The 144,179-nt window shown below is 33.9% G+C and overlaps 9 protein-coding genes and 1 long non-coding RNA gene across 12 annotated transcripts; 5 read left to right on the forward strand and 5 right to left on the reverse strand.

Annotated features, from left to right (window-relative positions):
- Positions 1-15,888: 15,888 nt before the first annotated feature.
- LOC140891960 (uncharacterized) lies at positions 15,889-27,754 on the reverse strand. The gene is made up of 3 exons (XR_012152681.1): positions 27,511-27,754; positions 16,411-16,621; positions 15,889-16,024 (listed from the first exon to the last, which is right to left on the reverse strand). It is a non-coding gene; the product is annotated as an uncharacterized lncRNA (long non-coding RNA).
- LOC140891959 (uncharacterized) lies at positions 25,564-42,153 on the forward strand. The gene is made up of 6 exons (XM_073300678.1): positions 25,564-26,235; positions 37,395-37,904; positions 38,176-38,325; positions 39,595-39,690; positions 40,381-40,817; positions 41,361-42,153. The coding sequence occupies exons 1-6, from the start codon at positions 25,815-25,817 to the stop codon at positions 41,976-41,978; spliced, it is 2,232 nt and encodes a 743-aa protein (XP_073156779.1). The 5' UTR covers positions 25,564-25,814; the 3' UTR covers positions 41,979-42,153.
- Positions 42,154-45,794: 3,641 nt separating this feature from the next.
- LOC140888277 (uncharacterized) lies at positions 45,795-74,401 on the forward strand. Its single transcript, XM_073295962.1, has 8 exons — positions 45,795-45,990; positions 48,549-48,668; positions 49,324-49,470; positions 54,053-54,538; positions 54,706-54,855; positions 66,254-66,367; positions 72,702-73,138; positions 73,606-74,401. The coding sequence occupies exons 1-8, from the start codon at positions 45,795-45,797 to the stop codon at positions 74,218-74,220; spliced, it is 2,265 nt and encodes a 754-aa protein (XP_073152063.1). The 3' UTR covers positions 74,221-74,401.
- A 342-nt stretch (positions 74,402-74,743) lies between these two features.
- On the forward strand, positions 74,744-79,874 carry LOC140887418 (uncharacterized). The gene is made up of 6 exons (XM_073294661.1): positions 74,744-75,173; positions 76,506-76,997; positions 77,063-77,212; positions 77,462-77,557; positions 78,600-79,036; positions 79,169-79,874. The coding sequence occupies exons 1-6, from the start codon at positions 74,798-74,800 to the stop codon at positions 79,769-79,771; spliced, it is 2,154 nt and encodes a 717-aa protein (XP_073150762.1). The 5' UTR covers positions 74,744-74,797; the 3' UTR covers positions 79,772-79,874.
- A 927-nt stretch (positions 79,875-80,801) lies between these two features.
- Positions 80,802-86,967, reverse strand: LOC140890445 (uncharacterized). Its single transcript, XM_073298227.1, has 7 exons — positions 86,838-86,967; positions 84,800-86,659; positions 83,910-84,343; positions 83,658-83,819; positions 83,124-83,199; positions 81,892-82,047; positions 80,802-81,151 (listed from the first exon to the last, which is right to left on the reverse strand). Exons 2-7 carry the CDS (start codon positions 86,618-86,620, stop codon positions 81,029-81,031), a joined length of 2,772 nt encoding a protein of 923 aa, XP_073154328.1. The 5' UTR covers positions 86,621-86,659; positions 86,838-86,967; the 3' UTR covers positions 80,802-81,028.
- An 11,379-nt stretch (positions 86,968-98,346) lies between these two features.
- Positions 98,347-103,040, forward strand: LOC140887803 (homeobox protein knotted-1-like LET12). Of its 2 annotated transcripts, none has more exons than XM_073295293.1 (6): positions 98,347-98,917; positions 100,205-100,325; positions 101,337-101,530; positions 101,625-101,756; positions 102,446-102,582; positions 102,674-103,040. In XM_073295293.1, exons 1-6 carry the CDS (start codon positions 98,417-98,419, stop codon positions 102,675-102,677), a joined length of 1,089 nt encoding a protein of 362 aa, XP_073151394.1. In that variant the 5' UTR covers positions 98,347-98,416; the 3' UTR covers positions 102,678-103,040. The 2 variants fall into 2 exon arrangements, with proteins under 2 accessions (XP_073151394.1, XP_073151393.1); XM_073295292.1 differs by having other exon boundaries at positions 98,349-98,917; positions 102,666-103,040.
- A 2,010-nt stretch (positions 103,041-105,050) lies between these two features.
- LOC140888278 (uncharacterized) lies at positions 105,051-105,503 on the reverse strand. The gene has a single exon (XM_073295963.1). It carries the CDS (start codon positions 105,501-105,503, stop codon positions 105,051-105,053), a length of 453 nt encoding a protein of 150 aa, XP_073152064.1.
- Positions 105,504-126,748: 21,245 nt separating this feature from the next.
- On the forward strand, positions 126,749-130,464 carry LOC140891963 (uncharacterized). 2 transcript variants are annotated; one of them, XM_073300682.1, is made up of 7 exons: positions 126,749-127,169; positions 127,251-127,739; positions 127,823-127,972; positions 128,410-128,532; positions 129,154-129,590; positions 129,728-129,961; positions 130,221-130,421. In XM_073300682.1, the coding sequence occupies exons 1-7, from the start codon at positions 126,782-126,784 to the stop codon at positions 130,281-130,283; spliced, it is 1,884 nt and encodes a 627-aa protein (XP_073156783.1). In that variant the 5' UTR covers positions 126,749-126,781; the 3' UTR covers positions 130,284-130,421. The 2 variants fall into 2 exon arrangements, with proteins under 2 accessions (XP_073156783.1, XP_073156782.1); XM_073300681.1 differs by having other exon boundaries at positions 129,728-130,464.
- A 6,980-nt stretch (positions 130,465-137,444) lies between these two features.
- LOC140888279 (uncharacterized) lies at positions 137,445-137,924 on the reverse strand. Its single transcript, XM_073295964.1, has one exon. It carries the CDS (start codon positions 137,922-137,924, stop codon positions 137,445-137,447), a length of 480 nt encoding a protein of 159 aa, XP_073152065.1.
- Positions 137,925-138,023: 99 nt separating this feature from the next.
- On the reverse strand, positions 138,024-142,272 carry LOC140888280 (uncharacterized). The gene is made up of 6 exons (XM_073295965.1): positions 141,284-142,272; positions 140,000-141,212; positions 139,664-139,763; positions 139,419-139,603; positions 138,557-138,920; positions 138,024-138,334 (listed from the first exon to the last, which is right to left on the reverse strand). Exons 1-6 carry the CDS (start codon positions 142,270-142,272, stop codon positions 138,024-138,026), a joined length of 3,162 nt encoding a protein of 1,053 aa, XP_073152066.1.
- Positions 142,273-144,179: the final 1,907 nt, after the last annotated feature.

Genomic DNA, 144,179 nt, shown 5'->3' on the forward strand with positions numbered 1-144,179 from the left:
GTTCAAGACACCGTGTTGTCTCGCAGTGTTGTAACACGGGGTGAGAAACACGGGTTTGCTTACCTTTTTGGCATGCACCACAAACATATGGAACACCAGACTTTAGATTTGGAAGACCTCTGACAGCTTCAAACTTACTCAAATTCTTTAAAGTCTTGAAATTCACATGTCCAAGCTTTTGGTGTCATAGACTAAACTCATCAACCTTTGAGTGTCTACATGCCAATTCCTCACCAAGTTGGTAGCAATTATCAAATGATCTTGTACCTGTCATAACACATCGATTAGCATTAAAAAAAATTCACAAGTATTTTTATCAAACTTCACATGCAAGTCATTATCACACAGTTGACTAATTGAAATTAAATTCGCATTAAGTCCTTCAACGTGTAACACATTATGAAGCTTTGGAAACCCTTCCACATTGAGTGTTCCTTTGCCAACTATTCTTATTTTTGCACCACCTCCATAGGCCACTCTACCACCATTTTGTTCAATGTAGTCCGTGAGGTGATCTTTCAAACCTGTCATATGCCGAGAGCTTCCACTATCAAAGTACCAATTACCTGCAGTGTTAGCTTTCAAGGAAGTATAAATAAAAAAACCTTTAACATCAGATTTTTGTACCCAAACTTTCTTCACAGTGGGCCTTTTTCTGTCAGTGTTGCGCTTGGTGTTGTGCAATACGAGAGGCAACACCTGCTTAGATTCCCACAAAATATAGTCATTCTTCAGCTTACAAAAAAAAAGCCTGATATGACCACGTTTGAGACAATAATGACACTCGAAAGGACGCTTCCATTGTTTTGGCTTTGGGACAGGAACAATTTTATCCGATATAGGTTTCTTACCTTGGGAAGCCATTGAAGGTTGATTCAAGGAATCATCACCTTCCTTCACAAACACTGGTTATTTGAAAGATTCACCAGTTTCAGAAATACTTTCTATAAACCCAAGACCAAACTTATCATTCTTACCCATAGTCAAAAGAGAATCAAGTTTGCTTGAACTTGAATTAAATTTAGCAAGTGTTGTTTTTGCTCTTTCAAGTTCCGAATTCAGCAACCCTAATTCCAGAGCTTTCTTACTCATGAGAACCTCCAGTCTAGCAACAACAGCTTTCAATTCAGTATTCTCTTTAGTGAGAGTTGTGTTCAACTGATTCCTCTTGATCCAATCATAGTACAACTCCTCATAGAGTTTTTGGATGCCTTCCAGAGTATAAGCATCTGCTACCTGTTCTTCATGATCACTGGAACTATCAATGTTAGAAGCAACAAAACAAACAGATTTTTGAACTGTGTTGCTTCCAGGTGTTGCAATACCGGAGCCAACACCGAGTGAATTAATCTGAAAAATTTTCTTATTTTCCAGCAAAGCAGTAAAAGATATGAGATCTTCCTGTTCAGCCTTTTCCTGTTCTCCTTCGGAATCATCATCACTTAAAGAAACATTCATACTTTTTCGAAGGCAATTGGCACACTCATACGCATAGTGTCCATATCCCTTACATTCCCTGCATTGAACATTATCAAAATTTTTACTTTCGGATTGAATCTTACCTTCATACCTTTGACGAGGTCCTCGAGTATTAGCTAGCTTTTGAGGCTTCTCCGAAGTAGGCAATTTAGAAAATTTTGAAGGTTGTGAACTTTTCACATCTTTCTTTTCTTTCATTACCTTGAGATAATCAATGAATTTCTTTGAGATCAAGGCAATCGAATTTTCTTCCAGACCAGATTCCTTTACTTCCTGTTGAACTTCAGAAAAATCATTGTAAACATCATTAGATACTTGAAAAGCAATAGACTTACCTTTAGTATCATCTTCGGCTTCCATATCCATCTCATATGTGCGAAGAGAACTTATCAACTCATCTAAACCCATTATAGATGTATATTTGGATTCATCTATAGCACAAACTTTGGTGTGAAATCTTTTAGGGAAAGAACGAAGTACTTTGAACACAAGCCTCTCGTTCGAAATAGGATCACCAAGGACAGATGTTTCATTTGCAAGGCTCTTCAATCTTCCATTATATTCCATGATGGTCTCTCAAATTTTGAGGTTATGAGACGCATCCTTGTCTTTTTGACACTTGCCGAGCCTTCACAATGAGTTTGAATTTTTTCCCATGCATCCCTTGCACAAACACAAGTACCAATTAGATTAAACATGTTCATATCAACAGAGGTAAAAATAGCATTAAGAGCTTTTGCATTATAAATAGCCGCAGTATTTTCATCGGCTGTCCATTGTGCTCTTGGCTTTGGTCCAGTTACATCATCATCTCTCATAGGTGGTGTTCAACCATCAAGAACACGTTGCCAGGCCCTGGACTCAATAGATTGAATGTATATGTTCATCTTCAATTTCCAAGGGCCGTAATTTGTCCCATCCAAAATAGGTGGATGAATTGCACTTGTGTACGGAGTATCCATAACTAACCAGTAATACAAACCAAGAACTTATTTAGTAAAGTCAAGTGGTGGCTCTGATGCCACGTGAAAGAAATGGTGTACGTGGTTTGTTATGTAAAATAGGCATTGTTGTACTTTGTGTTGTAACACCACAGACAACACAGTGCAGCGGAAATTTAAAGCTTAAATAAAATACAAGTAAATAATTTTGCACGAGTATAAAAACTCGTGCGGGTGCCTTAGGGCTAAATATCACTAATATACGTAAGATCAGTCTTACAAAGTAATCCTAGTGATTTTACGAAAAGTCAATAAATCCTAAATTTCTCAACAAGTTGAGAAATCAAACTTGCATCCTAAACACAATCAGAGTATAAAAAAATCGGATGCAACTTCCGTAGCCTAAATTTGAAGAGATAGTAAAGATCTTCAACAACACAGTTTCCACAGTATTGTCTCTGATGTCTTCAACACGAACAGCAACACGGGGACATTAAACAACGAAGGTTGCAAACCTTGCTTCAAAATTCCTCAAATTCTTCAACAGAATTCTTCAGAGATTGAGTAGCGGATTGTACGTCTAAAGCGTTATCTTTCTTGTGCATTAAAACCTCCTTTTATAAATAAGCATTCAAGTCTTGAAGGTTTCCTTAGATAGAGTCCTACATGAATTAGGAAACATTTTTTTACTAGGAATAAAACTCTATCAAATCTTGAAAATCAAATCTTGATAATATCGAGTAATATTATTTCTAATAACTACCTTATCAAGACAAGATTTAAGCATAGCAAATATATATCTTAACATATACGAGATATACACAAGATATTTACCAAATATTTGATTTTGTCTAGAAAGCAAAATCTTATAATATTAAATTTATTAATGGCCGAAATATTCAAGGAATATCATTCCTTTCAAAAGGTTTTTGCACTATTTTGGTTTTACCTTTCTGATGTAACAAAGGTTCGGTACCGAACGAGGGTGCTAACCTTCCTCCTGTATTACATTTTCTAGAACTAGCGGTTTGTTCTAGATTTAGGATTTTTGCTTGAAGATCCTTTAAAGTTTCAAGAATTTCTTTTTGTCTTTTAAGAATTTTTTCGATTTGTCGAGGTATTTAATACAGCTGACTGTCGTAATATTGTACCGTTTTTTGGATTTTTCTAAGATCTCTAGAGAACTTAGAAGAAACTGGGATAATATCTAAAAATTTGGAGTTAGAAATTATGTTTCTTAATCCCTTTAGAGCTTAAAAAACCCAGAGCCTCGTTACTTAAGACCTGTTGTAAAGAATCTATTTTAACTAGATTCACTTGTTCATAGAATTTCATATAAATGAAATTCTTCTTGTTCAAACTTTCGTTTGAAATCATGTTTTTTTGAAAATATTCTTCTCAACAAAAAAAATATGATTTAACGAATAATATTGCATCTGAATAATTAACCTAAGGCTCCGATACCATTTTTCGGATAATTCTTTATACCATAAATGACTGCAAAATATCCAGATTCTATCATAAAACTTTTAAATTTTAAGCATAAAACTTTTAGATTTCAAGCATAGATTAGCATAAATCAAGTACAAGAATTAAACATTAAAATATTTAATTTTGGTGGCCCTAGGGAGTTATAGTAAAGAATTTTTTGGTTGGGGAGTTAAAATAAAGTTAGGATGAGTATTGGAGATTTAAGTACAATTTACTTTAGTTTATACTTTATACCTCTAACTGAATAAATCACCATATAATACTGGTTCGGTTTCTTTATCTTACAATCGATTTTTTGTCTATACTAGTCCATTTGGATAGGGATCACCGAACCGATAGCATCACGACAAAGTGGTATAGCCATTCGTGGAATTCGAAATGTAAAAAAATTATAATTTTCTTTTTATCAAAATTAGAAGAGTATGGTTTGAAAGCAAAAGGTCAACCCTATTGGCTATTTTATTGTATGTACAAGAAATCATCACTTGGTGATCATTAATTACCACAGAGGCATAGGCGAGTTGGTAAGGCCTGAGGTGACGTGGGAAGAAATTTTCCAGCGTTGCGGGTTCGATCCTCGTGTGGAGCATATTTCTCATTAAAATATTTGGGGGTATGCTCTGGGGGTTGGACCATGTTGTTCCCTCCCTCAGGTCTCTGCCTACTCGTGCACATCCCTCGATTTAACCTCAGCATGAGCCAATGAGCCTCTAACTCATGTGGGATGAGGTCTCCTTCGAAGTCAACCCTTTTTTTTTAGATATTAAACATGACAACTATTACGAACCTATAATTACAGAATTTAATCAAATTAAAATATTATGGTTATACGAAAATTTCAACTGATAGAAATTTAATCAATCATGCACGGAACTGGACTTTTATAAATGCATAGACCGACAAGGATAAATTATAAATGAATTTTAATTTTAGTAGATTTGAAGTAATTTTATTTTATAGTGAAAAAAAAATTAAAACAACATTTATTGGCACACAAAAAAGAATAAACAAACAAACTCCTTATCTATTAATTACGGGTAAACCTTTTCCATAAAATATATTGTGATCTTTTCAAATTAATAAAATTGACTTATAATAAATACAAATCTAATGTACCATGGCATGCTATATAGATATATAGAATAGGTCAATAAAAATTAATTTTGTGTATATAGATATATAGAATAGGCCAATAAAAATTAATTTTGTCTCCAAGTTGATCAAATATAATAAAATTTCCCAACAGTATATAATATATTTAGCAGCCAATAGATTTGCCTAATTATTTTTAAAATAATTAAATTAATAAGGTTGCTTATAGAAATATAATAATACACGACACTCAAATAGACTCATTGTTATAATTTAAACATACAAATGTAATAATTCCATGTTGTGAGTTGTGACCTCACGAATCATGACATATTAATCAAAACGTCAACCTAATAATATTCTCTTGCGTCAGTATGATTTTTTATTTTTTATTTTAAAAAAAGTACTACGGTTATTTAAATGGGCCTCTCCGCTTGATTTAGATGAATAGGTCTTTGTAGGATGGAATGCTTACATTTACTAAAAATTAATCACGAAGCAGACGCATTGCGTGTATATTATTTTTTATTTTTTTATTTACATATATAGTATTTTTTAAATCTTAATATGGTGACAAAATTTTAGGAAATCATGCATTTTTTTGTGATAAAATTTATTTTGAAAATTAGGAGGGAATTCCCGGTTCAATCCCATATATTTGATCATTTTTCCAGTTTGGTCCCAAATATTTTGATATTCTCGGTTTAGTCCAAAACATTTCAAAAATTATCCCGACTTGATCCTTCCGTTTAAAATTAACGGAAAAAATACCCGATTCGATCTCAAATGATGGACTTCATTATCGGTTCGGTTTCAAATGTTTCAGAGCTCTCGATTTAGTCCTAAATGTTTGTAAATTTTGACTGAGTTGATCTTTCCATCAATTTTGATCGAGTTGGCCTCAAAATGACTGAATTAAAAATGAATACATTTATTAACATCAACTGTCACAAAATTTTATTTAATTTATTACTCTTTTTTCCCATAAAATCTAAATTATATAAAATCCCTAATTGAAAAAATTGAAAATTTTGGGGTACAATAATTGTCCCTACAAGTAGAGAGATCATATCATAACGCCTGAGCTAATATGCGGTTTAAAAGATTCGAGTTGCACTATTACTACCAGCTATAGTTTTTGGTAAAGCGACAATCGCTCAACCCTAAAATTAGTATCAAAGTCAAGGTCATGAGTTTGATTCTCATTGATTGCAAGGAATGCAATTATTGTGAAGAAGATTGTTAGGGTGCAATAATTGTTCCTACTGTGTAGAGCGATCAAACCATGACGCTTGAACTGTTGCGCGTTCTAAAAGATTTGAGTTGAATTATTACTCCAAATTATAGATTTTGGTAAAGCGGCAAGCGCTCGGTCCTATCAAAATCTTAATTCCAAAAAATTTCAATGGCGAGAAAAATAAATATAATCGATGAAGAAGAATACGAAATTCAACTAAATAACGACACATATCAAGAAAAATTGATTTTTTATTTTAATTTTTTTTAAAAAAAAAACCATAATTTATTAGTTTTATAGAAATTTCAGAATCTAGAAATAATAAAATGTGGTTATCCTATAGCTACAAAATAGAAAGATGAAGTTACCAAATAGAGAAAAATTGTGTGAAACAACGTCAATTTCGTTGTCAAAGTTGAGCCAAATTACTGAGTGTTGTAACAATGGGAAAGAAATTTTTTTCGATCCCTTGCTCGAATTGGATTGGAAATTATCGCATCTGATTTTGGTTTTAGAGATTTTAGTGGCATAATTGTCATATATTATAATTACAGTTAGTTTTGACCGTTAGATTGACAAAAGAATCAACTCGGTCAAAATTTGTAAACTTTTATGACTAAATCGACAACGCCAAATCATTTGTGACCAAACTGGGAAAGAAGCCAAACATCTGGGATTGAAACAGAGTTTTTTTTCAGGTTACATATCATGTCTACCGTTAGGTTTAACAGTTAATTTGACGAAATGACCAATTCGGTCAAAATCTGAAAATATTTAGGACTAAACCGGAACATTGAAATATTTGGGACCAAATCGAGAAAAGGACCAAACATTTAGGACTGAACCGGGTTTTCTTCCGAAAATTAGATATATAATTTCATGATGTTGAAGAAACAAATAATATAAATTATTAAAAAAATGGAGAAGTTAGTTAGTGGTTTTGTGGTATGAACGTTTTTGTTAATTCGATAATAAGAAGTGGACATGTTGATTTTTAGGATTAATTTGGGCAAGTGTATCAAAATTTTTCACGATTTTTTTTAGTTAGCAATACATAATTATAATTTTGGAAAAAGAGCAATTTTGTCTGAAAACTTAAATTACCAAAACAAATTTTCTAAAGAGTAGAGTTATTATAATATAGTAAAGATTTAATTGATGATTATGATTTTTTTTATTTACAACGGTTATTTAAAATGGCATATATGCTTGATTTAGATGAATAGGTCTTTGTAGTATGAAATGCTTACATTTATTAAAAACTAGTCACGATGCATACGCTTTGTGTATATATAAAATTTTTATTTTTTATTTAAATGTATATTATTTTTAAAATATTAATATGATGAAAAAATTTTAGACAACCATGCATTTTTTTTTGCGTTAAATCTATTTTGAAAATGAGATATATAATTTAATGATGTTGAAAAACAAATTTTATGAATTATTAAAAAAATGGAGAAGTTAGTTAGTGGGTTTGTGGTATGAACGTGTGTGTTGGATATTAAGAAGTAGACTAATTTGGGTATGTATATCTGTGAGACCTCGTTTTTAATCAACTAATCTCGGACAAAACAACTGATAAGTGAACGAGAAACCAAGATTAGAAGCAACCAATGATTTTTTATTTTTTTTTAAAGAAGGCTCGCGCGCCCGCGCTGAAGTCAGCGCGCCCGCGCCGATGCTTCGCAAAAAAACCAGCGCGCCCGCGCTCTAAGGAAGAGCGCCCGCGCCCTTTCTTCGCAAAGAGGCCGCGCACCCGTGCCGTCCTCTCGCCCAGAAATATTAAGGCACCGAAATAAACTCAACAAAACCTAAACACTTGCATTAAAAGTATTTGACAAGCCAATAACAATACAAGAAAGGTTTAGGGAAGAGAAACATTCACTTCGGTAGTACCTACATCGATTCTTGCTTACAAAACAAATACGAGAAGTTCGAATGACTAAACATGTTCGCAAAACATAACTAGATTGACATGCTGATTCTACTTCTAAACGAGTCTCACTTCTATCTCTTGCTCTTGACGCTAACCAGGTCTATGCTGACTTGATCCTGCCCTTCCTGTTGCCAAGTACACATACAAAACAAAGCAACAGCCGGATAAACCGGTGAGAATGATAATCCCAGTAAAAGCAACATACCAAGTAATACAACAATAAACATGCTTTCAAGACAACAACAAAATCAATAACAACGTAATGAAATGCATGTCTTTAAACCGGGATATCAAATCTGATAAACGAGGGATTGCTGCTGTGCTTTTGGGATCCCGAGGATGAGATCATGTGACGACTCATCGACTCTCCCAATCGAGGTGGTGCCACATATCTCACTCCTCCAGACTTTGAGCAACCATAATGAGTATGCTAGCACTAGGCGATACGACTACGACCTAGGCCACTCAATCATAGTTCCCAAACGTCCAAACAAAAAGGGCGGTTCTGCCTGCTGAAATCAACGTAGGCTCAAGATGAATGCATAGCAGAAATATAAAACATAAGCCACATAGTCAAAAGCAAAATCAATCAACAAGACACAAATTCCTTATGCTAGAACAAGTGTAGATGCAATATGTGATTTGAAAGGGGAAACTCGAGAACCAACTGTCCCGAGTATGTTATCCCGCTACGATGACTGCTTTTACCTTTCGATGTCGTAGATCCAACTCCGGACAAGCTACAACAAAAGATTATATCAACAACTATACAACCTAAACAACAAACAACGGTTCAAGAAAATCTCTTTACCGTTCTTCGTCCAACTCTCGACGAACTATGCTGCTAACACAGGGCTCGACAAACTCCAAAGAATCTGTACGAATACAAGATTTGATCAACAACAATGATTACTCACAAGCCAAAGCTTCAATCAATACGAAAATGGTTCGGAATCTCCAAAACTCAAACCGACGGCATAACGGCTATAAACTGAACAAACCGAAAATGCAGACAGCAGTTCAATACCGATATAACTTCATATCAATGCCCAAAAAAACAATATCAAAGCAAACCCATCAATCTCAAAATCCAAGTTTTTGAAAATGGCTTCCAAAAATCATAACAAATCCGAACGTCGCTCTAATTCAAAACCGACAGATAATAAACGATCAGAAATCTGTCAAGAACAACATACTCGAATCTCAAACGATTCTAACAACATCCAAAAACTAGAATGTATCTGATCGTAGAAAAACTTACAATATAACAGAGCTCTCACTACAGTGATCGATAATCTGCCTTCAGAAATAAATTCCAACGGCCGGATCGAGCTCGGACTGGATTCTGAAAGCTTGGAGGCTCAAAGAATCGTCTTCAATAGTGGTTCACGCCCAAGGGAGAAGATGAGGAGAAATGAAGACTAGTATCAAGTGTAGATAATATATTAAACTCCAAAATTGCGTTTTAGCCCCTGAAATTTCCAAAATTTGCAAAAAGGACCCTGATCAAAATCAAGTCGGCTCGTAAACTCTGTAATCTCCGATTAACTCAAATAAACTCATTTAAGATAAAAACGGGGCGTTACAATTCTCCCCTACTAAGAAGAGATTTCGTCCTCGAAATCAACAAGAACCACAACTCATAAGATATAATAAAGAACTAAAGACAGTAAAAAAAAACTCACGTTATCCGAATAACTCCGGAAATCGTTGTCTCATGTCAGATTCTGTCTCCCAAGTCTCTTCCTCGACTCCGTGACGGCTCCACTGCACTTTCACCAACGGAATCAACTTGGTTCTGAGTTGCTTCTCTTTTCGATCAAGGATCTGAATCGGTCGCTCAAAGTAGCTCAGAGTCTCATCTAACTCGGCTTCGTCAGGCTGAAGGATATGAGAAGGATCTGGATGATACTTTTGCAGCATAAAGACGTGAAAAATGTCGTGAATACCAGATAAATACGGAGGAAGTGCAAGTCTGTAGGCAAGATCGCCTATCTTCTCGAGAATCTCGTACGGCCCGATGAATCTCGGAGATAAATTCCCTCTCTTACCGAATCCGACAGTGCCTCTAAACGGAGAAATCTTCAGAAAGACTCGGTCTCCATGATCAAAACTCAGAGGTCTACGCCTGACATTCGCATACTTCGTCTGCCTATCTTGAGCTGACTTCATTCTGGTCTGAATGATCTTAACCTGCTCTGTCATATCTCTAAGAATCTCCGGTCCCAAATCTGGTGACTCGGACAAATCATCCCAAAACAACGGAGATCGGCACTTCTTACCATACAAAGCCTCAAAAGGCGCCATACCGATACTCGCTTGGAAGTTGTTGTTGTAAGAAAACTCGACAAGAGGCAAAGAATCCTGCCAACTAGTGCCAAAGTCTAGCACTACCGCTCGCAGCATATCCTCTAACGTCTGGATAGTCCGCTCTGACTGTCCATCGGTTTGAGGATGATAAGCTGTACTCAATGCAATCGAGTACCAAGTGCCCTCTGAAGACTGTGCCAGAAGTGAGAAGTGAATCTAGGATCTCTGTCTGAAATGATCGAGTTCGGCACACCATGCAATCTCACAACATTACTAACATACAACTCAACCATCTGATCATGACGATACGTCATCCTGTACGGAATAAAATACGCAGACTTCGTCAATCGGTCGATCACTACCCAAATGGCATCGCATCCTCGAACGGATCGTGGTAGCTTCGTGACGAAATCCATGGAAATGTGATCCCACTTTCATTCAGGAATAGATAGACTGTGCAACAGACCTTCTGGTCACTTCCGTTCTGCTTTTACTTGCTGACAGTTCAAACACCGAGATACAAACCTCGCAACATCGCTCTTCATTCTCTTCCACCAGAACTGGTTCTTCAGGTCGTTGTATATCTTATGACCTCCAAGATGAATACTAAACCGACTTCAATGAGCCTCTCGAAGAATATGATGTCTCAACTCCGAAATATCAGGCACAACAATACGGTTATTCACAAACAAAACATTATCTCTAACCTGGAATTCAGACTGATGCCCAGATCTGACTTTCTCTACTGAAACCTGAATGCTCGGCTCAGACTTCTGTGCTTCTCTGATTGCAACAAACAACTCCGGTTCAGCTTGAATAGCAAACACTCTGATAGTCTCCCTATCTGTTTCAAACTCTAAACCAGAAGTGCAACAATCATCGATCAACTGAGAAACACCAATAGTAGAAAGATATAAAGAACAAAGCTTTCGGCTCAAGGCATCTGCAACTGCATTCGACTTTTTCGGATAATACTTGATTTCACAGTCGAAATCCTTCAACAGGTCTAACCATCTTCTCTGTCTCATATTCAGCTCTGCCTGTGAAAACAAGTACTTAAGGCTCTTATGGTCATAAAAGATCTCGAAAGGCTCACCATACAGATAGTGACGTCAGATCTTCAGAGCAAAGACGATCGCAGCTAGTTCAAGATCATGAACCGGATAACGAGTCTCGTGCGGTTTCAGCTGCCTCGATGCATACGCCACCACATGCTTATGCTGCATAAGAACACAACCCAAGCCTCGGTTAGAAGCATCACAATAGACTGTGAAACCTCTAGTATCCTTCGGAATAGAAAGAATTGGAGCACTGGTCAGTCTCCTCTTCAGATCAACAAAGCTAACCTCACAATCTGCAGTCCAGACAAAAGGCGCATTCTTCTGAGTCAGCTGGGTAATAGGCTTGGCAATAGACGAGAAACCCTCGATGAATCGGCGATAATAACCAGCTAAACCCATGAAGCTTCAGATCTCAGGTACTGATGTCGGTCTAGGCCAATTCATAACCGCTTCAATATTGCTGGGATCGACAGAAATCCCATCTCCAGAAATGATATGACCGAGAAAGACAACTCGATCCAACCAGAATTCACACTTAGACAACTTGGCAAACAACTGCTCAACGCGCAAAATCTGCAGTATGGCCCTCAAGTGCTCTGTATGGTCAGTACGGTTCTTCGAGTAGATAAGAATATCATCGATAAAGATACTGACGAACTCATCTAAATAACGCTGAAAGATACGGTTCATCAAACCCATAAAAACCGCGGGAGCATTAGTCAAACCAAACGGCATGACTATAAACTCAAAGTGACCATACCTCGTTCTGAATGCGGTCTTAGGAACATCTTCCTCTCGCACTCTCAGCTGATGATAGCCTGACCTCAGATCAATCTTAGAATAGACAAAAGAACCCTACAGCTGATCAAAAAGGTCATCTATTCAGGGTAAAGGATACCTGTTCTTAACTGTAGCCTGATTCAACTAACGGTAGTCGATACAAAGCCGTATAGAACCATCCTTCTTCCGAACAAACAGAACAGGAGCGCCCCAAGGCGATACACTAGGTCTGATGTATCCCTTGGCAATAAAATCCTCAAGTTGCTCCTTCAACTCTCTCAGTTCAATAGGTGACATACGATAAGGAGCTTTGAAAATAGGTTGAGTACCTGGCACCAAATCGATGCTGAATTCGATCTCTCGAATAGGTGGCAATCTAGGAACATCTTCCAGAAACACATCAGCAAAATCTCTAACCACTGGTAAGTCAACCAAAGCTGGGCTAGATTTCAGTACATCAACTGCATAAACCAAAAATCCTTCTGCACCTCTCTGTAAAAAACGAGTCATAGATAACACTGAAATCAAAGGAATTCTAGATCGAGAACCCTTACCAAAGAATTTCCACTTGTCTGCCATTTCAGGTCTGAACCTGACAAATTTCAAAAAACAATCAACTGTTGCCCTGTACTTGGTTAAAGCATCGATACCGACAATACAATCAAAATCTGACGGCCCAAGCATAATAGAGTCAAATTCTAACAAATTCCCCTCAAAACAAAGTTCACAGTTCCTGACTAGTCTGACAGAAACAATTCCTCCATCCAACGGTGAAGTAACAGCTACTATAGTAGGCAACAACTCAGTAGGCAAGGCATGCAATAACACAAATTTCTCAGAGATAAAGGAATGAAAAGCACCTGTATCTATCAAAACATGAGCAGAATAACCAAAAATCGAACAGTTACCTGCTATAACATCGTCAGGTGCTGCCTGAGCCTGATCCTCTATCAAAGCAAAGACTCATGCCTGCTGTCTCGGAGGCTGGTTCGCACTAGAGTTACCTCCCTGTCTGTTTTGCGGCTGGGGCTGGAAGGAGTGCACTGCAGAAGACTACCTCTCGGGTTGAGCTGCAGGTCGAGATGAACTTCCACTCTGAGCTCTATCTCTATTACGCTGAGGGCATACCTTAGAGAAGTGTCCCGGTTGCTGACAGGTGTTACAATTACCAAAGACTCCCACACACTGATCCGGTGAGTGTCTTCCCCCACACTTGCTGCAGTACATGGCTGAAGATCCAGAACTCTGTCCTGAACCGAATTTCTTGGAACCACTGGAACTAGAAGAACTGTTCCCCTGCCTCTTGAACTGTTTACCTCTTGCTTTGTACTGATCCTTTCTGTTTCCCCCACTGTTTCCACCTTCATACCTTTGCTGCTGGTTCTGATGCTGAGGTGGCGGATTCTGATACTGATATGGTTGATTCTTATACTGCCTCTGCTGCTGAGGTGCTACCTGGTTACCTCTTTGCCTCCACAAGCCTGCTTCTGCCCCCTTAGCGTGATTCATGGCATCCGCAAAGTTGTTAGGCCTGTTGGTGTTTACCAATGTAAAGACATCGGGATTCAACCCATTGATGAACTGATCGGCCTTAGCTTCTTCATCTCCGGCAATAATCGGTGCAAAACGCAACAAACTATCAAACTTAGCTATGTACTCTTCAATGTTCAGATTCCCTTGCCTCAGATTGGCAAACTCTGCTTCCTTATCTTTGCGATACGAGATAGGAAAAAACCTCTTATAAAATTCAGATTTAAAAAGAGACCAAGTAACTTCCGTACCTCTACTCTCCATTGCTTTCTTCGTCATGATCCACCAGCTTTTAGCAACCCCACGGAGCTGATGAATGACTAACCTGATTCGGCGGTCATCGGTGTAGTCAATGGATTCGAACAACTGATCGATATCATCCAACCAACTCTCACAGCCAACTGGATTTTCTGAACCCATCAACAACGGCGGATTAAACGACTGAAACCTCTTCAGCAACGTTTCCATAGGCGTTGCTGAAGCATCCAACTGATCAACTTCAGTGCTAGCTTGCTCAGTCGCAGGGATAACTGGCGGTGTGTTTCTGTTTATCACTCGACGAGGACCCATCTGAATAACAAAGGTTAGGACACGAGATATCTCAATCGCTACAACCGGTGCCCTATACAACCGCTCAGAAAACCGGGTACCAGTCGATAACATAAGAAGTTATATCTCAAGTAGATCATGCTTTATAAACGTAAATCACATAACCATGTAATTCAAATAATTCTCAACAATAAAGCATGCTCGCATGGAATTAATTATACAGCTAAAATAATTCAAACACATGCGAGGAGCCAATACACGCAGACTCGATCTACCCCGCTCACTATAGTTCAACCAAGAATCTTATCGCTTTGATACCACTTAATGTAAGACCTCGTTTCTAATCAACTAATCTCGGACAAAACAACCGATAAGTAAACAAGAAACCAAGATTAAAAGCAACCAATGATTTTTTTTTTTTAAAAGAAGGCTCACGCGCCCGCGCTGAAGTCAGCGCGCCCGCGCCGAAGCTTGGCTAAAACCAGCGCGCCCGCGCTCTAAGGAAGAGCGCCCGCGCCCTTTCCTCGCAAAGAGGCCGCGCGCCCGCACCAATAACCGCGCGCCCGCCTTCCTCTCGCCCAGAAATATTAAGGCACCGAAATAAACTCAACAAAACCTAAACACTTGCATTAAAAGTATTTGACAAGCCAATAACAATACAAGAAAGGTTTAGGAAAGAGAAACATTCACTTCGGTAGTACCTACATCGATTCTTGCTTACAAAACAAATACGAGAAGTTCGAATGACTAAACATGCTTGCAAAACATAACTAGGTTGACATGCTGATTCGACTTCTAAACGAGTCTCACTTCTATCTCTTGCTCTTGACGCTAACCAGGTCTACGCTGACTTGATCCTGCCCTTTCTGTTGCCAAGTACACATACAAAACAAAGCAATAGCCGGATAAACCGGTGAGAATGATAATCCCAATAAAAGCAACATACCAAGTAATACAACAATAAACATGCTTTCAAGACAACAACAAAATCAATAACAACGTAATGAAATGTATTTCTTTAAACCGGGATATCAAATCTGATAAACGAGGGATTGCTGCTGTGCTTTTGGGATCCCGAGGATGAGATCATGTGACGACTCACCGACTCTCCCAATTGAGGTGGTGCCACATATCTCACTCCTCTAGACTTTGAGCAACCATAATGAGTATGCTAGCACTAGGCGATACGACTACGACCTAGGCCACTCAATCATAGTTCCCAAACGTCCAAACAAAAAGGCGGTTCTGCCCGCTGAAATCAACGTAGGCTCAAGATGAATGCATAGCAGAAACATAAAACATAAGCCACATAGTCAAAAGCAAAATCAATCAACAAGACACAAGTTCCTCATGCTAGAACAAGTGTAGATGCAATATGTGATTTGAAAGGGAAAACTCGAGAACCAACTGTCCCGAGTATGCTATCCCGCTACGATGACTGCTTTTACCTTTCGATGCCGTAGATCCAACTCCGGACAAGCTACAACAAAAGATTATATCAACAACTATACAACCTAAACAACAAACAACGGTTTAAGGAAATCTCTTTACCGTTTGTCGTCCAACTCTAGACGAACTATGCTGCTAACACAGGGCTCGACAAACTTCAACGAATCTGTACGAATACAAGAGTTGATCAACAACAATGATCACTCACAAGCCAAAGCTTCAATCAATACGAAAATGGTTCGGAATCTCCAAAACTCAAACCGACGGCATAACGGCTGTAAACTGAACAAACCGGAAACGCAGACAGCAGTTCAATACCGATATAACTTCATATCAATGCCCAAAACAACAATATCAAAGCAAACCCATCAATCTCAAAATCCAAGTTTTCGAAAATGGCTTCCAAAAATCATAACAAATCCGAACGTCGCTCTAATTCAAAACCGACAGATAATAAACGATCAGAACTCTGTCAAGAACAACATACTCGAATATCAAACGATTCTAACAACATCCAAAAACTAGAATGTATCCGATCGTAGAAGAACTTACAATATAACAGAGCTCTCACTGCAGTGATCGATAATCTGCCTTCAGAAATAAATTCCAACGGTTGGATCGAGCTCGGACTGGATTCTGAAAGCTTGGAGGCTCAAAGAATCGTCTTCAATGGTGGTTCACGCCCAAGGGAGAAGATGAGGAGAAATGAAGACTAGTCTCAAGTGTAGATAATATATTAAACTCCAAAATTGCGTTTTAGTCCCTGAAATTTCCAAAATTTGCAAAAAGGACCCTGATCAAAATTAAGTCGGCTCGTGAACTCTGTAATCTCCGATTAACTCAAATAAACTCTTTTAAAATAAAAATGGTGCGTTACAATATCAATTACTATTTTTACTGATCTTTTTTAGTTAGAAATGCATGCAATTATAATTTTGGAAGAAGAGGAAATTTGTCTGAACACTTAAATTACCAAAACAGTTCTTCTAAAGGGTGAAAAAATCATAATATAGTAAAGACATAATTAATGATTATGGGGAAGTTCAAATCTTTTAAGTCCTGCAGCTTCTCAAGTTTCATGCATGCTTCAATCGTTTTTTTTTTTTGCAAGGATAATTATTTTTTTCCCAACAATCCTACTATCAAAAACTCCACTCTTTGCAATTAATATATGAGAATCGAACATGTGACATTGACTTTGATACCAACAGTAAGATCGAACATTTGTAATTTTAATAAAATTTATATCTTGTAGTAATTGTATAATTCGAATTTTTTAAATCATTATAATCAGTTTAAACACTACATTTCGATAAATCTTCTAGTTGAGTTAATGATTGTTTCCCAATAGTTTCCAATATTTATTCGTTGATAAAATTTTAAAATTAAAAGAGATCAAAACTAGAGATACCAATTTGCGTTCGGTCCAACTCTCCCCAAGAAAAAGTTGGGTTGGATTTTAGCAACTCATTGAGGATGGGTAAAAATGGGTTAGTCCATTTAGATTATGAGTTAAGACGAGTTGAGGTGGCTGGGTTGGATTGGGTTGAGTTGGGATGGGTTGTCATTTGTTTTTAAAAATTAAAATTTTACCAAATCACAAGTTTCACAAATTAGAATGACAAACTAACTTACGTTCGTAAGGAAAATTATGAACAAGATGAATGTAGAGTGTTCTTCTTTAATTCCTATGTTGAATTCCTCAAAATGTGATGTTTTTGACAAAAAGAAAAAGTGATAATTCATTCAGATGATTGTTATTTATTTCACCAAAACCGAAAATATGTCTAAAAGATACTTTTTAATTGAACGGTTATTAAAAAACTTGAAAAAAACATGCACTATTTCGCAAAACAGTACTACAAGTCTACAAGGCACATAGGCGCCTCCCGCATGCCTGGGCGAATGCCCAAAAAGTAGCACAGGCGCGGGGAAGCCAAACATAGGCAGTAGGAGCTAGGGCCTAGGGACGTTGGGGTATTTCAAGTTAGTGTCCTTGTGCCTCCCTTTTTTTCCCTATTCCTTTTTCTTTTCTTTTTTCGGACTTTTCTTTGATTAATTTCAATTCATTGAACACAAAAAATTTCAACAATCCTCCACATAAATGAAATAATGCATGAATGCACGTGATGTCAAAAGAGAGTTTACATGGAAAGTCTTGAAGTTCTTAGTAGTTTGTATAAAACTAGACAATAGTACCTACACAACGAATTCCCTTAATTTCTAATTGTTTTATCGAGTTGTGTTCGTTTTGGTCATGGAACACATATCTTGGCTTTATAAATTAATGTTTCTTTGAAGTCACTCGTCCTCACACTTACATATATAGGTGGTCCCATTTTAAGAGTATATCCTACCATACTCCGCCTTTTCTGAGCAAGAAACATTAAAGTTCAAACATTAACCTCACTATATTGGTAGGTTACCATACTCTTCGTCCTAGGAATGAGTTGGAAAAAATTTCCGAGTAGTGTTCTATCAATTTTTCATAAATTTATTTCTCGTAAATTTATATTTAAGCGTGTCTGCTTATAAGTAACGTTAAACTTGGACTCACGAGTTCTATCCTCAATTTGAATTTTAAGTGAAAAGCTTGTATAATATTCATTTAAGAAATCAAAAGTTTGGACAAAATTTTAAAGAAAATATTTTATTGGTTATAAAAATTTTTGAAAGTGGATATGAATTACGATAGTATAATAAGAAAATACACATATTTATTAAAATAAATTTTATGATTTTTTTATTAATTTAAATATTATAGTATTTTTATAATTTTAGAGGTGTATTTTTGGTATTTTAAAAAATTGACCATAACACCAAAGTTAGTTACTACTTTAGGTTAGGGGTGTGCAAACGAAGCGAGCCGATTTGTGAGCTTTACGAGCTCGCTCGATAAATATTTGATTCGTATTCGAGCTTATCGAACTCGAGCCGAATTCGAACATGTTTGAACTTTTTTTCGAGTCGAGCTCGAGCCAAAATTATTCTGTTCGATAGTTCGCGAATAGTTCGCGATCTTTAATATTTAATTAATATAATATAATAAATATTATATAATAAATATATATACATTTTGAACCTTTTCGAACATTTCGAGCTTTTCGAACCATAATATCCGAGCAATAGTTCACTAATTGGTTCGAATGTTTCAAGCCGAACTCGAACTTCATTTCGAGCCGAGCTCGAGCCAAAATATTTGAAAATTATCGAGTTTCGAATTGATCTTGAACTCGAATATACTCTTATCAAGCCGAATTCGAGCCTTAAAATTTATCATTATTTGGCTCGATTTGATTCGTTTGCACCCCTACTCTAGGTGATTCAAATTCAATAAGATAGTACATAAAAGTATGGATTACAGCTTAATAAAAAAAGAACGTATTAGTGTCCATACTTGTACAATCTATTTGTTTTACACAAGCACATTGTTTTAAAAAAAAATTAGAAATTAAATTTTTCTGATTTTTATCCCAAAAATACAGAATCAACAATAATGTGGGTTGAGTTGATTCTATTAATTGGATAAAAATTTAGTATTTGAAAATAAGGGTATTTAGATATTGTAAAAAATAATCATGACATTATTTCCTCTCTGTTAGATTCAACTTTACTATATGGATTCTAAAATAGACCATTACACTATTTGTCCCTATCATGGGCTCGACTTTAGAAGGGAAAATAAATTTTTTGGTCCCGTAACTTTAACCTCTTTGGGTTTAGGTCCATTAACTTTTCCGATTTGGGTTTTGGTACACTAACTTTGCATTTTTAGTGTTTTTTGGTCCAACTGCATACGCCAGCTTCTGATTAGTCCACGTCATCAGCCATGAACCAATTAGAAATTGACACGTCTGCAGTTGGACCAAAAACTGAAAATGCAAAGTTAGTATACCAAAACTCAAATCGAAAAAGTTAATGGACCAAAACCCAAATGAGTTAAAGTTAATGGACCAAAAAACTTATTTTTCCACTTTAAAATAGAGTTATTTTCACCAATCACCCCTGTGAAATATTGTAAATGCACACTTCTCCCCTATGAAATTTTAATAGGTATCTTCAACCCTGACCTTTTAAAAAATTAGCACACTCGCCCCTTAAGATGAGTGATTGTTGAGCACGCGCCCCTCATGCGACTGGACAAAGATTTTGATATTTTTTTTTGCACCAAATACCCCTGTGAAATATTAAAAATGCATATTTGACCCCTGTAAAAATAATTTTTAAATCTATTCAACCCATAATACACAATTTTTATTAAAATTTAATTATAAAATATTTATCAAACACTTTTCGTTTTATTAATTTTATTTTTAATTTTAAATTTATTATGATTATATAATTGTTTTCAAAAAAATATTATTATTTTATCTTGTTATCATATTTTATTAAATTTTCTTCTTGTTTCCAACTTATCCATTAAAAATGCATTCATAAACGAGATTTAAATACCTAAAAGTACCAAAATATTATCAAAATGATAAGTGAATGATAACTATCAAACATTTTTAATTTTATTTATTTCTATTTTTAATTTTTAATTTATAATTTATAATTAATTTATTTTTTAAAAAAATTATTAGTTTATCTCGTTATCATTATTTTATCAAATTACTTCGTGTTTTCAACTTTTCCATTAAACATGATTCATAAATAAGGATTTAAATATCTAAAAATACCAAAATATTGAACCAAATTATAAGTTAATGAATGTTACTTTTTTGATTTAGAATTATATAAGCATGTTATTTTTTTATTATTTATTATAAATTGTGCAATGCATATTCTCGAAAATTTAAATTTGGTTCATGATATAGTCCTAAATCGAAAAAAACAATATGTTTGAACTTAACAGTTTAGTTCAATATTTTGGTACTTGAAATTATTTAAATATTTTTTTATGAATGCATGTTTAATGAAAAAGTTGAAAATACAAAATGAATTTAATAAAATAATGATAACAGGATAAATTAATAATATTTTTTAGAAAATAATTAATTAATTACAATGCATTTAAAATAAAAAAAAATAAAAATTAATATAACAAATAATCTTTTCTAAATATTTATAATTGGATTTTATTAAAAATTGTGTATTATGGATTGAATAGATTTAAAAATTATTTTCACAGGGGTCAAATATGCATTTTTAATATTTCACAGGGATATTTGGTGCAAAAAATATCAAAATCTTTTCCCAGTCGCATGAGGGGCGCGTGCGCAACAATCACTCATCTGAAGGGGCAAGTGTGCTAATTTTTTAAAAGGTCAGGGTTGAAGATGCCTATTAATATTTCATATGTGAGAAGTGCGCATTTTCAATATTTCACAGGAGTGGTTGGTGCAAATAACTCCTTTAAAATATAGTATAAGATATTTGAAAGGGAAAATCGCATATATTACCCTTGTGAAATCCCGGGTTTGCTGATAACCCCCTATGAAAGTTTTTCAAGGTAATAACCCCATGAAATTCTAGATATGTAGCAAGAAAACTTTTACAGCTAAAAAATGACGAAAATACCCCTACTTAAAAAAATAATTAAATTAATTTTTTTATAATTTTATATTTAATTGAATAAAATAATCAAATTTTAGTTAAATAACTATGAAACTTATATATAATTATTTTTTATTAATATTTTCATTTATTTAAACATGGGTATTTTCGTCATTTTTTTGTTATTTTTAGCAGAAAAGGGTGTGCATGATACATATATACAATCACAGAGAGTTATTAGCTTAAAAAACTTTCATAAGGGGGGTTACACGCGGGTAATATATGCGATTTCCCCTATTTGAAATGGTAAATCAATTGTTCGTTGTTTACTTTTTGAAAAGGAAATGGATGAAACAATTTACAATCATGGAATGTTTTGAATTCTTATGCCCCGTCAAGAAACCATAAATTTTCTCCCATCAAGACGCTTACCCTTCGCAATCAATTGATCAAAATTCTAAAAAACATGAAATACGTCGAATCGTAAAGCCTAAAGGTTAAGTTTCAAGCTTTTACAATTTAAACAATATTAATAACTTAAAATATTTATTATAATTTTAATTATTTTAAGTCAAACCGCAAATAAAATCCGGATAAAATTACCATAAAATTAAGGTTAAATGGATATTTCAAGTTTTTAAAATATATATATATATTTATAAAAACATTTCATTGAAAAAATTAAATGAAAATTTTTGTTTAAAATATTTGTGTAATCAAACTTATAAAGTGTTAACTTAAGCGAGGTTAACCCTGCTTATACGAGCTTTTTTAGAGCATTGTAAGCAGTAACTAAAAGCATTAGAAAGGGTTTTTTTTTATATTTAATTAAAAAAAAATTAAATTACAAAACTAATTTGAAACAGGGGCGTTTGCAAATATACTGCAAAACGCCCCTACTAACAGCGGACGCTGAAATTTAAAATTTCAGCGTCGGCTGCTCTGCTCAAACATGGGGGACTTGGAAGTCCCCCATGTGCATTCCTTATCTTTTTTTAAAAAAATTAATTATTTAATTAATAATATTTTATAAAAATAGTATTTATTTAGTATTAGTATAATAATTTTTTCCCAAAAATATAAAGTTTAATTTTAATTTTTGAATTTTATGACTACGTTGAAAAATTAAAAAAAAAAAAAAAGCAAAACAAAAAATATACAGTTAAAAACATTAGATTGACCAAATAAATTTATTTTGATCCAATATATTTATAAAAACATTAGTTAACTTAAATAACATATTTTCATTAAATTTATTAATTTTATATTATATTTTTAAAATATAAATTATATTTTTAATTTAAATTTTAGTTAGCATAGTCATATATTTATTTTAATTCGTTTGGATTTGTGAAGGTTCCTCGGTTCTCTGGATAAACCTAGAAGAGTTAATTCAGATCTATTCGGGCCGAATTGATACAAAAATGCTAGGTTTTCGTCCTTGAATACTATCTATATATAGTCATTTTTACATCAATTTGGTCCGAATAGATCTGAATTAACTTTTCTAAGTTTATCCAGAGAATCGAGGAACCTCCACAAATCCAAATAAATTAAAATAAATATATGACTATGCTAACTAAAATTTAAGTTAAAAATAAAATTTATTCCATCCGTCCCATTTATATTGTCAACGTTTCCTTTTTTGTTTGTCCCAAATATATAGTCATACACCATATTTAGTAATTTTTTTTTTCACTTTTTTACTAATATACCCCTATTAACTACACCTTGAAAATTGTGCAATCATTTTTTAATACATTAAATAGGGATAAAATAGGAAGTTTATATAAAATTTACTTTCCCAATAAATTTTTCTTAATTTGTGTGAAAACTAAAACAAGATAACATATATGGGACGAAGGGAGTATATTATAAAAATATAATATAAAATAAATTTAATGAAAATATGTTATTTAGGTTAACTAATGTTTTTTAAATATATCTGATCAAAATAAATTTATTTAATCAATCTAATTTTTTTAACTGTAAATTTTTTTGGTTTTTTAAAAATATTTCAACGTGGTCATCAAATTTGAAAATTAAAATTAAAATTTAGATTTTTGAGAAAAAATTATCATACTAATACTAAATAAATAATACTTTTATAAAATATTATTAATTACATAATTAATTTTAAAAAACATTTCCTCTCAAAATTTTTTTAAAAAAAAAAATTGTTAACTAATGCTTTTATAAATATAGCTGATCAAAATAAATTTATTTAATCAATCTAATTTTTTTAACTAATTTTTAAAAAAAATTAACGTAGTCATCAAATTCAAAAACTAAAATTAAAATTTAGATTTTTAGGAAAAAATTATTATACTAATACTAAATGAATACTATTTTTATAAAATATTATTAATTAAATAATTATTTTTTTTAAAAAAAAAAGAAGAAAAGGAATGCACATGGGGACTGGCAGCGTTCGCTGCTCAAAGTAGCGGACGCTGGAATTTTCCAGCGTCCACTGTTAGCAGGGGCGTTTTGCAGTATATTTGCAAACGCCTTGATTCAAATTACTTTTGTAATTTAAACTTTTTTTAAAATTAAATATAAAAAAACCCGCACTAGAAATCAAATTTTTACGAAGAAAAAACCCAAAAACTTTTTTATAAAAACAATCTAAAAAACTAATTTAATTTGTTTGCTGACCACGCAGATGAAATTTAATATAAATTACACCACGCCTTCAATGAGGTGTACTAGTTGGTAGAGTAAGTACTTCGCCAGAGTTCGAGAGTTTAATTTTCCCTACCAATATTTTATTGGACTAGCCTATCGCACAGAGCTTACCTAGTGTTGTTTACCTGACTAGCATAGTTTGCAGGATATTGAGTTAGTCCGGATGTTTACCCTGTACGTACAACGAAAGATAGCGATAGAATGTTTCCATCTCATTAATATTGTGTATATATATATATATATAGAGAAGTGTTAGGGTGCAGGGGAGCTTGGGCGCCAGCTGAGCTGGCAGCCTAATTGGGGCCCACATAATTTTTCTTTTTTTTATTTGTATTTTTTTTTTTAATTTTTTATTTAAAAAAATATGGGCCCAAAGCAATCGTCTTCTTCTCAATCCTCTCCCTTCCAATCTTCAAATCTGCCGCCGCTGCCCTTCCAAGCCCGACCACCGCCGCCCATGAACCAGCACCTCCTCCACCGCCCCAACCCGCACCTCCACCTCTGCCACCAGTCGAAGCACCACACCCGCCGCTGAACCAGCACCTCCTCCACCGCCCCAACCCGCACCTCCACCTCTGCCACCAGTCGAAGCACCACAGCCGCCGCTGAACCAGCACCTCCTCCGCCGGTTGAAGCACCATGCCCGCCGCCACACCAGCACCTACACCTTTGGTACCACCTGAACCAACACCTCCTCCCCGCCCCAACTAGCACCACCACCGAGACCTCCACCTCAGCTGACACCCCAATCCCGACACCGAAGGCGACTGACCACCTCATGCCCGACCACGCCTTGCCGACCACTCCCAACCACGCCAGTCCGAGCACCATCACCACCACGAATCACCCCGGCCAGCCACCCGTCACCACAAATCACCCTGGCGGCTCGATTTTGAAAAGGGGAATGTGCGAACGATGAATGAATTCCAGAGAAGGAAGAAAGACGATTGATAAATTGGGCCTAAATTTGGGCCCAAATTTTTTTTTAAAAAAATAAAAAATAATAATAATAAATGATGGGGCGCCAGCTGGGCTGCCAGCTCAGCTGGCGCCCAAGTTCCCCTGCACCCATAGGGTATGGGTGCAGGGTAACATTTATATATATATATATATATAAATATAAATATATATATATATATATATATATATTATATATATATATATATATATGAGTTTTGATATTATGGACAACCACCATGGGCACTACATGGGCAACAGCTGATGTGACAATCACTGATTGGATGTACAAGGTGCCAGGTCAGCTGTTGCCCATGGTGGTTGCCCATAATATCAAAACTCATATATATATATATATATATATATATATATATAGAGTTTCGATCACATGGGCAACCACCATGAACAATTACGTGAATTAACTACTGCCTATGGACCATAAAATATATAGAAAACCATTACTAGGAAACCAACCGTAATTTAATATATATATATATATATATATATATATATATAAACATGACAAGTATTAGGAAATAAAAGCGCAGTATGAATGTTAAATAATCATAATATATATAAGAATAAATACAGAGCTAGCAAAAATTAGATGATGCGCTGTTTGATCGCGTCAAGTATGAAAAATTCAACTGATAGCTAGAATGACACAATTTAATCAATCATGGTCTATAAAATAATATGCATATATAGAGCTGGCTAGGGGACGAATTAGGATAAATCAAAACCGCACAGCAATTGAAACTAAGCAGCATTATATTTTGCACATATATATATATATATCAGTTCAATCTCCATTAATGGCGAACTATCCATGGCCGTCGAATATTAATTTCGCGGACTTGGTAACGGTGAGGCCATGTTTTGACAGAGATGATCCCGAGAGAAGCATTAACGATTACGAGATATGGAAAGAACAGATGCTTTGTCTGTTAGAAGGCCAAGGCTTGTTGGGTTTCATAGACGGACATATATCAATGGATCAGGATCATAGACTTTGGAGAAGAACCGACAGGCTTATCAAGGGATGGATTTTAGGTTCGTTGGCGAATGATCATGATTCGCTTGCTGCGGTGGCGAGATTGGGTAGTTCCAGGGAAGTTTGGCTGAGTTTGGAAAACATATTCAATAATCGAAATGCTACGGTGGATGATGAAGATGGTTTCGTGGAACTCGAACCTTATACACATAGAAATGGTCCACGGCGAGACAATGGTGCACGTAAGTCATTAATATATATTACTTGAATGTTTTTTTTTTTCTTTCTTTTTATGGCATAATAAAGAGGGATTGATGATTGAGTGTGTGAAGTTTGAATCCTACAAAAGTCTTTTAGTGTGCTTTAAGGTAGTATTTTGTAAAATTTTGTTAACGAAAAGCTGAGAAGTGTTTTTTAGAATCTCTCTCAAACACTACTTAAGACGACTGCACAGATTTGTGTTTCATGTTTATCCATTGCACAACTCAAATGTAGTAGTTGTATTTTTATTTTTATTTTTAAAAAGACTCTTAAAAATTGATTGTAACTTTGTAAGTAATGGGATAATGTGTAAGTGGATGCCAATTTTCCTTTTTAAAAATAGTTTGGGAGGAAAAGTTGACAATTCAAATCTTGCCTTGATTGTACATTCCAAGATGGGTATTATCTTGGGGTACGGATCCCATATGTTAGGTCCCACAAGACATATAGAATTTGGCAGTGTTTTATTACTTTTTGTTTTAAAAACAAGCAGATGCTCATAGTCTCATACCAACATCTGCATTTTTTTTAATTAAAAATTAAAAAACTGTAAATTGTGTGTCAACTTGGTTTTTTATTACAATATGGGCTGACGCTCATGGATCACTCACACCCTAAATTAAAACAATATATATATATATATATATATATATATATATATATTCTAATTCTTTTATTTTCTCATTTTTTTGGCTATTTTGTTCTCTCTTTCTTGTTTTGGCCTTTTGTTTTCCTACTTCGTTGTGGGAGGAAAACAATATTTTTTATGTTTCATTTTTACTCCTTTTCTTTTTCCCTCTCTTTCTACATGTTCAACTCGTCCATTTTTTCATTTGTTTTCCTTCCATTCAATTTGTTTAAAAAAAATGACGATAGTGGAGGGGAAAACTATAAGGTTTGGTTTTCTTGATTCTTTACATATTCAATTTTCTTCAGATTGTTACCTCGTTTTTACTAAATCCAAAATAAATTTACATTTTAATTATTTTTAAGTTTAAAAAATAAATATGAAACATTAGTTATAAGTAGTAAATAATATTTATTAAAAAAAGTAGTAAATAATAAATTTATTTATGAAATTGTATTTTTGTCCAATGACTAGGATAGTTATTGAGTATAAATTACAAATGTTGGATCTCGGATCTCTATCGTGCCCAAAACGCAGCGGAAGTTTAAATTTAATTTTGACGTTCAAAATTTTCTTGGACACTCGTATGGTTTAAATAAATGTACGTAGGATGTTTCAAAAATTTTACCTATCAATCCAAATAGATTGATGATGGCTCCAACTATTTCGAAACAATTTCGAAAATAGCTCTTGTTGTAAATCCCTATGAACAATCAACTGGATTTTTCCTCCTTTCTTCAAATCAGGTCCACGACCGAATTTCCTGTTCCTCTTCTAATTCCCACTTAAAAGAAGAAGAAATTTAACGAAGATAAAAGAAGATGACTGGCCGAAGAGAGCAGAAAGTTGAAGCCGAAGAGAAAAGTAGTAGTCTCGCCTTTTTTTTCTTCCGATAGCTTCTACTATCTATATTGTCTCACCCCCAATCAATATGAAATATTGATTGGGATTGAGTAAATGAGTTGCCCTTTTTTAAAAAAAAAAAATCATAATAATATAATATATTATTATAAACATAAGGTCCCACGTTCATAAATATATATATATATATATTATATATATCCATATATATATATCGTATATATATATATCGTATATATATATATATATCTATATATATGCATTTATATATATATTGTGTGAGTTCTTAAATCCAAGTCCAACTCGGAAAAATTAATTAAATCCTTTTAATTAATTTTGCTCTCAAAATTTCTACAAGCCTTTATAAACCATTTATAAAGTTTATCTATCGATCCAGTCAAATTTGTTTAACATAAATTCAACTCTTTGAATTTATTATCTCAACGGGAACAGGAAAACCAGTACTTGTGTAACCCTCAATGGTTCAGGGATACAGCTAGCTGTGGGTCCAGGCTTACCCTTATTAGCCTCATTCTATGCATCAACTCCTTGATCATAAAATGTCAGAACTCATTTCTGATTTAACCCATCGAATCATGGTAAGAGCGTTAAGTAGCACCGCTCCATGATTCCCTAGGTATCACTGATAATGCCTGCAAGAACTAGTCGATTATGGTTAACGTACAGTACAGTCCCTTCATCTCATATATCCCGATCGAAACTGCAACCATTGGTTCATCGAGGGTTGCATGTGAATTTCGATAACGATGTGATGTCTTTGAGAATACATAGTGGCATCGCATGTGTAACTTGGTAAACACTTTACTCTACTACACATCTTACACTCTGGCCAGAGATTCCATGCACTATTATCTCATTTTATCACATAGGATATCCACACCCATAGGTGAGCGGTGAATCCCCGACTACAATGCACTGGCTCCTACATGTATCGCAACTGTACCCAACCTCGCCACCTGATGACCCTCATGGAGTCGGTAAACAAGTCAAAGTAAAGTCCTAGCATGTAGAGCCTCAGTGTTGTTCCGGGTCGTAAGGACTAATGGTGTAAAATCATAATCACGGACTTATCCACTCGATGAATGATAACCACTTGGGAAGTCCGAGGGAGGGTAGTTCAATGAACTCATCGTATGAGCACCAATCTGTATGATTGAACATCTCTATGTCCATACCAATGAAACGTGGTACACATCATCACAGATTCTAGTCTCGAGCTCGAGCGATCCTTATCCTTATTTTGGACGGCTCAATCGACTAGGAACTTGATTTAGAATATACAGTAATTAATAATATGGGTTTCATGATTGTCATTGCATGTACAACCTCATATCTTACTATAGTATATTCAAGGTCTTTATCTATGCAACTTGCATGAGTATACAGATAAAGAAAATGCCAAATAAAAGATTAATTATATTAAAATAAAGATTGTTATTACACTTGAGTCAATAAAATCCCTGACCAACATTTGGCTTACAGGGCATCTACTCTAACAATCTCCCACTTGCCCTAAAGCCAACTACTCATTAGTTTTAATCTCATTGTTTCGCGATGCTTCTCAAACAATGGTCCTGGCAAGGGCTTTGTTAGTGGATCAGCAACATTATCTATAGAGGCAACTCTCTCGATTGATATGTCTCCTCTTCCCACAATCTCCCGAATGATGTGGAATTTCCTCAGTATGTGTTTGGATCGCTGATGAGACCTTGGTTCCTTTGCCTGAGCAATGGCACCAGTGTTGTCACAGTACACCGGGACTGGATCAACTCCATTTGGAATAACGCCCAACTCTTGGACAAAATTCCTCATCCAAACTGCCTCTTTGGCTGCAGCAGATGTTGCTATGTATTCGGCCTCAGTGGTGGAATCCGCAACTGTTTCTTGCTTGGAACTCTTTCAAGAGACAACAGCACCATTAAGTATGAATACAAAACCAGAAGTCGATTTCGAATCATCCACGTCACATTGGAAGCTAGAATCAGTATAGCCTTCCAATTTTAATTCTCCACCCCCATAAACCATGAACAAATTCTTAGTCCTTCTTAAGTACTTAAGAATATCTTTCACGACTTTCCAATGCAATGGACCAGGGTTAGCCTGATATCTGCTTGCAACACTCAGTGCATATGCTATATCAGGACGCGTTGATATCATACCATACATGATACTACCAATTGCTAATGCATAGGGAACATGTGTCATCATCTCTATCTCTTCATCAATCTTAGGGCACATTGATTTAGATAGAGTAACATCATGACACATTGGTAAGTATCCTCTCTTGGACTCTTCCATAGAGAATCTTTTAAGTATGGTATCAATATACGTGACTTGGGTGAGCCCCAACATCCTTTTCGATCTATCTCTATAGATTTGTATTCCCAATACATAGGATGCTTCACCCATGTCTTTCATGGAGAATTTACTTGCTAACCATACTTTATTTGATTGCAATAATCCTATATCATTCCCAATGAGGATGATATCATCAACATAAAGTACTAGAAATGTCACTGCATTCCCACTAACTTTCTTGTACACACATGGTTCCTCAGGATTTTTAACAAAACCAAAATCTTTGATAGTGTTATCAAATCTGAGATTCCAACTCCTAGATGTCTGCTTGAGACCGTAGATCGATCTCTGAAGTTTGCATACCTTATGCTCACTTCCCACTGATGTGAAACCCTCGGGTTGAGACATATAGATTTCTTCTTTAATGTCTCAATTGAGGAATGCTGTTTTCACATCCATCTGCCATATTTCATAGTCATACCATGCAGCTATGGCTAGCAATATTCTAATTGACTTGAACATAGCAACTGGTGAAAAGGTTTCCTCATAGTCAACTCCTTGTCTTTGATTATAGCCTTTTGCCACTAGTCTTGCTTTGAAGGTCAATACCTTCCCATCCGCCCCAAGTTTTCTCTTGTAAATCCATTTGCATCCTATGGGAACAATTCCCTCAGGTGGATCTACTAAAGTCCATACTTGGTTCGAATACATGGAGTCTATTTCGGACTGCATAGCTTCAAGCCATTTAGATGATTTAGCATCAGATATTGCTTCTTTGAAGTTTCGTGGATCACATCCATCGCTAGGCTCATCATGGCCTTGTTCATGAAGAAGCGTATATCTTGCAGGCGGTCTGATTATTATTCAGACCTTCTAGGTATGTGTGATTCAACTACTTGCTGTTGGAGATTGGGTTCAACTTCTACAGTCGTGGGTGTATCTCGAATTTCCTCGAGTTCTATCATTTTGCCTTTTCTATATAATAGAAACTTCTTCTCCAAGAAGGTGAAATTTCTAGAAACAAACACATTTGTTTCTTTTGGATGATAGAAATAATATCCAACAGAGTTCTTTGGACATCCCACGAAGTAGCACAAAATAGATCTACTATCCAATTTGTCTTCCACTGTCTGCTTCACGTAAGCAGGACATCCCCATATTCTCAGATAAGAATATTTGGGAACCTTTCCCATCCATATCTCATATGGTGTTTTATCCACTGCCTTTGTATGGACATTATTCAACAACATTGCCGCAGTTTCAAGCGCAAATCCCCAAAACGATCTAGGCAATTTAGTGAATCCCATCATAGATCGAACCATGTCCATCAAAGTTCGATTTCGACGTTCAGAAACACCATTCAATTGTGGTGTTCCTGGTAGCGTTCACTGTGAGAGAATATCATTCTCTTTAAAATAGCCCAAAAATTCAGTACTCAAGTATTCTCCACCTCGATCAGATCGGAGTGTTTTAATACTTTTACCCAATTGTTTCTCTACTTCACATCTGAATTCTTTGAACTTTTCAAATGCTTCAGACTTGTATTTCATCAAATACACATATCCATACCTCGAAAAATCATCAGTAAAGGTAATGAAGTAGGACTGCCCATATTTAGTGCTAACATTTAGCGGGCCACATATGTTTGTGTGGATCAAATCCAAAAGACCATGTGTACGTTCTACATTCTCATTAAAGGGAGTCTTGATCATTTTTCCTTTCAGACAAGATTTACAAGTAGGTAGAGAGTTTATATCTGACATGTCGAACATGCCCCCTCCCACTAACTTGTGCATCCTTCTTTGAAAAATATGACCTAGTCTAGCGTGCCATATATGTGCAGGGTTTTGACTATCTTGTCTTCTTTTGTTTGTTGTTATTGTTTGGACATTGTTTAATGGAATATCTTTTAATTTTAAGTTATAGAGATCATTTTGTAATTCACCAGTTCCAATCAAACATTCATTCTTATATATAGTGCAAACACCTTTTGCAAAAATACAAGAATAACCATCTCTATCAAGCATAGAAATAGAAATATTATTTTTAACCAAATACAAAACATCTCTCAAAAGCAACTTAAAATCATTGTTTAATATTAAAATAAGATCTCCTTTGGCCTTGGCAGCAACCCTTGCTCCATTTCCAAGTCTTAGAAAGGTCTCACCTTCTCTAAGTTTCTTGCTTCTTGTCATCACCTGCAAATCATTGCATAGATGAGAACCACATCCAGTATCCAATACCCAAGAAGAAGAATTCATTGAGATATTAATTTCAATATAAAACATACCATGGCTAGAACGCTTCTGGGCAAGATATTCAGTGCAATTACGCCTCCAATGTCCAGGCTTGTTGCAATGAAAACAGACTTGTTCTGATTTATTTGGCCTTTTGGGCCCTTGAGCAGGTTTCTTGTATGGCTTCTTATTAGGCTTGTTCTTAACTGCAGGGGCAGAACGCTTCTTTTCCTTGTTTTGGGCTCCCTTTTTCGTCCCAGACGACGAGCCCAAAAGCAGAACAGGCTTTTCTTTCTTGATTGTGGCCTCATAATTAACAAGCATATTGACCAACTCTTCAAGGGTGGCCTCTATCTTGTTCATATTAAAATTAACCACAAATCCGTCGAACGAAGAAGGTAAAGACAACAAGAGAATATCAGTCGAGAGCTCATGAGGCATAACCACATCGAGTTTCACTAATTTCTCAACTAACCCAATCATCCTAACACCATGCTCATGGACTGAAGCCCCTTCTCGCAAGCGTGTAGTCATGAGTTCTTTCACAGTTGCGTGTCTTTCTGATCGAGTTTGAACACTGTATAACTCTTTCAGATGAAAGTGAATGTCAGCAGCATTCGCAGCATCCTCGAACCGCCTTTGCAGTTCATTCGACATAGAAGCCAGGATGTAGCTCTTAGCTTGGAGATCATGGTCCCACCATTTTTCAAACTTGGCTAACTCAGTCTCACTGATGTTAGGAGCTGCTTCCTTCGGTGGCTTCTTTTCAAGCACATACGCAATCCTTTCAGAGTTTAGAACAATCTTTAGATTTCTTAGCCAGTCTTGATAATTAGGTCCGGTTAGCTTGTTTTGTTCGAGAATAGCAGAAAGTGGATTGCGTGTCGACATCTTAAACATACTGAAATTGAAAACAGATAATCGTTACTAATAATTTTAAAATAATTATAAGATATAAAATATGGACTTTAATTTTATAAATTTCCTCCCACTATTTTGACATTTTCACCACCCTCTGATAAAAACGGGAAATCGTATTTCCTTAGTGAGCACGTAGAGTCCAATCTAGACAACTATGATCCCGAATAATATCAGCCAATCATAATTTCTAAAAGGTAGAGCCCAATTGCATCCCTATGCAACCTCTACGTGTTTCGTCTCACTCTTGATAAGGACCCAATAATATGACGTCGTTTATCTTCGAGTGTCAAGCTGACCCATCAATGTTGAATCGTAGTAGACGGTCGCCATGAGTTCCCTCAATAATATGAGCCGAAGTCATGGGAGTTCCACCCAATTCACATCACCTATGTCAGTGAAAGTCACAGCTTTCCGGCGTCCAAGTCTCCCCAATAATATGAGCCAGACACTGACCGCGGGTAGCGTTCATCATGCAAACACCGTTGATGGAAGACAAGAATAAATTAAACTCTTTTAATTTTTACTTTTATGGCTTGATATAAATTTTGAATCATATTCAAAATGAGGGATTTTAATTTTGAAATTGTCTCATCATTTTATTTAAAAACGTGTGCCATGATTTTGTATGTTTGTCGGATTCATGCAACTATATTATCGAATAATATACATACATGCATATTACTATATATCGCATATATCATAATATGACAATTAAATAAGGATGATCGATTGCCAATACTATTTGATCCATGCGAGCCAAACATGGATCAAGGTCCAAATCCTAGGTAAATGCAGGGATGCAAATGCAACTTATTACATAAGCTTCCAATATTTTGCATGTTGTCATCTTGATCATCGGGCCCACCATCTTCCAATCTTGATCTCCCACTATTACAAATATTTACATTTAAATAGCCATGACACATAATGGATACATATCAAAGGGTGGGAACGAGCCATAAACCAGGCTCACTTTAATTTTATCAAATAAAATTATACAAGTTGAGACATGAAAAATATCCTAACATACACCTAGCACATTGGTCATGGCTCTCGATCATCCATCATGCATATAATATCACATATTATATAACTCATCAATTTCATGTATCTTGTAATTTTATCACTAACCGCCACAATTATTAAATAAATTAAAAAATTAAATAAACTCCTTTATTTATTTTCTAATTAATTCAATAATAATTGATTTTCTTGTAAAACCCTTTTACTATAAATAATTAAAATCACATTCTAATTATTTATTTCATAAAAAATATTTTATAAAATCGCATCGGATCCGAAACTCTTTTCGAAAAATATGTATATGTGTAAGGTTGCCCGAAACATTTTCAGACTCACCCCTACACCTATTGACCGAACACTGCCCGAATAATTCGAACAGTCAGCAATTGGGCAATTGCCCAATTGCTATTTCGGCAATCATTCTTTGCATTAAATGCAAAGCATGATTACTATTATTATTTTATTATATATATGTATATATCTATATATGTTTATATATACATATCATAATGCATATATATACACATATCTATATATAATAATATATATAATAACAATATATATATATATATATATATATCTATATATGTATATATATCATAATAAATATATACACATATCTATACATATATAAGATAATAATAATATATATCCATATATATATTATTATAATATATATCTATATACGTACATATATATATATATCGTAATATATATATACATACATATATCTATATATTTTATAATATATATCTATATACGTACATATATATATATCGTAATATATATATACATACATATATCTATATATATATTTTAAATTCTATAAAAATAAATTTTATGGTGTAGCGATTTTGAAATATTTTCTTATGCAGTTAGAAATTAAAAATACGCAACATGAAATAAACCATACGATATAAAGAACTTGGCTCTGATACCATTGTTGGATCTCGAATCTCTATCGTGCCCAAAATGCAGCGAAAGTTTAAATTTAATTTTGACGTTCAAAATTTTCTTGGACACTCGTATGGTTTAAATAAATGTGCGTAGGATGTTTCAAAAATTTTACCTATCAATCTAAATAGATTGATGATGACTCCAACTATTTCGAAACAATTTCGAAAATAGCTCTTGTTGTAAATCCCTACGAACAATCAACTGAATTTTTCCTCCTTTCTTCAAATCAGGTCCACGACCGAATTTCCTGTTCCTCTTCTAATTCCCACTTAAAAGAAGAAGAAATTTAACGAAGAGAAAAGAAGATGACCGGCCGAAGAGAGCAGAAAGTTGAAGCCGAAGAAAAAAGCAGTAGTCTCGCCTTTTTTTTTCTTCTGATAGCTTTTACTATCTATATTGCCTCACCCCCAATCAATAAGAAATATTGATTGGGGTGGAGTAAATGACTTGTCTGGGAGACAACTCATTTACTCCCCCTTTTTTTTTAAAAAAAAATCATAATAATATAATATATTTTTATAAACATAAGGTCCCACGTCCATAAATATATATATTATATATATCTATATATATATATATATATATATGAATTTATATATATATTGTGTGAGTTCTTAAATCCAAATCCAACTCGGAAAAATTAATTAAAACCCTTTTAATTAATTTTGCTCTCAAAATTTAGCCTTTATAAACCATTTATAAAGTTTATCTATCGATCCAGTCAAATTTTTTTAACATAAATTCAACTCTTTGAATTTATTATCTCAACGGGAACAGGAAAACCAGTACTTGTGTAACCCTCAATGGTTCAACTCCTTGATCATAAAATGTTAGAACTCATTTCTGATTTAACCCATCAAATCATGGTAAGAGCGTTAAGTAGCATCGCCCCATGATTCCCTAGGTATCACTGATAGTGCCTGCAAGAACCAGTCGATTATGGTTAACGTACAGTACAGTCCCTTCATCTCATATATCCCGATCGAAACTGCAACCATTGGTTCATCGAGGGTTGCATGTGAATTTCGATAACGATGTGATGTCTTTGAAAATACATAGTGGCATCGCATGTGTAACTTGGTAAACACTTTACTCTACTACACATCTTACACTCTGGCCAGAGATTCCATGCACTATTATCTCATTTTATCACATAGGATATCCACACCCATAGGTGAGCGGTGAATCCCCGACTACAATGCACTGGCTCCTACACGTCGCAACTGTACCCAACCTCGCCACCTGACGACCCTCATGGAGTCGGTGAACGAGTCAAAGTAAAGTCCTAGCATGTAGAGCCTCAGTGTTGTTTCGGGTCATAAGGACTAATAGTGTACAACCATAACCACGGACTTATCCACTCGATGAATGATAACCACTTGGGAAGTCCGAGGGAGGGTAGTTCAGTGAACTCATCGTATGAGCACCAATCTGTATGATTGAACATCTCTATGTCCATACCAATGAAACGTGGTACACATCATCACAGATTCTAGTCTTGAGCTCGAGCGATCCTTATCCTTATTTTGGACGGCTCAATCGGCTAGGAACTTGATTTAGAATATATAGTAATTAATAATATGTGTTTCATGATTGCCATCACATGTACAACCTCATATCTTACTATAGTATATTTAAGGTCTTTATCTATGCAACTTGCATTAGTATAAAGATAAAGAAAATGTCAAATAAAAAATTAATTATATTAAAATAAAGATTGTTATTACACTTGAGTCAATAAAATTCCTGACCAACATTTGGCTTACAGGGCATCTACTCTAACAACAACCACATAGAAAAGTCGCATAAAGGAAATTGTTATTTTCAAATATATATATCAAAGTTCTAATAACCCGAAACTTTCATGGATTACTTTCAATTAGGCTTTACATGCAAGTCCACGATACACAATCATTCATATATATGCCCAATGATTTATCAAGAATCGAACAAATATTGTGTTTATTCAATATATATCCATTTCGATGCATGCACGATTTAGTTTCATTTCATTATTGGCATGTTCAACCTACCTAATTAAGGTTATTACCCTAACAAAAGATTTAACGACCTATGATTTGTCATGTCAACCCTATAATATTAATTATACATATGTATTGAGATGTGAACTCTTGAATGACCTGCCGCTTGGACATATAATATACTAGCTTAATTAGCTTGTTCGAATTTGCAGGTTATAATAAGGATTACACCAGGTACTTGTCGTTGCGTAGGGCCATAACAAGAGCCGATTGGGGTAAAGCAAGGAAACTGCTGGACGAAGATGAGGGGGCAAGAAAGACCATTATCAGCGAAATTGATGAGACAGCTTTGCTGGTGGCCGTGACTGTAGGTAAAAAGTCGAATGACTTTGTGAAAGAGCTGTTAGATTCAATGCCGGATGAGGCACTGGCGATAAAAAACTCATACGGGAACACTGCTTTACACCGGGCTGCAATGATCGGAAATAGAGAAACTGCGGCCATGTTACTAGCTAGAAATCCCGAATTGATATATATTAAAAATAAACAGGATTATTTACCAGTTCATATAGCCGCGACTTATTGCCATAAAGGGATGCTCGATTATTTGATAGGCATCCACGAGATACATGCTGCGGATGAGCCAAGATCTGATAGAAGCCCTTTTGTTGGACCGCTGGGAGCTTCTCTATTATTGGGAGTCATAGTTTCTCAATACATTGGTGAGTATTTAATTATTATAAAAGTCGTTGATTTATATATTGACAATCACGGAAAATTCTATGCTCGCAAACGGTCTGCCAAAATCAACGGTCTCAGATGATGTGCAGATCAATTGATTTGATCTGCAGTTCAATATGGGCCATTGATCTGCCCTTGGGTAGCCAACCCTAAGGGCATCATAGACAGACCCCACAATCACATTGTCTGTGTATATATATTATTAATTAAATGAGTAAATGTATTTATAATAATTAATTTACTTAATGGCAGATGTGGCCCTATATTTGGTGCAAAAGTACCCGGACTTGGCAAAATTGAAAAATCAATCTGGTACTGATGCATTGTATGAGTTAGCAAGGTCAGCTTCTGTGTTCGAAAGTGGAGCGAATTTCAGTTGGTTGAACAAATGGATATACTCCAGTAAGTTTTTCTTTTTACCCTTTTTCCATATTTTAATTAAGAACTTTTAGGTTGTGCTTGGATAAAAATATTTCAAATTCATGGATTTCGATTAGTATTTTAGTGTTAATAATTAAACATAGAGAAATTTTAAATTCATAACTTAGTTATTTACATGTTAGTTAATTAGATAAATTAAAATGGATCCAAATGACCACTTTATTGGATGAACTTAAAATACATCACAATTATCATGAATTACTATGTAAACATAAAAGAAGTAGATTTGATGTTTATGGTGTTACTTCTCTAAACAACAAAAATACATTTGAATCCATGAATTTGAAATACTTCATCCAAACGCAACTTTAGGTAATCTGGATTCGACTCGTGTTCACGTTGAAAATAGTCAATTTAGTCATCTAATTTGTACAACTTATATATCAAAGTTGAGTTTTAATGCATATTGGTTTTCATCCTCGACGTCCCATATACTTCACTGGAGTTTTGACGGTATACTAGACATATATTTAATAATTTTTTATGTCATATCAATATCAGATGTCACTTCAGTAATTTATGTTATTATTTGTGGGGTATTGCGATGAAATATGACTAAAAACAAATTAAAAAAAGTTGATGCAATGAGACACAACTTTGATCAACTAGAAATTAGCTATATTTTTCTTTGCTTTCCCCCACTAAAGCATTATATATACAAATAAGGGGAAATTGCATATATCACCTCTGTGAAATCCCGAATTTGCTAAGAACTCCTTATGAAATTTTTTTAAGTTAAAACCCCCAGTGATTCAAAATTTGTAGCATACACACCCTTTCCAGTTAAAAATTGACAAAAATACCCTTACTTAAATAAATAATTAAATTAATTTTGTTTTATAATTCTATATTTAATTGAGTAAAATAATCAAATTTTATTTAAATAACTATAAAAATTATATATAATTATTTTATCATAATATTTGTCATACACGAAATATATTTTAATATTAAATTGTATTATAACATTAAGGGCATTTTAGTCATTTTTTAGCCAGAAGGGAGTGTATGCTACAGATTTAGAATCATAGGGGGCTTCTAGCTCAAAAAAAATTCATAGGGGGTTATCAGCAAACACGCGATTTCACAGGGGTGATATATGCAATTTTCCCTACAAATAATCATATGCCTCATTAGAGAGAATATTGTGAATTAATGACTGAATTAAATCTATCCCCCTTAAGTTTGATAAATGTTTTTTTTTTTTACTTTCTCTTTTATATTTTCAAGGTATTTCTTTGCCCTCGACAACTAATGCCACTGAGAATTTGCTTTCCAAGGATGGATCGACCACGAAATTCCGCTGGTTTGAGGTTTTTTATAAAAGTATGTGTCTACTTTCTTTGCAAGTTTTTTTTTTTTTTTGGTTAATTTTTTGTTTCAACTTCGAATGATAGCTAATGTTTACTTAACTCCTGTTTATCAATCATATCATTTTCACGGTTGAAAGATGCACTAGCGCAATTCTCCTAATTAGATTGAGAGTTGGCTCCATTGTGGTCCCAAGAATATTGTCAAATTTAGATATTAGTGCAATATTTTTGCTCGCTTTCCACGTTTAATTAATTTTTAAGAAAAAAAATTTGTCGAAGTGTTGACCATGTCAATAATGTTTTGTACTTATGAGCCATGTAAGAAATTCTTGTGAAAATGGTGAACATCACATTTTTTGTTATTTAACTTTAACATTTTCCAATCTTGATAATGTTGCTGGTCAGTTTACTTTCTTAGTCGAGTAATTTGAATGTTTTATCTGTCACGCCCCAGGCTCAGGCCCGCGCTTGGACGACTGTACAATGGGTACCTATAGCAACTACTTCGTATTCGTCATCGTTTTACGAAAATGATTAACTCAAGTTGCTATAGAAGTCCATTGTAGTACATTGTAACTCATTATAAACTCATTTTAAATCTTTCATTTTTTCTATTTGAAATAGGGGTATCACATTTTCTATTCTAGTATTTTTTTTTCACCAAGTACGTTCTCACCCACTACCTTTTGCCAATATGTTACAGTTCCTTTTGTGAAGAGGATCAAAGATAAGAAAGTAATGCATCAACAAGCACTTGAACTCATTAAACGCCTGTGTAAGGCCCTAGAACGTTTGCCTTCTAGTGAGGCTTCAGCTATCTATGGAAGGGCCTTATCTTTGGCTGCACAAAATAACATCCGCGAGGTTGTGGAGGTGATTTTAGATATGTTCCCGACTGCTATTAACACTACAGACACAAAAACTGAAGTCACTATATTTCATGTCGCCGCAAGAGCACGCTCAGAAAATGTTTTCAATCTCCTCCATCAGATGAAGGAGGGAAAACATTTTTTTTACGACTGCATCGACTCCTACGATAACAATTATATGCACATGTGTGGAGAACAAGCCCCTACTCATAAGCTCAATCTTGTTTCTGGTGCAGCTTTACAAATGCAACGTGAACTACATTGGTTTAAGGTACATATATATATAATACATCCATCGGAAAAATTGCTTTTTTGGTCTTGTATGTTTGTCACTTTGTGATTTCGGTCCTCTACATTTTTAGATTTTAGTTTTAGTCTCGTATCTTTATTTTTTTGGCAATTTTAGTTCTTTTTCCGATGTTGCGCTGATGTGGCATCAATGCAGTGCTGAAGTGGAGCTGACGTGTACAGTGTCACATTAGCATTTTCGAAGAAAAAGAACCGAAATTGCCAAAAATGGGAACATGCAGGACTAAAACTGAAATATGAAAACATAGAGGACCAAAATCACAAAATGACAAAGACATAGGATCAAAATTGCAGTTTTCTCAACATCCATCACACCATTTTAAATTAATCTTCCACGCATTTTAATTTAATCATCCAAGTAGACCAAATTAGTTTTATAGCTAATCCTAATAAAATTTTAATTTGAGGGTAGTCTTTTCCCTAATGCATGGTTTGCTACCTTATGTAGCACACATTTTTTTTTTTTTTTTTTTTTGTGCTGACAAATTCATCACCATTGGTATAGGAAATGGAAAAATTTGTCACCCCTTCTCGTAGGACATCGCCAAACAAAGAAGGAAAAACTCCTCAGATGTTGTTTACCGAGAAGCACCAAGAGTTGAAATCACAAGGGGAGAAATGGATGAAAGACACTGCAACATCATGTACCATTGCTGCTGCATTGATTGCTACAGTCGTGTTTGCTGCACCCTTTACAGTGCCGGGTGGAGTTCGTAATGAAAATGGCATACCGATTTTCGTGAAAAACGCTTGGTTCATTATTTTTGCCATATCAGACTCTGTTTCTTTGTTCTCATCCGCCACATCCCTGCTCATGTTCCTATCCATCCTCACTTCTCGTTACGCAGAAGAAGATTTTTTGTATGATTTACCGACGAGATTATGCATCGGCTTGCTAACCCTCTTCACTTCTATTATATCCATGATGGTTGCCTTTAGTTCAGCTATATATATCACACTGAGACACAAATCTAAGTTGTTTCTGATACCAGTGGCCGTATTGGCTTTCTTCCCCGTGGCATCCTTCGTGTTCTCGCAATTCCCCCTCCTCATAGCTGCAATGCATTCAACATATGCGCCAGGAATTTTTCGGAAGATCAAGAGCTCTCGCAAACTATATTAGAAACAAGAAACAAGAAAACCATTCCTTCGATTCTCACATTAATTTTATGTATTTAAAAGTAATTGTGTGTCTGTTCCCATGCATGGAATTAACTTTCTACGGATTGATTTTAATAATTGGAAGGATGTAATCCATTGAAAATTTTCTATACGGACGGATATAAACAGGATTTCGAGTTGTGGCAAACTTTTAATATCTTTATTTGCTTGGCAACTGCTTGTTAGGTAGCATAAGTTTTGAGTCTTTTGACTGTAATAAAAGCTAGCTGATCAAATAGACCAAGGATAAAATTAGCTATTTTTTTTTTCATTTCCTCACATCATAATTGGTATTTGGACCCTCGTCTCGTGGGTTTTAGTTTCCTCAAAACTAGAAATGTGTTTTTGCTTCATCCTTCATTTTGTATGTAAATTAAATTTCATGTAATAAAGTTAAGATGATGCTAAATGGCTAGAATCTGACCAGCTAAAATGAACTTTCTTTTTGTAATTTTGGGTAAATTTTGAGGATGTTTTGGTAATATAACATTTTTTGTGACAATAATATCTTTTTCACCTATTATTATATTTAAATTTAAAATTTTATCTCTTAAAAGCATTAATTGATTGCCACAAATTTTCAATGCAATAATGAAAAACAGAGTTCAGATCATAGCTCAAAAAACCTCTGCTATTGTTTTGACACTGTCTCGAAGTTGCTGCAATGGTGTAGCAAGTTCTGCTCTTAGATGTATTTGCTCATTTGATTTGTCTCCGGGGATGAAGCAACTTGACAGAGCTGCAACTTGGTATCTGAGTCAATCGATTCTTCCCATCTGTACCTCTTCTGCAAAATAGATAAGAAAGTATTCAAATATTAATGTGTAAATATTAACAAGGCATGTTACTGTCAATCTATTTCTTCTACTATAAAAGTATGAATGGTGGGCAAAGTTTTTGCATTGTGAATCTATTACTACTATAAAAGTATGAATATAGGGGCAAAGTTTTACATTGTGTATATACATATTTACCTTTTTATTCTATATAAAGAGGATAATAATGGGGGTTATATTTGTAAAATTACAAAAAAAAGATAGGGACAAAGATGTAAAATGCACAACACAATAATTTCATCTATAAATTCTATTTTAATGGCCTCTATTTAATTCTATAACTTTCACTTTAGTTTTATCCTATTATTAAAATGCACAAAACAATAATTTCACCTATAAAAATATTAATTGTGTCATTAATCATCCTAAATTCATTGTATAACATTTCTATCATCTATTTTTCTCTTGTAAATTATTATTGTGGAGTTTCTAAGTGGATATATTTATTTATTTATTTATTTTAAATTAAAAATATATTTCAAAATAAATAAACTAAAAAATAGATTAAAAAAATTATAGAGGGTAATATTTTTTTATATTTATCCTTATAATCTATATACATGTATGTGATATAAAAACAGAAAATATATTTTAGGTTTAAAAAAAAACAAAACCAAAAATAGATCGATAAAGTTGAATATAACAAAATTATGATAATTATATTGATAAGAAAATTAACTATTTTAAAAAATTTATGTTAATTTATTTTCATTTTTGCTTAAAATTGTAAAATAAATTATTACGAACAAATGGAGAAAGATTGGTAGTTGCGTAATTTACATGTCATTAGGTGTCAAAAATTGTTATATAATAAAGACAAATATTAAAATTAAACTCATCAATATAATTAAATTAAAGATAGTTATTGAGAATAAAAATAAAAATACAATCTATATTTAGCGAAACAAACTTAATAATATTCAAACATAAAGCCTTTAGTTACTATTATTCTATTACAAATATAACATATCTAAAAAATTAAAATATTTGAGATTTAGATTATTACTTATTTTGTTTTTATTATAATTGTTAGTGAATTTGAAATTATTTTTTATTATATTAATATGTTACTCACGTGCAAGGCACGTGCTTTTTACTAGTTAATATGAAGTGTACTGATTAATATTGAATGATCAAACAACAGGGATTTGTGAGGGTCTGTACCTGATTTATATTTAATTAGCATGCAGTGGATTAATTAATGTAAATAGCAAAAACGAGTAAAAATTTTTTTGGCTAAATTGCATATATCACCCTTGTGAAATCTCGTGTTAGCTAATAACCCCCTGTGAAAAATTTTTAAGCTAATAACCCCCTGTGATTCTAGATTTGTAGCATACACACCCCTTCTGGCTAAAAAATGACGAAAATGCCCTTGACTTTTATGAACTATTTAATTTATCATTTATTTTATGTAGGGGTATTTTCGTCATTTTTTAGCTAAAAAGGGTGTGTATGTTACAAATCTAGAATCGCAGGGGGTTATTAGCTTAAAATTTTTTTACAGGGGGTTATAGCTAACACGGAATTTCACAAGGGTGATATATGCAATTTCCCCAAAAAATTTTATTGGGCTTACAAAAATTTCGGCATGGCATCCCGTAAACAGGACATCTCAAAATCCAACAACACAACAACCTGTTAATACTCGAAAATAGAATCCAATTCAACAATCACACACCTACAGCCGCACTGGTCAGGACTAAACACATGCAAGTCGGCAAGGCTGAAACACATAAACAAGCAAATCCCAAATATCGTAAAAATATCGATACAAATACATGAGGCATCCCCCAAAAATAAAAAAACTCCAATAATAATAACATAATATCTGGGAACTCAACGGCAACAACTCAAAACTCTCCCTAGGCTCCACTGGCAGAAGCACCACCAAATGTCTCTGATCCACTTGTATAACCTGCCATGACAATAATGTCAAGGGGAAGCAGTCTGCAGAACTGTGCGACCCTTACGCTAGTGATCAGAGGTGTGACGTTAAAATGCGCGCCCTCTATTCTAATGTCTAAAACAACTCATCAAAGAACGGATAAGAGTCTCAAAAATAAGAGGATAATGGCTCAATATGAATGCAATGCATCATCCATCATAATCATCCTATAAAACATATAAGCAAGTCAACACCTCAAATAGCAAATAGGCATTTTACATATCCTCATAAAGGCCATGAGGAAGTTGATCAATCGCTATCTTAATCGACAAATAATTACCACAATAATTCAACTCGGTGTGAATCTATTTGATTTATTATAAAAACTAATAGAAATATGCAAAAATGATAATAATATTCTATTTTTATTATCATGTTAAAAAATAGTGGTTATAGATAATTTTTTTTTGAAATTATATTTTAAATAATTCATTGCCTTGTAAATTTATTTAAATTTCTTTATTTATATAAAAAATTAATTTTTATCTAGCACACATTGTATGTTATTGAGAACTAGTTTTAATAATAAGTTAGCAACAAAATGAGACAACATTGTAAATTAAGGTTAGTGATACTAGGACGGGTTTATTAAAATTTATTAACCGTCCCAGACTTGTTTCTATACTCGTTGACCAAGACTCTTGCCGCAACCTGTTCAGACCGTCCCGTGTTAGGATTTGAAACTTCAAATAGTTGGACTTTGCAATTAGTGAAATGATAAAACAATATATATATATATATATATATATATACATAGCTAGCGTTAAATAGCCGTTTGGTCGCATTATACAACGTAATTTTTTTGTAAGAAAACAAACTTTGATAACTGCTCCTTGTCATAGCATTAATCGACATGCAAATTATAAGGCATGCACGTACGGAACATTTATATATGAAATGCATATAAATAGAGTTGAATTATATTGTTGACTCAGATATGAATTAAAAGAGCATTTGAAACTTTTAGCAGCTTATTTCATCATCTGAATCTCCAATGGCTTCGTCGCCGTCAACAGTTAATATTAAGGTGGAAGATGAAGATGGGACAGTGGAACTCGAATCTCAGTCAAATAACACTCAAATTCCAGACAGTACTCATGAAAATGGTGTGAAGGAAGAAGATAAAGATGAGATAGTGGAACTTCAATCTAACACATCCGATCATGCTCCTGGGCGAAACAATGCCAGCGGTAATTAAAATTGTGTCAAATTAGGAATGTAAATGAGCCGAGCCGAACATTATCAGGCTCGGGCTCGGCTCGTTTGACATAAATAAAGGCTCGAGCTCGATCCGAGCTTTTATCATAAGGCTCGGGATCAGCTCGTTTATCATATTATAAAAAAAGCCTGTAAACGAGCCTGGATCGAGTTCGGCTCGTTTTCAGGTTCGTTAGAGAGCTCGTTTTTAGGCTCATTATAGTGAGCTCGTTTTCGAGCCCGTTTGCAGGTTCGTTAAGAAGCTCAGGCTCGTTAAGTGGGCTCGTTAAGCAGGCTTGTTAGCGAGCTCGCTTTCAGGCTCGTTAAGCAGGCTTGTTAGCGAGCTCACTTTCTGGCTCATTTTCTGGCTCGTCAGACATATAAACAGAGCTCGAGTTTGATTTTTTTATTATTATAATTTTTTGATCAAATTGACTATAACTTAATTTATAAGCTTACCATGATCTAAAACTTCAACCTCCAACACAACACAATTAGAAAAATTCACAAATTTCATTTATCAAAGTTTTCAATCTTTATGAATTTACGTCATTACTAACTGCTCAATATATCTTGAAATCTTCGAATTTATTATAGATCAAATTCCAGATGCAAATTTCAACCACAATCCTTCAACTCCTTTCAATCTGCACAAGTTCGATGTGCACTATCATATGCTGTATAGTACACAATTGTATTCATCATTTTAAAAATTTCACCACACGATCAAATAATTAATAACCTCAAAATTCAAGTTTTGTTATTCTTTATATCTTTCAAACAAAATCTGAAGCTCCCAACTTAAAAACCTAAACCCAAGTTTCGAGCACTTACCCTTGAAGAGAATCAACATAGTTATTTAGTTAATGCTTATTTCACAAGTGTATAAAACTTTATTGTGTGGCTTAATTATTATAATATTTTTTTTAGATTTCTAAAAATGTATATTTATTTTAAAATGTTTTTAAAAACCTACCACACTATTATTTTTTATAATTAGATATAAACATTACTTGTGATATGATATATCCGTATATAAATATTTTATTTAGTGATATTATATAACTTTATTAAAATGTTGTGCATATATACATCTATTGAGTTAACAAGTTTTAACTCTACAAATTTAATTTAGATAATTTCATAAATTCTTTTAACTAGATTTTTTTAATAGCATTCATCTATCACATATATTTCTAATTTTCGTAAGACATTTTAAATAAACTTTTTATTTCAGTTCTTTAAAAATGTATTGATTGAATTGTCATTCATTAGTAATATTGCACATATAAATATTTTATTTATTGTGTTTTTAACATAATTTTAATACAATGATTTTAAATTAAAATAAAAAATACAAATTGTGGCTACATCTTGTATATTGTAAATTTATCTTTTTTTCAACAAAGTATTATGTTCTAATCATGTCATTTGTATTAATATTAATATTTTTATTTGTCCACTCAAAATCAAACTAGATAAAATCACATAAATTAAATGAACATATTCGTGAGCCTCTGAAACGAGCCAAGCCCAAACTGGAGCTCGCGAGCCTCCTAAACGAGCCGAGCTCGAGCCAATACTAGCGAGCCTCCTAAATGAGCCGAGTTCGATCTCGGGCTCCCGAGCCTATTAACAAACATGCTCGCGAGCTCACGAGCCGAACATCCTTAAGCTCAAGTTCGGCTCTTGAAAATTGTCGAGCTCAAAAACAAGCTCGGGCTCAGCTCAATAAGCTTACCGAACGAGCTTTCTACCGAGCCGAGCTCCGAATTTGCGAACCGTTTGGTTCGTTTATATCCCTATGTCAAATCATAAGTTGTATATATAGTAAGTACTCTTTAACTTTACTTTTTCTACTTGTAACCAATTTTTTAAAAAAAAAACGGATCGAGAACCCGTTGAATCGGTTCAAGGCCAATTCATCTAGCTACTTGAACTGGTTCGATCATTACATCTACTTTTTTAAAAATATAATTATTTCTTATTTTAAAAAAAATGTATTTTTCTCGATTTAAGATTTAAAATTTTTATTTTTTGTTTCACAAACATGATTATTTGGTTAATTTAAAACTTTTTAAAATTGTATTTTTGTTGTATTTGAGCTTATTTTAACTTATTTTTTGTTCAAAAAATATATAAATAATTATATTTCATATTTTGATCATATATATATATATGTTGTTCAGATTTTAAATTTTGGTAAGAATATTATATTATATTTATATATACACACATACACACACACACATATTTAAGATTATATATGTCGTTTATTTATTTTATTTTTTTTTTGTTAACTGGAAGGCCAACAATCATTTCTCTTTTTTTTATTATTATTTTCCCTTGGGTGATTATGTATTATATATTTACTTCAATTATTTTATTTACGTGCTTGAATTCCTAAATATAATTTACGTTTAAGGCTTCTTTGGGTCAAATTGCTGAGCAATTCTTGTGATTTTTATGTTTAAAAGACATTATTAATCAGATCAGTGACGTGAATAATGAAATTCGAGGCAGGTATGTGATTGAATTTCAAATGTAACAGGGGAAGACGATGAGATCATAGAAGTTATACGTAGGAGGCGAAACAATGCTGCTCGGGATCAAAATAATATTGATGCTAGTAAGTTTCAAATAGTTTTGGTTATTAATGTTTCCCCTGCAGGTATGAAATTGCATTGTTTGAGGTAGTGTGATTAATAAAAGTTCGAAATTGCAAAAGAAGTAACCTAATTTATATTTGAGAATCAAGAACAAGACTAGGTAGCTAACGCACTTGCCCAAGTGTCAATGTGGTCGCCAGTTATTTAATTAAGAGTAGTTCTCATGTGAAACGGATCGATCTGAACAATATCTAGAAAGAAAAGTAATATTTTTTTCTTGTAGATCGAGTCAAATAAGATATATTATGTATTTATATATATATATATGTGTGTGTGTGTGTGTGTATGTGTGTGTGTGTGTAAGTCACATAAAATTGACTCGTAAGACTGTCTAATAGTAGTTTTTAGTTCAATTTATAATAGCATGCTTAAAGCCTTCATCTATATATAGTATAGATATAAGATTTTGTATTCGGCTATTCGCAATGTGATCATAACAACTTTACTGCGTATTAATTTCGGAACATAATTTTTTTCTTTTACCTTTATTTACAAATTAACATTAATTTTAACACGGTTGTTATCAACATACTAAAAGATCCCAATAATTTTCAGTGTTTCGTTTCAGTTCAACAATGATTATTTTAGTGTTAGATATATACAGAGAAAATACGTACTAGAACTTTGGAGTCATAATGAATATCTATATATATATAGGTTCACCTGCAGGGAGCGAAGATGCTAATGGTTTCGCAAGGTTTCGTGGTGCCGTGGGAAGTTGGTTGGAGTTGGGGAAAATGATTTTTGACACGGCCAGAGAAAATAGTGATGAAGTTGAAAGTCAGATATCTGAAAATAATGCTGGTAAGTTTCTTCATCGGTTATAGTTAAATTTCACATGAAAAATTTATTGATAAAAAAAATTGACGGGTCAAGCTCCTATCTATTATGTTCATCTTGTATTATTTTCATTTATGTATCTTTTGATTAATTCTTTTTGTGTTCAATTCATACTACTCTTGCTATTAGGATCGAAAAAAAAAAAACAAATTTAATTTGATATATTAATATCCTGAATTATATCAGTACTATTCTGTAAAATTTAGTAAGAACGTTAGATTATGTTTCAAGGCATGATTTGGTTCATGAATGATATGATATGATGATGAATTAATAACATAAGGATGATAAATCAATCTAACAATTTACATATATAATTAATAATAACTAGCATCCAAGCACACGTTTTATATTCTTTTTTATATAAGTTTATATCCTTCTCTGTATAAGTTAGAAAATTGTCTTATTTAGTAGTTTTCTAGGAATTTTACGTACTCTAAATTAATATGTGACAATTAATATACATTAACTTTGATTCTTTATCTTTATATCTTCAAATTATATTATTATGTTTAATTATATTGATAAAAAAAATATAATTTTAATATTTGACATAAAATAAATTGAATTTTTTATCTTCACTAAAAAATTATTTTTATATTAATTTATATTATCTATCTCGAAATTAAATAATTGTTTTTTATGAGTTTTATAGGAATTTTACATGCTCTAATTAATATAATTAATAATGAATTCGGTGATATTTGTAATATATTTCTCATATTTCTATAATTTAATAGTGGTTTTTTTGGCTTTGGATTATTTTAGGGAATTTAAACGGAAGAATATTAATTAAAAATATAGTGTGATTATATAATTTCTTTTGTAATATTTGTCATTATTCATAATATTTTTAAACCATATATAATTTTTTTTATTGTTTTTATGGAAATTTTACAAGCTCTAATTAATATACTTAATTAATTAATTGGGTGATATTTGAAATATATTTCCCATATTTAACTAATTTAATAGTGATTTTTTTTTTCCTTTTGAATTATTTTAGGGAATTTAAACGGAAGATGTAAGGGTTTTGACAGTATGGATTATAGAAAATACCAAAAATAAATTTTAGAGTAAGTGTTGTCTTTCTTCAAAAAAACACATGCAGCGGAATAATTAAACTTTAAAATAAATAACACTGATATTTATGCACAAGTAATCAATACTTGTGCGATGCCTCACGGAAAAATAACCACTAGAAAACAAATCTTTTTACACAAAAAACCAACTAGTGATTGTATATGAAAACCTAATTTTTTCAAAAAATTGAGAAAATAAATAACTTCTTAAAAACTAGTAAGAACTAGAATATAAAACCCAATAGGAAGTTTCCAACACTGAGTCGAAGACAAAAAACCAAGGAATCACTTTCAGAACAACGCTTCACTCGCGTGTTCTTCAATGTTTCCAAAAACCCTCGGCAACACTATGTAACGGCAATGAATACTTCAAAAATTCTTCAGATTTTCAAAGCGTTAACTTGTGAATTTTTGCAGTAATTAGCTTTTGTTTTCTGCCCTCTACTTCTCTACTCTCTGCACTCAAAATTTGTATAGAATTGTCTTCTTAAATAGATCTTCAATCTTTTTGGAAATCCTACCCAAAATTCAAACATCAATCTGTTAGGATAAATATTTTATCAACATATTTGATAAGATGTAACTCATATATATATTTAAATAAGAGATAAGTTATTCAATTATGATCAATTAAGATATACATGATAAGATCAATTTAAACAACATGTCAAGAAAATACAAAACTCTAAAATTCTCAATTTAGAGAATAACATGATATACACGTTCTTTCAGAAGAATATTAATTAAAAATATAGTTTGATTAGTATAATTGTTATACAGATTAAAATATTTGAGTAGCATCGTTACCACCAGCTACAGTTTTTGGTAAAGCGGCAAGCATTCGGTCTTACAATTTTTGGAGTTTAATATAATTGTTCCTGCTGGGTAGAGCGTTTGGAATGCTGTAAGGTTTAAAATATTTGAGTTGCACTGTTTTCATGAGATATAATATTTGGTAAAGTGGCGAACGCTCGGTCCTACAAAATATTTACTATCTTTTGAAATATTAATTATGCTTTATCTTGTAATTACGAGGTGTCGATTTTTTTTAAAAGAATAATAGTTATTTATTTGAAATTTTTTTATGACCACATCTTGATTTATTTGTCTTTCTTCATAAAAATGCCTACCTCTATATGTGACCATAAGAGTTTTTTTTTAATATATTAACTGCTCTTGAATTGTCATGTAATATGTTATTTTTTATATCAAGTAATTATATCTATAATTTTGAAATTATTGTCTACACCTATTTTAATTACTTCATTTTTCAAGTGTTTTTCATTTATTTATACTTTAAAATTAAGTCACCCAATATTTTTCATTAATAGTTAATGGATGCTCTTAATTATGTTTCTAATGATTTTTGTCATTTATATATATAAAAAATAAACTATTAAAAATAATATTATTGTGCTATGAAATGTTGATTTTGAAAACTTTTAAATTAGTTAACCAAATCGTTAAAATTCAGATTTAATTTAATTTTTAAAAAATATGGTTGAGAGTTGGAATTGAGTATAATAACGATCAAATCCTTACAAAATTAACTCATTCAATTTACATATAATAGTGGTATTTCTATTAAATTAATTTTTTTTAAAATAAAATAATTTATTTACCTAGGTCGTGGTAGTGACAGCTGATTTGGACTTAGAGAAAAGATTATTTTAGATATTGAGAATGAAAACTGGAACCATCGTGTTTAATATTTGGTCGAAAACATGTTAAAAATACTCGAATATTGGACTTTATTTAATTTTAAATTTTAAAATTTTTAATTAATATCTCAATAAGTATTCAAAGATTACGATACTTTTCAAGTTAAATGCCCTTTACTTTTTTTTTATAGGGAAAACTGCATTTTTTCATGTAATTTTGTCGCTTTGGGATTGTGGTTATCTGTGTTGTCAAATTTCAAATTTATTTCAGTAAATTTTTATATTTTTTATAATTTTAATCATTTTTCATTGAAGGTACTGCAGTGGCACTATAAATATCAATGTGACATCATCATTACATTATTTTTGTGTTTGTGTCAAGTCATAAAAAAGACTAAAATTACCACACACAAAAAAACAAAGATAGCTTGACTATAATAGAATTTTTTTTAACATAAAAGATTAAAATCACAAAAAGACAAATGTATAAGACCAAAAAAAAACAATATTCGTTTTTTAGTGCTTGTACAATGAAACTGGGCATTGAGCGCATGGATTTTAAGTTCTTTTTTGTAAATTATTCTAATGTTTATTTGCAGTATAATTTGATTAGTTTGACTTACTCTCAATTTTATTAATAAAAAAAGAAATTAATGAGACATTTAAAAAGATGAAAATTACCATGTACTTTTGAATTTAATATATGAGATAGTTTTTATAATAAATATGAATTGAAGGGATAAATTATTAGCATTTGTTAGATGGTAATTGCATAAATTACACATGTGAAATACCGAGATTGCTAAAAACTCTTTATAAAAAAATAATGATCTACTAGTTCTTTGTGTTTTTTAATCTTGAACACATCTTCCTTGTGTTTTCAAAATTTGAGCACATAATCTCTTGTTTGTACGTATTTTCAAGGATATTTGTGCATAAAATTTGAAAACACAAGTGGTTTATAGTCATAGGGGGTTTGTAGCAATCTCATTATTTCATAAGGGTAGTATATGCAATTGTTGAAATATTGTCCCACATCTGAAGGATATAGTACTGGGAGCCCTTAATATAGACAAGGGCAATCTTCACCTCTTGAGCTAGCTTTTGAGGTGAGTTAGGTCCAAGTCTCATTTCTAATATAGTATCAGAGCTCAGGTCCTCCGTGTGTTGGATCGCCCATAATTGGGCTGCCTATAATTAGGCCAATCTTCAAGCTCCAGATGTTCATTCCTGGGCGTTTAAATCACCCGTTAATATCTCCACGCTCCAGATCTCCACGCTCCAGATGTTCATTCCTGGGCGTGTGGGGGGTGTGTTGAAATATTGTCCCACATTGGTAGGATATAGTACTGGGAGCCCTTAATATAGACAAGGGCAATCCTCACCTCTTGAGCTAGCTTTTGAGGTGAGTTAGGTCATAGTCTCAATTTCTAACAGCAATTATCCCTACTAACTTTCATATGATAGTTTAATTTTTAAAAACAAAACACACACACACACATATATTTATATTTGTACCTGATTATTTAATGTGTTATCCTTTATAGATGTGTTTTATTTTATTTTATTTTATTAATATCATTTTCACATGAAATTAATCAATACTTTTACATGAAATTAATCAATATTAAGAAAATAGAGAAAGATAAACAAAATTTATAAGAAGTTTTAAATTTAACTTGAATTTAATAACATTTCAGTATGGTTTTATTTTAACATTTGTATGAACATATTTTGTTATCATGTTTTCAGTCGTTGGTCACCCTCATGTACCTTCGTAGTATACTAAATATTTATATGCAGGTAAGGATTTCAATTGGTACTTGCCATTGTTTAGAGCCGCGCAGAGAGGAGATTGGGAAGAAGCAGAGAAGTTTTTGGAGAAAGATGAGGAGGGAACCAAAGCCATTATCAATGGCTACCGGGAGACAGCCCTACAAGTAGCCGTGGAGACCGGAAAATCAAATTATTTCGTGAGAAAATTGCTAGACTATCCTATGCCTGATGAGGCCGTGCTCTGGAAAAACATCGGTGGCGACACTGCTTTACATCTTGCTGCTGTGGTTGGAAATCTGGAGGCCGTAACCATGTTGGTGGATAGAAACCCTGAGTTGCTATATATTCTTAATAGGAAAAAATTCTTGCCAGTTCATTTAGCAGCCATGGGTTGCCATAAAGAAACACTTGTATATCTAATATCCAAGTCAAATGAAGGTGTGGAGAATAGCCCATTCGAGGGACGTCTTGGGGCTGTGTTGTTGATGGGCGTAATATCTTCTGAATTCATAGGTGAGTAAATAAATACGAATTAATTGCAATTTTGGTCCATCTATACTTCTCCTTCTCCGTTTGTGATTTTTATCATTTATGTTATTAAATTTTAGTGATTAGTATTTATTTTTTGACAATTTTAGTCTTTCTACGGATGTTAATGTATGTTTATTAATTTGTGGCAGATGTGGCGTTGAAATTGGTTCAAAATCACCCACAATTGGCTACATTAAAAGACAAGGATGATCAATATGCGTTGCATATATTATCAGGAACGGATTGTGTGTTCCTAAGTGGAGAGAAATTCAATTGGTGGCAAAAATGTTGTTACAAACGTGAGTCCTCTTTCTCTTGCAAATTAAAATATACATATCACTTGATTGGGAATTTGGGTAATGAAATCGAATTAATAATAGATACTAGTACTCCGGTTGTTTTTGTTGCGTCGTGCTTGTATAGTCATTTTTTGTAAAGAAAAACAAAAAAAAATAAATGATGAATTTTTTTTAAAAAAAATGATGTTTTCGTAAATAAAAAGCAAGAAAAAATATAATAAATGTGGCCCACAAGAGGATGCCAAAGTTGGTGGAGTAGGTGAACTCTTGGTAAGAGGTTAGGAGTTCAATTCCTCCTACCAACGCCTTCTTGGACTATCCTATCACACATGACTTGTCTAGTGTAGTTTAGCTGATTAACCTAGTTTGCAGGTTATTGTGTTAGTGTGGGTGGTTTACCCAGTACGCATCGAAAGATAGTGGCTGCGAGTTCTTGGGTCATAAAAATTAATAATAATAAATGCGACTTTTCCATAATTAAAAAGATATCAAAAAGCGAAAATACCAATATACCAAAGCGGCCCGTTCTTAATATGGTATAGAGAAACATGTTCTTAGTCCTTTGGAATTGATTTTTTTGTTTACTCCTGTAATTTGGTCTGTGCCACGGTGGAATTGTTTGAAAGTGTTTCTCATAATATTTCTTCCACTGCTTCAAAAGCTTTCAAGTATGTCTACATGATGTATTTCCCAAACGTGGTAGTTTTCTCCTTCGAACATCGGCGACTCAAAACTTACACAGATATTTTAAAAAAATGACTCTTGATTTCAGATGTTTTTATAAAACAAGAAATTAAAACAAAGAATAGATCATAATTAATTATAACAAGAGAACTTTGCTATTAATAAAACAACTTTTTCTCCTATTTGCATGGAGTACTGCTATAGAACTTTGTGTTAGGTGTAAAATCAATTCAAGCATTTAAAGTGGGATGGTGGCAGATGGAAAGTGCTGGTCAGGAGTGGGGAGGTGGAATTAATTCACGCGTAAATGACGCGTGAAGGAAGCCTATAAAATGGCTCCTCATTCCTTCAATTTATGCATCCCAAAAATCGAGAGCAAATAAGAAAGAGAAATAAAAGGGTTTCTTGGGTTTTCTTGATTGTTCTCTTGTATGAGTTAGAGAATTATTTCTCGGTAATACTCGGGATTTGTGTTTGGTGAGATATAATATTTTGTATATACTTGTAATATTTCTCCGGTTATAAATATTGCAGCAGCTCCGTGGACGTAGCCTATATTGGATGAACCACGTAAATCTTTGGTGTTCTTGTTGATTATTTTATTCCGCAATTATTATCGTTATGATCACTCCGGCATAATCCATAACAACTGGTATCAAAGCTGTTACGATGTCCGGGAGCCTTGGTGAAAAATTTCTTAAAATTCTGAGTATGCTCTGTGGTTGCAGCTTTGTCTGATCTTCCACATCAGAAAAGATTTTTTGAAATTTTATTAAGGCAGTAGAAACGATGGCTGGAAATGACGGATCGGGACCTGGAATCAATAAGTTCGACGGTACAGATTTTACGTTCTGGCGGTTACAGATTAAAGGTTATCTGTATAGCAAAAAGCTACATCAACCTCTATCCGGGGTGAAGCCAGAAAAGATGGAGGATGATGAGTGGGAGCTTCTTGACCGACAAGTGTTAGGGGTAATACGATTGACCCTAACAAAGAACGTGGCGCACAACGTGGCGGAGGAAAAAACCACAGAGGAGATGATGTCCATTTTGTCGGACATGTACGAGAAGCCATCGGCAAATAATAAAGTGTTCCTCATGAAAAAGTTATTCAACTTGAAGATGGAGGAAGGTGCTTCGGTGGCGGAACATATCAATGAATTCAACACGATTGTTTCCCAGCTAACATCGGTTGAAATAAAATTTGATGATGAGATTCGCGCACTTATTCTTTTGGCGTCTTTACCAAATGTTTGGGAGCCGATGCAGGCAGCGGTTAGCAATTCTGCTGGAAAAGGAAAGTTACAATTCAATTATGTCAGAGATCAAATCCTTGGTGAAGAAGTTCGCAGGAGGGATTCGGGAGAAACAACATCATCGAGATCTGCCCTAAATCTCGTAAACAGGAGTAAGGGCAGGAGCAATGAAAAAGGTTCTAACCGATGGCGTGGCAGATCCAAATCAAGAACTGGAAAAGACAAAAATACATTTGAAAAGAAATTGAAGTGCTGGAGCTATGGTGAAACTGGTCACATGAAAAAGGACTGCAGATCACCCAAGAATAATTCAAATGCTGTTACTGAGGATGCACATGATGCCTTAGTACTATCCATGGAAAGCCCGGTTGATTCGTGGGTTATGGATTCGGGAGCTTCATTTCATACCACCGGTGATCGTGAGGTATTCAGTAATTACATTGCTATTAGTTACGGAAAAGTTTTCCTGGCTGATGGAAAACCTCTGGAAATAGCTGGTATGGGTGATGTCCAATTGAAAATGTCAAACGGATCTATCTGAAAACTCAACAAAGTGAGGCATGTACCAAAGTTGACCCGAAATCTGATCTCAGTGGGATAGCTCGATGACGAATGCCATAAAGTGACCTTTGGTGATGGCTCTTGGAAAGTGAGCAAAGGAGCCATGATTGTTGCTCGAGGACAGAAAACTGGAACCCTCTACATGACTTCTAGTTGCAGAGACATGTTAGCAGTTGTGGATGCTGGAGCTAACTCAAGTCTATGGCACTGTAGACTTGGACATATGAGAGAGAAAGGAATGAAAATGATGATATCAAAAGGGAAGCTACCGGAGTTAAAAAATTTCGAACACAAACTGTGTGAAAGTTGTGTTCTTGGAAAGCAGAAAAGGGTGAGCTTTTCGAAAGGTGGTAGAGAACCGAAAGCAGCAAAGTTCGAGCTGGTTCATACTGACGTGTGGGGGCCATCTCCTGTGACATCCCTTAGAGGCTCACGATATTATGTCACATTCATAGACGATTCAAGCAGAAAGGTTTGGGTTTATTTTCTGAAAAATAAATCTGATGTTTATGAAACCTTTAAAAGATGGAAATTTATGGTTGAAAATTAAACCAACTTGAAAGTAAAGTGCTTACGGTCTGACAATGGAGGAGAATATGAAGATATTGAGTTCAAGAAATATTGTGCACAGAACGGGATCAAGATGGAGAAAACCATTCCTGGTACACCTCAACAGAATGGTGTGGCTGAAAGAATGAACATGACCCTGAATGAACGTGCCAGGAGCATGAGATTGCACGCTGGACTGCCGAAATCATTCTGGGCGGATGCAGTTAACACTGCAGCGTATCTGATCAACAGAGGACCTTCGGTACCACTTGATTGCAGAATACCAGAGGAGGTCTGGAGAAGCAAAGGAGTAAACCTTTCGTTCTTGAAAGTGTTTGGTCGTCTCTCATATGTTCACATTGATTCAACCAACAGAACGAAACTTGATCCAAATTCAAAGAAGTGTTTCTTTATTGGTTATGGAGATAATGAGTTTGGTTATCGGTTCTGGGATGACCAAAATTGGAAGATCATTCGGAGCAGAGACGTCATTTTCAATGAGCAAGTTTTGTACAAGGACAACTCAGACATTCCAACTGGAGATAAATTTCCTGAAGTCCATAAGTCAAATGAAGTGCCATTGATTGATATTCCTGTGAATGAGTCGGAGGATAGTAACCAGGAAGAAGAAACTGCACAAGATTATGACCCACAAACTCCGGAAATTGAACTTAGGAGATCTTCTAGAACAATCAGACCACCTCAAAAATACTCCCCTGCACTTCACTATATTTTGCTGACTGATAAAGGTGAACCGGAGACCTTTGAAGAAGCGATGCAAAATGATGATTCAATCAAGTGGGAGTTAGCCATGGAAGATGAGATGGATTCACTGTCATCCAATCAGACGTGGAAGTTGACGGAACTTCCGAAAGGCAAGAAGGTATTACACAACAAGTGGGTGTACCAGATCAAAGAAGAATTTGATGGTAGCAAGCAGTACAAGGCGAGACTTGTTGTGAAAGGTTTTCAACAGCGGGAAGGCATTGATTACACCGAGATTTTCTCTCCAGTGGTGAAGCTGACCACTATCAGAACTGTACTTGGACTAGTGGCGAAGGAAGACATATTTGGAGCAGTTGGATGTAAAGACGACGTTTCTTCATGGTGACTTGGATGAAGAAATTTATATGAAGCAGCCACAAGGATTTGAAGTGCGAGGGAAAGAGAAAATGGTGTGCAAACTTCAAAAGAGCTTGTACGATCTCAAACAAGCTCCAAGACAGTGGTACAAGAAGTTTGATGGATTCATGAATAACAACGGTTTCCTGAGGTGCCAGGCGGATCACTGTTGTTATGTGAAAAAGATTGATGGTTCCTATATCATTCTACTGCTATATGTGGATGACATGTTGATAGCAGGATCTTGTCTGGAGGACATTGATAAGCTCAAGAGAGAGTTATCAAAGGAATTTGCTATGAAAGATTTGGGAGCTGCAAAACAAATTTTTGGAATGAGGATCTTAAGAGATAGGGTGAACAGAGTCTTGAAGTTATCTCAGGCAGAGTACGTGAAAAAGGTGCTTAGCAGATTCAACATGGATGAAGCTAAACCGGTTAGTACTCCTTTGGCTAGTCATTTCAAACTAACCAAAGCTCAATCACCATCGACGGAGCAGGAGCATGCTTATATAAATAAGGTTCCTTATGCCTCTGCTGTCGGAAGCCTCATGTATGCAATGGTGTACACCAGACAGACATAGCACATGCAGTGGGAGTTGTGAGCAGGTTTATGAGCAATCCTGGAAAACAACACTGGGAAGCAGTGAAGTGGATTCTCATATATTTGAAAGATACTATCAGTTCATCTCTGTGCTTTAGAAAGCCAAATTCAGGCTTACAAGGTTTTGTAGATGCCGACATGGGCGGTGACCTAGACGGCAGAAAGAGTACTACTGGATATGTGTTCACATTGGGTGGTACGACAATAAGTTGGGTGTCCAAGTTGCAAAAGATTGTTGCACTTTCGACTACTGAAGCTGAGTATGTTGCAGTGACAGAAGCTAGCAAGGAGATGATATGGTTGAGATCATTCCTTGTGGAATTGGGTCAGAAGCTTGAGGATAGTACGTTATACTGTGACAGTCAGAGTGCTATTCATTTGGCAAAGAATCCTGTTTATCATTCTAGGACGAAGCATATACAAGTTCGGTACCATTTCATCAGATCTGTTCTGGAAGATGGAATCTTGATGCTTGAGAAGATTCCTGGAAGTAAAAATTCAGCTGATATGTTCACAAAGGCGGTGACCACTGACAAACTGAAGTTATGCTCGAATTCAGTTGGACTGCAAGCATAAGAGAGGAAGCCCAAGCTGCTGCATTGACTGTGTGAAGCCATGATTGAAATCAAGTCTTCAAGTGGGAGAAATGTTAGGTGTAAAATCAATTCAAGCATTTAAAGTGGGATGGTGGCAGATGGAAGGTGCTGGTTGGGAGTGGGGAGGTGGAATTTAATTCACGCATAAATGACGCGTGAAGGAAGCCTATAAAATGGCTCCTCATTCCTTCAATTTATGCATCCCAAAAATCGAGAGCAAATAAGAAAGAGAAATAAAAGGGTTTCTTGGGTTTTCTTGAGTGTTCTCTTGTGTGAGTTAGAGAAGTATTTCTCGGTAATACTTGGGGTTTGTGTTTGGTGAGATATAGTGTTTTGTATACACTTGTAATATTTATCCGGTTATAAATATTGCAGCAGCTCCGTGGACGTAGCCTATATTGGGTGAACCACGTAAATCTTTGGTGTTCTTGTTGATTATTTTATTCCGCAATTATTATCGTCATGATCACTCCGGCATAATCCATAACACTTTGGTACCCCTTGGCTTCTTCATAGGAGGATCTAGTTTCTTGTCTATTTATTCATTTTTATCATCACTGTCCTGCAGGAATTCCATGATTTCAAATATTTTACCATTGATTAACTTCGTACATATTATCAATATTGGTGCTTAGCTCAAAATTAGTCCTCTGAGTTTGACCTCCCTAAGTAATAGAAATGTTATTATGGGTGATTCTTATTTGCTGCAACTGTTTGTCACGATTGTTCATAGCAAAGGACATGTTCATAAGGCCCTTGAATTATTTATCCTTAAAGACATTAAAGTCCGAAGCAAGAGCAAATGGGCTAAGCTGGACAGTCTTGATCTCATTAAAGGATGTTTATGTTTTGAATGTGGGATTAGTGATGTAGAATTCCAAAAGAGAGACGATGTTTCCATTTTGAGTGCGAGATTAGTGATAGAGAATTCCAAAAGAATTTCAGCACTCTTTGGAGTCAGCAAATGAGGAACTTTTTTGCCAAAGGCCTAAAAGGGATAAGAAGAGAGAGACTAATATTTTTTGGTTATCAATGTTTGGGATACCAGGCAATAAGTTAAACCTGAGGTACATCACAGCGGAATAATACAATTATATAATAAACACGACTCCGGTACATGCCTCAGTTGCTGCAATGAACTTTTGTAATTTTGACTACCATGACAACTCCCATTGCAAATGTAACCAGGTATCCCGATGTTGACGTCTGAGAGTCAATATCTCGTGCATGCCATGTTTGCATCTATGTAGCCTATAAGCTCATGTCTAGATCCTCCAAAATTTTGTATATATATTAGTATCCATTTTACTATAGCCCAATATTCCTTTCCCGGTTTTGAAAGATATCTACTCAATACACCCACGAAGTGAGTTAAAACCGGTCGAGTACATACCATGACATACATCAGAATTCCAACTGTTGAATCATATGGAACGTTTCTCTTTTCTTCTTCATCAACCACCATAGTAGGACTATGTTCTTAGTTCAACTTGAAGTGATTGGCAAGAGGACATCCAACGGCTTTGGTCTGGTCCATGTTGAACCTTAGAAGTACCTTTTCAATATACTTCTCCTGCGATAACCAGGTCTTCTTGGCATACCTAACTCGATGAATTTTCATTCCAATAATTTTTTTTGCTGGCTACAAGTCCTTCAATGCAGAGGTCTTGCTTAGTTGTTTCTTTAGGCCTTTGATTTCGTAAACATTTTTGTCAACAATCAACATGTCAGCTACATAGATTGGAAGCACCATCAAATCATTATCAGAGGTTTTCTTGACAAACACACAATGGTCTGCAGTAGTTTTCATGAATTCTTGTTAAGTTATTACAGATTCAAAATTCTTGTAACATTGTGTCGATGCTTACTTGAGACCGCACAGACTCTTCTTCAATCTGCAGATGAGGTCCTATTTCCCCGTCTCTATAAATCCCTCTGGTTGCTCCATCTAGATCTCCTCCTCTAAATCCCCATATAGTAACGTGGTCTTGACATCCATTGGTTTCACCTCCAGATCAAGCTCAGTTGCTAACCCTAGCACAATCCGGATAGATATCATTTTCACCACAGGTGAAAATATTTCGTCAAATGATTTCTACCCAAAAACTTTGATGACAATCCTAGCTTTGAATCTTGGTTGACTATTGTGCTCTTCATGCATCAACCTGAACACCCACTTATTTTTCAAATATTTCTCACTTTTCGATAGATCTTCAGCTCAAATGTATCATTTTCATGCAAGGACTGTATTTCATCTTGCATGGATTCCATCCACTTGTCATTGTGTTCACTAGTAATAACTTCTTGGAATCACTCTAGTTGTCCCCCTTCAGTTAGCAGAATATATTCATTTGGGGGATATCTGGTTGAGGTTCGCACGACTATTCTAGAATATGTGGTCATAGCAACACGAGAACTTTCTGCTGGTTGTTTCAATGTGAAAATGGATCTCATCATTGTTTGATGATCCATGCTCATGTGAAATTTCCTCCGGATCATTATGCACGTCATCTTAATTGGTTGTGGATTTACAGTTGAAGGCCACCATTCAAGATCTTTCTCAGATTTGTAATTTTCATCTCCTCTATTCTCCAATAATTCATGCTCTTGAAATACGACATCATGACTTATTATAGGATTTTTGAAATCTATGTTGTAAAACTTGTAACCAAGTTGATTCTTATAAATATGCATTTTATTGTTTTGGCATCCAACTTATGTCTTTCATCCTTTGGTACATGAAAATAAGAAACACACTCAAATACCCGCAAATGATCATAGCAAACTTCCTTATCTTGCCACACCTGCTCCGAAACATCATAATTGAGAGAAACAGAAGGTGATCGATTCAATATAAATGCAGCTGCAACCACGGTCTCACCCCAAAAATCCTTATATAGATTTGCATGAGATAGCATGCTCCTAACTCTTTCTGCCAAGGTTTTGTTCATCCTTTCATCTTATCTGTAGATTTGTGATGTTTTTGGTAGTGTCATTTGGCGTCTGATTCCATTATTTTTGCATATCTCACCAAAAGATCCAATATATTCTCCTCCATTATCTGTTTGAATACATTTAAGTTTTATGTATGTTTGTCTTTCAACCAAGGTTATAAAATTATTGAAAATCTGCAACTTGATCCTTCGTTTTGTATGTCCACACCCATATTTCCCTAGAATGATCGTCGGTAAAGGTTACCCAGTACTTCACTCCTCCAAGAGATAATGGAATCGGTCCACATAGATCTGAGTGCACCAAATCTAAGATTTTATCGGTTCTGCTAGGAGGTGAACTCTTGAATGATTTCATGTTCTGTTTTCCGGCCAAGCAGTTAGTGAATTGTTTCGTATGAACTTGCTTATACCAGGCATATCTTTCTTTCTCACAAGGCGTGTAAGATTTTTTTCAATTATGTGGCCAAGACTTAGGTGCCATAATTCTATTTAATTCTCTTCTGTTGTGTAGTCCACGTTCTTAGAATGCTTCTCTTGCACTATGTACAGCCTCAAAATCATTAATCCATTTGCTACAACAGAATGCTCTCTTGCACTATGTACAACCTCAAAATCATTAATCCCTTTGCTACAACAAGTGAACCTTTTGAAATATTTCAAACCCCGTTTTGGAAGGTGGTGTAGAAACCTTCCTCATCCAGTCATTCGATTTATATCAGACTCAGGAGCATATCTATTACATGTCTGACTTTGTTTAGAATTAGTGTTGAGTCATCCATGGTATTCAAGCTCACATCTCATTTTCCCACAAATTTGGATATGTCATTATTTCCCATCCTGACCACACCAAAGTGCCCTTGTGTGTAGGATGTAAAGCATTGTCTTCGGGATGTAAAGTGGATGGTTGCTCTACTATCGATTATTCAAGTGGTTTCTTGAGTAGCCAGATTTATAGACTCATGCTCTATCTTATGAAGGACATTGAATTCATCAATGACATGTATTTGTCTATAACTGGATTCATGTTTATTTTTGTTCTTTGATTGTGGGCAGTTTTTATTAATTTGCCCTTTTTCTCCACAATGATGATACCTTATGTAGGAGTATCTTCTTAAGGATTAACTCATCTGTGGCTTCTGATTTGTGTTTCTTTATATCTTGTTTTTTCTCCTTGACTCAGCAACTAGAACATCTATTTGTGAGTTAAAAGTTTTCAGGGATCTCCGCCTCATTTATTCATTCAAAATGCCACTCATAATGAAGTCCATGCTCACAACTCCTTTTGGGGTTGTGTTTGTGAGTGATATCTTCAGAGTCTCCCAAGACTCTGGTAATGAAGCTAGCACAATCAGGACAATCACCTCATCATCAAGATTTATGCCAATGGTTGATAACTGCCGCACGAACCCTTCAATTTCATTCAGATGATCTGTCACCGGAGTTCTTTCTTTGTACCGACCCTAGACTAGCTTGCTCAGATAGAACAGTTTGTTGTTGTCTCTTTCAGAGGCATATAATGTTTCTAACTTTGTCCAAAGTGTACGAGCATGAGTCTCGTTGCAAATGTGATTGTGCACGTTGTCATCGACAAATTGTCGTATGTACCCGCAAACTTGCTCGTGCTCAAGGTCCAATAGGCATCGGATTTATCATTTGGTTTAGATTCGCTAAACACTTGTAGAGAATCTTGGTGATAAACAGAAGATCTTTCATCTTTCTCTTCCAAAGTTGACAGTTAGAGTCATTAAGACTAACCATATTACTTGTACGTACCTCCATCTCTTATGATTGCTACCAACGAATTAATCGTCAAGCCCGAGAACAAAAGAATTACTTCCTTAATACTGTCTAGAAAGCATTTTTTGATGTGGAATTTCAGACTAAGCTACAACCACAGAGCATATGAGGACTTTCTATAGTATTTGAGAACCTCAGTTTGATTCCAGTTTTTGGGTATCAAGGAATTAGATAAACCTAATGTACATCACAGCGGATTAATACAAGTATATAATCAACAATTGAACAAGATGGACACCAATATTTATATTGTTTTACCCAATTGGGCTATGTCCACTCAAGAGCACTCAAGGAAACCACTTCTTTATTAATGTCAATGAAGACAAAAGAATTGAGAATACAAACGCACTTTCTCACTACAAATACTATTCTTTTCAAGGATAAACGCTCCTTAACAAAATCTCAAACTAAATCCCCTTAAATACTTCTATACTTTGAGTTTATAGAAGAGAAGATTTTGTGTTTTGGAGTTATTTGGAAAGAATAATGTGTGAGTATTTATTGGTGATGTTTAGGGAACGAAACACAAAATTATTATTAGCAATCAATATCCATTTGCTGAGGTTTCAAAATATTCTTTCGTTGCTTTCTAATCCAAAGCTTACAAGTATGTCTCCATACGCAATGCTCTAATTTGGTAGTTTTCTCCATTGAACACCGGTGGAACAATTGAGGAGAAAATATCTGCGGGTTTCATGAATCACAACTTACACACAGATCTCCAACGAAGAGAGATTTTGATATCAAATGTTATTTGAAAATAAGAAAGTAAATCAAAAGAATATAAAAGTAAGAAGAAAACTTTTATATTAATAGAATGACTTCTCTTTTGTAGAGTATGCTATATAAACTTTAGAATGTGAGATAAGAAAACTAAAATTACATTGAATATAATTTCAACGATATTAAAATTCAAAGAATGAGAAATAACTACCCTCTAACATCATGGGCCAATCGTTCCATGAGACCATGACCAATACAATAGCAACAACATTGAAATATTCAAAACAATGGATATGATTCCAAAAGACACGGAAGAAGCATGAATTCCAGTACCAACAACATTCAAAAATAATTTGAATGTATTATAATGAATTTTAACATATGAATCTTGAATAATAAAAATTATTGATAGATCAGTCCTATTTTATTAATTTTATGAATCTAATATAAAATTACAAACTTGACCCAATCCATAAACAGATAAAACCATATATTGTATATGTTTTATGCTCAATATTTTAATTGATTTTTTAAATAAAATCTTGTAACATGAAGACATCTCTGTGACATCATCGAAACCGAGGAAATTCACTGGCGATATTGAGAATCAAAGTTTAGACGATCATCAAACAAATACTAAGTTCAGCTGGCTGGAAGTTGCTTGTAAAGGTACACGCACCTTGTAACGTTATTTTTATCATATATAATCATTATTTTGATTGTTTAATTATACTAATGAGGAAATATATATATGGTTATGAAAGAAATTGTAGTACACGGGCTTCTTATGTTGTATTTGGATGGATGAATTTGAAATCCATATATTTAAATGTATTTTTATTTTTTGGATTTTGGATAACCTACACACAAAAAAAAGATTCAATCCTTCTCCGTACTTATTCATACTGCAATTATATATACTAATCACAATAGATTTCAAATATTTAGAATATTGGAGTCATTTCAAATTTATTGCAACTGATGTAATTATAGCGTAAATAAATTGAAGATGGATTTGAGTTTCTTCTATTTAATTATTTAACTCTAATAATAAATTTGAAATCATGGAGTTCAGATGACTTCCATCCAATTACAATCTTAGTGAAATAAATTTTCTGTTCAATTGGCACATAAGAACCAATAAATATTAATTAACTTTTTTCTATTATCATTAGTTAATTATGATGAGGGTACAATATAACCGATTAGTTTCTTATGGTGGATGTTGTGAAGTTACAAATTTACATCAGATGACTCGATGAGTATATGAAAATACCCTATGTGGCCAATTTTGGTCTATAAACTCGGGATGTCTCATGTATCCGACATTATGATCAATATCGATCCCAACTACTGTTAAGTATTGTTTTAGTTGGCCTCAAATGCTTCTCGAATTTTACTCAGTCAGATTCCTAGGTCGTAACATGTAAAGATAAGACACATAGTATCCCAAACAACGTATATGAAGTCAAGGATATTTAGGATATCATTTCTATCATTGTTTTGGTTGGACTTTGGGATCTACTATGACGATTCAAGACTATCTTAAGTATATTTTGAATAATTTACTCATCTTAATGGAATCAAATCAAGATAAGCTTTGCAATGAATGTTTCAATACTTGGTTAGTTGTAAGAAAAATTTTATACAGAAGTTGTATGTCATCACATCCATACAAAACAGCTAACTGATTTCAATCTTAATTTCTTTCCATTTATACACTTTTTGAGGAAATATTTGGAAGAAAAAAAAAACAGCCTTGTAAATTGGCCTTATAAATTGGATCTTGGTAATCTAATTAGTAAATATTAGGTTTTAGTGTAATTAATAGGTTGATTGCATATATTACTCTTGTGAAATCACGAGATTGCTGAAAATCTCTTATAACTATTAACAGGGCCGTCTCCAGAATATTTGAGGCCCTAGGCAAATATTCAGGGGAGAGGACTATATAATATATTTTTTAATTAAATATCGATACAATCACTTCATCATCCAAAAATCAAAATTTCAAATTTTGTAACTAAAAATAATGACATAAACAACAATTGAATCAAAATATAAAAAAATAAAACAAGAACTCAATGAATACTCAATTTTAATGAGTCAGAGATGAATTAATGCATAATACAAATAGAATACGAATCTCCAAATTAACAAAACATAAATAATATATTATTTGTCACAAAAAATTTAACAAAAATTATATTATAATTTAAATAGTAACATAAACAAGGAATAGTTATAATCTAATTAAGTAAAAATCATTCTCACTGTCGAATAAGAAAATTACAAAAATTTAGTTTATCGAGATAAAAAAAATTAAATCAATTAAAAAAAATCAATTGTGGTACAAAAATAGACAAAAATAAACCTCATCTCATTCAATAAATAAACAAAAGATGAATGATCCAATTTGAATATCCTAACTCATCTGAGATGATTAATTTAATGAAAAAAATAGATTTTTGTTTAAGTAGAAAGATATTTTTTTTACTAAAGAAATGATGAAAAAAAATATAAAAAATTGATCATGATTTCGAATTTTAAACAAAATAAATAGACTCACATAATATTTTAAATATAAAAAAATACTTAAAAAATTTTAAATAAAAAATTTTGAGGCACCTGCCAAGGGGATGCCCTAGGCAATCGCCTAGGCCGCCTCCCCTTGGAGCCGGCCTTGACAATATATTAACTCCAGTGTTTTCAAATTTTGAGCACAAACACTCCTGAAAACATGTACGAATAAGGGGGTGAGTGCTCAAATTTTGAAAATATAACTATATGAGGATATATGTGATCAAGATTTGAAAACAAAAGGAATTAATATATCATTCTTTTTTCATTGGAGATTTTCAACAAATTCGGGATCTCAAAACGATAGTGTATGCATTTATCCCTAATTAATAACCTAGCTTCTTCTCCACTGTTAGTCATTCACTTGTTGAAATGTTGACACGGCATTGGAAATATCAAACATTTCAGCAATGATCGGTGTCAACTCAATTATCCTACATAAAAGGACTAAAATTACTAACGAAGTCATGATGAAATTATTTCATTAAAATTGTTGGGCATTGGTTCTATTCTAGGAATTTGAAGGAAAGCATAAAACAACTTGTTAAAAGTTGTGCTTGGATCGAGACACACATACACACACAAAAAACGCGCGCGCGCATATATATATATATTGTAATTGAATTAAAGATGTTCTTGAGAAATCTCTAGCCAATAGATTATAACTCAAGAAATCGTTATATTCTATTCATATGGAGGAATGGAAAGATTTAATAAATCACATGGATTATTTCAACAAGATCATTCTTGATCTTAACAACATCGATATTAAAATCTAAGATAGGATCAAGCGATCTTGTTGTTAAGCTCCCTACCCAGACCATATGAGCATTTTGTTGATAATATGCTACATTGGAAACAAACCTTGACAATGTCAGAGTGAAGTCTGCGCTCTTGTCAAAAGAATTGCAAAGAAAGCATGAAGTAAAGGATGAAACCAATGGAGAAGGATTGATGGTCAGAGGTATACCATTTAAGTGTGAGTCAAGAAATAATATGAAATTCCATAGAAGCATATCACAATCCAAAGTAAGAGGAAAACTCAAATTTTTCATTTTTCATGAAGGAGGACATTTTAAAAGAAATTTTCCAGAAAAAAACAGAAAAGACCAATAAAAGAACTAGGAGAGTGGAGATGCATCAATTTTAAGTTATGGATATGACCCTTTAGATGTTCTACTAGAACCGTCTCTAAATCAAATGAAGGATGGGTAATTGATTATGGTTGCTCTTTTCATTTGTGTCCCAATCGTGGATGGTTTCAAAATTTGGTAGAAGGTGAGATGAGTTGTGTACTCCTAGGAAACAATAAGTCATGCAAGGCTTGAATTGATTATGCTGATTCATTGGTTGATCACAAGGCTAAGAATCACTTGTGGAATCGAAGACTTGGCCACATAAGTGAATGAGGTTCACAAGAACTAAACAAACAAAACCTATTGCATGACAACCAAATAACTGGACTAGAATTTTGTGATGAATGTGTGCATGGAAAAAGTTGTGGGGTGAAATTCAAGCCCTCCAACATGAAAACCAAAGGCATCTTAGATTACATTTACTCTAATTTGTGGGGGAGACCTCGAGACCAATCAAGAGAAGAAGTAACATATTTCATTTATATCATTGATGATTACTTGAGAAAGCTATGGATTAGGACATTAAAGAGCAAGGATCAGGCCTTCCAAGCATTCAGAGACTAGAAAATATTAGTGGAGAACCAAACTAGACATCAGGTAAAGAAGCTTCACAGAATTTTCTGAGAGCAATTCGATCTATATTGTAAAGGAGAAGGCATTGCATATAAGACATCGAACTATAGCAGGAACCCCACAGCAAACGGTCTTGTGGCGAGAATGAGTAAACAATCCTAGAGACGGTTAGATGTATGTTGTCAATTGCTAGTTTACCACCTATATTTTGGCACAGTTTGTCACAACCACAAGTTATCTTATTAACAGATCACCCTCAATATCCATTGAGTTTAAAACTCCACAAGAAATGTGGAGTAGACATCCTACAAACTGTTCAATATTAAGGACCTTTGGGTGCACTGCATATGTGCACACTATACGATATAAGTTGCTTTCAAGGGCCAAAAAATGAATTTCCTTGGGATATCAAATAAAGTGAAAGGATATAAATTGTGGTGCATCGAAAAAGTGGAATAAAAATGCATTATTAGAAATGCGCAAGCGAAAGAATTTGATGGAAAGATAGAGGTGGATTTAGATACAGAGATGTTCAAGATCGACCTATTGGTCTCACACGGACTGAAACTACGCCTCATGGAATTGAAAAGTTAGTGTACAACCTGATAAATATCAACTTACAATAGATAGACGGAGGAGGATCATAAAAGTTGCTCAAAGGTTAGGATTTGCAGACCTGATGGCCTATGCTCTTGTAAAATATTTTTGAAAAATGGTAGCAGAAGCCCCTCCATCCCCATATTAACCGAACAAAAGGAGCGATTGAGTGGAGCAGTGAAAACCAATTGCCCTATAGCCCCTATGCTATGTCCCTCTGCGCACGCACGGTACGCATACACATGTAATTTCACGAGCCTAATATTGATTTATTCATATTGTATTTCCCTAGATCTTTCCTTTCTTAATTACATGGGTTCCACTTGAAGAAACCATCTATATGAGACAATCAGATGGTTTTGAATAAGGAAAAAAATCCCTATATGGTTGAAAACAATCATCAAGGCAATGGTAATTGCATTTTGACAAGTACATGTAGTAAATTGGTTTCGAAAGATCTGAATTTGACAGCTGCTTATATTCCATGAAAATAAAGCATCGGTCCATGTTTATTAGTTATTGTATGTTGACGATATGTTAATAGATAACAATGAAATAATGAAGGTTACTTAATCGAAGGGAAAACTTGAGGAATTTTAAATGAAGCATAAGGGAGCTGCTAATAATATATTAGAAATTGATATTAAGAGGCTTGAAGTCAAGAAATAACTAATTTTGTCACAGGAAAAATATGTGAGCAAGATACTTAACATACTTCGAATGGCAGGGGCAAACACAATAAGCAACATTTAAGTTCTGCTGAATAGGAATATATGAGAAAGGTTCTATATGCAAATTTTTAGGGTGAAATATGTACTACATGGTCTGTAAGAGACCTGATTTGGCCTATGCAATAAGCATGGAAGCAGATTTATGGTCAATCTAGGCAAGGATCATTGAAATACACTTAAATGGATTTTGAGGTATCTACGGGTTCAAGGGACGTTGGATTCTATTATGGAGGAGCATATACTTCGTCACAAGTAGTAGGAGGCTTCGTTGGCTCAGATTTTGCAGGGTTTCTAGAATCAAAGAAATCCATTTCAGGGCATATCTTCACATCATATATATGGTGGAGCCATATGTTGCAGAGCTAGTCTACATAAATGGTATCCCTCGCAATGACGGAGCTGAGTATATAGCAATGACAAAAGCTATAACAAAAGGGGATTTGGCTACAAAGGTTCATAAAAGAACTTGACATTATTCAAGAGGAAATGGTGGTATATTGTGACAAACAGAGTGTCTTGCATCTCATGAAAAATCTGGCATATCATGAAAGAACAAAACACATCGACATAAATATACATTTTATTCATGAAGTGACAGCTAAGTGAGTTATCAAGGTGGAGAAGGTGGCTTACAAAGACAATACAACAGATGTTTTGATCAAAAGCTTACTACCATCCGAGTTTAGGAATAATCTTAACTTGGTTAAAGAAGGAAAATCTTAGTCACAAAGCCCTCATGCAGCTTACAAGCTTAAACAGATAATCGAACCAAGGTAGAGATATGTTGGATGTTGATCGTATTCCTAGAAGTGTTAGAAGACACTATGTGGGAAAACATAAAACAACTTGTTAAAAGTTAGGCTTTGATAGATAGATAGATAGATACATATATTGAGTTGGTGTGCATATATACATATATAGATGTAAGCAAAATAAAGATATACTCCTCTTTCTTGCTCATAGTGTAATAATTTCTTGGTGGCTGTCGTGGATGTAGCTACATTCGAAATAATCGAACCTCATAAATCGGTTTGTGTCTTGCATTCTTTATCAATTTACTTCAGGAAATCATGTGCAATATTTGATCTTCCTTGATATCATTTCCACTGTCAAGTGTTCGATCGAAAAATTAGATTGGATTTAGAACCAAACTTGTGAGATCTTGAGAGATAATACAAAATAAGGCCTATTTTTGTCCGAATAGATTGCCAAATTAGGACAATTTACAAAGATAAAATCTATGTTCCCTAAATATTAATATTGGTGTTTTATTTTACTAAACTGAATGTTAAATTTTATACATAAAGTGTCCTCACCTTGTTATTATTGTATTATTCCTTATCTAGCTAAATTGGTTTTGTGTGCCATCTTTTGAGTAAATTTCAGTTCCCTTTGTGAAGAGTATCAAAGATAAGAAAGCAATGCACCAACAAGCACTTGAACTTGTCAGATTGATGTGCAAGAGAATTGAAGCTTTGCCTCACAATGAAGCTTCGCCTCTCTATAAGATTGCTGTCCTCCAAGCTGCTGATTGCGGTATCCATGAAGTAGTGGAAGCCATCGCCGAGATATTTCCATCTGCCATTCATGCTAGAAACCCAATAAATGATTGCAACATATTTCTCGTGGCAGCAAGAAAACGCTACGAAAATCTTTTCAATCTAATTTACGAGATGAGTGACCAAAAACACTTTTTTTATGACTCAAAAGACTCTTCGGGGAACAACTTTATGCACATGTGTGCAGAACTAGCCCCTCCACATAAACTTAATCTTGTTTCTGGTGCAGCTTTGCAGATGCAACGTGAATTACAATGGTTTAAGGTATGTATTAGGCCAACTACACAACATTCCACGCATTTGAAATAAGGGAAAATTATCATTTTAGTCCTATATATAAGGGAAAATTACAATTGTAATTTTTCGTAATCTCAATATTCTTTTCTTAGATAGATTTTAATGTTGTAATATAGGCTTTATTTTCATCACATAACCTACGTTGAATAGCATCGGTGTCAAATAAGATATTCAATGGATTTAGTGGCTTTGGGGGGGAAAAAAAAAAAAGAGCCAAGATATAATAAAAATCCAAGTTACTGTATTAGACTCAAACTTGGATAAGCTACAAGATAAAATCCAAGACAATCCAACTTACATGAATAAAATTGTTATTTTTTGAATAACTTAAACTTTTGATAGTAATATTTTACACCTGATTACTTAGGACTTAGTTATTTATAGTGAGATTCACGCTTTACTATTTCGTTGATAAACTCATCAAAATTGTCTAGGAAATGGAAAATTTTGTCAACCCTTCCCGGAGGACATGGGTAAACAAAGAGAAGAAAACTCCTAAAATGTTATTTACAGAGAAACACCAAGAATTGAAATTAGAAGGAGAGAAATGGATGAAAGATACTGCTACCTCATGTACCATTGCTGCTGCATTGATTGCAACGGTCGTGTTTGCTGCAGCCTTTACAGTACCAGGTGGTGTCGACAATATCACCGGCGTACCAATTTTCTTAAACAAAACATCGTTCATTATTTTTGCCATCTCGGACTCTGTTTCTTTGTTCACATCCATCACTTCCCTGCTTATGTTCTTATCCATCTTGACTTCCCGTTACGCAGAAGAAGACTTTTTGTATGTCTTGCCACAAAGATTATGTGTTGGACTCCTCACCCTCTTCACCTCGATTACATTCATGATGGTTGCCTTTAGTACAGCTATATATCTTACACTACATGGCAAATCTCGTTTGTTTCTCATGCCGGTGGCTGCATTAGCTTGCTTGCCTGTGGCATCATTCGTGTTCTTGCAATTTCCACTTCTTACAGATGTTATATATTCAACGTATGGGCCAGGCATTTTCGGGAAGAAAAATGACAGTCCATTGTTTTAACAGCAAGATACGACACATTTTTTTCCTACTTTAATATGGATTTACATATTTATAAATGTATTTTATTTTTAGTAGAATTTTGGTTTATAAAGTTTGAGTTGAATAATGGGAGCAATGTAACGACTCCGCAATGTTTCTTCGGAGATTTTAGCAATGGATTGCAGTATCATGTTGTGAAATATACCGTAGATAGATTAAAAAAAACAGAGAGATGTGCATTGAAATTTTATCTAATGAATTACTTTTGAAATAGTATAATATGGATTTCACACACACGTGAGCGTGTCATTTTTTACTAGTATGGAGTATATAATTTAAAGAAGCATCTAGAGCCATTTACAGGTTAAAAAGAAAAGAATTATTTTTTTATTATTGAAGCTAAAATGAATTATTGTCTTAAGGAATCCAGTAACCATTATTACATTTGATATATATGATTGTATCTAAATATCAAAACTAAAGTTTAAAAACTCAATAAATAAATAAAATAATACAAAAAGTATACAAATGATTGAATAGAAAACTTATAATATTTGGGAATAGAAGATTAAGAAAAGTGCATTTGAATCTTCCTTCAATGGGTGAATCAGCAAATAAGTATCCATGGCCATCAAGTGTGAACTTTGCGAACTATGTATCCGTGAAGCCATGGCTGAAAGACAAAGGTAAAAGCAACGATTATGGGTTATGGAAAGAACAAATGATTTGTCTATTAGAGAGCCAGGGTTTGTTGGGTTTCATAGACGGCCAAATCCCCCCACCATCATCGCCCATTGATGACCTCAAGCTTTGGAGAAGAACAGACAGGCTTGTCAAAGGATGGATTTTAGGTTCCATCGGGAAGGATTTGCTTCCCAAAGTACTGGCGGAATCCAAAGGCTCCAGCAGGGAAGTTTGGCTGGAATTGGAAAACATATTCAATCACCACATCCAAACAATATCTCACACTCCAGGTTATTTATTACTCCAATTTTATTTGTTTTGTTTATATGCAGCTTGAATTCCATTTATCTGGGGCAGCTTCTTGATTATGCTTATATTTATATAATTCGTTTTTTGCTGATTATTTGAATTGTTTTAAGTTTTATTAGGCCTCTGCTATTTTGAGTCTAGAGTTAATATATATTGAGATTGATATTATCTTTGGATATATTCATAGATCATTGTAATGAAAATAACTAATCAAATAAAGTTCAACTATGAAATAATTGAGAGTCAAAGCCTCTTTAGTCTGCGCCAAAATATGTTATCTACACAAACCAATCCAAAGTATGCATTTTTTATCCATTTTTCCTCAATCCGTATTCTCCTTCTTGTTATCCAGAAATTTGAAAAATCAGATGGCTGGAAATCCATGTCTAACTATGTTTAAGTAATCAAATGAAGTAGAAGTACCCATATTCAAAGGAGAACAATATATATGATTATTGGAGCATCAAAATTAATAACGACTTTCTCTCTCTCCGAAGATCTAGAGACATCATTGAAATTGAAAATGATTATCCTACTATGATTTGACCAGAATTCTACTCCACCTTCAATTTTGGATGCATTTTGATATGTCAAATAATATATTTTGGATAATATTATTATTGCACTTTTTAATCTTTTTTAACTATGATACATATAAAATACCAAATGCATCAAAATATCACAATAATCTCTAACTCCCCAGAATATCACTAGCTTCAACATATTCTCTTGTACTATAGCATATTCTTTCATATGGGGATTAAAGTTGTGCCATCAAGTGAGAAAAGGAATCTTTGAGAAGTATTATATTAAGTCATCATCAAACTAGTAAACATAACCCCTCAACTACTCAAGAACTCGATGTGTACTTTTAAATCTTGGTTTTGCTAGGGGCTTACATTATACTAGTTAAGCCGAATTAACAAACTGAACTGATTAATTCAATTTGGTTTTAATTTTAGAAACTATTGGTTAAATCGGCTCGGTTTCTCGGTTTTCGTAAAAAAATTTGCTTAACCGAGTTAACCTAAATTATTAGATAATTAAATTTAGAATTTTTTTGTTTTTCAGGCTTTACATATAATTTATGATATTTGTTTATTTTTTCATATTTAACATCATATGCAACATTTGTTTGTTTAAAAAAAATTTAGGCTTAATGTGTTTTATTATGATAAAAATCTCATATTTTAAATATTAATTAATTTTGTATATTATTTTTAGTAAGAAATGTTAGCCTCAAAAAATTCAGTTAATTGTTGGTCACTCATAGTATACTATGATTACACTTGTCTAATCTTTAAAGTTTGCAGAGAAGGATTACAACAAGTACTTGCCCTTGTATAGGGCCATTATGAGAGGTGATTGGGGGGAAGCAGAGAATTTGTTGGAGAAAGATGAAGAGGCAAGAACCGCCGATATCGTCGATTCTGGGAAGACGACTTTGTATGCAGCCGTTGAGGTAGGAAGAAAATCAAACGAATTCGTGAGAAAGTTGTTGGATTCGATGCCAAATGATGTGCTGGTGAGAAAAGTGTCTAGGCCTAGGGGGAGCACTGTTTTGCATCGGGCCGCGGCTACTGGAAATATTGAAGGTGTGATGATGTTGGTGAATAGAAATCCAGATTTGCTGTATATTGTAAATGCTTGGGATGAGTTACCAGTTCATGTAGCAGCTGTTAAATGCCATAAAGAGATAGTTGTGCATTTGATATCAGTCTCCAGGGGAGATGTTCCTAATAGCCCATTTACTGGACCCTTGGGAGCTTCTCTGTTGAAGTGCGTAATAGCCTCTGGATTCATTGGTGAGTGCTGCCAAATTATTTTTATTTATTGCATGGATATGTAATATTTTGATATATGACGGCAGACGTGGCCTTGGATTTGGCGCGAAATTGGCCGGAATTGGCGACGCTACCAGACACGGCGGGTAGGTATGTGGTTGTAGAGTTGGCTCGTTCAGGATTTGCATTCCCTAGTGGAACACACTTCAGTTGGTGGCAAAAATGGATCTACTCTCGTAAGTGTTTTTTTACCCTTTCAATCAAGCCATAAATTTATTGGTGGATTCTCGTTTTTTATTTGTTTAATAGTAAATGTAAAGGCCGTTCAAAAAAATGGTAAATGTGAAGGATTTAATTCAAATACATGCACCCCAACTTCATGTAATTTGAATCCATTTTTTTAAAATATGATTCCTCAAATCCAATCACTTCTTTCAAAGTGAATAATTCCATCCAAGTAAAATCTTTTCGTTTATTTTCTTAAGGTATTTCTTTGACGTTGCCAACAAAAAAGCCTACTGATGACATTGAGATGAATCTAAGTTCCAAGAAGTTCAGTTGGTTTCGGATCATTTGTAAAAGTAAGTATCTCATTTACTTTTCAAAACAATTTTTTTTATATTTAATTTCATTTTCCCCTTTTAACTATTAGCAGTATCCATTTATTATTATTATTCCATACTTGATACAACAAAACACAAATTAGCAAATTTATGATTTTTGTTGCCATGATATATAAGTCTACAAATTTTAGATTTCAAACCTTAATATGTTTTATCATTATAAATTATCCTACTTAGGCTTGGATAAACTTTGGTCAAGTGGAGAGTGAAGACTGAAGCTCATACACACACATATATAGATACTCTGTGAGTGTGCGTGGCATATGATAGAATAGGTGACATTTTAATATTAGGTTATTTGTATTCACGTACTTTATTTATTATATATTTGGTACTTAGCTTTTTTGACATGCATATTATAATTTTTGCACTTGACAAGGGAGATAAATGTTAAATATATAAAGTATAAGGCAGGTGAATGCAAAAAAAATTCGGTTAATATTAGAATGGGAGTGAGTACTAATGGATTGAATCAACAATCTTATACAAATAATACATAATTTAACCCATTATAAGCCATCAAGGCTGCTGAAGAATTTAATATATGATATCATGAATTTTCAACTTTAATTGTGGTCTGTAAAGATAAAAAGGGGCCTTAGCAGAAAATACTGGTGAACTGAAAAAAAAAATGATATACATGTTGCTCAGAAATAGAGTTCTAATTAATTTTTTAAAAGCTTGACATCTAACCAAAATGGATAACACTAATAAATCAATATACTTGGATAAGATAATATTGATGTATGACACTAATCTCTTGTAAAACAGGAGCCAAACATCGAATAAAACAAAGATAGATAATCAATCAATGTTTTATCCTTCACATCAAACCTTGCCAACAAATGCATTGTGAACTTAATTACAAACTGAATAACCTAACGAGGAGATGTAATTTAGCGCTTTAAAGAACTTCGTAATTACTTTTACTTGCATACCTAGTTTTTCCACTTAATTCTCATGGTTCTTAGCCACCACTTTTGGCTGATATATATCACAGTTCCTTTTGTGAAGAGTATAAAGGATAAGAAAATGATGCACCAACAAGCACTTGAACTCCTCAAATGCATGTGCAAGGCACTTGAATCTTTGACTTCCAAAGATGCTTCATTTATCTACAACCTAGCTATAATTGAGGCTACACACAAAGGCATCCATGAGTTTGTGGAGGTTATCGTGGAGATGTTTCCACTTGCTATTTATGCTAAAGATCAAGAAACCGGAAGCAACATATTTCACGTGGCAGCAAGAAAACGCTTTGAAAATATTTTCAATCTTCTTTATCATATCGACGATCAAATATATTTTTTTCGCGATTCTGTTGACTCTTTTAGAAATAATTATATGCACATATGCGGAGAACAAGCCTCTAGTCACAAGCTCAATCTTGTTTCCGGTGAAGCTTTGCAAATGCAACGTGAATTACAATGGTTCAAGGTATATATTAGACCTCCACCACAACATTCTAAAATATTCTCAATGAAATTTTAATCCTCCAAGTTCAACAAATTCTATTCCCTAGTGCACATATTCATTTTCATGTTCACAAATTCATCATGATTGGTCCAGGAAATGGAAAATTTTGTTAGCGTTTCCCGTAGGACATGGAACAACCAAGCAAGAAAAACTCCCCAGATGTTGTTTACTGAGGAGCACCAAGAACTGAAATATCGAGGAGAGAAATGGATGAAAGATACTGCTACTTCGTGTACCATTGCTGCTGCATTGATTGCTACCGTCGTATTTGCTGCAGTCTTTACGGTACCAGGAGGTGTTGAAAACAACACCGGTGCACCAGTTTTCTTAAAGGAAACGTCGTTCATTATTTTTGTCATCTCAGACTCGGTTTCTCTGTTCACATCCATCACTTCCCTACTCATGTTCCTGGCCATCCTTACTTCCCGATACGCAGAAAATGATTTTTTGTATGTTCTGCCGCAAAGATTATGTATCGGTCTTCTCACCCTTTTCACTTCCATTATATTCATGCTTGTTGCCTTTAGCACAGCTATATATATGACACTAAATGGTAGATCTCATTTGTTTTTCATACCAGTGGCTGCATTGGCTTGCTTGCCCGTGACATCATTCGTGTTTTTACAATCCCCCCTCCTTATAGATGTCATGTATTCTACATATGGACCAGGTATTTTCAATAAGAAAAGGGATTGATCATTGTATTAGCAAATGATTAGCAGCAGGAAACAAGCAACACAATGTATTTACACTTTTTACAATAATATTTGTTGTGTGTTTTAAAGGAATTTGTTTTGTACATTTTAATATTTTCCCAGTGCATTGCAGCGACATGTTAAGAAATATGTTATGACATGTTTGTGGATTGAATTTGTATATGATCTTTGTGAAAAATGATATATTTGTTTTCATGAGTGAGACCTCGCAGTCGCTACCTACCGGTGTGTATTGGATAAACTCCGGGCTAACCTAGTAGCCTGCGAGCTAGACTTGTGATGACCATGTATTCAGACTTTGCTAAATTTCGAAAATCAGACTTTGTATGGCCTAAACATAAAGAACTGAAAGCAGCATAGATTTCTATTGTTGTAATTGCACTGATGCTGAGAAGGAAAACGAGAGAATTTTATGTAAAAATGCAAATCAACTGAAGAATTTTGGACCATATTTATAGTTTTCCAGAGTCGTTTCGCGAATAGATGCCACTGTTTTATACCCAATTAAATTTGATTCAATCACATGCGACCACGAGGTCCGCAATATACATGAGTTTGCAGCGTTCAAGCTCAGGTGCGGGAGAAGGAGCGAATGATCGGGTGCCTATGTATCCAGATTAAATTATTACTAGTTATCGTGAAAAATTATTTAAAAAAAAGATTGAAATATTTTATCAATTATAAATTTCTCATTCGTGCATAATAGATTTCGATAAATAATCATGATTCACTTTTCTATATGTGTAGTAGAATAAGATCAATAATGCCAATCAGGTGAATTAAAAAAAAAATAGAAAAGTGTAATAATGCCAATGATTCCTGCTGACTGTCTGACATAACATATGATGGCATTATGCACAAATGAAGAGGATGAATAAAGAAAACGAACACAGTGGCACATTAGTGGGTATTTCCGTCTTCTAGGATAATTGAAATTCTTTTAGGATAATTGAAATTAAATGTAGTTCTACAATCACACGTGAAAATAGCAAATGCATTGCCTGAGAAAGTCATGTCAAAATTTGGTTAGCAAAATTAATTTTCGGTTTCCCTGATTATAAAAAGGTTTATACAGCAAGTAAAAAATTCTACATAGTACATATCGGGCATGAATAAATAAAGCCCAAAAAGGATATACAGTAGCTTGTTCCACTTCGTAGTTTCGCTCGTACAGCAACGACAAAAAGCCAAGCACAAAGATAATCTGAGTTCTTTACGGTTCAGAGAGAGAGACGGATCAATACCGCAATGGACCTTGTAGGAAATCAGGCACACTGATATGTTTAAATAATGGTGTCATCTTCAGTCCAATGAGTTCTACCCTTGGGTTTGAATGGCCCTCCAGAAATACATTTGTTACCTGCAAAACACTCAGCCAAGTCATAAAATAAGTATCCCTTGAATACAGGTTGGAAATTCGTGATGAGAATAATCTCCAAAGCAACTCTTGAATTTAAGCACATCGAAGATATTAAAGAGTTGAGAGATTCAAGCAAAAACCAAGTATAATATTCTCCGCGAGTGATCGATGCATGATCTAATGTTGTGCCAAACTAAATGTGATAATGATTAAAGGGAAGATGGAAACTAAAAGTTGCATCCTGCCCAAGCATTCACCTACTCAACATTTGTTGTTTAGCGTGTATTGTTCTATCAACAATGCTGCAATCAGGGTGATAAACATTTGCATGAGCATGCAAGGGAGAGCGGACATCAACATTATTTTCCCCTTCAATTAGATCGGTCCACACTCCACATGTGGGATCATCAAATTCGGAAATTTTAAATTCACATAGATTCATACTGTACCGAAATTACCAAACCTAAAAATACAAATACCACAAAATTGGAAGAAATCATAGTTCCGTTGCACGTCAGTGGTTTCAATCATACAGAAGTAACACTTGTGAACAACTATGCAAGCATATACTTGATATCTAAAGATACGAAACCAACATATACTGGTAAAAATGAGAAATGATTATCATTCTTTCTCAACGTGTTTCACAAATAGCTAGCACATCAACTATACGTTTCTTAGCTACAAAAATTGATATAAATAAATTTTAGGACTCTGAATGTGATGTAAACTAAAATTACCTGTGTACAGCCAAACAACTTGAGTACTTCAAGTGAGGAGCAACTATCCACGATCAATCCTAGTGCTTCATTGGTCATATTGCGACACCAAGATAAATCCAAACTCGTTAAATTTTTGCAATTTCTGGAAACCGATAGAGCAGTATTATTGGAAACCTGAAATACATCAAATAAATATTAATGTGCAAACAGCCGGAAAGACAATCCAACCACCAAAGTTATAAATTGCACACATATCCCCAGTCATCACAGGAATCATCTTGAAACCTCTTTAACATAGTTCTCATTAAATCCTATGTTTTGCCACACTAACAAAAGCAGGTGCTTGACTGCTTTCACTGATAAGTTTCAGTTGCATTTTCTTTCGAGATAGGATTGTGTAGAGATAATGTATAGAGTGATTATTAAAACAATTAGATAGGATATAGAACGGTTATGAATAAGTAATAATTTGTCTAGTTAAATTTATTAAGATTGTGATTAGAATTAAAAAGTCACAATTTTGACCTTTAACTATATGATAGCATGGAAGGGAATGCAGTGTATATAAAGACTTTTTCATTTTCTTTCCATTTATACTAGCAAGCCATGAACATGATACATGCACGGATTTTTAACGTTGTTATTTTTAAAAATATTTAAGTTATTCACTATTTTTTAGAACAGTTTAAGTTATTAATTATGATTAACAAATCATTTAGCTATTTTTAAAATATAGTAAAATAGGGTCTTAAAGTAATTTTTATTGAATTAAAATAAGCTGTATTTTTGTCTAGACTAGAAATAACCAAAGTAATTACTCAAAGGGGTTGATGCATTATTATATAGCATAGTACAGATAGACCACAAATTATTTATCTTACTGAAATTAAAGATTAAAAATCATGTCCAAATCAAATTATTAACGGTCTTTTGAGTTTAACAAAAATTTTATTTATGTAAGTGAACAGAAGAATAATCCTATCCGACATTAATCACCCCAAGTAATCGCAACCGAATCACGTATTAAACATCAAGAGATCAGCGTGCACCCCACAACCATTCTAAGACCAAGGCGTGCCATCTTCTTCTAAATAACATTTACGTGGTTTAAACTATAAATTGTTAATGTATATAAAATTTTAAGTACTGCCTTGATAATATTGTTAAGGAATAGGTCTTTCAGCAACGCCCCAGTCCACGTGGATATCAAACTATGCAAGAAACGACATGTAGGAAAATTGAAGTATCACCTTGATAATATTGTTAAGGGACAGGTCTTTCAGAAACGCCCCACGGATATCAATGTATGCAGCAATAGCTTCATCACTGTCAGATCAAACAAAGATTTTGATGGTCAATTTTCAGCTCTAAGAACAACATGGATCTTCCCCACTGGACAGAAGCAGATTCATAAACTAAACAGTGACTTAAGGAGACAAAATACATTAATATAAAAGGAAAAAAAAAACAATAATAAAGTCTAAAAACATGATTCCTTCTTGAAATACTGTTCGATTTTTAATGGATTATTGTTTTCATTCTCCTTATTGTGTAAACCCTAAAATGGGAAAACTTGAATTGGAAAGGGGTCACTAAGTTTCCAAATCCAGCTTTCATTCTTCGGCATCCATTTCTTGGCCATTTTGAACTCACCTCTGTCTTCAAAGGAGAGAAAGCAATAACTATAAGGTCATGGATAATTAACTAGACTCCAACGCTGATCAACTTATAAAGATAGATATACAGAGTCCACAGGAAAATGGAAGTTAATCTTGTCACAGGACCTGAATGCATTGCGGCAAAATCTCAGCATCTGAATTTCTTTGCAGCCATTTGCAAGGTGGCCTATGGCGACATCTGTCAGCTTGCATAAATTAGACAGGTCTATAGCACGTAATACAGCACAAGTATTGCCAATGACTTCCAAAGAGTAATCAGTCAATTCTCTGCAACCAGGTAAACACTTCATTTATACTTCTTCAATTTTTTAAAAAATAATTCTTAATAATTTACATATCTATCTATTTCAGACGTACATGCAATCTGCTAAAACGAGATGCTTCATCCGGCAACCATGTACAGAGACAACTTCGCAGATAAAATCATCGCAAACAGTATGGATTCCAGCTACTGACAAAACCTCCAAATTTTCGAGCTCTAGGAGTCCTGGGAGGCTAACCATAACATCTACTCCTTGACAGTGGTCAATGTATAGTTCCCTCAAAACTAATCTCAGTGACTTTGACAAAAAGGATATTCCCTCGGACGTAACCAAGGGACACTGGCTGAGGTCGATAGATTTGAGAGAAGGCGCAGACGAGACAAGAGAGCTCAGTCCAGCATCAGAGAGACGATATGCACCTTTCAAGGATATGGACGTCAAAGCTGGAAGACTATTGGGTGAATGGGCAAAAGTAGCAGGCAAAGCATAGTCGGGCACGCATACTCCACAATAATCCAATTGTAGCACCTAATTCCAATAGATAGCAACAGATCCTTTAGATATACAATGAAACATGATGTTAATAAATAGTAACTGAATCTACTAAGACGTGATAGAAACTATTTTGGAATAAACCAATTTATTGCAGCACCAAATTCCAATAGACAGCGACATATCTTTTAGATATATAACAGAAAAGGAAGTTCATACACAAAATCTGAATCTACAAAGTCATGATTATTTGTTGGATTGATAGATACTATTTTGGAACAAACCAAGTGATTGTGAAATGATAGAAATTTAAAATAAAAACCCAACAATAACAAATTCAAAGCAATATGCATTTAAATACGTACTACCACTTCAAACAAGACAAGTAACTTGTTAGGTACAAGCATCAGAAGATTTATTATTAGCATAGAATAGAAGAAATAGATTCTTGATAAATAATAGTGGAAATAGTGATTGATAAAGAAGTTGTACTGTCAGCTTGCTGGTATTGCAACTTTCAAATATCTTGCTGAATAGGTCCTCAGATAACCACGAGCAATCTTTTAAACATATCTCTGTAGGTGATTCACGCACGAGCAATTCAAGAAAATGACTGTCCATTTGCCGACAGTCACAAAGAAACCAACAGATCTTGTGCCGCAACACATCTGGAACACATTCGAGCGAAGTGATTGCATCTGCATTTTTAGCAAGAATTGGCAAGCATAAATCTTGCAACGAGGGTGCCATTTTCTTCTGGCATTTAAATTTTTCCAGGTTTCTAGGAACCCATGTTATTTCTGCAGTTTCACTTTTATCAGTTGAGGCAACATGCTGCCCTTCTTTCTTTTTTGTTCTGCGGTCCTTGATAATTTTCATGGCAGTTGAAAACGGACCAGGCCAATCTTCTGCTCCACCCTCTGCTTCTGGCAGCGGTATTGGTCTTCCCTCAGCATCATTAGAATGGTTTCCTAGTTCCTCATGAGAAGAGAAATGGGCAAACCTAGATGCAATTCGTTTAGCAACATTTCGGAAGCGTTCCCTGTAAACTCGTCTTCCATCACTCGGACCAACATCAGTTTCCCTTCCCCGTGATCCATCCTGCGCTGCTGCATTTTCTTCATTATGGATTGTGTTAGAAAAACTACTCTCATGTAAATTTTCCATCTGAAGATCTGAGATACTAATGTCATCACAGACAGAATTATTGTCTTCCAACTTCATTTTCCCTTTTTCCACTTTGCTCTCTCTCCCTCTACTCTTCATAACAGTTTCAGTTATAAAGGCTGTTTTGGTTTTGTCTTTGTTTACATCATCTGAATCTGAGCTTTTTGGTAAAGAGAAAGCATCAGATTTCATTAATCCTACTCTATTATCTACATCTAAATTCAATGACAATGAACCATCAACCACTGAAGTTTCCATACCAGCTTTCTCCTCACCTTTGTTTGCTCTAGTAAATTTCCGCTCCGTGCAACCCTCATTATCAACTTCTTTCATGCTGGCCCTTGACCTAGTTTTCACCATACTATCACTCAACTCGATCTCACTTTCTTTGCCACTCTCCGATCCTCCCGACAGATTACCAGCACAAGTATCGGTTTTTATTTCTCTTTTCGCAACATTCTTCCCTGACCTTAAGGTCAAGAATTGCTCCCCTGCCTCATCCTTGCCACTCAATTCTAAACCCAATATTTTCGTATCCACAAAAAAATTTCTCTGTCGTTTCTTGTTATTCACAGTCTCCACTTCCCCAGCTCTTACATTATTCCCCAATCCCAACTTGGAAACACCTCCAACATTATTGGCTTCCTCTTTATCTATAACCAATTCATCCACTCCATCCCAATTCTGCAAACACAATCCCGTCATGCTAGAATCAGGAAGCCCACCTGAATCCTCGATTCCAAGTTCAAGATCCAGAACCTTCCTTTCCAAATTCCCATCAACTTCATCACTGGATGAATTCCCCTCAGCTTCAAAATCAACTTTCTTCCTTTTCCCATTCACAACCCCTATGTCTTCGGAGCATTTAAGTATGCCCAGATTTTTCTCCAAACGAGCACTTCTCCTCCTTACATTTCCACTGTCCAAATACACAACAGTGTCAGACCCAGACTCCAGACCAAACGGCGACCCAGACGTTAAATCCGGTGAACCTGAAACAGGTGTCGTAGTGTTTGATATCTGAGTAACGAAATCTAAGGTTTTCAGTGGGGTTCTCGGTTCAAGCAACCCATTCTCCACATCCATTGGCTCTGAGCTTTTAGCACCGACTGCCGAAAACGTATCCCGGGACCTCAATACCGTCATCGTATTCGATTCCACCAAGCAAAACAAAACGTGCAACACCTAAATCAAAGACGTAAAAATAAGATTATTTACGATTACAAGCCATACACAGAAACAAACACATTCTATGATTCAATCACCGACGTAAAAGACAATATCACAAACACATTCTACACACGTTTATCCGCGTAGAGAGGGAAACAAAGAAGGTTTCACTGAAAAGAGGGACGGAACTCACAATTGATCGACGGAGGCGATAAATCTACGGCGGCGGAAGCAGGTCGGAAGGCGGGAAGTGGTACGACTGTTGGTGAAATGGTCGAACTTGGGAAGTGCGCATAAAAGGGGGGAAGCTTCTTCGATACTCTTTACTCCGGTTAGGGATAAATGGTCTTGCTTCGTGTTTCCCGCCAAAAGATAACCGTGGGCCAGATAATTAAAGCCCGTGGGCTAACTGTAATATGAGCCTGGCCCCGATAGACGTCAATCCCCTTGAGGCCCATCCAGGATTATCTTTGGATGGACATGGAGGAATTTGCTAATTTGGATTCCGATTTCCGAGTGAGTTCATTAAGTTTCACTTTATTCATTTTTATAATATACCGCTCAAATTAAATATTTTAATGTAAATCCCACCTTCTTCTATATTTGAATGTTATTGAATTCCATAAATTATAAATTCACCCTCTCATGTGAGGCTCCGGATTAATTGTATAAATGAAAGGATTTGGCTAAAATAATTTCTGATTCGGATCTGAAATTATCAAATTCAAGTTGAGATAAACACGTTCAAACTTTTTTCGAACTCTAACTAATTTATTTGATAATTCACACGTCGTTTGCGAGCTTTAAAATTGTGATATCATATAATACATATTAAATAAATATATTTCGAACATTTTGAATCTTTATCTTCAAACAGTAATTCAAATAGTTAATAGACATGTTTGAATATTTTGAATTGAGCTCAAAATCAAGCTCGATTTGAGTCGAATTCTAGCAAAAAATATTCAATTATGCAAGCTTTGAATTGAAATCAAGCTTCGTTACACTTATTTCGAATGGAATTTGAGTCTTAAGTTTTTTTTATAACCATCTCATATGCTTTGTTTTCCTTATGTAGTATATGAGAGGAAATAAAGGAATATACCTCGAGTTCAAGGTCTAGCACCCGCATGAATCATGATGAACAAGTTACAAGCACCACATATAATACATAATAAATAAATATATTTCGAACATTTTGAGTCTTTATCTTCAAACAGTAATTCAAATAGTTAATAGACATGTTTGAATGTTTTGAACTGAGCTCAAAGTCAAGCTCGATTTGAGTCGAATTCTAGCAAAAAATATTCAACTATGTAAGCTTTGAATTGAAATCAAGCTTCGTTACACTTATTTCGAATGGAATTTGAGTCTTAAGTTCTTTTTATAACCATCTCATATGCTTTGTTTTCCTTATCTATTCCTATATATTATGTAAGAGCCCCTTAGTGTGGTCTCTTGGTGTGCCCATTAAAATAATACATAAATAGAAACAAAAAACACACACACAACCACTTTCTTCCACTTTCTCATTTTTTTTCACTCAATTATGATTTTTTTCTTCATTTTTTTTCATCTAACTATTTTTTTATTTTCTCACCAATTTTTGTATTTAATATATAATATAATAATTTTATTTGACAGTTTTATTTAAAATATAAATTTAATATAAAAACGGATTATTAGCACGCAATGCGTGCAACAAAGTGACTAGTGTAGTATATGAGATGAAATAAAGGAATATACCTTGAGTTCAAGGTCTAGCACCATCATGAATCATGATGAACAAGTTACAAGCACCACATATAATACATATTAAATAAATATATTTCGAACATTTTGAGTCTTTATCTTCAAACAGTAATTTAAATAGTTAATAGACATGTTTGAATATTTTGAACTGAGCTCAAAGTCAAGCTCGATTTGAGTCGAATTCTAGCAAAAAATATTCAACTATGCAAGCTTTGAATTGAAATCAAGCTTCGTTACACTTATTAGTTATTTCAGATGGAATTTGAGTCTTAAGTTTTTTTATAGCCATCTCATATGCTTTGTTTTCCTTATGTAGTATATGAGAGAAAATAAAGGAATATACCACGAGTTCAAGGTCTAGCACCCGCGTGAATCATGATGAACAGGTTACAAGCATCACATATAATACATATTAAATAAATATATTTCAAATATTTTGAGTCTTTATCTTTAAACAGTAATTCAAATAGTTAATAGACATGTTTGAGTATTTTGAACTGAGCTCAAAATCAAGCTCGATTTGAGTCGAATTCTAACAAAAAATATTCAACTATGCAAGATTTGAATTGAAATCAAGCTTCGTTACACTTATTTCGGATGAAATTTGAGTCTTAAGTTCTTTTTATAACCATCTCATATGCTTTGTTTTCCTTGTGTAGTATATGAGAGGAAATAAAGGAATATACCTCGAGTTCAAGGTCTAGCACCCGCATGAATCACGATGAACAAGTTACAAGCACCACAGACGCACAAATCTATACTATCTTATAAAAGTTGAGAGCATTTTAGAAAATCGCTTCTCTTAGTCTAATATGCGGACACCATTTTTTTTTTTATCGTTTTACCATTTGGCTTCACACATTCGTATTTGTTTTCATCTAATATTTTATTCTTCATTCCCCCAATCCGGCTCCACCTTTCCACTTATTAACCTACTACCCACCCACGTCTTCTTCCACATTTTTTAAACAAAAAAACTACATCAATTAACTAATTCACTAGGCACTAACTCCAATTATCCTCACGGATTTTCAATTTCATCATATTTTTTATTTGACTTCTAATTTTTCAAATGATTTTTTTTCTAATAACATGTTGATCAGAAGTAATAAGAAAATAATCGTAGCAAAAAATATTTCGTTACACACGCAATGCGTGTATCAAATTTACTAGTGCTCTATAAAGAAGTATATGATATGAAATAAATGAGGTAAAATTCATATCAGTCTCTCACATTAAATAATATACAATAATATTAATAATAATGTAAAAATAAAAAATAATAATAATAATGTAAAAATATACAATAAATAAATATTAATAATCCATTTTTTTAAAAAAAGTAAACAAGATTATAATAATATTAGTGAAATCATGGAACATTTTGCTCTGACCACAGAGTGTTTTTGATATATATATCATGCCCAATCAGTACGGGTCTTTTTGTAAGAAATGATTTTCACTAACATAATATCAATTATCATTAAAAATAATAATAATAATAACAACAAGAAGAAGAAAAATACAACTAAACTGAGAGTCGTTTGTATAAAATAATTTAGATTTTTATTTTGTTTACTTTTGTTAAAAATTTGAAACGTACAAAATAAATATGTTTAAAAATCAAATTAAGTTGAGTTAAATCGATTATCAACATAAAAAAATTATAATTGAGCAATCTTTTTTTATGATTTTTTGAAATAAAATAATAATATAGTTATATTATTCATCTTTCATGTTCCCCTTTTATTAGGAACGTGATATTAAAGTTTAATTTGATTTTATATTCTTAAAGTTAGATCTAAAACAAATATATCAATTATTATACTTAAATATCTATCATTATAAATTTGTAATGGAACCAATAATATAATACTCGATTTTCATTATGTATTTTTAAAATTTTAAAAATAAAAAATAACATGATTGGGTAATAAATTGGTGAATTCATTATTTCAAACAATGGTATTTCCCCATTTAACAAAATTTAAACTTTTTAAAAATAATAAAATTCAAAAACCATATCATTATACAATGAAAAATACATTATCAAATTATATATTCAAGAATTGAGGATATTTATGTAATTGTAATTAATAAAAAGTTTAAAAAACATAAACTATATGTATTTTAAGTGCGTCTACCAACAATGTATGGGACAGGGTTTTTTAGCTTATTTTTTGAAAGGTGGGAACTTAATGACTAATTTTTTTATTGGGGATTTTATGCTATATAGGAATTTTACAAAGGGGCTAAATGCTATTAACCCTAAAAAAACATATAGGTTCGCGGGTTGTTATTTGTGGACTTGAAAAATCTTCCAATATCATTGAGCTAACTTTGGGGTTAACGTGAGCTCAAATCCATAATCTTAACATAGTATCATATACAGGTTCCATGCACGTTCATGTGTTATATTGTTCATAGTTGATTCATCCGTTTGTCTTGTGAATTTGACGCTCCAAGTGTTCATTTCTGGGCAAGAGAGAGACATGTTAGTTTTTCTATATCGATTAGATAAAATTCCTTAGAGTTGCATACTCGAACTTAGACAATTCTTCTCTTTTGATCTAGCTTTGGGGTTAAAGGCCAAGTTCATTTTCTTTAATTATATCACATATAGCCATGTTCCAATCTTAACATAATATCATAGCCAAAACTCACTGTGTGTTGGACTGTCCATAGTTGTGTCACATGTTAATGTCTCAACACTCCGGTTGTTCATTTTTAGACGTGAGGGGGTGTGCTAGCTGTCTCATATTGGCTGGATAAAGTCCTTCGAAATTCTATATATAGACTGAGATAATTATCCTTCATTGAACTATATTTTAAGCTCGAGTTAGATACAAATTCATTTTCTTTAGCATGGTATCAGAGATCAGGTCCCACCATTATATGTTAGACTGCTCATAGACTCATAGTTGAGTTATCCATCGTCTTGTAAACTTCACGCTTCAAATATTCATTATCAGGGACGGACAAATGGTAGGGGTTGGACCATAAATAAAACATATATATATGTATTATTTTTATGGTCCAGTCTAATAAAAAAACATTATTTGGGATCTCCCAATGTTTGATATGAGATAATTAAAATATAATGTATTTTGATAAATTTCAAAGTCAATCAATTATTTCGTGATGGATATTAAATCATGTTATAAATATAATTAATTGAAAAACAAAGAGCGTTAATTAGATTTCGTGGAATTTATTTTTTTTAAAAAATACAAATTATTGTAATTTAAGCTAACATTCTCTATAAATTTTAGGAGAACTATTATAATAAAATTTAATTTTTTTATATCATTATATGAGATTATACATTTAAAAATATATGAAAAGACTAAATGATATATAAATTTAGAGACTACAAGATTTGATAATATATGTAGTTGATATGTTGTCACATCTATTGTCTATAAATTTTTAGTACATAAATTTTAGCCCTCTTGCCGAAAATTCCGTTTATGTTCATTTTCAGATGAGAGAGTGTATTGTTAGTTATTTCACGTTGGTTGGATAAAATTCTTAGTAGTTGCATATATGAACTTTGGACAATCCCCCCACCCTTGAGCCAAGTTTATAATCTTAACATGATATCAAAGATCAAGTTTCGATCCTGGTATTAGAAGTCAGGTTCAACCGTTATATATTAGACTGTCCATAGTCCGGCCACCTGTTAATATTTGCACATCCAAATGTTCATTTCTGGACACGAGGTGTGTTAGTGTATAATTATCTCATATCGGTTGAATAAAATTCATATACATGGACTTAGACAATCCTCCTTTTTCGAGCTAGTTTTGGGATTTTGAGTTATCCTCAAATCCATAAGCTTAACAATATTTTTGAATTTTTTAATTAAATAAATTTCTGTCACATTTGAATCATAGGAAAAATATAATTATTCCATATTTTGTTAAATATAATTTTTAAGCATGCTTAACAGACCACTTTGGACCGAAACCGATCCAAGAAACCCGAAACTGGTATGGAAGAACGGGACCCGGGTCCAATCCATTAAGGAATGGATTGAACCAGTTCCCTGTTTTCAGAACCATACAATTGGTTCCAGTTCTGAGACTGGATCCGACCCGGAACCGGAACTCGTAATTTTTTTTTAAAAAATAAATGGTCATTGGGGGCCAAATTTCCAATTGCAATTTGGCCCCGAATTGCAAAACCAATTTTTGTTTTTTTGTTTTTCATAAAATCAACTATAAATACAAGATGATTTTTCAACATCTACATACAACAATCTTCTCTCAGCTCTACATCTCTATACAATTTTATTTCATTTCTATGTTTATCTACAATCAATTTTCTATCTTCGCAATTTACTTCTATAAATAATTCTAATTTCAATGGCGTCATCTTCAAATCATGGTGGTGGTGGAGGTGGCTACACTCTCGACTTTGGTGAATATTTTGGCTACTTGCCCGACTTTGATGAAGTCGAACCTGACCAAGAGGAGGAAGAATCCATAGAACTCCCCAACAAAGATGTCGGGACATCATCGTTCGTCCGAAAAACAATACAATGTCAACAAGCACGACTACAATCCAAGCAAAACGAAGCAAAGTTTGAGATCACTTCGATATTGAGAAACAAGGTACGAACTCTTTTGGTACCGGTACTTTGAAAAAATATTTAGTCAAGTTACATAAACTTGACTCTGATACTTTACAGCCATTGGGTAGGGAATCAACCCAACAACAAATTAATCCCTCAAGTGGTAAATCTTTCACAATTATAAAAAAAATTCACGAAAAACCATTGTTAAATTTGTTATGAAATGTTGTCAACATTTTATAATAAGCTGAACAAAAATGTTTTGTTGAATTTACTAGTACTATTCAACCTGATTTTCACAATATTTCTAGACACACAATTAAGAAATATTGTTTTGATACATATAAGGAATATAAAGAAACACTAAAATCGCATCTTTCAAATATTTCTTGTAGATTTAGTTTGACGACTAATATTTGAACTAATATGAAATATGAATTTTATCTTGTTGTTACATGCATTAGATTGATGAAACTTGGACTATGCAAAATTTTTTTTTAGCTCCCGATCATTTAGAATCGACGCACAACACATACATGATTCTAGATATGTTACAAATGTTATTAGGATTTATGACATACAAAATAAAATAATTTCGAACACACATTAGATAATGCGAGTGCCAATACTCTTGCGATTAAATAATTTAAAGATTCATTAAAACTGATTTTAGGTGGTAATTTGCTTCATGTTAGGTGTGCAAGTCATGTTATCAATTTATGTGTTAAATGTGCATATGATAAGCATATGTATACTGTAATATAAAAATTCAAATTTTGTCGGAAATTATTATGTGAACGCAGACATAGACATAATTGGAAATTTAGTGGATTCAAACGATATTAAATGTAAACAAATTTCTTTGCCTATTGATCAAAGAATTAATTAAAGCCATAAACATCTAGCATACTAACATGCCTCCAAAATTGGTTTGCAGCCGAAAAAAAGAATAGAACCACTGGAACAATCGACGAATTTCAAAGCTCAAGCTTCGATGAAGATCAGGAGTATTCAAAATATATTTTAGTTAATCGTGATGAATTTTAGATGTTTAATTATGAAATTTCCCGCGTGGGTTATATAAAAAAATCTCGTAACGAACTGGAACCGGTCAGGAACGGGAACGGGAACCCGCGAACCAATAAACATGCATGCCTAATAATTTTCAAAATTTTCTAAAATATTGAAAATTTGTAATTATGGATCGTAATAAATATGATAAATTTTTGTATTATTTTTAAAAAAAGAATTTATTTTACTATTTGTTATAAGTTTCATATTTAACAAAATTTATAATAATTATAATTTATAAATTATAATTTTCATGATTTGAAGAAATCGCCCACGCGCCTGCCCCGCGTGGGTTAGAATTTTTTTTTTTTTTTCAAATTCTCGGAACCGGACGGGAACCGGTCAGATTTTACTGAATAGAGTTTTCGATTCGAATTGTTTCTAAGCTTTTACTCTGGAATCGGACTGGTTTCAAACCAGTTCCGACCAGTTCCAAAATCGGTAGATCCAAAAAACCGGCGAACCAATAAGCATGTCTAATAATTTTCGAACTTTCCTCACTCATCTCTATTTTTGGATAAAAATACAACCAATTAATTAGATTTTTTATTTTTTTTACGTAAATACATTTTTGTCTTATTTTTAAAATATAAAAATTATAATTATTATTATAATTTTTTTTTAAAATTTGAACTTATAACAAATAATTAAATAAATTATTTTTATTTAAATAATAAAAAAATTATTATATTTATCACGATACGTAAAAAAAAATTAAAAAATCTAATTAATTGGTTGTATTTTTATCCAAAAATAGAGATGAGTGATGAACATTGAAATAATTTGAAACGTCAGAATGATTTTGGAATTGGTATAAAACTGTGAGGATGAATATGCAATGTATTCACAGTAAATGAATAAGAGAATATTTATTGAAACTTATGAAGATATTATTTTATGATATTGAACGGGTCAAAACTTACATAGATGATCAAACAAACTAAAATAAGAAAAACGTTAAGCTCTTCAGTTTTTATTTCTTTTTTTTTTTTTTCCAAAAAACCCCCAAGTAAAATTGTCATAAATTGAAGATAAAAATTTAAATAGTTTGGAGAAGTTAGATTTCTTATAATATAATCTACCCAAATTTTTTCTCTTCCCATTTAAATAGGTTTACGAAAACTCTTATGAGACGATTTTATGGGCGAATTTAGTAAAACGGATCTCCATTAACTCACTATTTTTATGAAAAATATTATTTTTTATGTAAAAAATATATAGTTTTATGGTTAATGTAATTTCAAATTGTATGAATGGGTTGTAAAAACTTGAATATGGTAGAAGAAAACAAAAATCAATTCAAGAGTTGAAAAACTCGTGTTGAACACGATTTCCTTAAGAAGATCTTGCCCCGCTCTTGGTGCTTACGGTGTTTGACAATCTTCTTTCAAGATACAACAACTCCTACTTATAATTACAACAATGTAAATCACAAGTTTCTTAACCAGAAATTTTTATGAACTCTTTTTTGTAGAAAAAAGAAGAAAAATGCATGTTGAATGTTTTCTGATGATTTCTGATACGTCTATTGTTTGTGTGTTTTTCATCAGATAAAGGAATGTTATATATACAACCACAAGTTTGGGTCTAAAGAACGTGCCCTTTTGTCGAAAGATGCAACTCAAAGCGAAAAAGGGCCCCCAAAAAGTTATACTTTTTCGGAAATGTCAGACGGCGCGCTCGAGCGCAAAAACTTGTGCTGAAGCGCGCATATTTTCGCTTGGCCACTTGCCAGACGCGCTCGAACGCACAAATTTTTGTTGGCTACTGCCTGTCCATTTGCCAGGCGCGCTCGACGCTCGAGCGCAAATTTTTATTTTTTATTTTAACTTGCCAACTCCATCTTCAATTTTTTTTCATTCAATATTTCCAACACAAAATAGCTAGTACTCAGATCTATTGTGTGTAATTTGCCCTTCTTCAAGTAGTGGACTCAAATATCATTTTTTTCACACCCCTAGCTTGACGTTGCCTTTTCGGCAAAAATTGAATTTTTTTTTTTTTTTTTTTTTAAAGTAAAGTTAGCTGCACGCAAGCTGCTTCGATGGACCACAAGGACACTGATGATATACATTAATTTAACTTGAAAGGCATTTTGTCTTTCTCGAAGGACCACAATTGTCCACATATGTTATCCAATAGAATCATTAATGCTCTATATATGCTTAATATTCTTCATATATTTCCAAGTTTTCTTTGAAATTTTTAGGGAGGACTTTTTATTATTAGTTTTAATTCTAAATAAATTTTGTGACATTTATTGAGATAACAAACAAAATATCGGATGATAAATTGATTAGTTTTTAGATGGAATGAGGGGTGAGGAGTAACTGGTTGATGAGATACTGTCACAAAGACAATATCTTTATGTTACATCCAAATGTTCAAATCAATTTCAATCTCTTTAATTAACTTTGTATTAAGTACTATCCTCATGTTACATGAAATCAACTGGTGTAACCATGCTATGTTTCGAGACCATTATTTCTAATCTTTTTTATGAATAATAATTATTATGCGTTTAAGTAACATTTTGATATATAACATTCTCAATTTTTAAAAATATAATATCCCACTGTGGTTAATTAGGTTTCTATATGACTTGCTCGGATTTTAAATATTGTTATTCATTGGAGATTATAATAATCAAAGAGTTAACCTTGAATGACTTGAGTATCTGATGACATCGGCAAAATAAGTTTTTTATATGATTTTTTTAGTAGTTTTTTAAAAGAAAAAAATTTATGTTAAAGTACCTTCTTTTTCTTGTTTTTTGAATACACATGACGAAGTTCCTATAAATATGTAGTCTTAAAAAACACTTTAATTTTTGAAACAATTTAGTTTAGTTCGATCAACTTACTCACTTACTCTTAAGTATAATTATGTGTAGATCTAATTTATTATTATTTTTTGTATCTAAAATCAAATATAGATCTCACATATTCGGATCACGATGATCGTTACTCGTTAAATATCCTGCGGATTACTACCTCATTAATTGGTACACTTTTTTAATCCTTTATTAATTTCGATTAACAATACAACAATCATCATCAAGGGTGGGATTATACTATGCACAGTTTAGATGAAAAAAATCATTTGCTTGCTGTGTATCGAAGGAAATATTAATGCAAGAAAACAAAAGTGACTAAATATTTATTGGTGAATTAATAAAATAATGTTATCAAGATAAATAAATTAAATATATGTTTATTTTCAAAATTTGCTTGGCGAATGGAGGTTACCAGTTAATTTGATGCAGGGCGCTTCTAGAAATACGTGTAACATCGCCACATAAATTAATGACAATATATTTTATACTTTCTTTTTTTTATATAGAGTTTTATATTTTTAAAATTACTATCATTGTATTTATTGCTTAACCTACATCCAAAAGCATCTACGGGGGAGGTGGAGAAAAGGACAAAGTGGAGTTTATGAATACTACCACGAGATGAAATCAACATTTAAAATAAGTCTTATATATGAAATCACCAATGTAAAAAAAAAATAAAAAAAAATTCCAATTTTGATACATAATTTCATACAAAATTCAATTTATTTCAGTTTTTAAATTTAGTCTTACGATTAAGATTTTGTGTTTCCTGGACACAAGACTTCATAAAATAAAATAAAATAAAAAATATCTTAAAAGATTCAAAAAAAAAAAAGAAAAGAAAAATCATGGTGAAATATTTGTAACCCCTTAACTAAATCTATGGAGCTTCTGTTGTTAGTGTCTCGTAACAATAGACTACATGGATGGACGGATTTAAGAAATGAATGTGTTTGAGAAAAAAATATTTAAATAATTGATTTCAAATGGGAAAATGTTAGGTATACTTGACATCTTTTTATAATTACTACCAAATCAAACAAAAAAATTGAATTTAAAATCATTTTGATTAAATTTAGTCAAACAATTATAATATATTCAATACGTGCGGAATAAATTATCGTGCTAACGCAATATCCTATAAATCATATTAACTAGATAAATCATACCAGACAAATCATTTGCAAGAAACCAATTCAAAAAATATTTATAAGAAGAATCAATTACTTATAAACATTATCTAAACTATCACCTCAAAAAAACACTTTTAATAGATCTTTTATATTCCCAATCAAGACTCCTATATCTAAATTTTTTTACTCAGAATTTTTATCATAATATATTTAAATATAATATTTATCAATCCATAATTTTTTTATAAAAAAAAAAACATATTTGAAACCAAAATCATGTATCCTTGCTTGTAAAGTAGTCTCCACTATATGCGAAAGTCTTCTTAATAGGCTTCTATTTCTATATATGTACGTAAGGTTAGCAGTGTGTTTGTAAAAGCAGCCTCAAAATTCCATTACAGATGGCGTTCCAGGACCACCACCACCTCTCGCCCCAAGAAATGCCCCTCGACTACTCCGACCACCACCACTCCGCCGCCGTATTCCGCTCCATCCTCCCCGACCACCACCACTCCCCGGAAGAGAAGCCGCCGCCCGCCGCGAACACCTGGCTCCACCACCCTCACCAGTGGCTCACCAACCAGAGTCAACGCAGCCCGCTGGACAAGGGCGATCACCACCGCCTCGAAAGCGGGGAGGGAGACAACAGCAACAGCAATGGCAACAGCAACGGGAGCAGCGCGAGTTGGGAGAGAGAGAAGTGCAAGGCGGACATCCTCGGCCACCCGCTGTACGAGCAGCTGCTGTCGGCCCACGTGGCGTGCCTGCGTATAGCCACGCCGGTGGACCAGCTGCCCAGGATCGACGCTCAGCTTGCTCAATCGCAGCAAGTGGTGGCTAAGTATTCCGTTCTGGGACATGGTCAACGGCCCCTCGATGATAAAGAACTCGACCACTTTATGGTACAATCTTCAAGAATTCTTATTTCTATGTATAGTATACTAGTATGTGAAGAATGTCATGAGAAACATGAATGAAGTGTGTTTTATGTGATTGCTGGGAGCTTTGTGGAATTTGATTTTTGGGTTCTTGAAATGGGATAGGCGAAACTCGTGAGCTTTTGTAGGATTTAATTTATTCTCTGTTCGATTGGATTAGTTTGTGGCACCTAGAAACCATATCTTGAAGTCCTCTGTTGTCTCGGTTGGTTTCAAGATTGAATTTTTGTGAATTTTATAGGTCTCCCAGGCTGAATCTTTTATAATAGTACTGTTCTTACTCTTTGCGTAGCCATTGGAGCGTCTGTTCTTTGGTTAGTTGATGTATGGCATAGTGTAAAGACAGATGAAATTCGGGTTGTGTTTGGATTATAAGTTTCATGTGTTAATTTCTTGGGAAAATGATGGCTTGATAAATGTTAGGAATCAGATGTTTGCATTTACACTTATAGATTCTTGAATGTGGTTCCATTTTAAGGATATTTGTTTCCCTGCTATTTTGGGTTTCTTTCGAAGCTACACAGTAACAAAATTACAAAAGACGAATCCATTAGCTTGTCTCTAGTTTCTTTTTCCTCTGATGGAGGTCGATATCTTCCTTACTTTGTATGATTCTATTGCCAGCATCGGATGTTTTTAGAAACTTGTGAATTTATTCAATTGCTGATCCACTGTTTTGTTTTAGTACTGAACGAAACTATGTGATACACCAAACAACTATATGAGAGATTAGTCTGAGAGGATAAATTCGGGAAACTTCAAACTGAGAACATTTACTGTTACATTCTTGGTATTTTTAAGACAATTTTTGTTGGTTATCATTCTTGATCGATAGTTTTTTTTACTACATCTCTATATAATGTGTTTTAAAAAGGAATCCTATTGTTTGAAGTTCCTTTTCTTCTAGTACTTTTAACTCTTGATAGTTTCTTTCTTGATATCATTTCGCATTTATGGTTTCTCATTCTTGTCCAGAAACTCTATGCTATAGAAAATGGGTGGGTGAAGGTAAATCACAAAACTCAGGAGATTGAGAGATCATTTTTATCTTTTATGAAAATGGGCTTAATTGAACTTAAATGGTTGTAGTAGTACATTCTTTGGCCAGTGAATTGAGTTGTATGAATTTCTTTGTTTTTTTGTATTGTTTACAGAGACAAATAACAGTCTCTAATTTTACTCATTTGCTAAGTTTTTCCTTCTATACTTTCGCTTTCCCCTTACAAAGCTTCTTCTTTCTGCCTGATGTAGACCCACTATGTTTTATTGCTCTCTTCCTTTAAAGAACAACTTCAACAACATGTCCGTGTTCATGCAATGGAAGCGGTCATGGCTTGTTGGGAGCTTGAGCAATCATTGCAAAGCTTGACAGGTTATCATTCATTTTACGACTTAAGTTAACACCTTTTATTCCTTTTCGACGACAAACTCGTGATAATCAAATGATTTTTTACAGTCATTGTTTTTCTATTCCTTGTGAGACGCGTATTTTATATACTATAAATTGATGTATATACTTGAGTTTCTTTTCTTGAGTTGATGTTGATCTATTCTTCAGTCTGTGCATATGATTATAAATTTCTTCATTTGATTTTCATATTCTGCTTTACATGGGCTTGGTAGACTTCTTTAGTTAACAAGTGTCCACCTGTCCATGAATTCTAATCACTGCCATTTATAATGCAACATACCATCTTTATCTTTGTTTAAATTTTCTCGTTATTCTTTTTTTTTAATATGATAAATGCCCACTCAAATTTGCGGTAGGGTGGACCGAGGGGGAGCATGAGGGCGATCCCTCTCAATTGAAGTTTTTAATATTTATTCATGTGCTTTTAAAAAAAAGTCTAGCTTTATCGCTCCTGAAACGATTGAGTTACCCCCAATATTAGAATTTCTGGGTCCGCCCGTGGTTTTGTAATTACAATGATGTTCTTCACATCATAGTTGAGTGAGTGTACCCTACCAATGCTATAATAATCAACAAATCCAGCCACTCTATTTTGTTTCCAAACCACCAGCAAAATATCAGCTCGACTTGACGATTGGACCGTTTAATCACTCAATTTCAAGCAATCGGAATCATATTTACGACTCTTTATATTGTTTCGCAATCCATTATGAATATTATAGTACAAAATTGGAATCTTTCCCAGGGATAGAATATGAACATTTTCATGTGAGGGAACAAGGTGCATTTCTATAATGACAACCTGATATTTTTGTTCTTTTAAATTTTCATTGTGACACTGACATTGACATGAAATTTAATTGCTCTTTTGAGTGGGAAAGGAAAATAAATTCCATCACTGTTTTGCCTCTTTAGACTTTCCTGGGACATCGTGTATCTAACTAATTACTTTACTTGCACTTTGCTCAATAGGAGTGGCACCAGGTGAAGGTACAGGAGCTACCATGTCCGATGATGATGAAGACCAGGTCGATAACGAAACTAACTTATTTGATGAGAGTCTTGATGGATCGGACAGCATGGGATTTGGTCCATTAGTTCCCACTGAAAGTGAGAGATCCTTGATGGAACGGGTGAGATTAGAATTGAAACATGACCTCAAACAGGTGAAATAACATGAACAACTGCAATAATACTTTAGCTTTAAGAATTTTTTGTAAGTATAAGAATCACAGATAAGGTATGTTTTATTCTACTCAGGGTTACAAGGAGAAGATTGTGGACATAAGAGAAGAAATATTACGAAAAAGACGAGCAGGAAAACTGCCGGGCGGTACTACTTCGGTCTTGAAAGCTTGGTGGCAATCACATTCTAAGTGGCCTTATCCAACGGTAAGCTCAATATGAACTTGAAGATATAGCTAATCTTTAGAACTCATATAACATATTGTAGAATTAGAATTGGTCTTATAAAGATTATAGCTCAGTTTGGACAAATACTGCTTATAAAACATTTTTATAAAATATTTTTTTAAAAAAATTATAAATGTTTTAAAAATTGGTGTAAAAATAAATGTGTTTGAATAATTATTCTATAAAAACGTTTTTTGCAGTTAAAAATAATTAAGAAGGTGTTTGGTTCTATGAAAACCTTTTAATTGTAATTTTATTTTTTCTGATTTTTTTCTTGTTTGTGATTTACTACCTGTTCGATACACGTTTTTTTTTTATTTTAGAAACATAAAAAACAGCTCACTTACTTTTTAAAAATTATACTTGGAGAACATTTAAAAAAAAAAACATTTTTATAAACCTTGTACAAAAATCTTAAGTAACACGTACTGTAAGTTTTTTTTAATTATAAAACATATTTATCTCAATCTATATTCACTTCTATAAAAGATGGATTGCATTCTAAACAAGAGCGAAATGTAATAGTGGTTGAGTACTTGAGTCATATGGGCATTGAATCACTCTGCGGTGTCCCTTAATCGTCGAATCATGTATATTTTGTGTGAGGTTACATTCTCTATTCTATATGAGCTCGATTTCTCTTAACTTTGCACGATATGTTTGGTCAGGAGGAAGACAAGGCACGACTGGTTCAAGAAACCGGCTTGCAACTGAAGCAAATAAATAATTGGTTCATCAACCAAAGGAAGAGGAATTGGCACAGCAACTCTTCATCTTCAAGTTCCCAGAAAAGCAAGCGCAAGAGGTACGCAGATAGATACGTCTTTCGTTTCCAAAACCAAACATTATATACACTAGAACTGGGACTTATTTGTTGGGATCAAGTAGTGGTGCAGGTGATAAATGAACCTACGAGCGTTTTGTGTTAAGGATTATTTCATATTGAAGTACCATACGTTGATAGTATTAGCCACACCACGACACTGGAACAAGCACATGATCTGGAAATGACGAATGCAAATAGACGATTCACTGGAAATGCTAGCACGGTGATTTGACAAGAGCATGAATTCAGGAAACTTAGTTACTATGATTTGGCATAGAAAAGGTGAGATCTAAGGTTGTAAGAGTTATGATCAGACGTATACGGGTAGCAATTAAAAGGTTTCTGTTTGATTTGCTTTGTTGTTTGTATTGGCTATAGCTTGAAACTTCGCTTTTTGTCTCAATATTGTTTGATATGAAATTTGATATTTAGGCCTACCGATGCTTGTAGACCATTTTGCTCGTGGTTCAAATATATAATCTTGTCATGCAAACCAAATATATATTATTTTTCACAAAAAATTTTATGAGACAGATCTTTAACCCGACTCGAATAATAAAAATGGTTACTTTTTATGTACAAAATATGATTTTTCACTGTCAATATGGATCGAGTCGATTTTGTTTTTGGGAGACATCAATTTTTTTTGTAGTTAGAGGAAAGGAATTTTTTTTTTTTATAATTGGGTATTAAACTAATGTCTCCTCGGGAGCTTTGTTTTGATGTCAGACAACGAAGCTAACAATTTTAAAAGATAAAAAAAAAAAACTTATATCAAAGACATTTATTTAATTAATGCCAAACAAATATAACACATTGTTGTATTATATAAAATGTAATCCACCTGTACCTACTTACCCAATATTTATCCCTTTCTCAATTTTTTGAAATCATCAAATATTTTTCTATTGTTATCTGTGCTTAAACAATTTATTTATTTTTTTTTATCATAATTAATAATTAATTTTTTTTAAAAAATAATAAATTAAATTCAAAATCCTAAACTCTACAGTTTACTCATAACTCGGTTTGGTTTGAGTGATATGATAAATAATATATAGATAATTAATATAATATAATAAAAAAATAAATAAGAAATGATAGTGAATATATTTTTTGATTTAATTGATAGATTATAGTTTATTTGATTTGATTGATTAAATTTTATATAAAATTATAAATTATCATATTGTTCTTTTAACAATAAATAAAATATAAATATATTATTTATAAGAGGTAATATAATAATTTAAATTCAATGATTTGATTGATGTAAGATAAATAATTAATAATTTGATTGATATAAAATAAATAATTAATTAATAAATAAATAATATATCAAGAAAAACACAAAATTAAATAAAATAAGTTATATTTAAATTAATAATACTTCATATCAATGGAAAGCTTATAGATCATAGTATAGATTAGCTGTAAACATCTAGATGGGTACACTGGCCAATCAAATGGCGGATGGCCCGCCTTGAAAAAAACGTGAAGCATCGCCTCTCCTTTGTTACTATTATGTGCAAATAGTCCAAAAGTCAACGGTCAACATTATCGTGCTTGTTCATATACGGGGTTTTACTAGAACATCACGCCCAACATCTAACATATGAAATCCATAATAATTGCTTAATTAGGTACATGAATCCGATTTTTTTTTTGGGGGAGTTAGGACATTTAAATATAATATTATATAATAAAATTTAATTTGGTACACGAACTATATGTTTTACGAAAATATTAAGTTTGATCAAAATATTATGATGTATTAGTATAGATAAAAAAAAACTCAGAAATTTATACGTCAAGATATATTGGTGCCCGGGGATGTGTTGCACTGACAAAATAAGAACATGCTGGCTTGAGGAAGGGATTCCAATTCTAAATTTCTTTTTCTAACGTTTAACTCAAATTTTATAAAAATTTATGTATTTATTTTATTCAAATATATTGATTTATCATTCTCATATCATCTTGTTCACGAGTCAAGCTCTGTCATAGAATAAATTAGGAGAAAATAATTGGATCACAGTCAGGTTAAGCTTGGATGCTCCTAGTTAAAATATCGAACAAATATGGTTTCTTTACTTTTCCCTGAAAATGTATGTATACTAACCATCAGTCCATTTCAATATTTCATATCAATTGATACTATTAAATATTAATTACAGGAAAAAATTAAATAACAACAGATTCTGAATTGTATTTGCATGAAATCAATCGCATCATATTCACTTTTTCTTTTCCCTTTTTTTTTTTTTTAAAAAAGACTTTAAGGTAAAACTCTTTGGGCAAATGAATCTAAAATCATTCACCAAACTGATCAAGAAACCAATTTTCCTTTAAATCAAACAATATTTAAAACATATGCACCAGGCCAAAAAAAAAAAAAAAAACACAAATATATCTTTAATTTCATTTCTTCTTTCCCTTGCTAAATATCACAAGCCAAATCCGGTGCGGTGATCATAATTATTAGTGGAAGCATGATGAGCGAACCTGGTGGAGAAGCTGTGCAAAAGCTGCCCATCTTCTTCCTCTTCTCCGCCGGCGAAATTCAACGCGTAGCTCTGCGGAGAATACTGAAACTGCTGATCCGTCGACGCCTCCTTGTTCGATTTCTTGGGGTTGCAGAGCCTGCCGATTCTTCTGACGAGGTTCTTCCATTTCGGCCCCGCCGCCATCTCCGAAAACTCCCTCAGTTTCTTGAATTTCTCCGCCACCCATGACTCCTTCTGTTGCAGCAGGTGGTTGTGGCTCGACGGCCCTTCGTCGTCCCATCCGAAGCAGAACCGCCGGAAACAGCCGCACCCGGCGGCTTCTGGCTCGTGGCGATCGCCGCCGTATTCTTGTTCGCGTTCTGGGATCGATGAATAAGAACTGGTGTTGGCCATGTAATCGGCAAAAAAATTATATACACCGAATTTATGAAAAACAAATTAAACTGTATTTTTGTGTGATATATATATTGATGGAGTGGGGCATTTGGATTTGGAACACAAATATAATATAATATAAAATAATGTCAGATGTACAATTAATATATCGTACAACGATATTTACAACAATTATGTCGTGATATTTTGCTGTATAATATACAAATTATTGTACATATAGCATTGCTGTATAATATATACACGCAACACAAGTGTATGTAGTTGACTAGTATAATATAAAAATTGTTATACAAATTTGATTGTACATATATCATTGCTGTATAATATATACATGCAACACAAGTGTATGTAGTTGACTAGTATATGCCGTGTCTACGCGGGATTCTGAAGGTGCGTGCGTGCGGGTGCTATTAATTTGTTTCGGAGATAGGAGAAGAAACTTCAGAAAAGTCAAAACGAAAACAGAGCGGGGAAAGCTCACAGAAATTGAACCTTAGTTTACGGTATATATCGTGCAACACGAAATCAAATATAATGACAAAGTGCAAACTACAAACTACAAACTACAAACGTCATTTGGCAGGGGAGGAGCTAGGATATATCTTGGTTTAGTATATGAAATAATATAATATATTTATAAATAAAGGAAAAAAAACATCGATTAATCGACATATAGAAATAATATAATGCGCCTTAATGTTCGAATACAAGTTATACACGACCAAAAATAATTTAATAAATGGAAAAGCACCGAAAAAATGACGAAGAACAAAACGTGGAGAACTCGCAATCAAAATAAATTTGATGGACAATAAAAAAACTCTACATTTGAAAAATAAACATGATTGATTCTCGATCGCAAAAAGGACACAAACTTTTTTAAAAATTGAATAATCGACAAACACTGACGAAAAAAACGACCCAAAAATTTGAGAAAATTTTGGCTTTTGTAGAGATTATGCATGGAAGAGCAGACCGCATGTAGTATGAATTAGAAAGATTTTTAATCAAAGCGTATGTGACCCATGACTCGTGAGGAAAAAACACTCTACAAAATTTATAGACTGTCTATCTAGATAGTACTAATAGAATGTAAAGAGATAAATGTTTTATTTTAGTGACCTTACCCGGATCACTTACTGATTTACAAACTTACGCATGCAATTAGCTTAATAACAAAATAATTAAACAGAGTTATAACTTGCGAAAACTTAAAACATATTTACAACTTAAACCGACGGAAAAACCGGTATTAAACCCAAATATATTCATACAACCATATAAAAATACTGTATCCTATTGTAAGAAAATAAAACCTCCAAATAGTTTTTGGGCCTTGCACCTAATCCTGCCTCGAACTTCCTGCTCCGTCCAATCTGAGACCTGCCCTATCGCGTGTGTTGTTAAAGATAATAAAAAGGACGTGAGCGACTAACTTCCAGTACGATAATTATGAGTATACAAACCGATATGATGCATGTAACATAAGATGACTGGGTGACTGGTCAACCATGATCAAGTTCTACTCAAACTAGGTGTCAATGATCAGTATGTAGCACCATCTAGGAATCCGACCACAGAGTAGATCACACATCGTCTAGATCACCGTAGCATCAATCTTCGTCATCACGGTATCTCCCGGCGGTGTCATAGCATATATACAGGTGTAGAGCTGAACGACCCTACTAGAAAAGCTATCTCGAAGGAGTAACGACTCAACATATATGTGCATATGAAGCATGTATATAAAGCAATAAAACATAGATCATGATACATAAAATGCGCGCAACATATATATGAGCATGCATACTCTCTGAAAATCTTAGTTAATACTTAGGTACCTCTATGTAACAAGTCGAGACAATCAAGATCTAGGTTTTAAGCATGCGTCCGTCGTTAGCCCTTTGATGTTGAAGGCCCTGGATTCTAGGAACAACTCTGATGCTATCTCAGAAACACATTGCTATTTCCCGGCCCTCACTAATGTGGCTAACTCACAATATAGACTGAATTGAAAAGGGAAAACTTTGAATTATGATTCTGAAATGCAGCCTTGGAGCCCTATTTATAGACGGAGTTCGGACGCTCCGAACTCTGCATGCGTGACACGTTTCCGAACGTCTGAGTTCGGACGTTTTGAACTCTGCATGCAGCGATGAGTCACCAACACCCGGACAACTCATGGACAACTGGCTTCAGAAGCTCCGATCGGGACTTCGGACGTTTCGATCTGCCACGCGTCCTGCATCGTAACAACAACTCACTTGTCTGCGTGTCCTGCTAAGGAGCGGACGTTCCGATCAAAGTTTGGACCTTCCGAACAGTTCCTCTACATTCGAACTTGAACTGTGCTTCCGAAATTTCCTTGCATCCGAACTTGACAAGGCCTTGTTCGGTGCTTCCGATCTGCACTTCGCATCTTCCGAACCATTCGGTGGATCCGAAGCTTGGAATTCATATTTTAATCTAAATTAAGTATTTGATTTGTTTAGATATTAATTAATTAATCTTGTTTAACATTTTATTAACTTAAAACAGAATACATAGCACTACAGTTTTTTTTTTTTTTGGTGTCCAATCAATGTGAACAAAATATAGGCCTCTAATAATAGCAAGAAAAAAATAAAAAAGTTGGTGTCTAATTAATATATATATATAAATGTGTGTATATATATATATATACTTGGAGAAAGGCACGTGCACGTGATATCAGGTTATTATTCAAACAAATATTATGTTAATGTTGAAATATTTGCATTTCACAATTAATATGCAAAAAAATTTACTTATAATGGTAAAATATGAATAAAAAGTTATATTAGTTAATATTGTGTTCTCTGCAATATAATATTATGAAATAATATTTTATTATATAGAAAATTATACAACTACATATAATTTATAATTAAATCATTATTTTTTAAAATTAAAATTTGTTAAATTAATGCAGTATATTTGTAAATAAATGAACACTAAAAAATAAATAATAAATTAAACCAAATGAAATATTTAGAAGTAGAACAATCATGTCTTATATATTTAACTTTATTAACTTTTTAGTACTATTTTAATCTACACCAATGATTTTATTATAATATAACGCATGAGTGAATAAATCATAAAAATAAAAAATAAGAAATATTTTCTAAAAATTATTTTATACGTAATATGGTAATGATATATTAAAAATCATTTATAATTAATATTTTTTTATCCAACTTAAATCCTAATAATAATTTAAATATAGGACCCCAATAATTATATACATAACATTATAAGAAGATATGTGAAAAATTATTTTTTACATTAACTTTTCCGTCCAATTAAAATACTAAAGATAATTTGAATTTATGGAATTATAATCATAGAGATATGAGTAATAATGAATCTTTATAACTTAAAGTGATTATTAGTTATCAGTATTACATTTCATATATAAAATTTTTAATTGGTTAAAAAAAAGACAACGAAACACTTTTTTAAAATGATAAAATTTAGAATGGGGATATAATAAGAATTTAAAATGTTAATTAACATAATTAAAGTTAATATCTTAACAGTTACTAATAATTTATAATTAAATAATATTTTGTAACAAAACTTTATTAAACAAATGTAGTATATTTGTAAAAAAACATAACGCTAAAAAAATAAATAATAAATTAAAACAAGTGAAATATTTACAAGTAGAACAATTATATATTATATATTTGTTTGCACATAAAAATTGGCTCAAGTGGAGTATTGCGGGCATGTCAGACACATATGTGCCAAGAGATAAAAATAAAAATAAAATCTAACTTCTAAACCAAGAGAATTGAGCCCCGGTTTTACCGTGGGTCTTAATTACACCGGTTAAATACCAAATAAAAAAATAAATAACGAAGAACAATTATTAATAGCAATCGGAAATTTAACCTTGCTACTAAAAACTCGAAAATGACAATTATTTGACATAAAATCAGAAAACTATAGTGCGGAGACGTTCGAGGAACTATGAAATATAAGCTAAAACATGTACTGGAATTCTGGAAAATAAGAAAAAGAAGAAGAATTTATCGAAACTATGCAAAAATTTTGATGTAAAATCAGAGCTTTTGGAACTTGAGATTGTTGTGATTTGATTGTGTGCCTTCAATTGCCGCTGCCGTTATTTTCCCTTGCAAATTTGCATAACCTCCCACTACTCAAACTTCTCATCATGGACCACATTTCTCTCCCACTATGCCATAATCTCATTTGACTTGGTCTTCAATTTTAAACCACCTTATGCAGCCAATTTCACTTTACCACTACCAAATCTCAAGTTCGGATTTCTATTCTCGTGGGATGATATTTTTGGGGCCACAAGACTTTCAGGACTGGGCTAAGGAGATCATGTTTTATTTTGGGCGGAGAAAATAGCCCTTTATCTATGGGATAAAAAATTGCCCCTTAGGTCGATGGGCCACCGAACCTGGACCATGAACTTTTGTTAGGATTTTGGTATAATGTATTGGGCTTCCCAATCTCAGGAACATTCATGGGCCTAGAGTGGATTGGTTTATGGATTTTTCAAAAATTGGCGTCTATTTCTCTCGTTCCTTGATCTTTGCGATATTCAGTCACATCAATCAAGTTTGTCATCATTGCTCCCCGATTTCTGAGCTAGCTTCTCGCTCCTGACTCTTCATCTTCGCGCATGATCTTCATTTGGATAGATTCTTCATGTAACAATTTTCACCTCTGCAACTCATCGCCTACCTAGGGTTCTCCAAGCTCGCCGCTGTTCCTCTGCAGGTATGGTTCCTTTTCTTTGTTCTTCATAAAATCCTACACAAATAGAAACAGTGAACTAAAAATTGTTGATTCATCTCTCCACCGCATGATTTTTGTACAGTTTAATGGTCTCTGCCCATGGCTTGTGTTCTTTCTGGTGGCTCTTTTGCCGCCTTTGAAACCCTAGAAGTGATCGGGTGTATTCTGTTCTTTTTTTTTTCTTTTTTTTTTGTTTCTTGTTCTTGAGGTACTGTTTTGAGATATACCCATAGCTGGGAAATTTATTTGCAGGCCTTTGAACCTCTCCGCTGAAAAACCCGAGTTCAATGAGATTCTAGCCACTGTGATCTATCCCCTGTATGAAAGAATTCCCTTTTCCGAACCATTTTTTAAAAATATTTTTCCCCTTGCGTCTTTGTCTGAGTCTTCTCTGCTCTTGATTAGTTCCCTGCAACCCCCGACCAAAGCTGCGAAATTTAAATCGTGGTCGTGTTTTACCTCTGAGTGGGTCACTTGGATTGATAGGTTGGAGGCTCACTTTGGGACGATGTGGAAGTCCCACGTTTTGCATTATTTCATCCAACTCACAAAAGCCCCTTTTCCATTGCAAATGGGTCTTTTGGAGAGTATTCTTTGTTTTTGGGCTCCCCCTTGTAATGCGTTTCTATTTGCGAATGGTCCAATGTCTATCACCCTTCACGACTCTCTTCGCCTGTTGAGGCTACATGTCCTAGGTTTGGATGTGATAGGCTTGATTCCATCAAAAGATCTTCCCAACTTGTCTGATGAAAACACTGTTCACATCTCTTATGCTTCAATTATAGGAACCTGGTACACCAATTCGGGGACTCCAACTTCCTAGGAACATATTTTGTTCCTATGGTTTTTTGTATGTAGATTTTGTTCCACCCTGCTTCTGTACGTCACTTTAACAAGTATCTACTTCTGGCTCGTTCCTTGAGCACTGGAAATGTGCTCAACCTGGGGGTCATGTTCCTTGGTTCGGTATACCGAGGTTTTAACAAGAGTGTGTTAGACACCCTGTGAAGACCCCAATCTTCAACAGCCTTAAATGACCGATTAAATCAAAAATCAAATGCACAATAATTTGGATATGAAAAAGGTCACATGTAAAAGAAATTTTAATGGGTTTTATGGCCATAAAAATGCTGATTATGGACATTGAAGTGAGGCCTTTCAACTCACCTTGAAGCCTATAAGTAGCCCTCTCAATTGTGAAGGAAATCACATCCAAGAAAGCATTTTTAAGTCCATTGTCCAGGTTTTTTTCGACACACCAAACAACTTTTGAATCCAATCTCCACCGTTCACAATATACATTTTTATGCTTTTCATATGTTGTAAAACTTTCAACCCAATCCAACAGTTATATTTGTGTAAAACGCCTTCTCAAGAATACTGCACAGATTTATGCGAGAGGAGAGCAGATTCTGGTTTTTGTCCAGAAACCGATATATAACACAACCAAATTCAATCTTCACCATTCAGAACTTTTTTCGCTCCTATATAAACGTGCTATCTAAATTTCATCACGATCCAACGGTTTAACTTGTCGCAAATTCTTCTGCAAGGTGATTGATTTTCAAGCATATGCAAATCCAAAAAAATCATTTTTGCTATCCTATTCTCGAGCAAGAAGTGTCCCGCCCCGAAAACGAGCCTAGTTGACATCGGCATTGTATAACAATTTAACATTGAAATAACAAGTTTTGGAGTACAAATCTTGCCAAAAACTAGTCTATTTCATAAACCATAACTGTTTTTACAAAGAAAAACACAAGTGCGACAATGCGGAAGCGAAACTGAAATTTAAAGTAAAAATATTTCTTCAACTTGAACTGATCCGTCCTCACCAGCCCCAGAACATATTTGTAGTAACCCGGAACCCATTTTAAGATAATAATATGTTAAACATGATTAAGGGTTGGTAATTGATCTATTTCGGAGTGTTATTGGACTTCGGAAGAGGAATTTGGGCTTTTGACTTTGGGCCAGATCGGAAGCTCCGATCCCAGTTCGGAAGCTCCGATCCTGACCACTTCGGAAGCAGATCGGATGCACGGAGATCGGACGTTCCGATCAGGAACGGAGGTTCCGATCTCAGCCAGCCAGCAATGCTCGATGACTCAGCCGTGAGTTTTGACAAGTGTTGATCGGGGTTCGATCGGAAGTTCCGATCCCGGAACGGTGGTTCCGATCCCGACGTGTCGGACATGCACAGAATGAGCTGGAATCGGAAGCTCCGATCCCGAGATCGGTGGTTCCGATCGTTGCCGAGATTTTGGCTATAAATAGGGCTCATTTGCTTCAGTTTTGAAATACGAATTCCCGCGTTTCCTTCTTCAGTTATATAGTGTGAGATATACACTTGAGGGCCCTATCGGTTAATAGTGAGGTTCTGAAATAACCACGGTGAGGTTATAGTCATTCAGGACTAGCGACTCCAAAGGGCTAACTACGGACGAAGGTATGGTCCGGGAATCTATTTAAGTTTTGGGAGTACTTATTAGCTTAGTTAAGGCTTATAGAATTTATGTAGTGATACGGTGAACTTTTGAATATAGGCTTGGAACCTAGGATCCTATTATACTTGAACTAGCCTAGAGGTACGTACACATTGACTGAGATTGCCAGCGAGTATACATGTTTATATGTTGCATTTATTTGGCATTATTATATGGCATGATGTATGATTTATCGCTTTCTATACTCATATGTCATGTGCATATACACGTTGAGCCTATTCCTTGTTATACCTGATTATAGAGCCGCTCAGCTCTATACTCGTTAGTCTGTCACTGAGAGTACCGCGACGGCGGGGGCATTTATGTTTGTCTACTCTGGTGTACTAGACGAGTGTGGTTGCACCCAGAGGTTGATCCGTGCGGTGGCAGCACTCATATGGCGCCGGTTCTGAGCATGACTTTTCAGATGACCCTGTACCAGTCATCATGTTGCATGCATTATATACATATGTTTACTCATGTCTATGTACTGGGCGTAGCGCTCACGTCCTAGTTGTTATCTTGGACACCCTATTCCATGGGGCAGGTCGCAGGATGGACGGAGCTGGTAGTTCAAGGCAGGACTAGGGAGCAGGAGTTTGAAAGTTTTTATACAGCACGATTTATTAGCTGTATAATGTTTACTTTTAAGAATTTCGATATGGTTGTATCACTACAGATTTAAGCCTGGATTATATTACTAAGCTGATATGTAAATTATGGATTACGTTTCCGCACGTTTTTACTCTGTTAAGTATTTTGCTGTATTTAAGTTTAATGCATGCTATTAGTTGCCAGTTAGTAGGTGATTCCATGCAGGGTCACTACAATATTCTTCGTCATCTAACTCATATTCATTCTTATCTGGGGAGGAAGGTAAGAGGGTGAGTGTTTTGGGAAACACTCAGCAAATGGGGGCCGATCGGACATGATAAGCACCAAAATATACACACACACATATATATATATATATATAATAATCTAAAAAAAATTTAAGCAAGTTGAATCTGATACAAATACGAAGCAAACATTGCATTGTTAATTATCTCATTTTCCGTTGTTTACTGATCAGTCCCCTATATGTTACTCCTCTAAGGGGCGAGACCAAAGGAACAATTATTATAACCCACCGCATCAGGGCCATATCAAATCAAATCAAATTATCGGAAATTTCTTAACCATTTCTAAATCGACTCTTAATAGTGCATCTCAAATATTTCCAAATAACTCTAACATGATTCAAATAATATCACGAATAGCCAACAAATAGCATATCAAAGCGAAACGAATATATTATCATGCCGATCGAATTTTCAAAAGCATAAGTAATTTATTTTATAAAGCTTAAACTCACACAAAAATAAATATAAGTGTAGGAACTTATATCACACAATAGAAGTATAAAAGCCCACTTACTGTATTCGATTTCTAAGAAAATCGTGTAGGAGTAGACGTTCTTAGATGACCTCGTACTTAAGCAACCTCAAAACCAAGTGAAGGACCGAAGGTATTGTTTGAAATTTGGACAGAAAAATATTGAAGCTTCTTGATCGACTTCGAGGCTCCTTCTTGGATCAACTTCGGACAGATTTTCTTAGCTTTGTTTGCTGTAGATAATTTCTTGAAGTTTGGGTAGATTGCTCCTTCAAAATCGAATAGAAATTCTTCTTGATGGTGGACAGTAAGTCTGCTCAATCTTCGGACAGATTTTCTTAGCTTTATTTCTTACTACGTTATCGCTTCCGCACTTGTGTTTTCTCTGTAAAAACGGTTATGGTTTATGAAATAGACTGATTTTTGGCAAGATTTGTACTACGAGACTTGTTATTTCAATTTTAAATTGTTAAACAATGGCGATGTCAACTAGGCCTGGTTTTGGGACATGACACACCCCTTTGCGTAAACTCCATGGAGTGTCCTGGTTCCTCCAGCTTTGGTTTTTCTCTTATTTTCTAGATACTAGGAGTCTCTCTTTTAGAAGCATTGGTCCTTCTGATAGTTATGCCATTTTTCTCGGGCGTATATGGAGCCGTCAACTCTCGGTGCTGCCCCTGCTCTTCACAAAACTGAATAAAATAGTTAGATAAGAATTTACTTACTCTATTAGTTCGAAGTGTCTTTATGCTTCTCTCACTTTGCTTCTCAATAAGTGCCTTGAATTTTTTAAATGCTTCAAATGTTTCTGACTTGAATTTCATAAAATAAACCCATCTCATGCGACTGTAATCATCAGTGAATAACATAAAATATCTACTTCCTCCAAATGATTCAGTTTGTATAGGACCACACAAGTCAGCATGAATAATCTCCAAACACTTAGTTGCCCTTTTAGACTTCCCAATAGAAAATGATTTCTTGCATTGCTTCCCATACATTTCAAATCCATGGATTCAAATGTACTTTTGTTTTTTAGAGAAGTAACACCATAAACATCAAATTCACTTCTTTTATGTTTACATAGTAATTCATGATAATTAGGATGTATTTTAAGTTCATCCAATAAAGTAGCCATTTAATTTGGAATCAATTTTAATCCATCTAACTAACATATAAACAACTTAAGTTATGGATTTAAGATTTTTCTATATTTAATTGTTGACACTAAAATAGTAATCGAAATCCATCGATTTGAAATACTTTCATCCAAGCGCAACCTAAGAGATTTACGAAATGAGTCTCAAGAGCCAAGCAATCCCTACCTAATTCCCCTCCACATATATCTATTTGATAGAAATTGTTTACCTTTTTTATGTTGTAAAAATGCCCACCTGTAACACTCCAGAGGCTCTAGATAGTAAAAAAATTAAGGGTCATCCAAAAACCTCATATATATTGACCTGAGTGATGTTCTTATTAAAAAGAACAAATTAATTTAAAGTTACTTGTTTCTTCTTCTTCTTCTTCTTCTTCTTCTTATTATTATTATTATTATTTTTTTTTTAAAGAATATTTGAAAATAAAAACAAATACATTTGCTTCTGCATGTGTTTGTGCCTTGTGAAAGAAGAGAAGATGTAGAAAGATTTTCCTTCGAAAATTATATTTGTAATTTTTTCAGTTCACCAGCACATGCACACTATTCACACATCCGTTTGAACGTCTTCCACACTTATGATCACTAGTAAGTACGACGTGTGTTGCATGTGTTATACGATACGAAAGGACAAAATTTATTGGTCAAGGATAATTAAATATTTATGTAGATTTATTTGGGAAAACAAAATTTTAATTGTCCATTGAGCTTGAATAAAAAACATGGTGTTCATTCTAAATTATCGATATTAAAAACATTATTAATTCTTCTACCGCTTAATTTTCACTTTTTGGCTATGACTATGTTGTTGTTTTGTTTGAGTTTCTTATTCTTCTATTAAAATAAACAATCATCTTATTATCTTGAATCTTTGTGGTATCTTTTTTTGAGATGCCTGATTTTGATTCTTTTTAGGAGGTTTTGTCGTTTTGTTTGCGTTTGCGCTTGTTTTTCTTTTATCACCAGTTTGTATTTTACTGATGTTATGAGTGTTTCATTTATTATTATTTGTAAGATTTCTCTTTAATTGTTCTAGTTTTCTCAAAATCATCACCAATTATTTATAGTGTTGCATTCTTATATGAGACGGAATTGTCTAATTTGAAAAGAAACTTGTGATCTTCTTTTATTAGTGATAAAGTATGCTTTTTTGCTCTAGTGTACATGGTTGCTACAATATAAAATACGTATATTGGAAATACTATAAGATAAATATAAACAAAAATTGGATGAATATTTTAAATTAACTTCCAAGTGTGCGTGTCGATATATTTCTAAATAGAATAACCAATAAATGACACTGCAATGTATATTCAAACAATGTTTTTAGGATCGAAATATGTGTGTAAAGGGTGAGGTGAATACACACTTTGAATATTTTTAAAAAATATGCGCTGATAACACAACAACTAGTTAATATTCTTGCTTAAAAGAAACATTTTGATCGAAAGATCTGAACAGATCACGTGGAAGTATCTTTCTCACAAATTTGAACTGAAAAGCTTAAGGAAGATCAGAGTAAGTAAGTGCAGTAAGTAAAGATAACAGACAAAGATTTTTTATGGAAGTTCGAAGTTAAAACTTTTACGTCTCCTCTTCTTCTATTTCTAGAAAGATTTCACTAGAAGAAATTTGATTTATACAATACTTGTACAAATTCAATCCAATCAACCCTTGAAAGAAACTACTAGGAACGACTTCTCAATACAGATCAACTTATGTCTGAGTTACAGATTTCAATCACAAGATATGTGCTAAGACAAGTCTTTCTGAAAATATCACAGAGTGCTTAGACTTTGATCGATCTGATAAGCAATAGGATTTTTGATTCTGTGCTTTAGAACTTTGATCTGGTATTCTCGATTTAGCATAATTCACAAATGGAGACCTTTTCACTTAGAATCGCAATAACAAGAGATGTAGCAAAAATTGATCGCTTGGCTAAAGTTGTTGAAGACTGATCATCACCAGGTATTTATAGGCTTTTATCTGCAATCATATTTGATAGAAGCACTCATAGGAGTGTTCGCTGCAGTACATATCTCTATCCCAAACTTTTTCAATAATTCTTTGGTGTACTTGGTCTGATTGATGAAGATACCTTTTTCCATTTGTTTTACCTGTAGTTCTAAGAAAAATGTTTGCTTCCCAATCATGCTCATTTCAAATTTCTCCTGCATCAGTTGAATATGAGATAGAGAAGATGGCTAGATTTATTGAAGGACTTTGACTGCGAGATTAAGTATTACCCGGGGAAGTCGAATTCAGCTGCCGATGCTTTGAGTCGCAAGCTTTGTTCTTTATCTCTTTCGACCATCGGTGTGCCTCGTTTGATTGACGACTGTTGCAATTCTGGATTGGAGTTTGAATCAGATAGGAGTCGTATCAGAGTTTGTGCTATCCAGGCCGAGCCAGAGTTGTTTGTGTCGATCAGAGAAGCACAGAAATCCGATGAGAGTATTCAGAATTCGATAGAGAAAGTGAGATCTAGACACCAGTCTGAGTTTCAGGTCAGGGATGATGTTTTATTTGTGAATAATTGTATTGTCGTGCCTGATATTTTCGAGATAAGACAGAGTATTCTGTGAGAGGCACATTGCAGTCGGTTCAGTGTTCATCCAGGAGGCCGGAAGATGTATAACGACCTGAAGAGTCAGTTTTGGTGGAAGAAGATGAAAATTGATGTTGCGAGGTTTGTGTCGCGTTGTTTGAACTGTCAACAGGTGAAAGCCGAGAGAAAGAGGCCGGGTGGTCTTCTGCACAGTTTATCTGTTCCGGAATGAAAGTGGGATCATATCTCGATGGATTTCGTCACGAAACTACCCCGATCTGTTCGAGGATGCGATGCCATTTGGGTAGTGATTGATCGTTTGACGAAGTCTGCTTGTTTCATTCCGTATCGGATGATATACCGTCACGATCAGATGGCAGAGTTGTATGTCAGAGAGATTTTCAGATTGCACGGTGTGCCGAGATCCATTGTTTCTGACCGAGATCCTCGGTTTACTTCTCATTTTCTGGCACAGCCTACAAGAGGCTCTTGGTACTAGGTTGCACCTGAGTACATCGTATCATCCTCAGACGGACGGGCAGTCTGAGAGGACGATTCAGACTATGGAGGATATGCTACGAGAAGTAGTGCTTGATTTTGGCACTAGTTGGCAGGATTCATTGCCTCTTGTGGAGTTTTCGTACAACAATAGCTTTCAGACGAGTATAGGGATGACACCATTCGAAGCGTTGTACGGAAGGAAGTGCAGATCTCCTCTAGATGTCTGAGTCCCCAGACTTGGGACCAGATATGACTCGTGATATGGCTGAGCAGGTGAAGATTATTAGATTGAGAATGAAGACTGCTCAGGACCGTCAAGCGAAGTATGCGAATATCCGTCGGAGACCTCTATCATTCGATCAGGGAGACCGAGTATTCTTGAAGATTTTTCCGTTTAGAGGTACTGTTAGATTTGGGAAGAGAGGGAAGTTGTCACCGAGATTCATCGGTCCATATGAGATTTTGCAGAAGATAGGCGATCTAGCCTATAGATTAGCACTTCCTCCTTCTTTATCTGGAATTCACGACGTATTTCACGTCTCGATGTTGAGGAAATATCACCCCGATCCTTCACATGTTCTTCAGTCTGACGAAGCCGAACTTGATGAAACTCCGAGTTATTTCGAGAGACCGATTCAGATCCTTGACAGAAAGGAGAAACAACTCAGAACCAAATCGATTCCTTTGGTGAAAGTTTAGTGGAGTCGTCATGGGGTCAAGGAAGCGACTTGGGAGACAGAATCCGACATGAGACAGAGATTCCCTGATTTATTCATCTGATGTGAGTTCTTAATTCTGTTCTGAATTCTTAATTATCTTCTTATGAGTTGATATTCATGATTTCGAGGACGAAATCTTATTTAATAGGGGGAGAATTGTAACGCCCCGTTTTTATCTTAATTGAACTTATTGGAGATATTCAGTGATTTCAGAATTAGAGAGCCGAACTTTTACTTATTAGGTACTATTTTGCAATTTTTGGATTTTCAGGGACTAAATTGTAAATTATGAGATTGTTATATTGTGTGAGTTGACTAAGTCTTTTCATTATCCTTCTCATCCCCTCCAAGACGCCATGTTCCATTGAAGGCGGTTCCAAAGCTTCCCAAGCTTTCAGATTTCAGTCTGAGCTCAATCTGTCCGATAGAATCGATTTCTGACTTGATATCTACGATCACAGCTAGGGGTGATCACGGTGCGGTTTTGCGGTTTTTTCTAAAAAATTTAAACTGAATTGCCCTTTGCGGTTCTGTTATATTTTATTTTTTTTAATTGCGGTTTTATATATAAAAATGGTTTCACGGTTTGAGCGGTTTTCAGCAGTTGCGGTCGGTTTTGCGGTTTTTTGGAATGATAAACATAATAAAAAAAGCCAGAAACAATCATGCTTATAGTTTTTCTGTTTAATCACACAACCCTAACAATTGAACATTGACGATATTATTTTTCTTCAAAAATTGACAAAAGTAGTCTGCAATATCCCCATCATTTGTCAATTTAAAACTTTAAACATTATATATTTGATATTGCTCTGAAACTCCTTCCACTGCAAGAGAAAAAGAATCGAAACCTCTTAAGTGTAAAATAAATAAAAATATAAGCATGAGAAAAATAAAACAGTAAAGCCCATTAAAAATTGAAGTTAATAAAGTTTACCTTTTGAAACCGATTCTTTCAAATTAGTCATTTTCTTCATCTATTTCACAACAAATCGATCCATCCAATTCTGAAAAATAAGTAAAACATTGATAATAAAACTAACAATCACTTGAAAAATAAATAAAACAGAAATTACTCACCTTTTTGTAGTTTTTCAAATAATTCAGCATCGTCCTCCATTGTGGTGAGAAGATCTGATAAAGAAGTTGTACCACGTAACCAATCTTGACTGCATATAAGAGCCTCTACCATTTTTGGAGATAAAGAACTCCTGAATGGATCGATCACACGACCGCTTATACTAAAAGCAGATTCTGAAGCAATTGTAGACACTGGCATCGCTAGCACATCCCTTGCAATATTAGAAAGAACATGATATTTTGGAACATTCACCTTCCACCAATTCAAAATATCAAAATCATTACTTGACTTTTCACACCCATCAAGTAGATATCTTGTTAATTCAGATTTACTCTCAACACATTGCTCTTCTTCCAAATGCTTAGCAAATTAAGATTCCAGTAGCTCACTTATGTCTTCTTCTTCATTGTCTAGCATATATTTATAGCATTGAGCATTTTCATCTTTGCCAGTTTGTTGAGAATTTGAGCTTGCATATTGCTTGTACAACAAATTTATCATTTGTTCTATCTTATCTGACATTTTCACACCAAAACAATCATCTTTCTCATAAATTTTTGAAAGGACAAAATTAACATACTACAGCTTATATCTTGGATCCAAAACAATAGAAACAAACAACAACCAATTGATCTTATCAATACTTCCCCAATACTTGTTAAGCTTCTCTTTCATTCGAATCGCCATAGAAGTCATATGATAATCTCCCTTATTAATCATATTGGACAAACCAACATGCACAGATGCAAGCTCCCGAAAAAAAAATTTGAAGTGATATATGATGAACCGGAGAACTTTAAAGTCACACGATAAAATTTTTTCAAAAACTTAACAAAGTTTCTAGCAACAATCCAATCAATCTCCATTGGAGGACCGATTACCATCCCATTATATTTTCTTTTTTTCCCATCCACATTCTCATCTTGATTCAATTCATAGCAATCAAAGTAGTTTGTGTATTTTTGATCTTCATCTCCCAATCTTTCAAAAGTCTTTTCAAATTTCTCAGCAGCCTCAAGCATCATATAAGTTGAATTCCATCGTGTTTCAACATCTAAACAAACAAGACTCTTAGAATCAATTTTTTCTTTTTCCACACACTGCTTAAAAATCTTCAGCCTTGCTGAAGATGATCTTACATATTTAACAACATTTCTAATCCTCATAATTACTTCATTTTGCTCTTCCAATCCTTCTTTCACAATCAGATTAACAATATGAGTACAACATCTTACATGCATGTAATCATTATTTAAGACAATATCTTTCCATTTGCATTTCCTTTTCAAGTGATTGATTGCTTTATCATTCGAGGTAGCATTGTCTACGGTAATTGTGAAAATTTTATCAATACCCCCATTGAATCAAGCATTCTTCAATTTGTTTCGCAATAGTTTCTCCCTTGTGATTCTCAACGAGACAAAAGTTTATTATTCTCTTTTCCAATTTCCAATCAGTAGATATCCAATGTGCAATGAGACACATGTAATTAAAATTTTGTCTTGATGTCCAAGTATCAGTAGTCAAGCATACCCTTTGGGTTTTCAAAATCCTTTTCAATTTATTTTTCTCATCAATAAAAAGTTTCATGCAATCTCTAGCAATAGTATGCCTAGATGGTACTTCAAATCTTGGTTCCATAGCTTCACAAAACAATTTAAATCCTTCACCCTCCACAATTCTAAATGGCAGCTCATCAATGATTATCATTTTTACAAGACTTTTTCTAATTCCTTCAACATTCAAGGTCTTTCCTTTATTAATAAGAATTCCACTCAAATTTTTATAATCTTGCAAAGTCTTTTGCGACTTATCCAATTTATATGGATACTTCTTGCATGTAGACTCTAAATGTGTCCACATACTAGTAGTTCCATTTAATTTTGGATGAGCAACATAACTTTTGCCACAATAATTACATGTGGCTCTCGGTGGATTACTATCTTTTAATCTCGTGAAATGACCCCATATTTCAGAGCTAACATTCGAACTTTATTTGGTAATGATATCAACTGCGTGTGCTCTTCTTTTTTTTTTGTAGGTGGTCTTTTGTGCAAGTTTTTATCTACTTCTTTTGTAACACATGAATTGATATGAGGAGAGACATGACCTGATTTATCAATATTTGAAGCTTGTTCTTGCTGTTGCTCTTTACTCTGAACCTCTTTTTGGGTTTGAATTTGCAAAGTTGAAACTTCAGTCAAAGCTCTTGCATCCTCCTGTTAAAAAAAGTATAAAAATAAATTAATTTCAATCTGTGTGAAATTACTGATTTCTTTTATTTATTTTAATTTCATTAGACAAATTACTATAAAATATTTACAACTTATTCCTAAATCCTCACACTAGCGACCGAGAAATACAACATTTCACATAAGAACTTCTTAAGTATTCTAATCTACTTATTCTTAACTATTCCCCTTCCCCTCCCGTGAAAAAAAAGTCAAAAAAGCAATATAATGCACTTATAGTTATTCTTAAGTCTTAACTATTCCACTTCCTCTCCAGTGAAGGAAAAGTTAAAGAAACAACGGTAAGTCTCAAAAATATATTTGACATTTGTTTGTTTCTTGTATTTGTTTAGTAGCGTGAGAATGAATATATTTGGCATTTATGAAATAACAAGAGGGTATTTAAATTAATACAAATATTACCTAATATTATGCAAATAGTACTTGATTGGCTCCCAAAATACTCACATTTAATTGTTTTTTTGTCAAAAAATAAGTCCGAGACTCGATAATGAATGAATTTATTTGAAATTCATGAAATAAAAGGATAATTGAATTGGTACTGTCACGTCCCGAGACCGAGACGTAGCACCGACATTGTTAAACAATTTAATGTTGCAATAATAAGCCTCGTAGTTCATCAAAAGACCATAAAACCAGTCTATTACATAAAACGGAATTGTCTAGTTTACAATAATGGATGTGAGTGCGGAAGCGATAATATAAAGGAAACCAGATTACAATTCGGGAGGTCTTCTTTTCTTGAAACTTCATCACCAACCCGAAACATGTTTTGTGCATCCTCGTCCACTTGATCTTCGTTCTTATCTCGAGATGGAAGTAAGGGGTGAGTGTTTGGGAAAACACTCAGTATGTGGGAGACGTTCGTATACCCAAATAACATAACATATATATACACGAAATAATTATGGACGTGACATGTCGCAGAACATGTCACAACACGTGTCAAGACAAGATATATATAGTACTTAAACGAAACATTAAAACAGACCAGAGACAAAACATGAACGTATAAATTTGATACTTGAATTCATCTCACTGTACATAATAGGAAAATATGTATAAACATGATGCTGGATGTGACATGTCTCAGTACATGTCACGACATGGATCAAAACATGACATAAACATAATTCAAAATAGAGCAGGAAATCATACATAAATAGAATGTGAACGTACAGAAGACACTGAAACTTCATTTCATTATTCATGGTTCATTTTTCTTTTTCTTATATGTTACTCCTCTAAGGGGCGATGCCAATATAACGGTTTTATGCCCAACGTATAGGGCAATATAACGATTTTATACCCACCTTGTGAGGACCATATCTTATCTTTCATGTTTTCTTTCCACTTCAAAATCAAATCATAACATTGTCGTTTCGAAACCACAAAGAATAACGAATGATTCAAAGGGAACATATACAATTAAGAGGACACGAAAGCACATGAAATACGATCAAATGAAACGAGCATCTTAAATCATACGAAGGATTCACTTGGGATAGAATAAATCTGATAAATATCAATGGCACGAATTAATTGGTGTATGATCGGATTTTCAAAAACAGGAACATCATCATTTTAAAACATATATATAAGCCAACTTACGAAGAAGTGTAAGTGTGAAAACTTTATATCAAGAAACATACATACAAAAGCTCACTTACAAAAAAATACGAGAAGAGATATGAGACGAAAGGAAAGATAACCAACGAAGCATATGATGTAAATTTGCTTTAGAAACAGTAAGCCCACTAATTACTTGATTCACACGAAAAGAATGGGATGCAAACGACAATTATTTGGCCGAAACCTTGCTCAAAATTGGACATCACTTCCTTGCTCGATTCTTGGGCAGACCTTGGCTCTAAGACTGGACAAAATTTCCACTACCCTAACCCTTATTTGCTCGAATTTTTAGAGGAATAAGTCTTGTGTTTGGTGTGCTCATGCCTTCACCTTAGTGTGGTATTTTGGGATGGAAAAGAGTAGATGAAAGGTTCCAACTTAAATGGCTTTGATGGTCAAATTTTATGGCTTTTAAAAGGAGTCATTAACCTTGATTTTATGGTCCTTTAATAGCCTCATGATGGCTGATCATAATGATGAATATGGGATTTACAAATGGTATTCATTCCTATTTCAAGTTCAGCCTTAAAAATTGAATTGAATTGGATTGAGTAATGTGGTCAAAGTATCTTAATTGTAGGGAGAGTGACGGTTACAATCCTATATGCTCAATAAGTATTAATTGAGAATTCCATTGGCAAATATGAGGCATGATTTTCGAATTACATTTAGATGATTGAAATGGTCATGCATGCAGAATTTCTTTGTCTTCACAGGTACAAAGAGTGCCTAATATTATTCAAATTAAATACTACTTTATTTAGCTCAGAAAATACTCCATTCGATTATTTTTTTTTTCAAAAAAGGGACTCAATAATCAATATTGAATGAATTTATTTGGCATTCATGAAATAAGAAGAGGATACTTGAATTGATACAAAGAGTACCTAATATTATTCAAATAGTGTTTATGATGCAATTTGATTTATCAACTTGTTGAGAAATTTAGTATTTGCTATTTTTCATAAAAATCACCAGTATTGATTTGTAAAACTGATATACTATTTTCTAGTGATTATTTGGCTCTAAGGCATCCGCACAAGTAATATTTACTTGTGTATAATTATCCCTGGTCTTATTTATTTTACTTGTTATTTTTATATATTATGTTTCATGTTGTCTCTGATGTTGTAACACCGCGGACAACACGAACTCTAAACGACAAACTGCAATTACACATTTCACGGAAAATTATTTTTTTTGTCCTGTGTGTTTGTCACTTTGCGATTTCGGTCATTTATATTTTTATATTTCAATTTTAGTCCGCTATCTTTGTTTTGTTGACAATTTTAGTCATTTTTCTGATGTGACGCTGATGTGACACCAATGCAATGCTAATGTGGAGCTGACGTATGTAGTGACACGTAAGCATTTTCGAATAAAAATGACCAAAATTGCAAAAAATCAAAACATTTAAGACTAAAATTGAAATATGAAAATATAAAAGAGCGAAATCGCAAAGTATTTTCGAATAAAAATAACCAAAAATTAACATTTACAACAAGCAAGGACATAGTACTCCGTCCCTGCCCAATGTTTATGAGGTACTGTTTGGTACAAGTACAATTAGTACTTTTACAACTTATCCTTTCCAATCCCGGCGTTCTTCTCGTCATATTATTTATCCATCTATTAATTATTTATTTTAAATCAATCAAATCATTAATCATTTATCTTACATCAATCAAATCATTGAATTTAAATTACTATATTACCCTTATAAATAATATTATTCATATTTTATTTATTCTTAAAAAGACAAAATGGTAATTTATATTTTTAATATAAAATTCATTCAATCAAATCAAATAAACTATAATTTATCAATCAAATTATCAAATACTAAATTAACTATCATTTTATATTTATTTTATATTACATTATATTACTTATCCAAGTATTATTTATCCTATCCTCGAACCAAAGGTGTCTTATGGGCATTTAATTAGCCTACCTACCTTCTTAATTCAAAGAAAACTAGTACGTATGAAACAATGCTTAAAACGCTGGTGCCCACAGGGGCATAGGCGAGTTGGTAAGGCCTGAGGTGACGTGGAAAGAAATTCCTCAGCGTTGCGGGTTCGATCCTCGTGTGGAGCATATTCCATGCTGAAATATTGTGGAGGTATGCTCTGGGGATTGGGCCATGTGCTCCCTCCTTCAGGTCCCTGCCGCTCGTGCACATCCCTCGATTTACCCTCTGCATGAGCCAATGGGCCTCTGAATCATGTGGAATGGGGTCCCCTTCGGGGTCAACCCTTTTTCAGAATGCTTAAAACGCTGGCTTTCAGCGACAGAAGTACATTTCATTTATTTTTTCAAATGGATATATTTTCATAAATATGTATGTTTTTTAACACTTCAAAATTTATAGCTTAAAAAAAATCTAAATTTATCCATTTGATCTTATGTTTTTGGTGATTTGATCATTTTATTTATTATTTGACTTAAAATAATTAAAAATGAAAATATCCTATTTTTTACGTTATAAGAAATCGTATTAATTTGGCTTAAACTTCACATGGGATTTGAAATTATAAAACTGAACGTGACGGTGTCCGAAAGACGTGAATTTATTTTTTTAACTGGTCATGACCAAGACTTTTTGGTGGGATATGCATAGACCAACCAAGTAATAGAAAAAAAAAAAAATTAAAAATTTATAAAATCTGCATTCTATCTATCACACACCCTTCATTTGATTACCTCTGCATCGTTTCAATATGTCAACCTCCTCAAAATCAGCAAACTATCCATGGCCGTCAGCTGTGAATGCTGCAAACTTCATATCAGTGAAGCTTTGTGATCTTAACAAAGACAACAAGGAAAGAAGCATCGATGATTACAAGATATGGAAAAAACAGATGCTCTGTCTGTTTGAGAGCCAAGATTTGCTGGGTTTCGTAGACGGCCAGATCCCTCCGCCTGAAGAATCCATGGAGAAACTCTGGAGAAGAACAGACCAGCTTATAACAGGATGGATTCTGGGTTCCATTACTGGGACCGATGTGCTTGATGCTGTGGTGGGATTGGACACTTCCAGGGAAGTTTGGTTAGAAGTGGGAAACATTTTCGAAGCAGCAGATAGTAGCGATGAAATTGATACAGCTGGTACGGTTAAATCCGACGACTCATTGATCTTTTAATTTAAATATAAATTTAATAAATATATATATATATATATATATGCAGGTACGGATTTTCACCAGTACTTGGCATTGCATAGAGCAATACTAAGCGGTGATTGGAAGGAAGGCAAGAAGTTGTTGGACAAAGATGAAGATGCAATCACAGCCATCATCAATGATTCCTCGGAGACAGCTCTGCACGTAGCCGTGGAGACCGGAAAATCGAATCATTTCGTGAGAGAGTTGTTAGAATACCCGATGCCGGATGAAGCCATCCTCTCAAAATCTCGTGGGAATACTGCTCTACATGTTGCTGCCATGGCCGGAAACAAGGAAGCTGCGATGATGTTGGTGAATAAAAACCCCGACTTACTCTATATTACAAATGAATCTAATATGTTACCCATTCATTTAGCAGCGAGGAATAGCCACAAAGATACACTCATGTATCTCATACATGTCTCCAAGAAAGATGTGGAGATCAATAATAGCCCCTTTGTGGGGAAGCTGGGGGCTTTCCTGGTGAAGATCACAATTGCTTCTCAGTTTATTGGTTAGTAGCTACCTACCTGGCCAGGAAATTAATTATTTTTTGTTGAAATATATATGATCATATTCTTAATTTATTTTGGGCAGACGTGGCTTTATATTTGGTGCAAAAGTACCCGGATTTAGCCACATTAAGCGATTCGGAAGATGCGTATGCGTTGGCAGAGATAGCAATGACCCAATCTGTGTTCCCAAGCGGAGAGAGATTCAGTTGGTGGCAAAATTTGATCTATTCCTGTAAGACTCTGTTCCCAATGGGAGAGATCAGAGATATAGCAAATGAAAATTATTTATAATCATTTTTATGCAAATCTTTTAACTATTTATTTACTTTTATAATCGGATCATTAGGCTGGCTGCATTAAAAAATGATAGATTTGTGTTAGTTGACCGTCAATAATAATTATTTTTTTTTAAAATCTTTAACTTATTGATTATGATGATTAACAATTATTTAGTTATATATTTTTTAAATTTACTCTAATATTTATGTCCTTATAATAAATTTTTATTGAATAAAAAAAAAATGATATTTTTGTCTCTCCGTTGAAGTGATCAAGATAATTACTCTAAATTATATAATATTGATAAGATGTCTATTTCCTACCGTCAATTCGTTATTCAATAATAAGTTTTTATGTTTATATATATTTTAATTTATATCTATCTTGAAGGTGTTCCTTTGACATCAGTGGAAACGATCTCAAAAATTACAAGTGACATTGAGAATCCAAGTTATGAAGAATATCAAGTGATGTCGAAGAAGTTCGATTGGTTCAGGATAATTACTTTTGTGGGTAAGTTTAATTTTATTTTCAGTTGTTCAGGATAATTACTTTCATGGGTAATTAAGTATAATTTTATTTTCAGATGAATTTTTTTATATGATTTATTTACCTAGCTAGTCCACACGTGGATTTCTATATCATAAAAAAAAAACAAATTAATCTATTTTAAAATTATAAATAAAAACACTCTAAAAAAAACATTATAAATTAATAAAGACATCTTCTTTGGAAAAAACGAAGATATACGTAGTCCTTTTCATTTGGAGAGAAGGGAAACACTGATGTATTGATAAAGCAGTGAAACAACAAATGACAAAAAGAAAACACAAAATATCAAGTGATAAACAAATTGAGCTACACTACTTTGGAAAATATTAAGCTGGAATTCAGGCAACAAACATCCGCAATAAACCAACATATGTGACTTCGTATGAATAGCACGTTGGAATAATTTAAACAAAAATTCCATCCCCACAACGTACACCATTAAATTTATAATGTACAAAAATTACTGAACAAAGTATGTTGAGATGATCTATCGAAAAGCTACTGTTTTTCATCATTACAAGTTAAAATGTACAATATCAATTTTTTTTTTTAATCATGTGACTTGTGGTTTTTAATATACAGTTCCTGAAGCGAAGAACATAAAGAATAAGAAAGTAATGCACCAACAAGCACTGACACTCGTCAAATGCTTGTGCAAGGCACTGGAATCGTTGCCTTGTAGTGATGCTTCACCTATCTATGAAAGTGCCGTAGTTGAGGCCGCACGGAACGGCATACATGAGGTTGTGGAGGTGATCACAGAGATGTTCCCGAATGCCATTTATGCTGAAGAGTCAGAAACAGAATGTACCATTTTTCACATCGCAGCAAGAGAACGCGTTCAAAATGTTTTCAATCTCATTTATCATATGAACGAACGGAAACAATATTTTTATGACTTGAGTAACTCTTCGGGTAACAACTTTATGCACATATGCGGAGAATTGGCACCTCCTCATAAGCTCAATCTAGTTTCTGGTGCAGCTTTACAGATGCAGCGTGAATTACAATGGTTTAAGGTACTCAATCTCTTGCATAGCATTCTTAATTTCATATGCCTAGCTATTCACGGCCATAAAAATTATAATTTTGCTCATCTTCGACAATTATTTGTTTGTTTACCGAAGCATTTTTTTGTGGTGATAAATTCATTCAGGAAATGGAAAAGTTCGTTAATCCTTCTCGTAGGACGTGGGAAAATGATGATGGCAAAACTCCTCAAATGTTGTTTTCCGAAAAACACCAAGAATTAAAATCTCAAGGAGAGAAATGGATGAAAGACACTGCCACCTCATGTACCATTGCTGCTGCATTGATTGCTACAGTCGTATTTGCCGCAGCCTTCACAGTTCCAGGAGGAATTATTAGTGACTCCGGAGTTCCTATTTTCGTAAGAAGCAATTCATTCATTATATTTGCCATCTCAGACACAGTTTCCATGTTCGCATCCACCACTTCCCTTCTCATGTTCCTATCGATCCTCACTTCCCGTTATGCAGAAAAAGATTTTCTTCATGTTCTACCTAAGAGATTATGCATCGGCTTTCTTACCCTCTTCACTTCAATCACATTCATGATTGTTGCCTTCAGTGCAGCTATAAATATTACATTGATGGACAAATCTAAGTTGTTTCTTATATCGGTGGCAGCATTGGCTTGCTTTCCGGTGGCATCGTTTGTATTATTGCAATTCCCCCTTCTTATCGCTGTGATGTATTCCACCTATGGCCCAGGCATGTTCGGCAAAAAGAGTGATCGAACATTGTATTAAAACAAGAAACAAGCAAAGCTTTCCACTTCAGTTGGATAGCAAAAATATTTTGTGTGTGTGTGTGTGTGTTTTTTTTTTTTTAATATAACAAATTTTCTTCAGCTTGAATTTCCTACAATTACATTCATGATTGTTACCATTAGTTCCGCTATATGTTTTACATTGATTGGCAAACCTAATTTGTTTCTTATACCAATTGGCGACATTGACTTGCTAATTTCCAATGACAGCGTTTGTACTATTGCAATTTCTCTTCTTATCTCTATGATGTATTCCACCTATTGTGTGACGCCTAAAATCCAATCTACTAAATCACATGCATTAAATTTAATAAATATTAGGATTATTATTCTTAGGTTTAATTGATTTAAATTCTTTATGTGAATTGTGGGTTAATATAATATTTTATTATTCATTCAAATGTTTCTTATACCAATTGGCGACATTGACTTGCTAAATTCCAATGACAGCGTTTGTACTATTGCAATTCCTCTTCTTATCTCTCTTATGTATTCCACCTATTGTGTTATGCCTAAAATCCAATCTACTAAATTACATGCATTAAATTTAATAAATATTAGGATTATTATTCTTAGATTTAATTGATTTAAATTATTTATGTGAATTGTGGGTTAATATAATATTTTATTATTTATTCAAATGATTTTTATTGTACTAACTAAACAAAGTGTGGGTGTGTGTGTGTTTTTTTTTTTTAATATAACAAATTTTCTTCAGCTTGAATTTCCTACAATTACATTCACGATTGTTACCATTAGTTCCGCTATATGTTTTACATTGATTGGCAAAACTAATTTGTTTCTTATACCAATTGGCGACATTGACTTGCTAAATTCCAATGACAGCGTTTGTACTATTGCAATTCCTCTTCTTATCTCTCTTATGTATTCCACCTATTGTGTGACGCCTAAAATCCAATCTATTAAATTCCATGCATTAAATTTAATAAATATTAGGTTTATTATTATTAGGTTTAATTGATTTAAATTCTTTATGTGAATTGTGGGTTAATATAATATTTTATTATTTATTCAAATGATTTTTATTGTACTAATTATTTAATCAATGTTTTTAATTGTTTAAGTTTATTTGTCAAAATGATTTTTATTGTACAACTTAGTTGCTTTAATATTTTAAAGGTTTAAGCTTGCATATTTAAATGATTTTAATTGTTTAGTTTATTCTTTTAAATAATTTTAACTGTTTAGCTTATTTGTTTAAATATTTTTGAGTGTCCAATTTATTTATTTTAAATAGAATAAGTTTTGCGGTTACTTTAAATTATTTTAAATGTCTACCTTATTTATTTAAATCATTTTTAATTGTCCAAATTATTTTAACGGTTTTATTTTCGCTTGGGTATTTATTTAAATTGCTTTTAAACGTTTGTCTATTTCGTTTAAAATTATTTTTAATCGCTCTTTTTATTGTTTAAAAATTTTATTTATCGTTGTGACATCAAAATATTTAAAGTGTTGATTTCTAATTCTAAGTTAGTGTTTAAAATTCTTTAAAGAATTAGTTGCCTCAAAATCCATTTTTCCCGCGCACTAGAGCTTATTTTTAAACTTTTGCGAAAATTAGCATTTTTAATTTCCGTACTAGTAAAATCCAATTTAATATTTTTAAATTAAAATTTTCAAACTTGTGTTTTATCTAGTGCAATTTAAATTATAGTCCTAGTTGCTAAGTTGGAGTAACACTTTTTAAAAGTGTGTAACACTTTTCCATTACACTCACACACTCACATTTATATACTTACATCTATACTTACACACACATACACACTCAAACTTAATACATAACCCTAGCCCCTAAAATTTACACTCAAATCTCACTCATTTCACACACACACACCCACGATTTTTGATAGGCCTGTCGTCAGCCAACAAATCTAAAATACCTACTCCTTAACAAAATGAGTTTAATGGTGAGCATGGTCGAATCCACAGGGAACGGATATTTATTTCTTTCAAGTAAATGTAAATAAAAGGGGGTTTTTGGTATGTAGTAGAAATAAAAATACAAATAAGCAAGAATTAAATAAATGAGATGAACAATCAAATAGATATGAAATTCAATAATTAAACAAACTCTGATTCAAGGGGTTTCTGTATTTCAATTATATCACTCGTCATCGGCTAACAAATAATTTATTCATGCAGTTTCTAACAATTAACTTTAAAATCATAGGGATAGCCACTAAGATTTTTGTGTTCTCCTATATTAATTGACCAAACTTAGCAGTCAGTCAAAACTTATCAATAACCAACTGGGCACGATACCGTTCCATATTGATTAAAAATAGCTTTTCGATTTGTGAAAATAGTTAATCCTAAAATCTAACAATCGGGATAGCTGCAACTGTTAAATCTAGTTCTGTTGATTTATTTAGATTAAACATGCCATGATAGCACAACATACCAAATCTATTGCTACTCAAATACCAATTATTCATGACAATTATGGATCACTGAACTCATGGTTAGCAATAAAAAATCGTAAATCAATTTAATTTTTCAGATTAATCGACCCACAACTTTAATGAAATAAATCATAAATCAACAAATACTCGAAACAAACAAGAACATTAATTTAATCTCAAAACCTCACAGTGATAAATTGAAATAAAGGAAAATATCTCTTGAATCAAAACTAAAAACTTAGCCAAGCATAGTTGGCTTCATAATTCTCTAGAAATATAAAAGATTAAACCAAAAAACTATGAAGAGGAAAAGAAGAAGAAAAATATTCTCTGCCTGACCGTGCAGAACGTTCAGATGCAAAAGCAGAAATCTGGAATTCTCTAATTCCCTAAACTAACGTCTAAAAAGCCTAAGAGAAAAGGAAAAAATAAAATATAGGTAAAAGATAAGATTATCTATAATTGTTTAAATAAAAAATAAATCTTCAACAATATTTATCCAAAAGAAAATCTTCTCTTCAAAATTCTTCCATAAATTAAATACCATATTTAGAATTCCTAAAAAATGGTATTTTTTTTCTCAAATTCCGAAATCTTCAATTCCCACCAGACAGTTATAGGGTAGTAACACAGCGCGCTCACGCATTGCTTCAGCACCTCTTTTAATTTGCTCAATTTCTCAAAATTTCTCTTGGCAACTCCAAATGTGATAGAATTCAACTTTTTAGCCCAAATTTTTGCCAAGATCATCAAACTTCATCCAACTACAAAACACGACAAAAACGCACCAATTAACATTTGCAAAAGATAAAAACCCGAGAAATATGATACTAAAAATATAAATATTATGAACTTATCAAAATCTCCCACACCTAAACCATGTTTGTCCTCAAGTATATAATAGTTCAATCCATCATCCCAACTCATCATCCTTCTTTCTCTTTCTCAACCAATCCCAAACAAATATTCATGCATCTCATGCATCAAAACAAGCCAAAATAAGAAATTCTCACACCAACATCATAGACAATCAACTCAATCAATTGTATTGAAATTAAAATGCATAAGGTCCAACAACTACTCACGGGATTCACTCATTGCACTCAACAAAAAATGTTTTTGGTGTATATATATATATATATATATATATATATATATATAATGCTCATGTCAAAACATAGAAGATTTTTAACCATAAGCTTGCAAATATATCACTCATTTCCCACCAAATAAATGAATTGAAATGCATGATCAAAGGGCATAAAGATGGTTGTAACGGAATGTTTTTGGTGTATATATATATATATATAAAATGCTCATGTCAAAACATAGAAGATTTTTAACCATAAGCTTGCAAATATATCACGCATTTCCCACCAAATAAATGAATTGAAATGCATGATCAAAGGGCATAAAGATGGTTGTAACGGGGCTGGGGGTAAGGTAGGATAAAAGGATAAAATGCTAATAAAATTGAAATAATAATATAAAACATTTCACAAACACCAATCCACCCAATTATTCATCTGCAGTCCATTAAAATCTTAACATCCAAAAAAAAAAAAATCATTCACCACTCTTCTTTTTTTCTTCTTTCATTCTCTTCTTTTTTCTTTTTGACTCTTTTTTTTCTTTCCCGTGTTTTATCCTTTTTTTTCATTTTTTTTGTTTTTTTTTTGGGAATTTTAAATGTAGAAATGACAATTATAAGACTCGGAGCATTAATAACTAAGTCTCCACACTTTTTCACAGCTTTTGCTTCAAATAGTGTCCTATGTGAAAATTTTACATGATTTTTCAATTCAAGGTTCAAAAATGGATAATCAATAAAGAAAGGATATTCATGGCTTGTAGTGTGGGTATTTTTCAAAGAAAAGGATCATACTCAAAATTGGCTCACTAAGGGTATATGCATAAAGGTAGGCTCAAAGCAGGGGCATGTGAAAAAAATGGTTTTAACCTAGGGCCCTTAATTTTTGAACAATGCATTCAATCCACCAAAAGAGGTTAATGAGAACATGTATAACAATGCAAGTTTTAGAAAAATCAACAATGCATGACAAACACACAATCAAGAAAACAGAGTATGATATAGTGACTACTCATTGGCTCAAATCTCACCACAGAAGATGGCTATGTGTTAGACCCATACATTTGTCCTTTCAACAAATTATCAAGAGCAACTACCCACAATGCAGCAAAGAGAATACAATTTTTTTTTCAAAGGACCAGTATCGGAAGTATCCAGGATTCAGAAGAGAGAAACAATAATCATGAACTAAATACCTCTTGGACAAAAAAATCACAAAATATAATTAAAATAATGAAAAAATAGCAATAATTAACCACCTATAAGAATGACACAAACAACTTAAACTCTCTCGCACCTAAATATGGCATTGTCCTCAATGACATAAATAAATGCTCAAATAAAAACATGAAAAGCGTAAGAAAGTTAGAGGACTCCATTGACAGGTTTAAGTATCGACAAAAGTGCTATCTACTGCTGGGGTGGGGGAAACGGCGGATCAAAACCCATGTGTCGATAAAATTCCAGTTGATTTTTCTTCATTATTATCAATTGCTGCCGGATATCAGAAATTTCCTTGATGAAGCGCCTGGTAGACGGTCGAGAATCGGATGGTGGTGTAGAAATCAGTGATGGTGGACGAATGTCCAGTGGCTCGGGTGAGATATCAGGATCAAAATTGGTCTGGCTGGACTTCGCTGTAGTTGGACCTGGTGGACAAAACGAAAAAACTCCCTGCACTTGTTTTATGAGTCCCATACTCTCTAAACAACGCAAATCCAAAGGATACATAGGACAAGCCACATGCAAATTATTATCATTCAAATCAAGAAATTTGGCATTGATAGCTAGTGCAGTAATCAAGGAACCAAGAATCTAACGACGTTTATTTGTTACTACACTAGCAAATTGTGAAACCAACCAATAACCCAAATTAACTTTTTTCTGGCCTTCCAAAAACCAAAGGAAAAAAGTTCAGATTTTGTTAGCATACCTGCAGAATCTTTTCGACCCGAAAAATTAAAAGCCAAGAACCTATGAATGTATTTCCAAGCTGGATCATAAAGATACGAGTCCTTGGACTTACATGGGTCATAATCTTTTTGGTTAGATGTAGCTCGATAAACAAGAATGGGACTAAATTTTTCATCATAGTCACAAGCACTAGTCAAATAATCATCAGTTTTAGCAAATTCTTCAGTGATAAAACCAAAGGTCAGATTAAATTCAGTGATTGATAATTTGAAAGTGCACCCCATCAAACGAAAACGAAATACTCCTGGGCTTGAGAGTGTGAAATTATCAGGTTTGACAAATTCAAAAGTGGTATAAAACTCTCGCACCAGCTCGATATATGCAGGACATGAAACAAAAAAATAAGTCCTCCACCCAATGTTATGAATTAATTTCAACACTTTATGCTTAATATCTAAAGTCTCCAAGGTGGGATGATGAATATACTTACAGGGAATTAATTTCAACACTTCTCTCGACCCATGATACCCAAAATATATTTTCAACAAAGTATCTCGCAAAAATTAATCCCAATCACAGTAACACACCAGCAATCAATTAATGAGCAAACAAAAAGGGGAGAGATATCACCAATTTTATTATTGGCGGAGTGATGCGGCTAAAGAAGATGAAGGAGCTGACTGCGACCGTAAACAACGGCTGGAGATGATGGAGATTGCCGATCATGATGATGATAAGGGTGGGGGGTGAACAGGGAACGCAACAACGGCGGTCTTCTGGAGAGCAGAGGCAGCGGTGTTGTGAGTAAGATGGTGGTGTACGCAGACGACAGCCGGAGAGGTGAAAAAGATGAAGAGGCAGCGGGCGATGGTGATGTTCTAAGATGAGAGTGATGATGATGGTCGGTGATGGTGCAAGGAAGAAAGACGACGACTTGGGGCATTGCAGGTGCGGGTATTGCGCGGCGATGCGGATGTAAACTGCTTGGTGGTGACTAGTGTGTTGGTAAGCAGCGGCCGTCGACAAAGAGGATGGCAAGCAGTGGAACGTGGTGATGAGGGACGAGCAGCGGCGTTTGTGTTGAATGGAGTGAATGGTGGTGGAGAGATGGTGGTGATCGGTGATTGATGATGACAAGGGGGCTGTTGGTGCGAGGTGAGAGAGAGCAGAACAGCAGCGGGTGCAAAGGATTGAGGCGGCGATGTGAAGATGACGGTGATTAGCGGGTGACTTGGAGATGAAAGAGAGAACGAGACGGGAGGGGCGGCCTTGTAGAGAAATAAGAAAGAAAAATTTTAGGCGATAAACCCTTGTATCTTAAGTATTATTATTATGATAATTATAATTATTAATTTAAACAAAACTTAAGCAAATTCGATTTTTTTTTCAAAACAGAAAATGAATTTGGGCACGCCTTGTATAAAACTATTCTCTGAAATTTTTAAAGTTTTAAAGAAGAAAAATTGATTTTTTTTGTACAAAAAATGATTTTTCATAGGGCGTAGGCACTCCTTGTAAAAAAATATTTTTTGATTTTTTTTTTCAAAAGCAAGCATAAACAAAAAAATACTAATAATAATAAAAAAAAACGTTGGGTTGCCTCCCAAAAGCGCAATTTTTTAGCGTCGTTATGATCAACGTTACCAATCCCCTCAAGTTGTGGAATAATCAGTATTTGCTAACTCGATCTCCATGTACGACACACTTTCATCTTCACAAAACACCTTCAGTCGATGTCCATTCACTTTGAAAATTATCTTTGTATCCAAAATTTTAATTTCTACTGCACCATAAGGGAACAAATGAGTAACAACAAATGGACCAATCCATTGAGAACGAAGCTTATCTGGCATGAATTTCAACCGAGAATTAAAAAGCAGTACTTTTTGGCCAACAGTAAACTGCTTTCTCAAGATAGAGTTATCATGAAACAACTTCGTTTTCTCTTTATAAATCCTTGAGTTCTCATAAGCCTCCAAACATAGTTCCTCTAACTCTTGCAGGTGCAGCTTCATAGTCTCTCCTGCCTCATCCAAATTCATATTACAGCGTTTCACAGCCCAATATGCTTTATGCTCAATCTCAACGGGCAGATGACACGCCTTCCCAAACACTAATCTGCAAGGAAACATTCCAATAGGAGTTTTGTATGCGGTTCGGTAAGCCTAAAGTGCATAATCCAGACGAATACTCCAATCTTTCCTCCCTGGATTTACCGTTTTTGCAAGAATCTATTTGATCTCCCTATTGGAAACTTCTGCTTGACCATTCGTTTGCGGATGGTAAGCGGTGGCTACCCTGTGATACACTCCATATTTTTTCAGTAAAGCCTCAACAGTTCTATTGTAAAAATGAGTCCCTTGGTTGCTGATTAGCGCTCTAGGTATTCCAAACCTGCTGAAAATGTTAAACTTGAGGAAACCTACAACAACCTGTGAATCGTTAGTCCTGGTGGGTTTTGCTTCCACCCACTTCGATACATAGTCAACCGCCAAAAGTATATAGATATAACCACATGATGAAGGAAACAGACCCATGAAATCTATACCCCAGATAAAAAAAATTTCACAAACAAGGATGGGAGTTTGGGGCATTTGATTTCTATGAGATAAAGAACCCGTTCTTTGGCATTTTTTTTACAGTTTTTACAAAACAGATAAGCATCTTTAAACAGAGTTTCCCACTATCCAAAATTTTTCTAGCAGTTCTTTTTGGTCCAAAATGACAACCACAAGCATAATTATGACAGAAAACCAAAACCGACTTGTACTCATTTTCAGGCACACATCTCCTAATGACTTTATCAGCACAAACTTCCATAAATTAGGTTCCTCCCACACATAATACTTTTCCTCACATAGAATCTTATTTTTACGGGATTTACTAAGGGAAGAGTGAAAAATTCCACTAACCAAATAGTTTACTATATCCGCATACCAAGGAACCATACCTTTAACTTGGAATAACTGCTCATCAGGAAACAATTCAGAAATAGGCATGGATTCCTCTTCCTTCACCAATCTGCTCAAGTGATCGGCTACTGGATTCTCGGTTCCCTTCCGATCTTTGATTTCAAAGTCAAACTCTTGGAGCAGGAGTATCCACCTTATAAGTCTCGGTTTTGACTCCTTTTTTGCCAATTGTTACTTCAGAGCTGCATGATCAGAATACACAAACACTTTAGAACCAATTAAATATGATCTAAATTTATCTAAAGCAAAAAAAATTGCTAAAAGCCTCTTTTCGGTAGTTGTGTAGTTGCACTGTGCAGGGTCCAACGTCTTTGATGCATAATACATGACATGACTCTTCTTATCAATCATTTGGCCTAAAACAACTCCCACAACATAGTTACTTGCATCACACATGATTTAAAAAGGCAAGGTCCAGTCATGAGGCTGGATTATAGGTGCAGTAGTCAACATTTTCTTGAGTTTGTCAAAAGCCTCCTTGCATTGCTCTCCAAACTCGAAAAGCACGTCCTTTTGCAATAACTTGGACATTGTCAAAGCGATCTTTGAAAAATCTTTAATAAACCTGCGATAAAAACGTGCATGCCCAAGAAAAGCTCAAACTTCCTTAACATTAATGGGGAAAGGTAAGTTTGTGATTAAATCAATTTTTGCCTTATCAACCTCTATGCCCCTGGACGAAACAACATGACCCAACACAATACCTTCAGTCACCATGAAGTGACATTTTTCATAATTCAAAACCAAGTTGGTTTCCATGCATCTTCTCAAAATCTTGGACAAATGATCCAAGAAATCCTCAAATGAGTTCCCATAAACAGTGAAATCATCCATGAATACTTCAATGCAATTCTCAATATATTCAGAAAAAATACTTAGCTTGCATCGTTGGAACGTACCTGGAGCATTGCAGAGTCCAAATGACATGCGTCTGTAAGAAAATGTTTCAAAAGGGCACGTGAAAGTTGTTTTCTCCTGATCTTCCTGAGCAATGAATATCTGGTAGTAACCTGAAAATCCATCAAGAAAACAAAAATAAGTTTTTTCGGCTAGCCTTTCCAATGTTTGATCAATAAAAGGTAAGGGAAAGTGATCTTTTCTGGTGGCTAAGTTGAGCCTTCGAAAATCAATGACCATTCGCCATCCATTTTGTACCCTCGTTGGTACCAACTCATCATTTGATTTCTTACCAACATGATGCCTATTTTGTTTGGAACAACATGGATCGGGCTCACCCATTTGCTATCCGAGATGGGATAGATTTTGACTTCATCTAAGAGCTTGATGATTTCTTTCATTACCACTTCATTCATTACTTGATTCAGTTTTCTTTGGAACTCTCTTACCGGTTTGGCATCATCCTCCAAAAGAATCCTATGCATGCAAATCGACGAACTTATGCCTTTGATATCAGCTAAAGTCCACCCGATTGCAGTTTTGTGCTCCTTGAGTACTGTGACCAATCTCTCTTCCTGATCCTCCGTCAATTTCTTTGATATGATCACCGGTAAAGTCTCTTCATATCCAAGATATATATACTTCAAATGATCTGGCAAACTCTTCAACTCTAGTTTGGGTGCCTGCAAAGCAGAAGGTAGCAATTTTTTATGAGAGAATGGAATTTCAACTTTAAAATTTGTTACCCTTGTTTGATCAATTTCTTGTTCTGAAATTCCATAAGCTTCAGCTAATTCTTCATCCACATTCAATTGTGCATACATTTGAAAATTTTCAGTCTCACATTCTTCCTCAAAAACTTCCCGCACAATTGAATCAACAACATCAATAGAGCATATAGAATGATTTTCACTTGGATACTTCATGGCATCAAAAATATTGAATTTTACAATCTCTCCGTCAAATTCGACGGAGAGGGTACCATCATCAACATCAATCTTTGTCCTAGTTGTCTTCATGAATGGCCTTCCCAACAGAATTAGAGGTGAATTCGACATGGAATTCTCTTCCATTCGCAAGATATAGAAATCGGCGGGAAATATCAATTCCTTAACCTGCACCAAGACATCTTCAACAACCCATTCCGGGTAAGCATTAGAACGATCCGCCAATTGAATCACCACTCTAGTTTCTTTCAAAGGACCCAGATTTAGAGCACAATAAATTGAATATGGCATGACATTTATGGATTCACCTAAATCTAACATGGCATACTCAATCTTCAAATTCCCAATAACACAAGGCATAGTAAACATAACTGGATCCTTGCAATTATTTGGTAATGAATTTTTTATTACAGCCGATACATTTTCTACCACACTTACTTTCTCATCACCTCTCAGCCTCCTCTTGTTGGTGCACAAATCCTTCAAAAATTTAGCATATCTTGGGATTTTCTTGATTTCATCTATCAAGGGTATATTGATTTCCACCTTCCTAAACGTCTCCAACACTTCATTCTCATAGTCAGTCTTCTTGGATTTTTCCAACCTAGAAGAAAATGAGGAAGAACCACATTAGATATATCAGATGAAAGGGATGTGGGTTTTACGTTTGTTTGCTCCTCGGATGTGTTTTCAGCCTCCTTGTCCATGTCCTTTCCTTCATTAGTCGTCATAGGGGAGGTAGACTCAATTTCGATCTTCTTTCCACTTCTCAACACCATTGCACTTGCATTTTCTCTTGGATTTACTACCGTTTGTGATGGTAGTTTTCCAGAATTTTGAGCCTCCAAATTGTTGACCGCAGTAACTAACTGGCTTATCTGATTTCCTAGATTCTGAATGGTGGCTCTCGTTTCCTGTTGGAATTTTTTAGTGTTAGTTGCAAGGGCCTTAACAATTTCATCTAGAGACATACCTGAGTCAAAGGATTTTGCAGGTGCCGGTTGTTTGTTGTAATTCTGTTGTGGAAATCTTTGTTGACCTCCTTGATTCTTGTAGCTGAAATTCGGGTGATCTCTCCATCCCGAATTGTAGGTATTGGAATATGGGTCATATCGACGCTGTGGTTGTCCAGGAAAACCGCCAATTGCATTGGCTTGCTGCGTTGGATCTTCTTGTAATGTTGGACACATATCCGTCGAATGTCCAACAACCAAACATATACCACAAGATTTGATCTGTTGTGCTTGTCCTACAACCAATTTTTCCAAAAGAGATGTTAAAGAATCTAATTTTTGATCAATGAGACTAACACTTACCTCTTTAACATGTCGCAGAGCGTTGTCTTTCCTTGTTCCAAACTGCTGAGCATTGGCTGCCATGTTGGCAATAAGATCACTTGCTTCTTGAGGTTTTTTGTTCACTAATGCTCCTCCACTTGCAGCATCAACCATGTTCTTATAAAAAACTGAGAGTACTTCATAAAAATACTGAACTAAAAGTTGTTCAGAAATTTGATGTTGCGGACAACTCGCACACAGTTTCTTGAATCTCTCCCAGTACTCATACAAAGTCTCTCCCTGTAACTGCCAGATCCCACAAATGTCCTTCCTAATGTTTTCTGCTCTCGAAGTTGGAAATAACTTTTCCAAAAATTGCTGCTTCATGTCATTCCAAGTTGTTATAGTTTCAGAGGGCAAATAGTAGAGTCAATCCTTAGCCTTGTCAGCCAGAGAGAATGGAAAAGCTCGCAGTGAAATTTGTTCCTCTATAATCCCTTGAGGTTTCATAGTTGTGCAAACAATGTGGAACTCCTTCAAATGCTTATGCGGGTCTTCACCTGCAAGACCACAAAAAGTTGGCAACAAGTGAATCAAACAAGATTTTAATTCAAAATTGGCTTAAGTAGTAGGAAATTGAATGCATAATGGTTGTTGAGTAACATTAGGATTGCAAACTCCCTGAGAGTTCTTCGTGCTGGTTCTGCCATTGTTTCTTCTTGCTCACTTTCTTCAGTTTCAAAATAGGGGTCAGATTCCCTTTCAGATTCGCTCGAGTTCAATTCTGCGTTCAAACCAGGAGATGGAATTGATGCTTGGTTACGTCGTAGCCTCGTTTATTTTCTCAACCTCTTAGCTGTCTTCTCGATTTTTGGAATATATTCTAATTCACCTGTACGAGAAGAAAGAGGTATAAAAAAATAATTAAATATCAATAACTCGAAATAAATAATTATAAGCACCGTTCCCCGGCAGCGGCGCCAAAATTTGATAGGCCTGTCGTCAGCCAACAAATCTAAGGTACCTACTCTTTAACAAAATGAGTTTAATGGTGAGCAGGGTCGAATCCACAGGAAATGGATATTTATTTCTTTCAAGTAAATGTAACTAAATGGGGGGTTTTTGGTATGTAGTAGAAATAAAAATAAAAATAAGCAAGAATTAAATAAATAAGATGAACAATCAAATAAATATGAAATTCAATAATTAAACAAACTCTGATTCAAGGGGTTTCTGTATTTCAATTATATCACTGGTCATCGGCTAACAAATAATTTATTCATACAGTTTCTAGCAATTAACCTTAAAATCATAGGGATAGCCACTAAGATTTTTGTGTTCTCCTATTTTAATTGACCAAACCCAGAATCTAGTCAAAACTTATCAATAACCAACTGGGCACGATGGCGTTCCATATTGATTAAAAATAGCTTTTCGATTTGTAAAAATAGTTAATTTTAAAATCTAACAATCGAGATAGCTACAACTGTTAAATCTAGTTTCGTTGATTTATTTAGATTAAACATGCCATGATAGCACAACATACCTAATATATTGCTACTCAAATACCAATTATTCATGACAATTACGGATCACTGAACTCATGGTTAGCAATAAAAAATCATAAATCAAATTAATTTGTCAAATTAATCGACCCACAACTTCATGAAATAAATCATAAATCAACAAATACTCGAAACAAACAAGAATATCAATTTAATCTCAAAACCTCAAAGTGATAAATTGAAATACAAGAAAATATCCCTTGAATTAGAACTAAAAACTTAGCCAAGAAGCTTCATAATTCTCTAGAAATATAAAAGATTAAAACTAAAAATTATGAAGAGGAAAAGAAGAAGGAAAATATTCTCTGCCTGACCGTGCAGAACGTTCAGATGCAAAAGCAGAAATCTGGAATTCTCTAATTCCCTAAACTAACGTCTAAAAATCCTAAGAGAAAAGGAAAAAATAAAATCTAGAAAAAAGATAAGATTATCTACAAGATAATCTTGATAATTGTTTAAATAAAAAACAAATCTCCAACAATATTTATCCAAAAAAAAATCTTCTCATCAAAATTCTTCCATAAATTAAATACCATATTTAGAATTCCTAAAATATGGTATTTTTTTCTCAAATTCTGAAATCTTCAATTCCCACCAAACAGTAATAGCGTAGTAACACAGCGCGCCCACGCCTTGCTTCAGCACCTCTTTTAATTTGCTCAATTTCTCAAAATTTCTCTTGGCAACTCTAAATGTGATAGAATTCAACTTTTTAGCCCAAATTTTTTC

This window comes from Henckelia pumila, chromosome 3 (assembly GCF_033568475.1).
Source record: "Henckelia pumila isolate YLH828 chromosome 3, ASM3356847v2, whole genome shotgun sequence".
NCBI classification, from domain to species: Eukaryota; Viridiplantae; Streptophyta; class Magnoliopsida; order Lamiales; family Gesneriaceae; genus Henckelia; species Henckelia pumila.

Bases quoted from the DNA above. Each gene is read 5' to 3' on its own strand.
- LOC140887418 (XM_073294661.1), top strand. From the start codon at position 74,798: ATGGGTGAATCAGCAAATAAGTATCCATGGCCATCAAGTGTGAACTTT. The intron at 77,558-78,599 runs GTAAGTATCTCA...TATATATCACAG, and splicing joins GTTTCGGATCATTTGTAAAA to TTCCTTTTGTGAAGAGTATA. The intron at 79,037-79,168 runs GTATATATTAGA...TGATTGGTCCAG, and splicing joins GTGAATTACAATGGTTCAAG to GAAATGGAAAATTTTGTTAG.
- LOC140888277 (XM_073295962.1), top strand. From the start codon at position 45,795: ATGGCTTCGTCGCCGTCAACAGTTAATATTAAGGTGGAAGATGAAGAT. The intron at 66,368-72,701 runs GTACACGCACCT...AGTAAATTTCAG, and splicing joins GCTGGAAGTTGCTTGTAAAG to TTCCCTTTGTGAAGAGTATC. The intron at 73,139-73,605 runs GTATGTATTAGG...AAAATTGTCTAG, and splicing joins GTGAATTACAATGGTTTAAG to GAAATGGAAAATTTTGTCAA.
- LOC140890445 (XM_073298227.1), bottom strand. From the start codon at position 86,620: ATGACGGTATTGAGGTCCCGGGATACGTTTTCGGCAGTCGGTGCTAAA. The intron at 84,344-84,799 runs GTACAACTTCTT...TATTGGAATTAG, and splicing joins GCAATACCAGCAAGCTGACA to GTGCTACAATTGGATTATTG. The intron at 81,152-81,891 runs GTAATTTTAGTT...AGTGTTTTGCAG, and splicing joins AGTTGTTTGGCTGTACACAG to GTAACAAATGTATTTCTGGA.
- LOC140888278 (XM_073295963.1), bottom strand. From the start codon at position 105,503: ATGGCCAACACCAGTTCTTATTCATCGATCCCAGAACGCGAACAAGAA.
- LOC140887803 (XM_073295292.1), top strand. From the start codon at position 98,417: ATGGCGTTCCAGGACCACCACCACCTCTCGCCCCAAGAAATGCCCCTC. The intron at 100,326-101,336 runs GTTATCATTCAT...TTTGCTCAATAG, and splicing joins ATCATTGCAAAGCTTGACAG to GAGTGGCACCAGGTGAAGGT. The intron at 101,531-101,624 runs GTGAAATAACAT...TATTCTACTCAG, and splicing joins TGAAACATGACCTCAAACAG to GGTTACAAGGAGAAGATTGT.
- LOC140888280 (XM_073295965.1), bottom strand. From the start codon at position 142,272: ATGAAGCAGCAATTTTTGGAAAAGTTATTTCCAACTTCGAGAGCAGAA. The intron at 141,213-141,283 runs GCAAACAAACGT...ATTTTCTTCTAG, and splicing joins GCTGAAAACACATCCGAGGA to GTTGGAAAAATCCAAGAAGA. The intron at 138,921-139,418 runs GCAAAAATTGAT...TTGGCAAAAAAG, and splicing joins GGGGCATAGAGGTTGATAAG to GAGTCAAAACCGAGACTTAT.
- LOC140888279 (XM_073295964.1), bottom strand. From the start codon at position 137,924: ATGTTTCCTTGCAGATTAGTGTTTGGGAAGGCGTGTCATCTGCCCGTT.
- LOC140891959 (XM_073300678.1), top strand. From the start codon at position 25,815: ATGGCGAACTATCCATGGCCGTCGAATATTAATTTCGCGGACTTGGTA. The intron at 26,236-37,394 runs GTAAGTCATTAA...TCGAATTTGCAG, and splicing joins ACGGCGAGACAATGGTGCAC to GTTATAATAAGGATTACACC. The intron at 38,326-39,594 runs GTAAGTTTTTCT...TATATTTTCAAG, and splicing joins GAACAAATGGATATACTCCA to GTATTTCTTTGCCCTCGACA.
- LOC140891963 (XM_073300681.1), top strand. From the start codon at position 126,782: ATGTCAACCTCCTCAAAATCAGCAAACTATCCATGGCCGTCAGCTGTG. The intron at 127,740-127,822 runs GTTAGTAGCTAC...TATTTTGGGCAG, and splicing joins AATTGCTTCTCAGTTTATTG to ACGTGGCTTTATATTTGGTG. The intron at 127,973-128,409 runs GTAAGACTCTGT...TCTATCTTGAAG, and splicing joins GCAAAATTTGATCTATTCCT to GTGTTCCTTTGACATCAGTG.